Genomic DNA, 144,179 nt, shown 5'->3' with positions numbered 1-144,179 from the left:
CGTGTTGTAATGGACACCATGCAGAAGCTTTGCTGAATATTCTTATGCATTAATTAATAATACCATTTGCAAACTATTTTCATTAACTATTTACAGTAGACAGCCACTGCCATGTGAGGACAGGCGTTCTCACTGCCAACAAAAGAGAAGATTGTTTACTGTCTGGGTAGTTGGACGGCGGCACTTACTGCTGAGGGATGTAGTAATGGCAGATGTACTTGGCGAGACAGAGAGAAGGATCGGATGTCTCTATTACAAGAGGTGGTAGAATAGCTTAACAGTTATATTATAATTCAGCGCTGGAAGTTCCTCTCGGACGATTTGTAAAGCGCTGCGGGATACGTTGTCACTATATAGATAAAGATTCTTCTTATTATTATAAGGCCATGACAGTAATTTTTTTTCTTTCATTACATAACTAACCCCCAGTATATATACGTTGGCTAGTATTACCTTGTTTAGTTATACCTTTCAATCTGAAACTTCTGTGATCTCATTCTGACCACCTAAAAACTACTTGGCTTTATGGTTAGTTTTTCAGTGAGACGATATAACATGGACTCTACCACACAAGCTCTTTAGAGGGGGACGAAAACACTCCTATCAGTTACTGATTATGATGACACAGCTTCTGTCACACAGTTATAATAGAGGAGATCACAGCTAATCTTCCCGATTGCATATTTCTATTCTGTAGTCTATTTAGGTGACTACAGAATACAGATGGTAAGGGCAGTGACCTGCTGAAAGGGAGCACAGTTTGTGTTAATGCAATGGTCATCTTTTGCTGATGCTATGCTGCCATCTACTGGCTTATTATAGACATACACTCTGATTTGATACTTTACTGCTGGTCATGTGCTGGCGGTCAAATGGGGCATCAGGATGCCAACACTCATTCTAGTATAAGTAGTGATATAAGTGCGCCTCCAGGGGGTCTCTGGTGTCATTTTGGTGATGAAAGTGGAAGGTAGGCTACCGGCTGGATCTCTACCAGCCACTCCGGTGGCCTCATGGAGCTTAAGCTTACAGCCTGTGCAGCAGAACAAAACTAATCAATAATAAAGACTTGGTCTATGGCATTCAGTGATCTCAACAGCCTCTTTTTATGGGTGCTTGTCATGCCAGGATACTCCCATCCAAGTACGACTTTGGCAGATGGAAATATCAACCTGCTTCATGGGTATCCAGTGATAAACAAGGACTCCTTGTTTATTTATTGTATATTCAAAGTTTCAGCCCCCCCCCCCCCCCGCTTTGCGGGGGAAGTGTGTTAAAGGAACAGTTATTTCAAGCTCTGTTTTCCTATATACTGACTGTTTGCCAACCTGTTATTTAAGTATTGGAACCCTCGTGCTGCTGGTTCAAGGATTTCCAGAATTATGGACTTCTGCAATTTTACCTCTACTCTGCTGACATTATTGACTGAAGTACATAAAAGAAAAGTTGGAGCTCCCAAAGCCACTATGGCCTGCTCCTCCAATCTTTATGGGCGTAAGCCAATGGTGGCAATAATGCAAACTACTACTACAAGGCTATGGAACTAGCCCTTGAGGAGCAGTCTTCCTTGCCGGGGAGAAAGATGATCGATCACCAGTCATGACCCAAGCCCCCAAGATAAGTCCCCCATCTCCTGCAGTGCTGGGGTCTCCCTTGGGGGCCTCCATATACTCCCATCTAGCAGACAAAAAAAGATGGGCAAATTGTGCCCTGTTTACTATGCTTTTCTTTTGAGCAATGTTTTTGGATTTTCTTTGTATCAAACACGTCAACACATATGCTGGACAAGTATATTTAGACATCTGCCTATCAGATTCCCCATGTGGGCGGCCTGTATCGGATTCTGGCTGTAAGCCCGTACTGTGAATCTGCGTACCTCCATTAACTGTATTGCACATTACCGCGGCGGTTTGCAGGCAGGCATGCGCAGTACAGTTTTATTTGTTGACTTCTTTGTATTTCCCGCACCATCGCTTAGTGATGATACAGGTACCCCCAGCCCATATGAAATGTTAATTGAGTATGGGTTGCCGGTCAGACGGCCTCCATTGACATCAATTAAGGCTGCCCACACAGATTCCGCTGTAAAATAGAGCATGCTGCGATTTTTCTTCCGCTCGCGGAATACACAATTTGTATTTACGAGTGTGAACAAAAAAACGAGAAAGAATGCCTTTCAATGGTCATGTTTTACCGCGGATGGTCCGCACAGATGGTGATCGCGGAATCCACAATACAAATCTGCCCGTGTGAGCCCGGCCTTAGAGTGCATGTCCAGGGATAGCTGTAGGTTTGGAGTGCCCGGCCTGAGTACTGTAGCAAATGCTTACTTGTTACAAGGTTTGTGTGCTTTTTTGGTCTCTGGATGTTCCATAGAAACTGTAAGGTTATTCCATGTGTAGCATCATTGTTGCAGATTTACAGCGCAGAATTTTATTCCATATATGTGGTGTATTTGGGGCATGTTTTGTACTGGGGATTTCAGCTTTTGCAATGCAAAGGGTTTATAGGATGTAGTATATTCAATTAAACATGGCAGATATGTGAATAACCCCTTTCTGACAAGCAAAATTGACTACCTACCTTTACAGCTGCATCCCTGCTGATTCCATCGCTGGTTTAATTTTGTCTTTAGCCCCCTTTTGGCCATAATCGTGCCTCCTACTTTTTGAGCACAACACTGAACCACTGTGAAATGGGTGGTTTCTCTTAATGTTAATGACTGACATGGCATTTGATTCACACTAGGTGGTGGAGGCCGCCCACTTTACAGCAGACTAGTGTCAGGCTCCGAAGGTAATGGGAGTCATTTCAAACAGAGGGGCAGATGCTATGAGCAAATATAAAAACTGCAATGGAGTCAACGGGAAAACGGCTGTAGAGCTATACAGCCCATCCCACTTGTCAGAGTCAAGTCTTCTATAAGGTTGCTTTCAGACTAGCGCATTTCAATTCTATATTTGGTCTGTGTTTTGTGAAACATAATATGAAGCTAATGTAGATATATATATATATATATATATATATATATATATATATATATATATATATACACACATATATATATACATAGTGTGAGGGATTAGCGTTTAGGATCGGTAGCAAACTGGGCATAAGCAGTCAGAGACAGTGACACATGGGATAAAGTCTTTAGTCCAGGCATTGCCTGGGTTTATTTCCAAGCAAACAAAGCAAAATACAGGCCTTAACTTCAGGCAAACATAAAGTAAATCCTGCTCGTCCAAGCACTTACTAAACATGTAGCATCCCTATCTACACACTGGTAACAAAATGGCTCCTGCACACAGCCAGCCAGGACTCTCAGACCTGCAGAGGTCTCAGCTCTCCCTCTAGGCCCTGTAGGCCCAGGCTTTATAAGGCCTGGTACCAGCCCCACCTGGTACGTGGGAGTGACCATCCCACCATTCACTTTGGTCACTCCAGGAAAAGCCAGCCCGGATTATGCGGCTTGGAGCCACCTACTTGCTACAACGTGTTAGTAGCTTAATGCTACTAACACTATACTGCCGGCTTCCTCCACCGAGCCCAGGCTGATCGGTGGCACGTATCTGCCCAAGCGCTCCCCAAAGCAGCATAGGAGAGCATCCTAGGCGAGATATACCTGCCCTCCAGCACCTTGCCGGTCACCGTCTCACATATATATATATATATATATATATACATACATATATATACATATATATGTGTGTGTATATATATATATATGCATATATATATATATAATATATATATATATATATTTCATATGGCCATTTTTTCACTGCTGCCTTTTAAGAACTCAGCATTAGGGCTTCAACACGTGCATGTTTTCCTCCTCTAATGCAGCCATGATAATCACGGCTGTATAAGGGGACACAACAAAACCACTGATGCCAATAGAAGTTCAGTGGTTTCGTTTTCACTATCAGAATTTCTCGCCGAGAAAAGAGAGGATCTTCCCTATCTTCCCCGCACGTAGTGAACACATGGTTCGGGGAAGATCGGGCGGCTGCTATCTTCCCGCGGTTTTGTTTAAACTCCTATGCACTGGTGCAGAAAGCAAATGCAAATCAAATACTGCTAACATGCAAATGTGATGTCATTTGTAACGTGCGTTTTATGGATCTGTAGTATGGACGAGTGACAATAAGTTAATCTGTAATTGGCCTAAGGGCTTATTCACGTGGGCGTATATCGGCCGGGTTTTCACGCCCGGCCGATATACTCTTTTTCTTTGATGCATAGGCTTACAATGCATCAGTGCACAAGGGCGCCTGCACGCTGGCGGCGGCAGCTGCATGGATACCTATGGGAGCCTATGCTAGCTGCCGGAGAAGGGAGGTGGGAGGGAGTTTTGCAGTGTGACTGTTAAACTCTCTTCCCCTTCTCCTCTCCACCCCTTGTAGCTGTTTGCAATAGGAGGGGGCGGGACAGGGCGGAGCTAAGCTGCACCCGGTCCTTACACTCCCATTGCTGGCTGCGGACAAGGGGCGGAAGCTTAGCTCTGCCCCCATCCTGCCCCCTCCCATTGCAAATGGCTGGAGGGGAGGAGAGAGGAGGTTTGCCGGCGAGGGGGAGGAAAGGGGGAATGTCTCTCCAGGTCCCACAGCATTGCGGCCTCGGCATATATGCACCAGGTCCTTTGTCGTTCAGGGGTTTTACGACGCATGGCGGGTGCACGTAAAACGCCTACGGCCGTGTAAGTGAACCCTAAGAGGCATTTTAGACTTCTTTTATCTCTAAGTTTACTATCAATAAGAGGTTCTTTCTTTGAATCCCTGCTATTCTCCTAGAATGAAGGGGATCCTAACACCCAAAATACAGAAGGTACAAAGGGCTGGAGATGTGCACGGTGGAGAGTTAAGGGTGCTATACACATAGACAATGGTCAGACATTAAGCCGTGTGGTGGCAGAAACAGTGTGACTGCAGGGGGCAGTTAATGGTGGCTAGCAGGGATTGTAGTTAGTAGGTCACGGAGCATGTTATCATGCGGCATCCAGAGGCGTTTGGTTTAGGAGATATGGTATGCCTCCCTGAAGAGGTACGATTTGAGAGCATGCCTGAAGTTTTATGAGTCATGGATTGCCCAGATAGCCTTTGCTAGTGCATTCCAGAGGACCGATACTGCTCTGGAGAAGTCTTGGAGGCGGGAATGAGAGGTTCAAATTAAAGGGGGAACTCAGTCTGATTTCGTTAACAGAGTGGACGGCGCTGGCTGGGTGATAGATTGAGATGAGGGAGGCAATGTAGGATGGCACGGTGCTGTGGAGAGCTTTATGGATAAAGATAGTAAGTTAAAATTGAATTCTGTATTTAATGGGCAGCCAGTGCAGCGACTGGCACAGGGCAGAGGTGTCCGAGTAGCAGCTGGACAGGAAGATGAGCGTGGCTGCCGCATTTAGGATGGATTGGTGAGGGTAGAGTCTGGTACAGGGGAGGCCGATCAGCAATGAGTTGCAATAATTGAGCCGAGAGTGGATGAGGGCAACAGTGAGCGTTTTTAGTGTGTCGACAGTGAGAAAAGCACAGATTCTTGCGATGTTCTTGAGGTGCAGCTGACATGTTCGGGCCAGAGTTTGGATGTAGGGGGTAAAGGAGAGATCGGGGTCGAATATGACCCCAAGGCAGCGGGCATGCTGTTTGGGAGTTATGGTGGTGCCACACACTGAGATGGAGATGAGGTCAGGATGAGGTTGGTTACTAGAGGGCAGAAACACCAGGATGTCAGTTTTTGAGAGGTTCAGTTTTAGGTAGAGAGAGGACATAGTATTAGAGACAGCGGACAGAAGTCGGTGATGTTTTGGAGGAAAGGTGCAGAGATGTCACAGGAAGAGATGTACAACTGGGTGTCGTCAGCTTAGAGGTGGTATTGGAGGCCAAATCTCCTGATGGTTTGTCCAATAGGGGCTGTGTAGATGGAGAAAAGGAGGGGGCCAAGGACCAAGCCCTGGGGGACCCCAACAGCAAGGGGAAGAGGAGGGGAGGTAGAGCCAGCAAAGGAGATGCTGTAAGAGCGGTCAGATAGGTAGAAGGAGAATCAAGAGAGAACAGTGTCCTTCAGGCCGATGGAGCAAATCATACTGAAGAGGAGTTTGTGGTCAACAGTGTCGAATGCTGCAGAGAGGTCGAGGAGGATCAGTAGGGAGTAAATGTCCCTCGATTTGGCTGTCAGTAGGTCGTGTGACACCCTTGTAAGGGCAGTTTCTGTTAAGTGAAGGAGTCGGAAACCAGACTGTAGGAGGTCGAGAAGAGAATTTTCTGATAGATAGCTTACAAGGCGGGTGTAAACCAGGTGTTTCAATAGTTTGGAGGTGAAGGGGAGATTTGAGATGGGTTGGTAGTTAGCAGCATTAGTCGCGTCAAGAGTTGGTTTCTTTAGCAGTGGGGATATGATGGCGTGTTTGAAGGAAGAAGGAAAGATTCCAGAGGTCAGAGAGAGGTTAAATATAGTGGTGATTTGGGAGATAACCACTGGGGAGAGGGACCGGAGGAAGTGTGAGGGTCACTAGCGCAGGTGGTTGGGCGAGCAGAGGAGAGCAATTTGGAGACTTCTTCCTCTGTCATTGGTCGGAGTACAGGCAGCGAGCAGGAGCTAGGTGCAGTATTTATGAGACTAGGGTCGAGGCTAGTCTGGGATTGGGAGGTTATTTCCTGACGGATGTCATCAATTTTCTTTTTGAAGTAGGCAGCCAGCTCTACAGCACTGAGATCCGTCACTGGGGACTGCAGTTTAGGGCTGAGAAGGGAGTGGAAAGTGTCAAAGAGAGGTTTAGGGTTGTGAGATAGTGAGGACACCAGAGAGGTGAAATAGACCTGTTTGGCATAGTGGAGGGCGAGATTGTAGGTTCTGAGCATGAATTTGTAGTTTAGAAAGTCCGCGGACATTTGCAACTTTCTCCATTGTCGTTCAGTATTTCTCGAGGACCGCCAGATGAAACACGTTTGAGGTGTGAGCCAGGGTTCTACTGCGGTCTGCAGCAAATGGCTTAGGTCACAGGGGGTGCAGCTTCATCCAGGGCATGTTTGAGAGTAGTGTTGTAGTGTGCAACAGCCAGGATGGGGCAGGGGAGGAGCGAGATAGGGGACAGAGAGGACTGTAGGGACTCAGCAAAGTCCTGGGTGTGAACGGCCTGAAGGTTCCTATAAGTACGGTAGATAGGAGGGTCTGGAGAGATGTTAGGGAGCTTGACAGAGAAAGAGAGGAGGTCAAAATAGTACAAAGATCCCCGTTATGCTGCTCACACTTTTGCTTTAATGCTAAAGGCCTGCAGCAAAGTTTGGTGGAGCAGAATTGTGACAGCTGGAGAAGTCTGTCATTCCTTTAGAAGTACTACTTAGTCTATTTCTATTACATGTAACGTTCACTGAAATCATGTTTTAGGTCATTTCCTATCTACTGTCAGACATGAAATTACTCTAGTACGTATGGGTGAATATTTGTGAATAGACAAATGCATGATGCAATCGATATGCTATAGTGCTAATATTCATGTGCAGAACTCTGGGTGACACATTTTAAAAGAATTTGATGTTGACAGTTGTCAGGCGTTGTAACACACAAGTGCAGTGATGTAAGAGCTATTACTCAGCATCAGGATAGAAACCGGTGAGGTCATGTCTGCTGCATACAAGCTATTCTAGCACAGCATAGGCTTTCATGTAGCCTTCAGCTATTCAATGGTTGCTTCAGGTGAGTCTCACATGGGGGTAAATCTACAACAGTGTATCCACTGGTGTTTTCTTTTACTATGCATTTAGAATAGCATGTTAGCTTTAATATATGGGTCTTTACAATTAAGGCTTTACCATGTAGATATCACTGAAATAATGTTTTAGCATAGTTAGTCTACACGTATAGTAAACACAATACTGATGCAACGCAATCAGAGACAAAAACACAATGCCCCTAGGCAGAGGTGTAACTTGAAGCTTCTGGGCCCCCATGCAAAACCTGTAACAGGGCCCCCGACTATAATGCTTTATTCATAGTACTGGGCTCCCTATATGGAGAAGAGAGGCCTTATGGGCCCCCTACGTCTCCTGGGCCAGGGTGCAACCGCGTCTCCTGCATCACCTATAGTTACTTCCCTGCCCCTAGCTGCTAGTGCTGCATCACTTAACAGACCCAGGTTAGCAACGCATAGTTTCATCCAGTCACAGACATGAAAATTAACTTTTGCACCAGGTCCTATGAGCCTTTTGTTATGCCTCTGCAGAGAGAAGTTCCTACTGGAAGTAATCTTCATGATGGTCTAGGCACAGATATATAAGAAAAGGAATGACTCCAATCAGAGAGCTGTGATCACTGAAGGTAAGCACACTGTAATCACTATCATTGTGTAGACCCGTGCATCTGACTATTATTAGGAGGTGTGCTAAGACTGTTAAGGGGTCAGTGAGGGGCACTAGTACTATCAGAGGGTCTCTAATGGTCAGTATAACTATGAGAGGACACAAAGAGCGTGGCTTGGCATAAGGGGTGCATGGTTTAACATAAAACAAGTGACAAGAGGTACTCCACATGCCACAAGACTTGTCTCACTCTTGATTGGGGTGAGATGGGGGTGCCATTTTAGTAACACGGCACTGAACCCCACTGAGTCGATTAGGCTAACTTAACACGGCTCGTGATTCACAGCCCGATGTTACGCTTGCTAACATGTGATTTCCCCGTGGATGCGAGGCATTTTTATATCAAAATGGCCCTGCATCCCTTTAGGAAAGTAGTGATACTCTGCCATGGCTGGATCGCAGTGTGTCTCCCTTTTTTTTTAATGGGGAGACCTTGCATCACACCGCATGCACTTAGCACGTGGTGCAATGCTGCCACTGGCCCCATTGAAAACAATGGGCGATGCGAGGGCACACCCAGAGATAGAACGTGATGCAATGTATTTCCCGCATCACAGTATGATGCAGGATAAAATTGCTCATGTGTATGACCGCATTCAAAAGAATGGGATTCATGTTCATGCGAGATTTGTGCATCTCACAATGCACAAATCTTGTGCAATTTTCTTGGACGTGTGAAAAAGGCCTCAAGCAATACAAATCCACTGCTTTAACTAGCAGTGTGGGGGAGCGGAGCAAACTGAGAACCTCCCTTTATGTTATCAATGTGTCCAGGTTGGGACAACACATTTAACATTAAACTAGGGGCTTATAATTATTCCTCTTCCATTGGGACCCATAATTCAAATACAAAACATCTAATTTCATGCTAGGTTAAAGTTAGTTTGTATGGAAAGTAACTATGAGCTGAGAAAGTAATTCAGAAATCAAAAGGCGGAGACAGAATGAAAAGTAAAAAAAAACAGCTTTTACTACCGTGTTTCCCCGAAAATAAGACAGTGTCTTATATTAATTTTTGTTCAAAAAGGTTTAACTTTATTACCTGCATAGCTGCCTGGACACTATTTAAATTGACTTTTTTAAATTAACTGTTAGCAGGGCTTAATTTTGGAGTAGGGCTTATATTTCAAGCATCCACAAATAGCCTGAAAAATCATTTTGCATCCTCAAAAATTCTGGAAAATTATGCTATGTCTTATTTTCAGGGTATGTCTTATTTTCAGGGAAACAGGGTAATAGCTATTAGTGTATATAAATTTTACCCATCCAAAATAATTTAGAGGGTTTACTGCAAAAAAAAATGTGAACCAAAGGAAAATTAAACAAGCGCAATCTGAAGGGAAAAAATACCTTCCCTACCCCAATTATTGTTGGCAATCAGTTAATCTCTGGTTCATTGCAGTGCAACACTGGATGGGGGTCCTGACATAGTTCTATATAGAATACATTTTAACTAGTATAATGTAGACATATACACTATATTACCTATAACTGCATGTATTCTATATGATCAGATAAGAAATGTAGATCTTACTAATCAAATAAATGCTCTTTTTTAGATTTTTTTTTCAATTTTGTAAAAGTCTTATCTATGTTGTACTTACCCCCTGTAAACAGAAAAGTTAGGAAGAGAGCAGTTTAAAACAGAAGGAAAAGAGGGATATTAAAATTCAGTGTTTTCACCTGAAAAATTGTCTAGAAATGCCATCCCTGCCCAGCACTAATAAATACATAGTAGAACCCTGTCTACTAGCTACAAAACAAATAGGTTTAGCGCCTGCATTTCCAGTCTATAACAGTAGCTCACACAGACCTGCTTACTGTGTTCCCCAGAGACAGAACAGCTCTCTCATCTGCTGGCTGCTCCTTACTTGTCCACTCACTGGCTTACTTAATCAGGCGGTAGATGATATTCACATAGGAGAGAAAGTGAGGGGAAACCTCCCTTCTATCACCATACCTTCTGGCTTGTCGCATACCCCCCATGACCCAGCCACTCAGGCTGACCAACTGTCACGGTATAAAGTGTACTCATGAAAAAAGCATCTGCATTTCCTTGCAATGCTCCAATGCTCTACTGTAAAATTATATATTTGTAAGTCAAGGAACCAACTAGTGACTCTATTGTTTCTTTCTTTCTTTAAAGGGGTTGTCTCGCGCCGAAACGGGTTTTTTTTTTATTCAATAGGCCCCCCGTTCGGCGCAAGACAAACCCGATGCATGTGTTAAAAAAAAAACGGGTAGTACTTACCCGAATCCCCGCGCTCCGGTGACTTCTTCCTTCTTCTTACTTACCTTAGTAAGATGGCCGCCAGGATCTTCACTGTGAGGTCCATTGCCGATTCCAGCCTCCTGATTGGCTGGAATCGGCACACGTGACGGGGCGGAGCTACAAGGAGCAGCTCTCCGGCACGAGCAGCCCCATTCAGAAGGCAGAAGACCGCACAGCGCAAGCGCGTCTAAAATCGCCAGAAGAGGCGATTTTAGACGGATCCATGGAGACGAGGACGCCAGCAACGGAACAGGTAAGTGAATAACTTCTGTATGGCTCATAATTAATGCACGATGTATATTACAAAGTGCATTAATATGGCCATACAGAAGTGCATAACCCCACATGCTTTCATGAGACAACCCCTTTAAATTCATCCATTTGAGGGGGCATGGTCCATGACTAATTCAAAGAGACTCATATTAGCTTAGTAACAGAAGCAAGCTTACTACATACAGTACCAGAGCCAAGTTTACTATATAGATATGGTGATATAACCAAGCTTAAAAGGGGTATTCCGGCAATGGGATTTTTTCCCCCAATTTTCACCGATCCAGTGTTTGTCATACAAAAGTTCAAAGGATAAAAACCTTGTGGAGGACAGAATTACTTCCCTTATGGCAAACGGTAGATATGGAAATAAAATTTTCCAGTCTCTTCCATCCTTGTCTACCATCTTTTTAAGCATTTCTTTGAGGGTCTTATTTAATCTCTCAACCAGACCACCAGTTTGAGAATGATAAACTGTTGTGTACAAATGTGAGACTTTGAACAGCTTAGATAGTGCTTTCATTACCTTTGACATAAAGGGGGTTCCCTGATCAGTGAAAATTTTGTTTGGTATGCCAATTCTACTGAATACCTGAACCAGTTCCTTTGCAGCGTGGCATCCACAATAACCAAAATCTGTTGATGTCCACGTGCTGACTTTACCAAGCCCCTCACCAAATTCAACCAAATGGTACTTCAGTAATGGGCATGAATACCAAGGGGCTACAAAAATGAGGCCTAGGTGCTAATATCTGACACTTAGGACACAAGTCATAATAGGCTTTAATATCACCATGTACTCTAGGCCAGAAAAACATTTCCAATATCTTTACGGTAGTTTTATGGTCCACCAAATGGCCACTCATAAGGTGTCTATGTGTCAGGACTCTTCTCCAATATGCTTTTAGGACAATCAATTGCTGTACTTTATCTACCCCCTTTTGATCAGTTTGATATAATAAATCATTTTCAACAGCTGTGTATGGGAAAGACAGTATATCACTAAGTCCCACTGGTACCCCATTTATTACCTTTATATTCTCTCTGGCACTTTGAAAATCGTCTTTTCTGACTTCTAGGTCAGGCATAACCCCTTCAGTGACACCATTTCCTCTAAATCTACTGCCATGACTGAAAATGGGAACTGAAGGATGTTTTTGCAGATATAGTACCTCAATTACACAGTCTTGTGTAGAGATGTCAAAAGGTCCAGAGAACGTTTCAAGTACACCGCCTTTTGGCACCAGATTATTCTCGTACATTTCCTAGAACTGCATCATGTACCAATGCTGGGGCTTTATCATACACCCATCCATAAGCAGTGTTAATACAGATAATGGTAGTTTGGTAAATTTGGATGATCTCATGCATGCAGGTCACTGTATAAGGTTCATACAGAATAACGGGAATGCACAAGCTTGGCATTCACCAGCACAAGCGGCTGTACACACAATCTATGAAAACATAGGCATGCAGTTTTTCAAAAAAGCTGTTAGATTAACTGTTTTGTTGTATTAAGATACAAGATTTCCTTATCTTAAATCATATGCAAGACAATCATATCACTTGAGTAAATGTAAAAACTGATCTTACCATGTATGTCTACTTGCTGATTGTTTATGGACACGTGTATGATATATATGGAAAGAAAAACCTAATAAAAACTATTTGGGAAAAAAAAAGCTGTTAGGTCAGATATCCATGTCTGTCGCCCTCTTGCTATTCTGGGCAGATTTGGGCGTTACTCTGCTCCTCCTGTATGAAAGGACTCTTTGCTTCTACTTTGCAGGAGTTAACCCTCCTCAGTGCTCACAGCCCAGCTGCAGCTTAATAGGCAATTGCCCTCCTATTTGCCTGAGTGCTGTTGTGTATTTGTCTCAGACACCCAGCATACATAGGTCACCTGTCTCTGACTATATTGTCTGCTTTATCCTGTACATTTGCTGCTTACCTAACTTTGCATCAGATCCTGTTTTTGTGTTTGTCTCTGTTATCTAGCATAGCCTTTCTATCTCTGACTTCACTGTCTGCTCTTTATCCTTTGTTTATATCTGTATACTCTTTGCCACCCAGCACAGCTTTCCCATCTCTGACTTTGCTGTCTGCTCCTTATCCTGTTTGTGGTGGGGCCTGTTTCATGGTGCTTCTGACTTTCAGGGGTCAGCTGTCAACACCACCAGGACTATTCCAAGAGGTAGCGGTCTGCTCGGTTCCCCACAGCAAAAGGCCAGACCCATGTACAGGGGTTAAAGGGTGAATACTGGGGAAGCGGCAGAATAGTGCCCTTAGATTTAGTCCAAAGTCAAACCGATTGGTTGACACAGTGGGTCCACACTTGCTGTCTGTAACAAAAGCAACATCATATTGCATCGGTTCAGCAGTCACTAGAGAGTTTATAGCAATATGGGCCAATTCTTGACACTGAAAACACCTTATGAGTCCCTTACTTAGCACAAAGTTCTGTCCCACTGAGCCTACAGTCTCATTATCATCATCACCACCAAATGTCTTCATATGTTTCCCGACACTCTAAACACTGGAACAGTCTAACCAAGCACTCCTGGTGATTTGGCCTTATAGGAAGTTGAAGGCTGGTACTGGATGTGACCCAGTAATTCTTCAGCTGCAGTGTAGCACTCCACCAGGTTGAACAATTGATTTACAGTTCTGAGGTCTGCATGGTTCACTAACTTCCTCAATGCTGGTGGTAGTGCTCTTAAGTATTTGCTCATGACAACAAGCAGTACTACCTCAGAGACTAAAAAACCTCTGGTTGTAGTCATTTTTGGGTTAGATCAAACATCTAGGAACGTGGTGGTTTATCCAGTTGGTAAATCCATTGGTCTACTTTCTAGGCTCTCACGGCTAGTCACACTTAAACGTGCCAGGTCCTCAGTTTTGAGTTGGTCAAAGACCTGGGCTGCTTCCAAGTCAAAGTATGCTTTTTGAGCTTTCCTGACAAGAAAAATAAAAACTCAGGATGGCCCACCATGCTTTCAGTCATGCTTCTCATATCGCAGTCCTTTCAAACGTAGCCATCGGTCGCTGCACGCGTCTAATTATTGTGCAAACCAATCGATCTAACAATTATCTGCACAATAATTGTATTCTGTAAAAGAGCTTTAGAGCACTTTTTATGGTATATAAATATATTTCAGACATACTGACTAGAGATGAGCGAGCATACTCGCTAAGGGCAAATACTCGAGCGAGTATTGTCCTTAGCGAGTACCTGCCCGCTTGTGAGAAAAGATTTGGGTGCCGGCGGGGGTGAGCGGTGTGTTGTGGAATGAGCAGGAGGGAGCGGGGGGGGGGGGGGGGGGGGTAGAGAGAGATCCGTTTCCCCTCGCTCTCCCCCGACGCTCCCCGCCTCCCGAATCTTTTCTCACGAGCGGGCAGGTACTGGCTAAGGACAATACTCGCCCTTAGCGAGTATGGTCACTCATCTCTAAATCTGACCACTTAGTACAACTGCACTTTGATTATGGGGGTATAATATTGGATTTAAAGGGGTATTCTGGCTGTGAAACGAATTTTCAAAAATTCCAGATATAACAGGTGTTTGCACCATGTTTATGCACAGCTGGTTATGGGTAAAAATCAAGCAGCCATTATCTTCGTACCTTATCCTCCATTTCTAATATTTCCCCTCATTACTGTTTTCCAAGATGGCCACCGCATCCGTGTTGACATACAGCTTGGAACTACATTTACCACAATTCCCTGCTTTGCACTTTCTTCCTGTGCATGTCCCCATTAATTGCTGCCCTACTATTGGTCAGCAATCTGGTCCAGAGAGCTGAAAAGAAAAATAAAGCCATAACTGGTCATTCTCACGGAGCAAGCCGACCTGTAGTGCTGGAATGTCTACCGGTCGTATCCAGGGCAACCTGGGAATAAACACTTCTGGAGTCCCAGGAGAAGGCAATGGTTTATAGAGCTAGACACACAAAATCCAAAGCAGAACCACAATGCAAACTTTATAACATTTAATTAGCTTTCATTTGATACCAACTTTGCGTAACCGGAGTAGCTCTTCAAGCTAGGAGGTAAAATAATCCTTTGCTATATTTGACTGTGGCAAAAAAAACTAATCAAAAACTAATCTAAACAATGACCTGAAGAATAGAACATGGAAATATTTTATCCATTTTGTCTATTTACAATATAAATAATAATTTCCAAAGCAAATTAGCATAACCTGTTGATGAACACGATAGCAATAACATTATTATCTAACATTGTAAATTTCAACCCCAAACCTTTTACATCTGTTACTATTCTTGCGCGAACTTCTGAAAAGTTTGGTTGGACTAGTTAGCTGAGATTCAGCAAAAAGTTTTGTTCAGTCCAAATTAGATTGAACCGAACTAGAGCTTCACCAATACCCCTAAGTATTAGTGTATAATATTGCTGGTAGTTTTCCTCTTGTGTCTTAACAGTTAGCACTGTTGCCTTGTAATGCTGCGGTCCTAGGTTCAAATTTGTCCAAAAACAACATCTGCATAGTTTTTGTATGTTCTCCAGAGTTTCATAATAATTACCTAAGGCTGGGTTCACACAGGGCGGATTTGCCGCAGTTTTGCCGCGCGGAATTTCGCCGCGGCAAATCTGCCCACGGCCGCTAATCTCGGGATTAGCCAGCCATGTGGACGAGATTTCTCAGAAATCTCGTCCATACGGGACAGCCAATCCGCTGCAGTAAGTCCGGCTGAAAGCCGCGGTTTGAAAAGATGCAGCATGTCTATTTATTGTTTACTTTCGTCGTGGGCGCGCTCTCCTCTATGGGAGCGCCGGCCGCAACGGAAAAGCGAGCGGCCGGGCCGCTTCAAAGCCACCGCGGGTTTTTCCGCGGCGGTTCTCCCGGTGGAAATCTCACGGTTTTTGCTGTGAACCCAGCCTTATTTATATAGCACATATATATTACACAGTGCTTTATGTCACTTGATATTTTCCATCACCATTGGGGATCGCAAGCTATACTCCCCTCAGGCTTGCTGCAGTTCTTGGGTGCCCACAGAAGATCACTTCCTGGTTACAGGATTCATAGATCCTGCCACCAGGAAGCAATGGTTCTGATTGGGTGCTCGAGAACCAATCAATGCTGCGGCTCAGCCAATTCATAAATCCCTCCTCCAAAACGCGATAGCTGTGATTGGTTCGACAGCTGCTAATCAATGCTGTGGCTCGGCCAATTCATAAATCCCGTCTACACAATGCGATTGCTGTGATTGGTTCTCAAGCACTGCTCAGCCAATCAATGCTCGATGAATCAATCACAGCCATCACGTGGTGGAGGTGGGATTTATGAATTCACTGAGCCGTAGCATTGATTGACTAATTCATAAATCCTGCCTCCACAATGCGATTGGCTGGGATTAGATCTCAAGCGCTACTCAGCCAATCAATGTAGTGCTCGATTAACCAATCACAGCCATCGCGTTGGTTCACCGAGCACTGCATTGATTGGCTGAGCAGCGCTTGAGAACCAATCAGAACCATTGCTTCCTAGAGGTGGGATTTATAAATCCCATAACCAGGAAGCGAACTTCTGTGGGTGCCTGAGGACTGCAGCAAGCATGCTGGAGCTCTGGAGAACAGCAGGAGGACCTGCGCCGAGCCTGCTAGGTAAGTATAATAAAGCATTCCCCGAAACTAAGACCTAGCGCCTCTTTTGGGACAAAAATTAATATAACACAGGGTCTTATTTTTGGGGAAACACAGGTATTAGAAATGAAACCACAGAAGTACAGGGAGAACATACAAACTCTATCTTGGTGTTGTGCTTGGTCAGAGTTGAACCTAGGACCCCAGCATTGCAAGGCAGTCGTGCTTACTGCTGAGCCACAGAAGGTCAACTACCTTGGGGTTTTTTTTGTATCCTAGTGGGTTAGACCAGGACAAACTGCCCTAGGGTTCGCTGCAAACTAAACTTTTAGCAAAGTTTGAGTGCTTTGGTTTGCTCAGCACTGTTACATTAAAACTGTAGTCAATCCTGCCATGAGCATGTTATAGAGCAGGTTGATATACTCTGATCGATATTGCGCTTGTAAACTTGCAATTCTGGATGCGAGAATGATGCATTTCTGCTTAAAAAATACATTGCGCTACATCTATGTACTTGCGATTTTCACATGCATTTTTCACGCGTGTGAAAAGATCGCAAGCACCTCCAATAAATTTCAATGGTAAAAATCACATAACACTCACATGCAAATCACATGGTATGTGAGTGCAATGTGATTTTTTTTTAGAGTCAAAATATATTTTTATTAGAGACTTTTTGCATAGCATACAGATAAGCTAGCATGAGCCGCAAGGTTAAATAACAGTTTTAAGAAAATCCAATGTCAGTACAAGATAACCATTTGTAGTAAGAAACTGAACTTTAAGTAAAAATCTTTACTACATTCCCTGTTTTGTTTAGTAATGCTTAGCTGGCCGTGTTAGCATTCGGCGAGCCGCTGAGAAGAGAAACAACAATGAACAGATTACTATACCTTACTACTCTATATGAATTGCTTATGAACAAGTCTTAATCTTCATGGGGGAGGATCTCCATAGGGAAATCACTATCTAAGGGCAGGAGTACAGGAAAAGAAGGGTGAGGGGGGAATTGAGGTAAACACAACTGTAGTGGCCCAGAACATATATTCTCGGCCCCTCCATAAATGTCATACATGTAATGTCTTGTGTAGATGCACTGTGCAGAAACTGTCTTGTTTTATGTGTATTACACAGCTGCAGTGGCTGAAGAGTTAATGTCTGTGAATGTGTCAATTTCATGTCATGTGGTATGTTTGGAGTCTATAAATGTAAGTGATAAAGTGTGATAAGTAGTTCTTCTTCAGAGTTTAGTAATCAGGAGTTCTTCTGAGTGCCAGCCACATGGGGGTACCTTCAACCCTCATGTGGTGAAGAGAATGGAAGAGGAAGAAAGGTATCTTCAGGACATCAATGTGAAGAGCCAGTAGCGAGTGTGAGAGAGAGTGAGGTCCAGACCACCGTGCAGAGGTACTGCGTCCAGAGATTATCTGTGGAGAGTCTGCCCCTTCCCTTTTTCAGGGAGCGGTCCCGGACAGATAACTAGGACTGTCGGGCCGGTGTCATCTGCAGTATACCCCTTGCAGGAGTGGTTCCGTATAAGTACTAAGGATTATAGGACCAGCATCATCCTGAGTTCCTCCCAGACCGTGTTTCTCTGTATTGTTTGCATTGGTGTATGATTGTACCTTGTGAAGTGTTCCAGTTACCTAAAGTAAAGTTTTCCCTGCCCCTGACCGTTCCCAGGGACGGAGGATCTAAAACGTTAACAGTGTGTGGACTCTGCTTATTACCACCGATGTCCTATACTGGTGGGAAAGGAATGGTGGCATCACCCGTGACAACCTACAAATCTCAGTAAATGTTTATTGGCCATCCCTATCCTAGGGGTGTCCGAAAGCAGTCTGGTGGCACTTGGGCCGAGGATGCATGTAGCCCTCCGGGAAGGAGACTGGTGAGTGCCACCGTGCCCCGTGACAGTTTTACCCTCCCAGCTCCTCCACGTGGGCCTCGTGTCCTGAGTAGACCCTCCAGGTAACCACACAATACCCCTAGTGGAGGGGGATAAGTAGGAGGAGAGGAAGACTTATTACAAGTAAAGAAATATCAGGAGAGCGGGAAGGAGAAAAGAGAGGAGAGAGGAAAGAAAAGAAAGAGGGGGAAGAACAAGGAGAGAAAGAAGGAAAGAAAGGATGCCTCAAGCTGACCCCAGCACCACAACCCCTGTTATTCTTTTAAAGGGGTTGTCCCGCGGCAGCAAGTGGGTCTATACACTTCTGTATGGCCATATTAATGCACTTTGTAATGTACATTGTGCATTAATTATGAGCCATACAGAAGTTATAAGAAGTTTTTCACTTACATGCTCCGTTGCTAGCGTCCTCGTTTCCATGGAGCCCGCCTAATTTTCGGCGTCTAATGGCCAAATTAGACGCGCTTGCGCAGTCCGGGTCTTCTTCTTTTCTCAATGGGGTCGCTCGTGCAGGATGCCGCCTCCGTGTAGCTCCGCCCCGTCACGTGCCGATTCCAGCCAATCAGGAGGCTGGAATCGGCAATGGACCGCACAGAAGCCCTGCGGTCCACCGAGGGAGAAGATCCCGGCGGCCATCTTCAGCCGGTAAGTAAGAAGTCACCGGAGCGGGGGGATTCAGGTAAGCGCTGTGCGGATTTTTCTTTAGGTCCCTGCATCGGGGTTGTCTCGCGCCGAACGGGGGGGGGGGGGGGGGTTGAAAAAAGAAAAAACCCGTTTCGACGCGGGACAACCCCTTTAAGTAGGCAAAACCCTGTGGACATGCAAAACGTCATCCAAGCCTCCCATGTTGCGTAGAACATCAACCATTTACAGTCGTCCCTTGCCCTGACTTCCTCTGTGTGACTAATTTCATCTAAGGCTGTTGCCCAGCTCAATTGAGTTGGCGAGGCCTGGGATTTCCAAAGTCTGGGAATCACCATCCTGATGGCTAGAAGAAAGAATCTAAGAATGTCTCTCTTTCTAGCGTTGATAGGTCCTGGTAAGACTAATAAGAGAGCAATCTCCAGCATAAGCACCAGTAATCTCCACCTCAAGGTGTTATACAAGGCCAATATCTCAGACCACAAGCAAGCAATACATAGACAGGACCACTAAATATGTGTGAACATGCCCACCTCTTCTAGGCACCTCCAGCATCTGTCGGAAGCTCCCAGATACATTCTAACCAATGGGCTGGGGTGTGATAGCTTTATTGTTCAACTCATGGTGTTTACCTGAAACCGACATTTTGTGTGTTAGGTTAGAGCTTTTGCCCAGTCATCGTCTGTCAGGGTCGATTTAGTTATTTTTCCCAATGTCCCTTGAACCTCAGTTCGGAATACCGAGCCTCCCCTGGCACCAAAATACCATAGACTGCGGAGATCTCACCCCTCGAATCTCGGGGAGTGGAACATAACTCCTCAAAAGGCGCGTGTGGCCCTCCTGTGTAAGACGTCTAATACAGTCTTGCAGATTGTAGATCTATAATAAAGGCGCATGTCTGGTAAACTTGCTTCACCACTTTCCTTCCATTGGGTAAGAAGTTTATAACTCAGAGGGTGATGAGACCCACCCCACACAAAGCGTGTCACCGCCCTCCTTAGTTTAGGAAAAAAATTCTGTGGGATCTGTATGGGTAGGGTTTGGAAGAGGTACAAAAATTTAGTTAAGGAGTTCATCTTAATAGTAATCATTCTACCAAACCATGAGAGGGTTAACAGGCACCAGCTTTCTAAATTTTTGACTAGGGAGGAGTACATAGGCACATAATTTAAATCAAATAATTGCTCAAGGTCAGAAGATAGTGTAACTCCAAGGTATCTAATGTGGTCTTTATGCCAGTTCAGAAGGAAGAGAGGTTTAAGTTGTAGAATATCTGAGATGTGAGTTTTCTTTTTTTTAAAGATCTTATAGGAAATAATGGCCAATTCCTTATGAGGAATTACCCAAAAATAGGACATGCAGTGATTTTCACATCTCGCAGCACTGCGGTCAGCGAAAACCTGCTCATGTGAATAAACACATTGAAATCAATGTGTTATTAACACACAAAGTATGTAAATGCGGCAGCATATAAGGGTGCAACTAATTATTCAACATAAAAAAGCTTTATTGATCCATGTAGCCAATTCAGGCAATGTTTCGGCCACACATTGGCCTTTATCAAGCCATCTGACCAGACAAGGAGTCCATGCTGTTTTTAGCATGGACTCCTTTCACTGTGTGTAGGTGTCTCTGCGGCGAAATAATTCACCCTACTAAAAGACTCTGGACAAGACCTACTCCTTTCTGCTTTGAAACGACTTTGGGAGTTCTCGAGGATGGAGACCTACCGCAATAGTAAGTCTATTTACTTCTTGAGGTTGTTCCTAAGAGCATCGGACCCATTGTTTCTACTTGTCATTGGTTTCTTTCTTGGATTACTGCTGTGGTCTGGTGCTGGTCTGGAGGATCTTCACTTACCGTGAATGCACAGCGTACATAGTACATTAAGACATTCAGTTGAAATTTGGGTTGATTCTTTGACTTTCGGCCCGCTCTAATTCATGGCCGAGACCGCAAGCCTTTGGTGAGTCCCTATCATTTTACGTTTCCTCTAAAACCCAGACATAGTTTGGTAAGCACGTTTCCTGAACACTTGGGTGTCATTGACTGCTCTCAACATTGGTAGAAGAAGTGGTCTCTGAGTAAATGCCCATTTCAACACAACGATTATCGCTCAAAAGATGTCTTTTGAGCGATAATCGTTGTGTCATTTACAGCGCAAGATGATCGCTCAAATGTTGAGCGATCACATTGCGCTCCGAGCGGAGGATGCAGAAGACAAGCGGGGCCACTTGTCTTCTGCATCCAGCTGTTCCGCTCCGAGCGGAGGATGCAGAGGATGTCTTCTGCATCCAGCTGTTCTTTGCTCGTAGCGCCCCGTGCGGGGTATGGAGAACAGAGCTGGACAGCTGTGTTCTTCATACCTCGCCTGTGTTCAGGGAGCGGGATACATCTGAAACAATAGTATCAACTGTATCCCGCTGTGAATTCCTGATAAGGCTCATCGATGAGCGACGGCTTAAGTAAAACTGCACAATGTCAATGCAGTTACACACAACGATTATCGCTCAAAAGACGGCTAAATGGACCTTTACTATTAAATGGAAGGTATTGTTTATGTGGGCATTGTCACTACTGGGCCCTGTATGGGCATGCTTACAAGGGGCATATTTGTTGAATTCCCAATAGTAAATCTACCCCAGTGTGTTTTATTTTGTTAAAGGGGTTGTCCCGCGGCAGCAAGTGGGTCTATACACTTCTGTATGGCCATATTAATGCACTTTGTAATGTACATTGTGCATTAATTATGAGCCATACAGAAGTTATAAGAAGTTTTTCACTTACCTGCTCCGTTGCTAGCATCCTCGTTTCCATGGAGGCCGTCTAATTTTCGGCATCTAATGGCCAAATTAGACGCGCTTGCGCAGTCCGGGTCTTCTTCTTTTCTCAATGGGGCTCCGTGTAGCTCCGCCCCGTCACGTGCCGATTCCAGCCAATCAGGAGGCTGGAATCGGCAATGGACCGCACAGAAGCCCTGCGGTCCACCGAGGAAGAAGATCACGGCGGCCATCTTCAACCGGTAAGTAAGAAGTCACCGGAGCACGGGGATTCAGGTAAGCGCTGTCCGGTGTTCTTTTTTAACCCCTGCATCGGGGTTGTCTCGCGCCGAACGGGGGGGGGGGGGTTGAAAAAAAAAAAAACCCCGTTTCGGCGCGGGACAACCCCTTTAAGGTCTTTGCTGCTTTTTTTTTGTTCAAACTGTTGTTTCAAATCCGGAGCAATCTCTGGGTACGGCATATTTCTGGTGCTTCCCATATGTCTCTTTATAGTAAAAAAAAAAACAACCAAAGAAACCCTGTGCGTGGTCAAAACAGCTTGTAAAAATACATGAATTTCATGGTGTTTCTTGCAAGCTAGAAAAATGTTAGAAAAAGATTGCGGGAAACCTTAAGCCGCAGTCACAAAGAGCATGAATACTGGAGAAAATCTGCAGCGTTTACAGTATTTAAAAAATTCCATCCACGTATAGTGGAAAGCTTCTGAAGGGAATCCGCAGCGTTTTTGAAACATTACGGATTCTAAATCCGCAGACGGCAAGATATTGACAGCAGATTTCCACCTTTGTAATGCAAGCGTTGAAACTCACAGCAAAGACGCATCAAAACGTGCTGCAAATTCCACACATTTAGGGCTCCTGCATCCTGGCGATTCTGATATCGCTGCGTTTTTTTGTTCAAAAATATTTTATTGTGACATAGGTGAAAAAACATAATTAACAATAATATATAGCTGTATAACCTTGACAAGGTAAACTCTATAGAAAGGAATTTAACAGCATATCTCTTCTGCCAGTGGACCTTGAAAAGCATCCAAAGAGTACACCCATGTCACAGATTTTCAGATAAATCAAACAATATAATGGAACGCAAAGTAAAATAGATGCACACAGGGTAGGAAAGGGAAATCTAGGGGAGGGAAAGGTGGGAAGGGACATCTGGGACTCAAAGGAGGTTGGAAAAGAAAAATCAACCCTGACGAGTAGATGTGTTGGAAACCCAGGCTTTCTCTGACATTCTCTCATGTGAGGCCAAGGAAACCAGGGGCAAGCCCAAAGATAGCTTTTACTGTGCCATGCCGGAACCTAAAGACAATCATTGTTCCATTCTGGGAGATGAGCTCAATTCCAGCCATGGCTGCCACACGGCATAAAGTGCATTAAGATCTAGGTCCTCCTCAGCTACCATCTCTTCATAACGCACCAGTGTGTTGGTTGCCTCCACCCATTGACCTCTGGTTGGGGAAATGTTGGTTCTCCACAATCTTGGGATAATTTGCCTAACGGCCTGGACAAAGAATCGTAACAAACCCCTTTTTACCCTTGCTATAGACCCTGGAAACATAGACAACAAAGCCATCTCGCAGGTGAGAACAATGGGAGCAGCACATATGCTGTTATACAGGGCCAAGACATCCGCTGATAATGCTGCCACCGGGGGGCAATCCCACCATATGTGACTCATACTACCCCTACTCCCAGAGCACCTCCAGCACATGGGGGAGGTGTGGGCAAACATTCTATGTAGTCGCTCTGGTGTCCTGTACCATTGCGACAATATCTTAAAGTTAAGTTCCTGGAGTCTAGAATACACAGTCCCCTTGTATGTTAGAGTGATAGCTTTTTGCCACTGGTCTCGGGGAAGGTGCCGACTCAGCTCTCTTTCCCAAGCCCCAATATACTCCGTGGGTTCGTCTCCCACCTCTTGAGACAGCAGCATCTTATATAGGTACGATATTGGGTGTTTAGGAGTATCTATGGAGGTGCAAATTACCTCGAAGAGCGAAAGGAGTTTAAATAAACCTGCACCGGGTGTCAGGAAATCCAAGGTGCCCCACAGCAGAAAATATCTTAGCCATTCTCCCGAAGGAATCCGAGTCACCTCAAAGAACTCCACCAGAGGCCTCAGCCCACTAGGTCCAAGAACATCCCTCAAACGTGGAATGGGGTCCGAGTGCATAGACAAGAGATGCGTACTGTGCCTTAAATTGTGGATTAGCGAGTAGCGGGGTGAGAGGTCTGAGGATAGAGAGCAATCTGCGTGGCTAAGCATATCCATGCGGACCTTAGTTGCGAGAGTAGAGGGGACAAATCAAGAGACTCATCAATGCGCTCGCTGCGGTTTTTTTTACGCGAATGTCAATAGGACTTTCTAATGTTAAAAAATGCATCACGCAAAAATCGCAAAGCACAAACTTGCGATTTTTGTGTGAAGCGTTTTTAACATTAGAAAGTCCTATTGACATTTGCGTTTAAAAAACGCTGCGATATCGCCAGTGTACAGGAGCCCTTAGGCCAGCTTCACACGGACGTGTGTTAAAGCATAGTAACATAGTATGTTAGGCCAGTTTAGCCTGTTTCCACCCCTCCCCCCTTGTTGATCCAGAGGAAGGCAAAAAATACCCAATGATAAGCGAAGGTTTGCACGGCAGTTTTGCCTGTGCGCGTGTATGTATCTTACTGCGCGTAAAAAAAAATGAAGCATGCTCCCATTGATTACAATGGCAATTAAGTTTAACATGTGCTATTTTAGTATACAGGCACGAAAATGGAAAATGCTGTGGGTTCTTTTGCGCAACTGAAATGTGCACACAAAAAATAGATATGTGACTGAACCCATTGAAATCAATTACTTTTATTCACTGCGAATAGAGCGGACAAATTTTGCACACGTAATACACAGCACAAATGCTTTGTAAGACCTCTGGACTGATTTGAACACTAAGGTTAGCTGTATACTTTCTCCTGCGAATTTGCTACAAAGTTGCTTCCAAATTTAAACTGTGGAAACTACGTTGTTCGCAGAGTAACTCCCTCCCCCTCCCTTTTTTTCAGCTGCCATACAAGTCTATGGTAGCTTTCTGCATAAGGGTGACTACCCACTAGCGGTTTTTTTCACTGCGAAATTTGCAGCGTTTTTTTTTTCTGCAGGGGTTTATGGGACTTGTAATGATTTTGCGCGATCGCGATTTTAGCTTTCCAAGTCCCATAGCCCATAGACCCCTGCAGAAAAAAAAAAACGCTGCGAATTTCACAGTAAAAAAAACGCTAGTGGGTAGGAGCCCTAACACGGACAAAGATAGGGCAAGTCCTATCTTCTCTTGTACGAAGATTTTGCACGCCAAAAACATGTTCGTCTAAATGAATCCATTGAAATGAATACTTTGCTTCATTGTGTTGTACGGGCGAGATTTTCACATACGGAAATGCCTTGGCAAATACATTCCTCTGCTTAACTCCTTAACAACATAGGACTGAAGGTTATGTCTTGCACGTTGGAGCGTGTATGGAGGGAGATCGCGTGTATTTATGTGCGTACAAAACCGCGCACCCACATACATGCAAAAACACGCATGAACACAGGTCCGTGCCCATTGCCTTCCCTGAAAATCATCCCTGGCTTGTGTAAAAAAAAAAACAAAAAACATATACTCACCTCTCCGGCGCTGTCAGGGCTCAGGTGCGTCTAGCCGCTTGGGTTCCCAGCAGTGAATTCAATGAATGGCTGAGCGCTGCCTGTGATTAGCTGAGCGCTCAGCCAATCAGATACAGCCTTTTCAGCAGGCGGGGATTTTAATATCCTGTAAAACACGGATATGTGAACACACTATAGGGAACCAATGGTTCTAAAGAGATGTGTGGTTTTGTGCACGTGTATGTATGCACATAAACATGCTCCTGTGAATGAGGCCTGAGGCCCTATGGCTGACACCTGCCCGCAACAGCTCCGAAAAACCACGCAACTTATCTAAGCTGTTAACCCTTTAAATGCCGCTGTCCATTCTGACAGCGGCATTTAAATCCCTGAGCTGATGTTCCGGTGTCCCGTACAGCCTCCCCAAGATGAGATTGCAGGGAGCTGTGCGGGTGTCATGGCAGCCCGGGCACTTCTGAAAGGTCCCAGGACTGTCATAGCAGGATGCCTATCAAGCCATGCTCGTAGCATGGCTTGATAGAATGCCTGTTAGAACGTGGTATGATGTAATGCTATGGTATTACATAATACTGCAGGAGTTCTTGTCTCCTATGGGGACTAAAAAAAAAAAGTTAAAATTAAAGGGGTTGTCCCGCAAAATGAAGTAAAGGTAAGCACTTCTGTATGGCCATATACATGCACTTTGTAATATACATCGTGCATTAAATATTGGCCATACAGAAGTTATATACTTACCCCCCTGTGTTGGCGTCCCCGTCTCCATGGCGTCGACCGAATCCTTCTCCCGACTCGATTAGACGCGCTTGCGCAGTCTGCCTCTTCTGTCCCGTTGAAGGGGCCGCTCCAGCGCGCTTGTGCCGCACAGCTGGTCTGCGCATGCATAAAGCACCCCTTGAAAATAAGGCACCCCCTGAAATTTGCAGAAGTCCCAAACATAAGGCACCCCCCCCCGATAGTAAGGCATAGTAAAGTGTGCAGGCAAGTCAAGAGGCCTGTCCCCTGCTGCCATCCCCATTGTCTCCTACCTCCAGATGTATAGGTAGATCTGCAGACAGTCTGCTGTTATCCTGTCCCTGCTGTGCTGTACGAGTGTGCTGTTTTGAGCTCCCCTTGCTGGCTGGAAAAGTCCATACTGTACGTTCTGTTCCTGCTGTACATGTCTGCTGTGATGAGCTCCCCCTGGTGGCCGGAAGCTGCAATACCATCCCTGCTTACAAGTGTGTACAGGAACTTCTGTCTGCAGACAGGTACGTTACTTTACAGCCCTTATTTTTTTATGGCTCTGTGTGTGAGTCAGGCAACCTGTGTGTGATTCTTAAGGCTGGGTTCTCACAGAGCGTATTTCCAGCGGAAATCTTGCAGTTTGGCCACAGCGATAAACAGCGAGATTTCCGCCGGGAAAGCGCTGCTTCAAAACCCACAGCACTCAGCCGCTTGTTTTGAAGCGACCTGGCTGCACGCTTTTCCGTTTCTGTGGCCGGTGAATCCCAGCTTTGCCGTGACAGATTGGCTGTCCCATGTGGACGAGATTTCTGAGAAATTTCGTCCACAAAGCTGGCCAATTGAGGGATTAGCGGCCACAGATGGATTTGCCACGGCGAAATAAGACACCCCCTGAAAATAAGACGCATATTTGGGAGCAAAAATTAATATAAGACGCGTCTTATTTTCGGGGAAACGGGGTATATAAATTTGGTATCGTAGTAATCGCACTGACCTGTAAAATAAAGTGAGCATGTCATTTTTGTTGCAGTGTGTATATCGTAGAAACAAGACGCACCCAAAGATGGTGGAATTTCGTTTTCTTCCATTTTACTCCACTAAGAATTTTTTAAAAGTTTTTCAGTACATTATATGGTACATTATGTAGCACTATTGAAAACTACGACTCATCCCACAAAAAACAAGCCCTCATACAGCGACGTCGGTGGATAAATTAAAAGAGTTATGATTTTTTTAAAAGGGGGGAGGGAAAAAAAGGGGTACCGTCCTGAAGGGGTTAAACCCTCATGGCGTGGATGTGTAACCCCAAAGGTATGGGCTCATTTACATCTGCGCCAGGGTTCCATCCGCTGATGAACTAACAAATAGGACAAACTAGTTCAGCACGCTGCGCTAATGTGCCCTGTATAATGCTGGAGGTCGGGCTGGAAGCTGAAGAGACCCCAATGGAGTCAGTGGGGTCCCCTTGGCGCTGTTCAGTTCCGTCAAATGACAGTTCCTTTTGGATACCGGGTGCCATTTATCTGCTCGATAATGAAACAGGACAAGGTGACCCAAATGCGCTAATGTGACGGAGCCCGGTGTCAGTTACGTTGCGGATTCTGCACAGAACCTTTCCACTCTATGGCCGCCTGCAGACGGCCGGGTCGGATCCGGCTGCGAGAATTCACCTCCTTCCGCGGCTCCGGCTCTTTGATGTGCCGGCTGCCGGGCAACCGGCGCATGCGCAGACCGGAGCTGGAGGCCGGGGAGTGAGATTTCTGTGCTGGGCTCGAAATAGAGCATGCTGCGATTTGTTTGCCGCGCGAGATTTCGCGGGGCCACATCGCAGCCGTCTGCCTGGGATTGCGTTTGTTAACGCAATCCTATGGCAGCTTCCACGGGCGGAAATCCCACCGTGGAATTTCCGCCCGTCTGCAGGTGGCCTCTAAGGAGATTTTGTACTGTAAACACAGCAGATTTTCCAGTCATTAAGCTGCATAATAAACCTTTCTCATTCTTATTACACTAGAATATCTGCGCTTCATTCACCTCATTCCTTTCTCTCACACTTGGGTGCATACATTCCTACTGATCATTTTGTTACATGCCAATAAAGCAATTTGAAGAAAAAAAAAAGAAAAAAAAAAAAAAAAGAGGAGAGGCGAAGAGGATAACGCTGGAGGCCCGGAGCTCCGTGCACATTGCTGGGATGTTTTCTTAGGAGCCAGCCTTCCTTTGTGTGCTGCTGCTGAGTGGCAGGGAGGCAAGGGAAAAAAAGCCCACGGGAGGGTGACTTGTCGTGCAGCAGGGGAGTAGCATGCTAATTCCTGCGGACAAGTAAAGTGGTGGGACTGCCACATCGTGCGGGATGCCAGCAGCATCTGCCCACGGTCGGTGCTAGGCAGGAGCTCGCCCTCCAGCTGAGCCCATGAGAGTATGGGAAACGGTATGTGCTCCAGAAGGCAGAAGAGGATATTCCAGGCTCTCGCCTTCCTGGCTGTGGCCATTGCATTTGTCTATGGAGCTCTGATGAACTATGAGTTACAGAAGCAGCTGAAGAAAGCCGAAGCGTTGGCATTCAAGTACCAGCAGCACCAGGATTCCCTGTCTGCACAGCTGCAAGGTAAGCCAGGTGCTGTGGAACTACAAGTCCCATCCTGCCCCAGACTGGAAAATGCTTGGAGATCCTTCCAATTAAAAGGAACAGATTTGTTACAAAAGTTGCAATTTTTATATTCTGTGTTATATTGCACTCCGTGGAGTTACATAAAGCAATTGCCAATAAGCAATATTCTCGTGTCCCATTAATCTAAAGTATTGATTAATATTTGTACGACCCGTATATTCATTTATTGCTTATTAATCGCCTCCTCTGATCTGGAAGGAATGTCAGGGAGAGCTCCTACCTCCAAAGTAAACTTTTCTGTCTGCTCCTCCTCCTCCTCCCCCTGTAGGCGAATAGACGTGGACATATTGGTGAAGGCATCCAGGCCAGGACTGACTGGCGTAATGTGCGGCATATTAACTGCCCTGTCATAGGATATAGAGATGTACAGCAGCAGTTACTAATAAGTTCTGCAACAAAGTATCTTTATGTAAACGTTTACACTAAAGGGGCTATAAATAGTAACTTTTGGTCAGGTGATGATTCACAAGATTCTACCTAGGAATGATGGAAATAGTTAAAGGGATTGTCCGAGTCATGGGAGTGGCATCTTAAGGGGTCCCCCATGGTGTAAAATAACAAAGTAGCTCTCTCTTCCCGTTAGTCGTCCCCCTGCTATAGTGTCTCCTGGATGACGTCCTTTTTACAAGCAGCAGTCAGTTTGAGCCGTCTCCGAACAAGCTGCTGCAGCCAATGACAGCACTTGTCAGTTGAGCGCTGAGCGCTGTCATTGGCTGCAGCAGCAGGTTTATGGGACGTCACAGGCGGTAAACAAAGAGCGGAGTGGCTAGTGAAGGATGACAGCGCAGAGGCGAGAATGAGATGATTTTGTATTTTACTCCATGGGGGACCTCTTAAGATGCTGCTTACATAACTCAAACATCCCCTTTAAGGGCTCAATCACATCCGCATTGGATACTTTCGCAACTTCCGTCAATGATTTCTGCTAAGAAAACAGGACGAAATGCCGCCACATGCAGCACCATTTCATCTTGTCAAATCTGGAAAAAGCCAGACTCCAAGTAGACCGTATTGTACTGAATGGGGTCTGTTTGGAGACGTGCGGTTCCATCGTATGACCGTTCCGTGCGGCCCAGGGTTGCCGTTGTCCTGCCCCCTGAAGTGACAGCTGTGACCCCCAGCAGTGATGTGAACAAGCCCTAATTTATTCAGCATGATCGCTCACTTGCCATTCATTCACTTATTAATTCATTCAACAGCCATACAAATGTAGTCTAAATCAACTCTGTGGTCTTGGAGAAACAAACATAGCCACACCTCTTCTCTGACTACGGCCGCCTTCACACAGGTGGGTCAGACCCTGCATATGGGATTCCCGCAGCGGAGTTCGACCTGGTGCCCGGCCGGTGACTCCAGCGTACCTCTCCGCCGTCTTCTCCTCTGCTGCTGAAGTGCCGGCCTATGCGCTGGCGCGCAGTACAAAGGACACCCTGCCATCCCTATGGTGATGACACAGCTGCCGCAACCATTCTGCAATTATGATTGCAGAATGGTCGCAGGACGGACAACTTCCATTGACTTCAGTGGAGGCAGGCAATCGATTTCCGTTCGTGGGCAGGAAATTCCGTATTCTCATAGCATGCTATGGGCTGGATTTGCTGCAGAATCCGGAGGTGGAATCCTGGTCTGGATTCTGCAATGCAAATCCGTGTACAGGAGGCACACTTGATGTACACTGTGTGTTAGTATGCATCAGTGCTCTAAGACATGAGTAGCAAGTAGTATCTTAGACTACCAATGTACAGTGTTCATCAGACAGTCAGAGAAATGTTGCGGCCATCTTTGTTTCACCCGGACTGGAGGGTCACTTTAAAGGCTATGGGCACCTTTGGGGGAAATTTTTTTTTCTGTTAAATGCATGTATTTTTCCGTGACAATCATTTTTCCAATAGGGTTTCATTAAAGCTTTGTACCTTTTGTCCTCTGCAGCTTCTGCATGTCGCTGTATATAGACACTGCAGTCTACGTCGCAGTAGATGATCCATCAGTGAGGCTGGACTGAGAGGCTTAGTTTCCCTCTGCTCTCTTCTCTCCTGAGTGTTCTTCTCAGCTAATTTATAACCACAACCACGTTTATCTCTGTTGTGATAGGAAATTATTGGAATAAAAGGTGCAAGAGAGGAGAGACATGGGCTGAAAACCAATCTGTCATGGCCCTTTTACATGGAATGATTATAGTTCATAATCGTTCAAATTTGAACGATAATCGTCCTCTGTAAACGCAGGCACCTTGTTCACTCGTTCATATTCTGCATGCATCTAATGTGTTTTAGCTTTTACGTAATTGTCATTATCCATTGGATCATGTGACTGGGAACCGCACACCGTGGCCCTCAGTCAGTGTTCCAGGCGCTCGGCTGCCTGTAGTACTCAGAAGCAAGGAAACTTTAAATTTCCCGGGCCCTCCACAGCTCCTGCGCTTACGTCCGCCACTTTGCATGCGCCGAAGTTGGGGAAAGGTTAGCGGATAAAGATCCCACAGAGGGGCATCACCAGAGGCCTTACATAAGTAATTTTACCTCCCCTCACAGATCGGATCCATGATGGGAGGTGAAACTTTAACTTTTTTTTTACTTTTATGCGATTGTCGTTTTATTTTTGAAAACGGCGGTCACGTGACCAGGGAGCCACTACTTCTGGGAGTCGGCAGCATGGAGCGGTCATGTGCACTGCTTGCAGGGTTTTAATCCCCGCAGGGAGCATGTTTGAAGCCCAGCAAGCCAAGGCGTAAAAACACTATGGGGCGGTCACTAAGGGGTTAACACAGGCTGTGCATTTGCATCCTGTGCTTTTAGGGTTTGTATGGAGGGGGATCTGGAGTCAGTCCCACTCTATACAATGCAAGTGCCAGCTTTTTCTTACAGCTGACACCCGCAGTCAACAGCTGTGATCCGGGTTAACGTGGATCGAGGCTGCAAACCCTGTAAATGCCGCTGTCAGTTTTGACAGCAGCATTTAAATCCCCCAAACGGTTTTGCAGGGTTCCGAATTGTTTTTCCATTTCAGTCCTCTTAGAAATCCTTTAAAAGTTTTTCTGTACATTTTATGGTACATTAAATGGTACCATCAAAAAACACATCTCGCCCCACAAAGAACAAGCCCTCAGACAAATACGTTGATGGATGGATAAATAAAAGAGCTGTGAAATTATTATTATTTTTTTTTTTTGGGGGGGGGGGGGGGAGAAACCGAACTAAAAAACCCTATTTCAAAAAATGATTCTCAGCCCAAAATACATATATTTAAAGGAGAAAAAAATGCACCCCAAAGCTGTCTATAGCTTTTCAGTATAAGTGGCCTATTAGGTTGGACTAGAAATTCGAATATATCGTATCCTAGGCTGAGAAGCAAATTTAAAAGGGGTTTTCCATGACAAAATATTGGTGTGGTCTGCAGCTACCAGGTGAGCACTGGCGGTGCCTTCACTTAAATGGGACTGAGCTGCCTTTAGGTCAAGTGACTAATAAACGTGTGCGCTACTTCCAATCGTCAGAAGTCGCCACTCCCCCCACCCCCGATCTAATATTGATGACCTAACCTGAGAATAGATGATCACTATTTTAGTCCTAGAAACACCCTTTAAATTTGTTATTCTGTATCATTGGAAAGGCAACAATTTTTATACTATCTGCATCGACTTGCCTTGTTCCTAGAGATGCAAACGAAAAAATTTTCACCCAAATCTTAGTGGACTAATTTTGCCTGGGGAAAATGTGGGCAGCCATATACTGCAGAGAAAATGTAGTACTAGACGACATGTACACGGGTGAGCACGATATCGGGCCGAGAAACTCCCAACATGGATTCTGGGCTGGCTTTCAATTCCCAATCATTGTTACAAGGCTTGTATATAGAGTCTGACATTGACTTGCAGGAATGCTGCCTTCTAATAGGTGGGGCTGCAGAGGTATTATTCCATCACCCTTATTTGCATCTTTTTATGCTAACTTGGCATTTTGCTACAATTTTTGCAGTAATATACCTCAGATAGAACTGTATGAACAAGTCCTAATGGGATGTGATAGGTGACAGATTTCCGGATGAACTAGAGGGACATTGACTTTATTCAGCCTAACATACTATGTTACTATATCCCTTTGGATTATTATGTCCAGCACTCAAAATGAAATGGTTTTTGTCATTCACGGCTCCTGAGCTCTGTATATACAGTACCAAGTGCTATGGATGCAATCACTTGATGCATTCAGCATAATTTACATTCAGCCAAAAGACTGGTGTGGACCCATTGTGCCAAAAATGATTTGGTATGGGGCTATTCTTGCGGGCAGCACCTGGGGTCCCTTGGTCTTTACCCTTTAACCTCACCAATTGGGATTTGGTCTTTGCTGCAGCAGACCCATTGCTGTTACCTGAGGAGTAGTCTCGGACTTAACCCTTTCCAATCCACTGTCTGACGTCATTATGATTGAAGGCTGTACAGCTCCGATGTTAGAAGACGTCCGTCGGGGTTCTCTTACTGTATATTGCCAGCCTCTCTTCTGTCGGAGCCTATCCAACATGTCACCTCATGCAGTACTGGCTTTAGCCAGCATATAGCGCCGTTGTATAACAGCAGAAAGAGTAAGCCATCTAGGAAAACCAGGATACAAATTGGATTGGAAAGGGTTAAGGCTTTTCCAAGCATTGATGAACTATCATTATAATAGGCCCACCAAATTTCCATTGTTGGGGTCCAGGGCCCTTGTTGGTCATCAGGCTGAAGGGCTCCTTCAATATTTTTCCGGGCATAGTAGATTCTCCTTATTTGCAGCTTTGCCTAGTTTTGAGCGCAGCCCCATTCACTTACAGTTGGCTTTTTCTATGTTTAGCCCATCAATGTTTTGGTCCCAGAAGACCCTTGTTTCCAAAGTAGTGGCACTGTACGGACTGGGAGTGTGGGATATTCCTATAGAAGTCTAAAAACACATTTACACTGAGTGATTATGCCCCCCTGAATACTTGCCAGAACCTCGAATTTGGGCAATAGTTTCCCTGTGTACAAGTGCCCCCCCCCCCCCCATAGGGCACAGAGAAAGAAATTGCTCACTTTTTGCAGAACTGTTGCACTTTTTCATTTTGTTTTGGAACAGACGGCTCGGATGACATTTCAAAATTGACTGTTTGTACACAAGAAATAGCGCTATTATTTCCGGCCACAAGTCTGTGTAAAACATGCACACACTAGACATGCCAATCACTTGCCATCATGCATATCAATCTGTAGTTGTTACTGGCCTAATGCTGCCGCTAGTTTGCTTCTTCCTCCACACAAAAACATTTGCTATTCTGTATAGTTTTTAAGGGTTTTCTGGAGGTATACTACTCTAACCACAGGATAGGTCATGAATACTTGATTGTCAGGGGTCCGCCTCTCAGGATCCCCACCAACCAGCTGGTTGAAGTAACAACGGCGCTCAGGGGAGCAGTGCTGTCATTTCAGTCTATACCAAGCACAGTGCTGTATATTGTATAGTGGTTGTGCCTGGTATTGCAGCTTAGCCACATTCACTTGAATGAGACTGAGCTACTCACAGGCCATGTGACTGATGAAGGTGAAGTCACAGGCATGAGAAGCGGCTGAGCGCCACGGCCTCTTGAACTAGCTGACTGGTGGGGATCCTGAGTGACGGACCCTGGCGATCAACTATTGATGACCTGCCCTAAGGATGGCTCATCGATGGTTTAGCCCTGGAAAATGCTCTTTAATATTTTGACAGAGACAGGATTATAAAAATCACCATTTTGTAGATCCCCAGCGTTTTTGACACAAATCCGAAGCAAATACAAAAGTTAGACATGTCGATTTTGGTCTGGAATTTTCCATGCAGAATATTCTGACGTGTGTGAAAGCACTGCAATGTACTGAAGTAACTTATCTATATACTGTATGATCTAGTCATGTGGACGTACAGCGGTTAGTGGGATCCTGTTATCTTAGCACTGTATGACCATTTTATTTTGGTACTTCTGGATCTTTTATTTGGGCATTGTATAGTGGCATTTTAACACAGGTTGGCAGTATTTATTTAGCTACTGCGTGTTGGTACTTTTGCTACTGTATGACAGTACTTAAGCAGCGCATAGATGTCTTATGTTATTCATATCATAAAGCTGTTTGCAGTTCCACAATATGTTTTCCAAAGCACCTCTGAGTCATTTGGAAATTGACACTTTTATGTAACATTTTCTGATCAAAGAAAAACACTGTGGCCTAGATTTGTTACATTTTGAAATCTTTCTTTGTAAAGCAGCGAATCCTGATGAAAAATAATAAGAGAGCTTAGACCCGCTCATCCGGGAGCCCCGCAGCTCCCGCACTGAGTGCTCCTAGTTTTATTTCAAATGTATAATAATAAAAGTTCCTTTCTGAGTTTGTTTCAGTGATAGTTTGTATTCGCCTTTTTAGCATGGAAACCTTTTATAATACAACCATCTCCTATAAATTAGTAACTTGTTACCTGTACCAACCAATCAGACTTTACATTTGCAGGTTTTTTTTAGTGCAGTTGAACGCTGAATTCTGATTGGTTGGATTTCTTTCCCCATTGAATGTTTTAATACATACTTCCCACATTTCCCTGTACCCTATGCTAATAGAACATGTGTAATGAGGCCGAGGATAAAAGCACCTTTTGAGAGTATGAGCACAAGGGTTATTTGTAGCTGAGGAAAAGAGGTGTCATTGACGTCTATAGGGAAGCTGGAAGGAGCATGTGTAGAGCACAATGGGGCCTGTTTTCTGTATCTTATACTACATCTGTGTACGTTAACATTACTACTGTGCATGGAACTTCTTCATGTATGTAGTCTGACACATTTAAGGCTGCATCTTCACTGTCCATAGGGTAATCTGTGGAGGAAATACTGGACTGGAGAACAAACTAGAATGAATCCCAGCATTGAGAATAAGGGAAATTATTCTAAATAATGCACTTCTAAATTGAAAATGAACAGAAAAGTTTGCAGCACTCATATACAAAATATGGCATCAGGAAATAGTATTGTTTTACGTACAAACCTCAGCTAAACAGTAAGGCTTCGTTCACATCACATAAGAGCCTGACATTTATTATTTAGGTCAAATATAGCCATAGGGCTCTAATCACCTGGCAGATGCCCAAAGTGCCAGTTCATTGGCCGGTGGGAGAAAATGCTGCAAAGTAAGAATGCTTTAAAAGATAGAAGTGTTAATAGTTTGCATTTTGTTAATTGATAAAAAAATAAACCAAAAGGCATCAATTCTTCTAGGTACACTTGCACACAGTTTTTGAAGGAACTCTGCAATGAAGTTGTTCTAAATATCTTAGAGAATTAAACACAGATCTTCTGTGGATGGAAGATACCTCAAATTCTTCTGTCTGTAGTTATAGACAGACTCAATGATGTTGAGATCAGAGCTCTGTGGGGGCCATATCATCACTTCCAGGAGCCTTTGTTCTTATTTAGCCTGAAGATAGTTGTTAATGACATTGTCTGTATGTTTGGGGTCGTCGTCCTGCTGCAGAATAAATTTTGAGCCAATCGGACACATTCCTGATGGTATTGCATGATCAATAAACTTCTTATCGTGTTTCTCAGCATTAACCCTGATTAAACCCCAACTCAATTTGCTGAAATGCTGCCTCAGTCTTGCAAGGAACCTCCACCATGCTTCACTACTACCTGCAGACACTCCTTATTGTTCCACTCTTCAGCCCTTCGGTGAACAAACTGCCTTCTGTTACAGCCATATATTTCAAGTTTTGGTTCATCAGTCCAGAGCACCTGCTGTCATTTTTCTGCACCCCAGTTCCTATGTGTTCATGCCTGTTTGAAACGCTATCTTTTCCCCTTAGGGAGAGCACCTAGAAGGTGAGTGACTTCTAAAATCATTCATGCTCCTCTAGGTAATATGCAAATAAGGGAGATGGAATAATACCTCTGCAGCGCCACCTATTGGAAGGCATCATTCCTTCAAGCCAAAGTCAGACTCTTTATACAAGCCTTGTAACAATGACTGGGAATTAAAAGCAAAGCCAGACTCCATGTACATACAGCTGTTTCAGGGTGTTTGCCCTTCATCAGTGTACAGTAGGAGTCTGGCTTTGCTAGTGAGAGGCCTGTGATGGGAGTCAGAAACGCTATCTTTCCTCCTTAGGCCTTGGTCAGACGGGCGTTGTTTCGCGCGATTTGCGCATGCGATCTGCGCATATATAGAACCATTGCTTCGCAATGGCATCGGACACATGGACGCTTTTTATGCGGATGTCCAATAAATTATAGGACACGAGGAATCGCCGATCGTGCCTATCTGCGTACTGCGATTCCTTGTGTTTTATATATGCGCTCACTGGGGCCGGCGGCAGCAGCGCCGACCCCATTGAGAACATATACTACAAAGATTATTCTCCTCTGCCACAGCTGTAACAGCTGAGGCAGAGAAGAACAATGTTCGCCTATTGAATTCAATGGAGCCGGCAATACAGCCAGCTCCATTGAAAGCAATGAATTCATGAATGGGTGAGTGAGAGCTGCCTCTGATTGGTGAGGGCTGTGACCAATCAGAGGAAGCCCATTCAGCTGGCGGGGATTTTAAATCCCCGCCTGCTGAATACTACACAGAGCAGTTCAGGAGAACGGCCGGCCGGCCGCAGCTGAACTCCGGCTGCAGGGACAAGGTGAGTATATATATTTTTTTTATTTTTACACATTTTAGGATGATTTTCAGGGAAGGGCTGCAGGGACAAGGTGAGTATATATATTTTTTTTATTTTTACACATTTTAGGATGATTTTCAGGGAAGGGCTTATATTTTTAAGCCCTTCCCGAAAATTCATCCCGCGCTCGCAGCTTTCAATAGATCCGGCTGTATTGTCGGCTCCATTGAATTTCAATGGGCTGGACAGCGCTCCTTTGATCGGGCCCGTTTAGCTGAAAACGCTGCTAGCTGCAGATTTTTCGGCGAATCGTCGGCCCGGTCACGCGATTTGCGGATGCGCATCCGACATGCGATCCACAAATCGCGGCAAAAAACGGTCGTCTGACCGAGGCCTAAGGGAGAGTGCCTAGACGGTGAGTGAGGAGACTCAAAAGGCCTATTTGAGTCACTTGGCCTTATTTCTGCATTGAAGGTATGGCTGTTTGTCCATAGTCCTTCAATGTCTTCCTAAGGCCTCGCTCACACAGAGCGTTTGCAAAACGCTGCCTTTTCAGCTGCTTTTTCAACTCCGCTGAAAACGCTGCCCATTTATTTCAATGGGAGACTCAGCTGAAAACGCCCAAGAATAGAACATGCAGCGCTTTCAAAACGCAGCGTTTTTCAAAGCAGCGTTTTCAGCCCTGTGTGAGCAGCCCCATTGAAATGAATGGGAGCCTTGTACAGCGTTTAGCACAGGGCTGAAAACACTGCTGAAAACGCCCCGTGTGAGGGAGGCCTAAGGCTTCTGTCGTCTGCATGCTCTGGATTTGGTCTTGTATTTTTTGGAAGTCATTGCGTTAGGATTAAAGATGAGCGAGTATATTCGCTAAAGGCAATTGCTCGAGCGAGCATTGCCTTTAGCGAGTACCTGCCCGCTCGAGACTGAAGGTTCGGGTGTCGGCGGCGGGCACGGAGCTGCAGGGGAGGGCAGGGAGGAACGGAGGGGAGATCTCTCTCTCCCTCTCTCCCCCCCCCCCCCCCCCCGCTCCCTCCTGCTGACTGCCGCTACTCACCGCTCCCCCGCGCCGACACCCGAACCTGCAGTCTCGAGCGGGCGGTTACTCGCTAAAGGCGATGCTCGCTCGAGCAATTGCCTTTAGCGAGTATACTCGCTCATCTCTAGTTAGGATGTAGCATTCACATCCCAGAAGTAGTTCCCATGACGTGGATCACACATGACCAGATGCAGACATTGCACTCCCTACTATAAGTGGGGTTGAACATTGCTGGTGCTCATGATCGGAAACTGTGCTTACTTCACCAGAAGTGTGTCAGTGTCCGTAGCGGGAGCTGCTTGTGGCGCGACCCTATAATATGTGCACAGGAAGTGATGTGACGGTGGCAAAGGGGAAGACTTTTTTAAATACACCACCTTTGTGGTGCAGGTAGAGGCTGTAAAGCATTATTCTCCCTTCTATCTTAAGGAGACGTATCAACAAGGTTCCGGACACCTGAATCTGGAGAACCCTTTGCATTTACCTACACTATGAGTAAGGCCTGTGGCCCTTAAAAAAACAGTGTAATTTGAATGTGCTCTCAATCTGCTGCTTGTTTCTTTTGGGGAGAGAGTAGGGAGGGAGTGAGAGAGACCGTCAAATCAAAACCTGAATTGAGGGAGAAAAAAAGCAAAGAAATGTAATATGTGTTTGGAAGAGTCCTCAAAAAATTATATTCTCCACATATTAATCAAATATTGAAGAAAGAAAGCGCTTCCCTCAAAGAAGACGGAAGATCCATTGTAAAGGGAGAGATACAATCTTCCATAGATAACTAATTCTCGCTCATTGGTTAGCAGCAAACATTCTACAATGTCGCAGTTTTCCTCTTCTGAGCCAGATTATCAGGATCATGATTCAGATGAAGAAATAGCATTAAGCTCTGCTTGAAGATTTTTTGCCATAAGGTGCCGATCATTCAAACTGTTGACTCTCAAAAACTTGTCATCTGATTTTGTTCTGCCAGACCTCTTCCTCTCAGAGTTTCCTCCAGTTTTCTGATGGTATAGGAAACTATACTGACTTCCACCTTGGCTTTCTTGGCAATTTCTCTATAGGATAGACCTACACTTCTAAGGGTTATAATTGTATGCTTGTCTTCTCTGGTTAATTGCCTTTTTTATGCCATTATGAGTGCAATGTACTCTGTCCTAATGAACAACACTATTCAAATACTGCCCTTGAGGGTGTAATGCAGTCTGTTCCAACACTAGTTATATAGAATCAGAGGGTTTGAAAGTAATCTACAAAAGTTGAAATACCAGTAGAAATAGTTTGTATCTAATTCCAAGCCATACTTTGCTTTCTGTGCTGCAGAGCATCTGTCCTTGATGTGTTCCCTTTTGGTCAAAATCAAAAATTCACACTATTGTTGTCATGTTATATTTCATAATATTGTTATGTTTTTAACTTACTTTTGAACCATTTCACATTATTTGCTGGACTTAAAGTGTGTTAATGTAAAGAAATAACTGGGAAAAATTGAGGTGTTCTAAAACTTTTTACCTGTAGTGTATACAGGATGAGATGCTTGGAGGTCTTTGTGCTAGGAAAAAGAGTGTTTCCTGTGAATTCTAACTTTTGGGAGGTTATTTTACCTGAATGGAAAGAGGCTGAGAAATGTCTTTTAATCTCAAGAGAATTTAAAAATCAATTGCCCTTTGACTCAAAGAATTCAGCAACTGGAGGGGCTCTGAATATCATGATCTACAAAATCTAGAAATTGCAACGATTTAAAAATTTTTTTTTTTTTTTTGCAAGAAGGACTTGACAAGAGTCTAAGCTGTATTACTGTAAAAGTGCAGGTAGCGCCAATATCCAGTTTCTATTGGGTTCCATTCTCAGAAGAAAGGTTTATTTACAGATCTCTTAAAGGGGTTGTCTCGCGAAATCAAGTGGGGTTATACACTTCTGTATGGCCATATTAATGCACTTTGTAATATACATCGTGCATTAAATATGAGCCATACAGAAGTTATTCACTTACCTGCTCCGTTGCTAGCGTCCCCGTCGCCATGGTTCCGTCTAATTCTGATGTCTTCTTGCTTTTTTAGACGCGCTTGCGCTGTGCGGTCTTCTCCCTTCGGCTCCGCTCGGCAGCATCGGCATTTTGGCTCCGCCCCCTTGTACGCGTCATCGCGTAGCTCCGCCCCATGACGTGGCCGGTTCCAGCCTCCTGATTGGCTGGAATCGGCATGTGACGGGGGCGGAGCTACGCGATGACGCGTACAAGGGGGCGGAGCCAAAAATGTCGATGCTGCCGAGCGGAGCCGAAGGGAGAAGACCGCACAGCGCAAGCGCGTCTAAAAAAGCAAGAAGACATCAGAATTAGACGGAACCATGGCGACGGGGACGCTAGCAACGGAGCAGGTAAGTGAATAACTTCTGTATGGCTCATATTTAATGCACGATGTATATTACAAAGTGCATTAATATGGCCATACAGAAGTGTATAACCCCACTTGATTTCGCGAGACAACCCCTTTAAGGCACCTTACAGAATTAGATGAAATGTACCAACATGGGATCGTAATATAATTTTAAGTGGACTAACCTCTGGGCCCTTTGAAGCTCTTACTACAATTGACGTAAACCTCTTTCATAGAAGGTAGTCTTTTAAGTTGCAATAACAGAGGCTTGCAGAGTAGGAGAAATACAAGCAATTTCAGTAAATCTGGGAGGACAAAATAGTAATCAAACCTGATCCAGCCTCCCTTCCTAATGTTGTATCAGACTTTCATCGCATTCAAGAAATTGTTCTTCCTTCTTTTTGTGATAAAACAAAAAATAGCCTGGATATCAGAACCATTTTACATTACCGAACAGTCACTAGTCCTTGGAGAATAGACAACAATGTGTTTATTCAGTTTGGATGTAAAATTAAGGGAAAAAAGTGAACAAAACTGTAGTAGCCAACTGGATCAATTGAGGAAGCTTATAAAGGTTCAGGTTTACCTTGACACAAAGCTCTTGTCAGCTATTGTTGAAACTGTTTGTTAGTCTAATACAGTATGCGGTATATCCTGTGATTTGGAAAGTGCTGCTGAATATGTTGGTGTTACATAAATGTTATTATCCAGGTTTATCAGCTGTAACTTATCATATCCACATAAATGTTGTGATACACATGGCTTTATATTTGTAACCTTTAAAGAAATGGTCTAGAACCTTACATTTTAATATTTCTCTACTTCGACTGCAACGGCGCTACATACGGTTACTATGTCCATAATTATTGTGATTGCTTGTAGAGCCATGGAGGCTCACATAAAAGTGTTGTGCTATGTTAGGAAGAAAAGAAAAGATTCCCATATAAGCAAAGAATGCCTCAGTGTCGTATTTTTTTTTTTTCTTTTTTCGCCATTGATTTTTTTATTGAAGACATGCAAGGAGGCCAGAACTGGAATTGTAGAAAATAAAAACCACTCTGTGTGCAGACTTCCAGAACCACGAGGAATGCTTGCAAAGTGTGTCTATTAGCATATATGCCTCAAAATACAACATGTTTGGGGGAATGCAAGCCCCCTTCCATAAGTAAGAGACGTCACACTGTCTCTTCTTGAGAAAGGGGACTTGCATTTCCTATAACCTGTTGTATGTTTGAAACAGATTTTGCTATTGGGTACATTTGACTAATATTCCTCTTGGTTCTAAAAGTCGGCTCTGAGTGATTGCTTTCTTTTCTTGGATTCCATCTCTGGTCTCCTTGCAGATTCCATCTCTGGTCTCCTTGCAATCCAACATCTACGGGAGCTTCCACCAAATGCGTGAAACAGAAGGCAATCACCAATGGGAGTCTTGTGGGTAGTTGTTGATGAAGCAGTTTTCTATGGTGTGAAGGCACATTCTACACTTTAGGGCCCCCTGCACATGGGCGGAAATTCCCGCAGAATTTCAGCCTGTGGCCGCTGCCATGGGATTGCATTAGAAAATGCAATCCTAGGCAGATGGCCGCGATTTGTCCGCGCAAAATCACGCGCAGAAAACAAATTGCGGCATGCTCTATCCCTGTGCGGGGCTCTGCGAGCCGCGCACAGAAATGTCACTCCCCGGCCGCCGGTTCCGCTCTACGCATGCATCGGCTGGACGGAGCCGCGGGAGAGGTGAGCGCCGCACTGGTCTCTGCCGGGGCTCGGGTCTGGTCCCGCCGTCTGGATCCGACTCTGTCATCTGCAGCTGCCTAACTCTAAAAAGAAAATGTAATATATAATACAAAGGATAAAGGCAGTGGTAAGGGAATGTGTCAGTCTTCTGTATCCCATTTTATCCCCCCTTGACCACAAACCTACAAACACATGTACTTCTTTGTTTGTTTTGTTCTGTAGATATTGACATTTCAGGGTCTGTAATAAACCAACACACCTATGAATGAAGCACAGTTGAGCAGGTTAAACAAACCAAAAAAGTCAACATCAACACATTCATGCAAACCTGGGTGAATTATGTGTATATATTTATGGTTATAGTGTCCTTTCTACTCCCTTGCCTAACAAGCCACATCACACCCTGTTGACGCATCCATCCACTAGAGGAACTCCTAATAAGCTTGGTTGGCACTTTTGGATCAACTTTGGGCAAGTTTCTTAGAGAATACGTCAAAATTGACATCCAGTGTAGCTGAACTTTGTTGTCTTGCTTGTAAACTTGGCTGCTGCAACTTGGAAAAATGTAGGGTTTTCTCACATAAGCAAGTCATATAATATCACAAGTATATGCCTTCTCTTTCTGATTTTTATGGTTGACTGCTAGGACGACATGATCGTTAGAATAAAAGAGAGCGCTGTGACTGCTTTCGATGCCTTTCTTGCACGGTGACATTAACCCAGTGCATGTAGGTGCAACAACCCCTTTACACTTGATTGATAGACAGTATTGGGTACCCTGAACTATATGAAAATACTAGCTGATATACCCGGCTTCGCCCGAGCTAATTTGGTACTGGTGTTTATCTGGTGTTCACACGGAAAATCTTCTGAAGCCGTGGTTACTTTAGAGATACCGGAAAAACATATGTTCACCATTTTGCATAGTTCTCTGCGTTACCCAGGAAACCTCACGGGGAGGCAACCATGCGACGTTTCCTTTATATAAAATGACATCAGGAAGTGCGAGAATTAGATTTCATACGTAAAATTTGGACGCTAATTCTTTTGCGCATAGAATTGAATAATCAAGTTGGGACCCATTAACGTTTCCTATTTATGACATAATGCCCGTGCCAAATTTTAAGTTTCTCTGTGAGAAAATTACATTCCGTTCGTAAAATTTGGACGCTAATTCTTTTGCGCATAGAATTGAATAATCGAGTTGGGACCCATTAGCATTTCCTATTTATGACATAATCAATGCTCCTGCCAAATTTCGAGTTACTATGACACCGGGAAGTGAGAGAATTAGATTCTGTACGTAAAATTTGGACGCTAATTCTTTTGCGCATAGAATTGAATAATGGAGTTGGGACCCATTAGCTTTTCTTATTTATGACATAATCAATGCTCGTGCCAAATTTCACGTTTCTATGACACCGGAAAGTGAGAAAATTAGATTCCGTACGTAAAATTTGGACGCTAATTCTTTTGTGCATAGAATTGAATAATCGAGTTGTGACCCATTAGCTTTTACTATTTATGACATAATCAATGCTCGTGCCAAATTTCCCGTTTCTATGACACTGGGAAGTGAGTGATTTTAGATTATGTACGTAAAATTTTGACGCCAATTCTTTTGCGCTACAATTGAATAATCGAGTTAGGACCCAATTACTTTTCCTATTTTGGAGATAATCTATGCTCGTGCCAAATTTCATGTTTCTACGATATCGGGAAGTTGGAAAACTTTTGGCGAGTCAGTGAGTCAGTGAGGGCTTTCATATATATAGATTTTGAGGAACTCCCTATCCTGTTTCAGCCTGACAGTGCTCTCATCCACAGAGCAGGGTTTATAGAAAACAATTACTTTGCTCAGATTTGGCATGGGAAGAAGTGATTGTCAGATCTCGGCCTTATTAGACAAATTTGCAAGGAATTTACAGGCTAGGAACATCTTTGACAAGATAAGATAAAAATGATTTTAACATATTGTGACACCTGGTGATCAAGGCAGTTGACAACCCCCATCATTCTCTGTAAATTGGTTGGCACACAAAGTAATTTTACACAGGGGTTCAAACGGATTACAACCAACTTTGTCTATCATGCAACAAGGTAAAAAGCGCTTCACACAAAACGGTGCAGTACAAAAACAAGTCGTAGGCCTAATACATTAGCTGGCAAAGGTACAGGTCTATCACTTGTCCCCTTGAAATCTCACATAGGTTTGTTTCCACCTTCCTTGATTGCTGGTTCCGTGACTGGAACAAGAACTTAGAGGCTCACCTGCTCTGTAAGAACGCTCTCAAGTGAAGATAATTAACCTAATTGGCCAGCGCTAAAGCAGAGAAACCCCTTCCCTGGCACACAATCTGTCTGCATTGGCATTCTATGCTTTTGTAGAATAAAATTAAAATAAAGCACCTAGAAGGAGTTGACGTTTTGCTGTAAACCTCGGCATGCAGTTGCATCTCAGGCAGATATGCAAATGATTACAATTGTAAAATTAGATGAACCGTCTTGCCACCTGAGGCCGTAAAAGTGGTTCCACCCTTGGCCTATAAAAAGGCTCTCAGAGGCTCCTTGTGTGTAGTGACCTCTTTTTCTGCTTGTGTAGAACTTGTTGACCACTAGGTGCTTCTACAAAGCAATCAAAGGGATTTTACCCAGTTAGCAGAGTTTGAGAGGGGAAGCATTATTGGAATGTGAGAAGCGGGATGGTCATATTGATGAATTGCCGCCATCTAGACCGTTCTAACCAAACTGTTAGGAGGTGTTGGGACCATTGGATGTGTTCGGGCACACAAACAAGACACTGAGGCTTAGAACACCCTCAAGAAATTACCAAAGAGGATCATGTAACACGCACGAGCACCTCCAAATGTTTTGTTGTCCACCATTCAGAGACTGGTGGCACCATTATTACAGGCCCTTGTGTCTGCTGGAACCATTTTCAGGCGCTTGGCTGAAGGACATCTGGTCTCACAGTGCCCGTTTCATGTTTTGCCTTAGACATCCACAGTCACCTGCATTTGCAGTGACAACACTGGACTGCTACAGCGTTGAACTGGGCTGTCTTTAGCCACAAATCCAGGTTTAATTTGGATACTAATGATGGCGGTGTTCATATTGGGAGACCTACGAGTTGAGCGCCTTTATCTGCCTCTGCTGTGTAGCAGCAGATTGCCCCCACTGCTTGTTTGATGGTCTGGGGGCCATCATGTACGACAGTCGGTTACCTCTAGTAGGGGCACAAGGGACAATGACAGCTCAGTTATATGTTCAGGACATCCTGCAGCCACATGTGTTCCTCTCATGGTGGCTTCCACCAGGATGATGCTTGGCCGCATACAGGGTGTCACAGGAATGTCTCCACAACATTGTCAATAGAACATGTATGGGACCCAACCTTGATGGCCTATGAGTTTACACAATCAATGTTACAATCACACATATAAAGTTTCATTTAATTCTGACAACTCCTGGGTCTGTTTTTTTTTTTTAAATTTCATTTTTTTACAATGAGTGTATATTCTATTTATCACTCCAGTAGCTGTACTCCAACAATATTAGTTACTTTTTTAAATCAAATTTGTTCTGTATTTCAAGCTGTAATCTCCATTAATTCCTTTTTTTTTTGCATGCGGATATCCCCACCTATAGATAGCAATGTGGGTGATCCACACGAAATCCACTGTAAAATAGAGCATGCTGCTTCCCTCCCCCGACCCCGCGCGTGAAAAATGCAAATCGATTTTTAAAATGCCATCCGCGGGTGCAAAATTCTATTTAATTGACTACGGATGGCCAATGATTCCCTATGGGCAAAATTGAATGCGGATTTCACCTACGGAATCCGCAATTCAATTTTGCTAGTGGACATGAGGCCTTAGTATTTTATAGTTTTCTCTCACTAATTCAAAACATGGGGTAGAACAATGTTTAAGGCCAGAGCCAAAATTACAACAGTCACTGGAGGAATAGCCAAAATAATAGCTATTAGTGTTTTTGTTTTGTTTTTCTTGGTCAGAGAAGTATTTTTTTCCCACAGAACAACCCATGCACTAATGGTTGAATCGGAACTCGACAGCTAAACTCTGATATACAAGGCACTATGGAATATATTTAAAAAGCAGTTGTGAATTGCCCTAAATTAGATGGGAAAGCACAAAAGGGGCCCAGAACAGATGGCACTAGTTAAAAAATTATATACAATTAGGAAGAAACAAAAAGTGGAAAAAAACAAAAAAATGCTTTTGAAATGTATACATTTTTAGTTAATTGTAAGATATGACCAGGATAGCAGTCTTGCAGAACTATCTTTATTTCTATATCTGTTGAGTACATTTTACAGAAATTTGCAACGTATACAGTACTGATAAACGACTGGTTGTTACTTATGACAATGTTATCAAGAGGCAAACATTGCACCCATAGATAGCAAGGACAACAGATACAAAGCACAAGTAAAGTCCATTTACACACAAAGGTAATCTTTCAAACGATTGAAAGTTTTAGCGAACCTTTTGCATAAAGTACTAATGGGCACCAATGCCCATTAGTACTTTATCAGCTTCATTTGCATGTAAATGAGCCTCCAGCAGTTGTTGCAGAACTCAGCAGGTGGTATGAGCACTGACAGCAATTAGCTCCATTGTTCTGGCATGGGCTGCTAAGAGAAAACAATATCATCTCTAGCTCCCCTGGAGATAACAGCCTGTGGTCTGTTTTCTCACATGGTCTGCAGAGAGAATACAATGTAATTTCCTGCTCCCATGGAGAACACAGTGTGCGGTCTGAAGGATGTTTTTTAAGCTCACCTAAAAGTCATCCTTCAGATGAAAAGTGCACGATGTTAGCATTTACACACAATGATTATCGCTCATAGGCCATCGTTTAAACGAATTTTGAGCAATAATCATTGCGTGTAAACGGCCTTAAGACAACATTTCATGCTTCATCGCTGGGTCCACGTAGGTCCTCCTCTCTACTGTACAAAATCCATCTCTGTAGACTTCATAACTGTAACCGATCCGAGTGTTGCCCAATACATTCCACTGACGGTTTTTGACAGCAAGACTAGAGCTGCGTGCTGTAGTATTTTAGTCATCAACGGCGATGAAAGCGTCAGTTGAGGCTTTGAATGTAATCCTGAACGCAGATGTGAACATAGCTTGTTAGGCCATTAACTGCATTCTTTCTCTTTTCAACTTAAAGGGAACCTATCAGCAGCTTCCAGCATGTTAAACCCTCCGCACCAACTTAATGTGAAGTTTTAGCTTTTTCCAAATCTGCTTATCATGTAAGCAATGGCAGTGGAATCGCTTAGAAGGTTGCGTTTTATTAAATCCTGGCTCATATGCTAATAGGGATGTATCGGTCCGATGGGCGGGCTGGACCATATCCTCACCTGCTCAGTTCTTTTAAAACCTCTGCCCCCTCCCAGCACGAAGTGGATGATGCATGCAACCTCAAACACAGATGAAGTCTCCTGAGATTGCCGTGCATGCGCAAATGAGAGGGCGGGATCGCCTCAGGATAAGTAAAATCTTGTGCATGCGCCTGTCCGCGAATTCTACAAATGGGGAATTCTTCTGGTAATTAGATTACTTGGCACAACATACTGAAAATCTCATGTGAGCATGTAATCTTCATACCTTTGTTTTAATTTTAAGGGTTGGGTCACATGTGCCAAAAAAGCTATGGATTTGCGTGCAGAAAACTGGCAGTGAATTACAGTACCGGGCATGTGGATATGTTAACGAACCTCCACTGCAGCCTCTGGGATTTTACCTGCACGGAAACTGACCAGTTGTGTGGATTTCTGAATCCACAGCATGTTAATTTTTGCTGCAGATTTTCGCACCCTCAATGTAGAGCGATGAAATCTGTATTAAATTTGCATATTACTTGCTTTGTAATAGATTTTGCTGCAAAATCGCTGTATATTTGAGGTGGACTTTTTCACTGCATGTGGACCCAGACTCGTATTGTCTGTGAACGGCAGGCATTGGTAAGATGATGCAGAATAGAGCTTATACAGAATGATGTGGTTTGCTGCAAAGGCCATATCAGATAAGAATAGCAGGCCAGTGTAACTATGAAAAAGCTAGATCCTTTTTAAAAAAAGAATAGACCTCAAAATCTAGCTCACATTTTTTTGTTTCAGCACTAGAGATGAGCGAGTATACTCGCTAAGGCACATTACTTGAGCGAGTAGTGCCTTAGCCGAGTATCTCCCCGCTCGTCTCTAAAGATTCGGGGAGCGGCGGGGGAGAGCGGGGAGGAACGGAGGGGAGATCTCTCTCACCCTCTCTCCCCCCCCCCCCCCCCCCCCCCCCGCTCCCCTCTGCTCCCCGCTGCAACTCGCCTGTCACCGGCGCCGGCCCCCGAATCTTTAGAGACGAGCGGGGAGATACTCGGCTAAGGCACTACTCGCTCGAGTAATGTGCCTTAGCGAATATGCTCGCTCATCCCTATTCAGCACCCCTTTCTCAAGCATAATAAACACATACCTGGCTTTTGATGTATTTTATAGTATTATTTGATGAATCGATCCGGTCCCCACCATTTAATGCTTCCTATGCCAGGTATGTGTTTATACAACCTGAAACGAGTTGCATCACCTTGTCTGTCTTGTTGGATGTCATTCTGGATTTAATTAAAACTACCTCTTTTCAACAATTGACTCTTTACTGGCTGTTTGTCTTTACCTTTTGCTTGGAGGAGGTGTTGGTGGTGGTGGGGTCTTTAGGTGCATTAGACCCCCCTTCATAGTAAGTGTTTTTTTTCCCCCATTGATTCATTCTGTACAAATTCTTATGAGTGCAGGAATTTTCTACATTCACTTTTTTATCATTATCCCAAAACTCCTTGGAGATTTTTGGATCCTTCACGATGCTCGCCCAATTTGTGGATGCCTTTACTATAAGAAGTGGGTTTAAATCATAAATGCAAATCCCCCACCTTCTCTATCACTGTTTTCATACTTCCAATTGTATACGTCAGAAAAGAAATTATGCTTTTTTTTTTTTTTAGCTTCTTGAAGCATAAGCATGGTTAAAAACGTAATAATCAGGGTTGTTGAGTAATTACAGTCATCAACTTTGCAGTGTCATTTTATCTGCAAAATCAAAAGTTGCCACTTCCCCTAAAGTCATAGCAGAAAACCAAAAAATGACTAAAGTGTTGAGCTATTAGCTAAAAAAGGAATTGACAGAAAGTGCATTATAATGGTTTGTTTTTATTTCATAATTACCATCCTAAGATAAGTAGATGAGGGAATAGTAAGTTGCCTGTATTTAAAGTGACCCTCCATTTCAGGGCCCTTTTCACAAGGACAGAATTTTTTCACATTCTGCGCTGCAAATCTGCAGGAAGGTCTGTGATTGGCTGCATTAGCCTGTGATATCCTGTTCAGAAATTGACAGGAAGTACAAAGAATGCAACTTGGTAGAACAGAGGTGCGGTGCTGGAGCTATGAGGCTTGGGGATGGGTGAGTATAGGCTCTTTTATTATTTTTGGCCATAGCCAGCACAATTGGAAAGGAAAAAAAAATACTTGTAAAACCCCTTTACCATACTTTACAAAGGTGCCCACCTTTGCAGTGTTGCTACCGGGGTTCATTCTAGTCCCCTGTTTATCAAAGTACTAATGACCACGTGTGTGTGTGTGTACACACTTCACATGCTCCGCCTGCTGATCACATGACTGTGATGTCATTGCAGGCCCTAAAACATATAAAACACAGAGCCTGACAGCAGCCGTCTGCTCCCAGGACCTGTGATGTCACTTTCATGTGATCAGTCACATGGTCTCTGAGCTCCGCCCCTGATCACATGACTGCCACGTCACCGCAGGTCCTTCACGTTATTAAAAACCTGCAGAGCCGGACTGCAGTCATATGCTGACCGGACCTGTGGTGATGTTACCATCATGTGATCAGTCACATGGTCTCTGAGCCCCGCTACTGTCACATGACAGTGATGTCATCGCAGGTCCTAAACCAGCAGAGCCTGATCACATGACTTTGACATCATCACAGGTCCTTCATTCTTGTGCACTGAATGAGGGATTATGAATAGAGATGAGCGAACGTACTCGGATAAGCACTACTTTCTCGAGTAATTTGCTTTATCCGAGTATCGCTGTGCTCGTCCCTGAAGATACGGGTGCCGCTGCGGCTGACAGGTGAGTCGCAGGGGAGAGCGGGCGGGAGAGAGGGAGAAAAAGATCTCCCCTCCGTTCCTCCCCGCTCTCCCCTGCAGCTCCCCGCTCCGTGCCGGCACCCGAATCTTCAGGGACGAGCACAGCGATACTCGGATAAAGCAAATTACTCGAGCGAGTAGTGCTTTTCCGAGTACGCTCGCTCATCTCTAATTATGAACAGACTACATCTCCCAAAAACCCCTGCGGCCTCAGTTGCTATGGATACAGCAGTACAAAGTCTGCAGTTTGTAGCTAGTTGTGAGACTGCTGCACACCTGTGTGGAGACTCCAATAAATGACACCTCACAAATGTACACATACATGGCTAGCAGTGCATATTGACCAACAACAGTGAAGCATAGTCCTTCACCACTATCTTCACTTCCCCTGAACGCGGTATCATGTCATTTCTAGTGCTAATGCTGCCAACATCAGTCCAGCCTTCATCTAATCGTCAGTGTTGAAACAAATTGTCGCTGTCGTGCAAACATATCACCACAGAGGGTTCAACGGCACTGTAAAGCTAATGCAGCTTACATGAAACAGTGACCAGCTACAATTTCACTTCAGCCTCCAGCTGAAGTTTGTAAATCTCGTTCAGCAGATATATACAAAAGCTGCAAGCAAACATGTGTCCTCAGTGAGCTGCTGAAATTTGCAAATCACTGTTTTCAATGTTCTGAAAAAATTCATAGGTGTTTGCGCTGTTCAGCAAAATTGCAAATAATGGCAATGGCTTACTATTTGCATGGAAATATTTTGACAAACTCCAATCCCTTTCACTGTATATTACATTACTGAGTGGCACATTGTGCCACCAGGTACACTGGTACTATAAGCAATAATAACTAGTTTAGATCTAAAGGCTGACAAATTCTGAGACTACCTTATTTATAGCATGATGTGGTTATCTGCGACACTCCCCCTGGTCTCAAGAGAAGATAGAGGTTAGACACAATGCTAACCTCATCTGCACTGGTGCAATACCTGTCCCGCAATCCAAGCCCTCGTAAGGTTATGTTGCTGGAAAAATAAAGAGATGGCTCTAGGAAAGCAAGAAAAGCAAAATAAAAAATCCCGAGTGACTTGAAGGCCAAAATAGCCTGCATGTTGAACGTAAAAAATGGTAGTAGGTGGTTCATCGGATGTAAAAATACGAGGTTCCTACTTGGTTGGGAATTACTGTTGTGGGTACTCTGTGTGCATAGTTCTGTAGCACTCATACTTGACTCCTGCTTTGTAGTGCAGTGCTGAAGTTAACTCTCTGCAATCCAATTTTGGATTCAGGGTTTCCTAGGGGGGTTTCTCTTTCTGCTATTATACAATGATGCCATCTGCTGGCTAGAGCCAGTACTGCTGTATGTGACATGTTGGAGAGGCCCCCGACAACAGAGCGGCCAGTAATATACAGTAAGAATACCCAGCCGGATGTCTTCTGACATTGGAGCTGTACAGCGTTCAATCAGAATGTCTTTAGATGTCAGCCAGTGGATTGGAAAGGGTTAATGTGCCGGATGTCCATTCCTGCAGGTTACTCTATAAAAGTACAATTCTTGTTCTACTACTCTTTCCGTTTCCAATGTAAAGTGCGTCAGAATATGTTGCTACATACAGGTCTGGACTGGTCCACAGGTGAGTACCTAGCCCCCAGCACACTGCAGTAGCTGCGCACAGGATCTGCACATATTGGGTGAATGGGAGTCTACTAGTCCCTGCCCACTGTGGAAACAGTGCCACAAACAAACACCGCCACCTTATTATTGAAGCATATGGATAATGAAGCAGCAAGGACTTTGTGAATGGAGATGAGGGAATATTTGCATGTAGCTGTTCAGTGGGCCCAAAGTGTTAATTCTACTGATGAGCCCTAGGCACTCAAGTCCGACCCAGGCCATGTAAATAGAGGTTATGATTATTATTGACCACAGGGAGTGATCTGTTCATGAAATACACGGAAGTAAAATATGCCTGTCTGAATAAGCCCTTAAGCTGGAAAACCTTGGATCCTGACATTCATGTAGATGTTACTTTGACATTTACCATCTACCTAAACATTGCAGACCAAGTACAACCTTTCATGCCAACGGCCTGACGTGATGGCAGTGGCCTCTTTTAGTAGGATAGTGTGGAATCCATGAGGGAGACGACCATATATATAATGTAAGAGAGGTGATTTTAAAGTAGTATTTCCACAATTCCCGGTGGACAGGTGATAAAACCTGTGATATGATATCCAATAAAGGTTATAGGTAAAATATCAGCCCTTCATAAAGCAGTAAGATGCTGAGCGACAAGAGCAAGATGGACCCATCCCATAATTTTTCTTAATAACAGAAAAACGGTTTAAAGAGCACATTTTAAGTTTCATACCAAATCCTTATAAATATCTTTAATGATGTACTAATTGCCCTTTTTTCCACGTAAACTTGTTACGCTGGATTTCCCAGTCACACCCGCTCACTAACTCTGAATTCCTTTCAGTGGAAATTTTGAATTTACTTTTATATGTGACTATTTTTATATAAAGAGTACTGTGTACAAGTGTCACCGCAGATGCACCCAGTCGTGGGGTTTGTCTGAGCTGTTTACTCCAATTTTGTTAGTTATGCTGTGAAAAGTCATACCTAATTTCCTTTAGTATGGTTTTTGACATGGGGTCTATATGAGAATACCAACATTAAAAAAAAATCCCATTTCAAAGTGAACCTCGATTACATTCCAGGATATTCCAAAATATTATTTTCTATAGTAAGTTAGTTTATATGACTGAAAGACATAAGTCCATTCAATTCAGCTTCTTAAGGTGTTTTCACATGAGAGTGTGCATACATATGTGCGCACCCCTGTACGTTCAAAAACACGCGTGTATGCAGGTCCGTGTGTTGTCTTCAATGGAGTCGTGGCTGCTGCCGGCGGCTTTATTGAAGGCAATGGTCTGCCGACACCCCGTAATTGTTTTTCAGGGAAGAGCTTTAAATATAAGCTCTTCCCTGAAAAACAAACCTTTTAGTGTAAAAAAAAAAGCAAAAACTTTCCTGTCCGCCGCTGCTGTGTCCCCCGCGGGGATGAAGAACACCTCTTCCACATCTGCAGCGTGTTCAGTACAACAAGCCGGGGTCAGGAATAGTCCGAGTCAAAAAACAGAAAGCCAGCACCTTAAGCTGGATCAAAAATACCAAACGTTTAGGCACCTTCGCTAGAGGGAAGTTGCCTGATATAACCACAGATACTCTATGATTAGCAGAGGAAGAATTAGGAAATTGTGCGCCAACCAGGGCAGCAAAGAGGGACCGTGCAGATGCCGGAGCTATACGTCTGCCTGGCAGCCAAGGAGAACACGCGCCATGGTCACCATAGGGGAAAGAGAAGGAGAATGCTGGTTGCAATTAGTAGTAGGATCTGTTCATCTATAACCCATGGACAGTCACTTGTTGTAAGATTGTATTCCTCATTGATAACAGTTGCTGTTTTCTGCCTTCACTGTCTGAACAAATTTGAATATCAGACCAAGGCAGTTCCTGGGGTACTTGGCCAATAGGGTGAACATCAAAAAAGCTACCACACCAAGGATGTCAAAGCATTGTAAAAGCAATCAATCACACACACAGTTTGAAAAATACAAAAACTATTCTTTGTTTAATTTTCTAAAAGTGAAATTAAACCATTAAACCACACCCAGAATATCACTGCAGTCATCATGTTCTGTATAAGTACCTCCACATGTCACTGAACAGATTCCACTATGCCAAGACCAACATTTCCAATAATATTACATAAAGGCCATATTATACTGCTACACTATGACCATATGTTACCACCACATAGTGACTAAATGTCACTGTACTGAATGACCACTACAAAGATCGATCTTATCCAGTAGCAGCACAATATTATACCCCTCATATCATGACCACATAATATTACCATAGTGTTACTAAAAAAGCAGTACGCAAAGACCTATATTACCCCGATACAGTGGTACATACTAGTTCTACACAGTCACTCTACAGACTGTGATTACAGTGCTGTTACCTCCAGTGATCACAGGTGATAACCTCTCTGACTGAAATTGGTCACTTTCCCTTTTCTCTAACCAGCCCAGACCGCCATGATGACTTCCCCCAGTCACAACTTGTCTCTGTGGAATCTGACATACCAACATCTTTGACAATTTTATAGCCACCTGTCTTCATTTTTCAGACCTCTACACAAGCTTACCATCCACAGTGCCCCAGATAGTAGTAATACCATGGTGCCCACATAGCAGTAGCATGCTCCCTGTAGCCCCCACAAAGTAACTGCCACTTTTACTGCCCCCCAAAAAACAATAATAATGCCCCTCATAACCCCTATTCAATAATAATTCCCCTCACATTCCCCATTATTAATACCCCTCATGATCCTCATGGCCGCTTATCAATAGCGTTGCCCTTTATGGCCCCTTTTTATCAATAGCGATATCCTACCGTTTAGTAATAAGTGTCCCTAGGACCCCTTTTAGTAATAAGTGCCCCTTCTTAACAATGTCTTCTGTATACAAATTGAAAGGTAAAAAAGAACACATATACTCATGTCTGTCTCTCCTCATATCCAGTGGCAGCGTAACTTTACATGTTCAACATGCCACAACACAGAATGGGGGAAGGAGGGAGTGGATTGAGACCCCACGCATATCACTAGCACTGTTCTAGTTTACTCCACAGTCAAATCTGAATATACTGCAGAACTTGACTGTAGGTGCTGGACTTCTTTGTGTCTTAAGTGAAAGCAAAATATTGAAGTGTCTACATTAACAGTGGTTTGGAGGTTATCTTGTGTTTTTTTTGGATCGTTGGCATGTTTTTGAAAAACGCATCACATTCTATCCATTGTCTTCCTCATAGTCAAACTATGTAAAGAATGCATGTAGAAAAAAAACACATTACAAACACTCAGTAAGAGAAACCAAATAATCTTGTAGATATGATACCTTTTAATGTCTAACAAAAATACATAGTATAATAGCGAGCCTTCAAACCTACTCAGGGCTCTTCCTCGGGCATAAATGGAATAGATCAGAAGAGGCGCGCGTGCGTGCGTGCGTGTGTGTGTATGTATGTGTATATGTGTATATGTATATATATATATATATATATATATATATATATATATATATATATATATATAATCACTGTTTCTTTTAAAATGGTTTAAAAGTGTACATGAAGGAGCACTGAACTTTTAGCCTGTAAAGGAACAATTTATGGTACCAATCTGACACACAAACACATAACCGCTCCTCTCCTTAAGATGTGTCATCTGCTGTTCCATTGTTGCAGATCTTGTTTTTCAAAGTTCCTGAATTGTGACTAGGGTACAGGACATACACGATGTTGACAAAAGTTTTGGGACATACATAAAAGGTGATGAAATTCGATTTTATTCATTTTTCAATATGGTGTTAGGTCGCCTTTGACCTCAGTGACTACAGTAAGCTTCCTAGGCATGTTTTCCACAAAATTCTGATCCCATTGCTTCTGTTATTTCCTTGTGAAGATGAGAATAAGGGTGATCCCTCTGCACTGTGACAGCCCTTCAGATATTTGTAGACGGCTATTAAAGGGGTTCTGACATGAAAAAAAAAAAAATGTACTCACCTTGCCTTGCCAGGACCGATCACCAGGCATGTCCCCTCCATCTGGCATCTCCATCTGCGGCTTATAGAAGCAGAGCAGGAGCGGTCAAAATGACCGCTTCCTGCTTTGTTCCGTCCGTCAGCTACTTCCGAGGTGAACGGACGGGCCGCCCACAGCAAGCACGTCACAAGCAGTGCTTGCTGTGGACGCCCTGTCCGTCCTGGCTGAACTCGGAGATTCTGCGCGTGCGCAGTGGAGACTCGGCCCGTCCTGACTCCTGTCAGAGGGCACCTCTCCACTGCGCATGCGCGCAATCCCGGTATTATTGACAGAGGGGCCGGGGTGACAGACACTGTTATGGGCCGTCCGCAGAGTGCAGAAGAACACGGCGGCTGCCTTCCCCCCCCCCCCCCCCCCCCTCCACCTCTGCGGAATTTCCCAGCGGCGAAGTGCACTCAAGCTCTCACTGGAGGACCAGCCGCCAGGAATCTGACAGTGCTGGCGCAGGAGCAGAAGCGCGGAGCTGGCAGCGGGAGAGCAACAGCAATAGAGCAGACGTGCGGGGCAGCGGCCAACAGGGAGCTGAGTTCGGGCGGCATCTGTGAGCGGGGGACCTCACTGTAAGCTTTACATTACTTTGTTGCATTACACTATCCCATTGTAATGCTGCCATGTTACAGTGCTAGCATGGCAGCATTTTTGCAGGACCTTGGAGCAGGAAGAAGAGAGCCTGCTGGGAGATGACCTCCCTGATGACAACAACAACAGAACACAAGGTAAGTATTATGTTTTTATGTTTTAACAGCCATTAATCATGGGTTCCCTGTGTCCATTAGGCCGACCAGGGAACAACGGCTGTTAAAGCATAAAAACATTTTTTATGTCAGAACCCCTTTAAGTCTCCTCTCAGCCTTCTTTTTTGCAAGCTAAACATTCCCAGATCCTTTAACCGTTCCTCATAGGACATGATTTGCAGACCGCTCACCATCTTGGTAACTCTTCTCTGAACTTGCTCCAGTTTGTCTATGTCTCTTTAAAGTGGGGTGCCCAGAACTGGACACAGTATTGCAGATGAGGTCTGACTAAGGAGGAGTAGAGGGGGATAGTGACCTCACGTGATCTAGACTCTATGCTTCTCTTAGTACATCCCAGAATTGTGTTTGCCTTTTTGGCTGCTGCATTACATTAACTCATGTTCAGTCTATGATCTATTAGTATACACAAGTCTTTTTCGCATGTGCTGCTTAGCCAAATTCCACCCATTCTGTATTTGCTTTTTTCATTTTTCGTGCTCATATGTAGGACTTTGGTATTTAACAAGGAGAAATGCATTCTGTTAGTTGCTGCCCACTGTTCAAGCTTTTCTAGATCTTTTTGAGTACTCTCTCTCTCTCTTCCCTGTGTTAGCTATCCCTCCTAGCTTTGTGTCGCTAGCAAATTTGAAAAAATTTCCCATCAATTCCCTCCTCCAGATCATTTATAAAAATGTTGAGGAACACTGGGCCTAGGACAGGACCATGTGGTACCCCACTTGATACATTCTTCCACTTGGATGTGGAGCCATTTATGACCACTCTGTGAGTACGATCACTTAGCCCGTTGTGAATCCACCTAACTGTTGTCTTGTCAATCCCACATTTGGTCATTTTTTCAATAAGTAATGTATGAGATACCTTGTCAAATGCTTTACTAAAGTCAAGATATACTATATCCACCGCATTTCCCTGATCAACCCAGTCGGTGATTCTGTCATAGAAGATAATTATATTTGTCTGGCATGACTTGTTTGTTACGAACCCATGCTGGCTCTGGGTAATTACTCAATTTTTTTCCAAGTACTTGCATACATGCTGTTTAATAATTTGTTTAAAGGTCTTTCCCGGTATAGAAGTCAGCCTCACAGGCCTGTAGTTACCTGGATCCACCTTCTTCCCTTTTTTGAAGATAGGCACAACATTTGCCCTTTTCCAATCTTCTGCGACTTCTCCTATTCTCCAGGATTTTGCAAAGATTATGGCGAGTGGCTCAGCAGTTACCTCTGCTGCTTCCTTTAGTATGCTAGGATGTAATTTATCTGGACCTTGGGACTTGAATTCATTTAAAGGGGTTGTCCCGCGGCAGCAAGTGGGTCTATACACTTCTGTATGGCCATATTAATGCACTTTGTAATGTACATTGTGCATTAATTATGAGCCATACAGAAGTTATAAGAAGTTTTTCACTTACCTGCTCCGTTGCTAGCGTCCTCGTTTCCATGGAGCCGTCTAATTTTCGGCGTCTAATGGCCAAATTAGACGCGCTTGCGCAGTCCGGGTCTTCTTCTTTTCTCAATGGGGCCGCTTGTGCAGGATGCCGGCTCCGTGTAGCTCCGCCCCGTCACGTGCCGATTTCAGCCAATCAGGAGGCTGGAATCGGCAATGGACCGCACAGAAGCCCTGCGGTCCACCGAGGGAGAAGATCCCGGCGGCCATCTTCAGCAGGTAAGTAAGAAGTCACCGGAGCGCGGGGATTCAGGTAAGCGCTGTGCGGTGTTCTTTTTTAACCCCTGCATCGGGGTTGTCTCGCGCCGAACGGGGGGGGGGGGTTGAAAAAAAAAAAAAACGTTTCGGCACGGGACAACCCCTTTAAGTTAGCTAAGTGTTCCCTCACCATTTCTCGGCTTATAGATAGCCTGCATTTAAAAATACAAAATAGGAATTTAAAAGTTCGGCCTTCTCAACATCATTCTTAACCAATTTACCATTTTCATCTTGTAAGCATCCAATAGCATCTTTGACTTTTCTTTTACTTTTGACATACCCCCCTAAACCCTTTTTTATTGCTTTTGGCCTCTGTTGCAAGCATCAATTCATTATTAACTTTTCTGACACTCCCTCTACAGATTCTGCTGACCGCATTATATTCTTCTTTAGATGTCCCCCCCCCCCCCCTCTTTCCATTTGATAAACATGTTTTTCACATGTGTGCAAGTTCTGTGTTCATCCATCCTGGTCTCTTTAAATGCATCCCACTCTTCCTTCTTGTAGGGATTGTTAACGATTGTGCTTTGAGAATCCCATTTCGCAATATTTCCTAACCTTCTTGGACATTTCTGTCCTTAAGAACATCCAGCCATTGGATTCTTCCTATCCTCTTTCTGAGTCTATTAAAATCCTCCTTTGTGAAATACAACCTTGAGGTCTGAGTTTTCTCATCTTTGTGGGTAGAGTCTTCTTGCTGTCCTTCTTTCTCCTCTACTCTGTTCTTTGTGGGTAGTCATTTCTTGCTGTACCTCTTTCTCCTGTACTCTGTTCTGTGTGGTTACAGTCATTTCTTCCTGTACCTCTTTCTCCTCTGCTCTGTGTGGTTACAGTCATTTCTTGCTGTACCTCTTTCTCCTCTACTTTGTTCTGTGTGGTTAGTCATTTCTTGCTGTACCTCTTTCTCCTCTACTCTGTTCTGTGTGGTTACAGTCATTTCTTGCTGTACCTCTTTCTCCTCTACTTTGTTCTGTGTGGTTACAGTCATTTCTTGCTGTACCTCTTTCTCCTCTGCTCTGTTCTGTGTGGTTACAGTCATTTCTTGCTGTACCTCTTTCTCCTCTGCTCTGTTCTGTGTGGTTACAGTCATTTCTTGCTGTGCCTCTTTCTCCTCTACTCTGTTCTGTGTGGTTACAGTCATTTCTTGCTGTACCTCTTTCTCCTCTGCTCTGTTCTGTGTGGTTACAGTCATTTCTTGCTGTACCTTTTTCTCCTCTGCTCTTTTTGTGGGTAGAGTCATTATTGTACCAAGAAGTTAATCATGTATGGTCAACTCTGCGCTTGCAGGCGTTTGGTTAGCATTTTAGATGTTAAATTCCTTATCTTATATATTTGTTTCTTTAACCAATAGTAATAAATTAATTATAATAAATTTGAATTGTTGCGATTAGATCATGTGCTTCTATAAAGGCTACGGGCTGTCAATCAATAAACAGATTACTTTAGATCACATCCTCTGCTATGTGATTTGATGTTAGTCTTCTGAGCTCAGCTTACCTCTAATAATTGAATTTGGACCCCAATAGCGTATCGTATAGCAAATATTGGTTTGCACTAACAGCACAGATACAATGTTTTAGTTCATCCCAAAGATACTTGATGGGTTTGAGATCCAGACTTTCGGCTGGCCATTGACGTTTGCAGATGTTCTCTTCCTCAAACCAAGCCTGAACAGTGTGTGCTGTATGGCATGGCATTTGGTCATGTTGGTAGAGACACAGAGGTTTACCCAAGTATTGCCGCAAGGTATGTAATGACACATTGTCCAGAATGTCTCTGTACCCACTGGTGTTGAGGGTGGACTTCACTATAACTAATGGCCCTAGTGCTTCCCAGTAGAAACACCCCCACACCATAACAGAATTTACTCCAAACCTTACTTCTGGGACGATATAGTCACATAGGAACCACTGTCCGGACAACCGCCACACCCAAGCGTGACCATTCAATTGGAAGATGGTGCACTGTGATTCAGTTGTCCACAATACTTGCTTCCACCCATTTACAGTTGAAGAACGACGCTCAAAAGCATCGCATGATCCTCTCTGCATTCACTGTTGTGATGTTGGGCTTGTGTGCAGATGCTCATCCATGGTAACCCTTTGTATGCTGTTCCCTACGAATGGTTCTTGTGATAATGGATGTTTCATTGACCTGTGAGACCTCCTGAAAGAGTGTTTTAGCAGGTGATGTGCATGATGCCTTCACAACTCGTTTAAGGCTTTGTTGTCCATGTTCTATCAGTTTACAAGGTTTCCTCGAATGTGGCCGTACTGCACACACCAGATGTTTTCCATTTCTGAATAAAATTTGGAACAGACCTCAAAGTCCAAAATCAATGCGATGTCCCATACTCATTGGTTGTTCAGGTGACATCCCACCACCATACCCTGTTGGAAGTCTGTCAACCCTACACTTGTGTGATATTCTCCTTTTTTATGCCTAAAGCTCACGCATTTGATTTGCATATCCCCTTTGCTTGACAGCACAGAGTTCGTGGGGGTCCCAATACTTTTGTCAACATAGTGTAAGGGAGCCAGAACAAAGACGAGAAAGCACAAAAGAAAAGGTTAATGTGTCTAGGCAACAGATGCTGGACAGAATCAAATTACAGTTAATTATATCTAGCCTTTACAGTCTCAATTTTAGTAGATTTTGTAATGAATGGTACCAGAGACAGCAAATGAACATCTATCATAACACACCACTCTTGCCATCATTTAACTACACATTAAAGAGGCTATTTAGGATTTAAAGGGATTTTTCGAGAACTGAACTATGGGTGATCTGCCCCCAAAATAGGTAATCAGTAGTTGATTGGCAGTAGTCATCGGGACAGCTTCTTGCTTAGCTAGGTTGGCAGACCTTTATATAGGGAGAGCTGTGTGGACATGGCGGTAAGACCTAGACAGGTGAAGAAAATGAAGCCGGGAGCCACTGCAATGACTCTTCTCCCTGTTCTAGGCCCTTTGTTAACCAGCTTTCTCTGAAATGTTGCAGCGCTTTAGAGTGCAACATAGTTGTCAGTAATGTGCGTGCCTTTCTTAATTTCATGCTACCCTTCGTTTGGGCAGCATGAAGCTTGTGACAGGTTCCCTTTTAAGCTTCTAATTTTCCCATGCATGGCAATGTCAAATTAGTTTATACAGTCTATCGGATAACGGAGAAGGCGCAAGAGCAAATAAGACTACTATAGAGTAGACAAGTAGTCCGGAATAATTTATGTGTGTTTTGGCTAAAATTCTGTGCGATGGCGGCCATGCAGACTCGTTATGTAAGATATATAAGTACTTGTGCACACAGAAGTGCTGTGTATCCAGAGCCTTACAGCAGTAAGCTCGGGCCGTATGGCACTCTAGTATGTAGCTTTGCAGCCTCCACTGTGCATATAGAGATATTCTTCTAAGGAGCGAATACTGTATACCTGTCTCAGCTCCTTCTACTCTATAACATGTTGCCTGGAGTTTGGACAACACGTTCAAGCTGACAGATTCCCTTTGATGGCAACACATGAGTTGCTACAAAAGGTCATGATGACCTGTATGCTTTGTGACTTTGTGGTAATAGTTTACTCACTCCAGATGGACAACAATCTAGCAGCTAGTTGGGGCACAGTGGTTGGCATTTCACCAATCTATTGTTTAATCGGTTATCTCATGGAGAGGTGATACATTTCTGATGGCTGAATTACCTTTTTTAAGCTGTTTTGATGCAAAACCGTTTTATTAAGGACAGCTGTGTATATTTTTCACCCACTGCTGGGGCCAGGGCTCTACATCTTAGACTATATGTGGTCATGAAGACAGCTCCTCTTTTAAATTATAGTCTGCAGATCACTGTGGGCCCACCTTCTGTAACCGATTGTGATTTACTATTGTCGTCGGAGAAGAACACATCTGCCGATATATTTCCCTTGCAATACCTTCTGCAGGGGGAATGTAGAAATACATAGCAACCAGTCCAATAAATTACCATCCATGTAATGTATGGAAAGTCAAGTTATGTTCATAGTGTAGGATTTCTAGTGGAACACCTCCTATAGCACCCATAAACCCTGATGGGACCGCTGAATAGCAGTTGTCTTCTTCAGACAACCCTTTTAAAGCACATTTGGTATCTTGGCACCATTATTAAAAATAAAAAGGGACAAGAAAGCCTTTTATTTTGTATATTGTTGTCTCAAAGCACATTCTTCCTGAAAAATGACCATATATTGTATATGGTGTTTGAATTGTTCCTTTTAGAAGACTCTTACTTTGGCTCTACCTATTGCCATTGTGTTATTAGACATCAGAGATCATCCATTAGTTCTACATCCTTTCCATGAATTGTATTGTAACATTTGGTCTATTGTCTTTTGTAATGTGAACTTAGATCTTTGTTAACTTTTATGTCACCTGTCATTGGGCTCATTACTCTATTTCGATCAAATCTATTTGTGCATAAAATTGTTCCGACTTTGATCATTCCACCTATAAATATATGTACAGCAAAGATGTTATACTCTACATCAGATAAGTAGTGACCAGGAATCCAAAGATGAATGTTTTCATAATTCTAACTATTCTGTGCATTAGAACGAACCTGTCACGTCATTGGGGAATTCAAAGTACGTTTTTTCCTGGTGGCCATAGTTTCTGTTGTGCTTTTTTTTTCTGTAATGTGTCCCATTGTTCTGCTAACCCCACTGCTGAAATCTGTGCCCACAGGGCCAAAGAAGTGTGTTGCCTAAGGCTTTTGGTCAGGAAAGGTATAGTTTCTCCTTAGGGAGAGAACCTATAAGGTATGAGGTAAGCATGCTCCTCTGGGAAATATGCAAATGGAAAAATGAAACAATACCTCTACGGCGCCAGCTATTGGAAGGCAGTTTTCCTGCAAGTCAATGTCAGACCTTTTAACAAGCCCTGAAACAATGACTGGGAATATAGGCCAAACGAGAGCCTTCTCTTGAAGGAAAGGTTCACCTCGTAATAGACAGCTTTTTTTAAACCTCATAAGTGTGCAGTAGGCTGCTGGGTGACCTTTCACTAGGAGCCATAGTGGGGAGCTTATATCAAGCAGCAGCTTGAGCTTTGGTAAACTTGGGCAGTCCATATATAATATAGATGGCCATTCTTCTGGCTAATATGTCATACTACATTTTTCCTGTAACAGCTGCTGCAGGGGAAAGGTCTAGCCGTGACTGCCTTCTACAAAATCGGTTATTTGCCAGGGTCTTTGGAAGCCAAATCCTTGATGATTAGTTTCTTTCATAGTCAACCCCCCCCCCCCCCCCCCAATATTCTATTTTGTTCAGAAAAAAAATGAAAGATAAGTTGATATTGGCTTGGACTAGTGATGACGCCCAGGCATTTTGTTATAGGCCTCATTAGAAAAAGATAATAATAATCTTTATTTGTATAGCGCTAACTAATTCCGCAGCGCTATCAGGCATTGATAAATGCAAAACAATACAACAATTACAATATGAGATACATTGGGTTAGACACAAATGGGTTGGGGGTGGTACAGGAGGTGCAGGGGGTGGGGAACACAGGCAATAGGAAATTTCATGTGCAGATCATTTATTTGAAAGCAAACAGGGTGGGGCACCATAGGGAGGGGCGAGGGACTAGGTCAGGAGAGTTGGTATGCTTCCCTGAAGAGGTGCGTTTTTAAGGCACGTCTGAAATTTCATGCATCGGGAATTGTCTGGATGCCTTGGGGTAGAGCGTTCCAGAGCATGGGTGCTGCTCTGGTGAAGTCCTGTAGGCGAGCATGAGAGGTTCGTATTACAGGGGTGTTTAGTCTGAGTGTGTTAGCAGATCGGAGTGAGCGGGCTGGCTGGTGTACTGACAGTAGGGAGGCGATGTATGGTGGTGCAGCGCCATGCAAAGCTTTGTGAGTGAGGTAGAGGAGTTTAAATTTAGTTCTGGAGTGGATGGGCAGCCAATCCAGCGACTGGCATAATGCAGAGGCGTCTGAATAACGACTGGATAGAAAAATGAGCCTAGCTGATGCATTTAGTATGGATTGGAGTGGAGCGAGTCTAGTGCGGGGGAGGCCGATGAGTAGCGAGTTGCAGTAGTCAAGCCGGGAGTGGATGAGGGCAACCACGAGTGTCTTTAGCGTGTCCGTGCTTAGGAACGGACGTATTTTAGCAATATTTCTGAGGTGCATGTGGCATGTTTGGGCCAGAGATTGGATATGGGGGGTAAAGGAGAGGTCAGAGTCCAGTGTGACCCCAAGGCATCGGGCATGCTGTCTGGGGGTTATGATGGTGCCAGACACTGGAATTGAGATGTTGAGGTGAGGTCGGTTAAAAGGTGGAAAGACAAGGAGGTCCATTTTAGAGAGGTTTAGTTTGAGAAAAAGGGAGGACATAGTGTTAGAGACAGCGGACAGACAGACGGTGATATTTTGGAGGAATGGTCCAGAGATCTCATGAGAAGAGGTATATAGTTGGGTGTCGTCAGCGTAAAGATGGTATTGGAGGCCAAATTTGTGGATGGTTTGTCCAATTGGGGCAGTATAGATAGAGAAAAGAGAAGGGGACCAAGGACCGAGCCCTGGGGTACCCCAACAGCAAGAGGAAGTGGAGCAGAGATAGAACCAGCAAAGGAAACACTGAAAGAGCGGTCAAAGAGGTAGGAAGAGAACCAGGAGAGAGCAGTGTCCTTTAGACCAATAGAGTGGAGCATAGTGAGAAGGAGGTTATGGTCGACAGTGTCAAATGCAGCAGACAGGTCAAGGAGGATTAGTAGGGAGTAATCCCCTCTCGACTTTGCAGTCATCAGGTCATTTGTTACTTTTGCAAGGGCAGTTTCGGTCAAGTGTAGAGAGCGGAATCCAGACTGGAGGGGGTCGAGGAGTGAGTTGTCAGAGAGAAAGCGAGTAAGGCGGGAGTAGACCAGGCGTTCCAGTAATTTGAAGATGAAGGGGAGGTTTGAAACGGGTCGGTAGTTGGCAGCATCAGTTGGGTCCAGGGTTGGTTTTTTAAGCAGAGGGGATATGATGGAGTGTTTAAATGAGGAGGGAAAAGTGCCAAAGGTTAGGGAGAGGTTGCAGATTGTAGTGAGATGAGTAATGAGAGCTGGGGAAAGGGACCGGAGGAGGTGAGAGGGGAGAGGGTCGCTAGCGGAGGTGGTGGGGCGGGCAGCGAAAAGGAGCCTGGAGACTTCTTCCTCTGTCGTTGGTTCTAACGTAGATAGTGAGTAGGTGCTGGATTCAGTGCTGATGAAACTGGGATCTGGGCTAACCATGCAGCTTTCAGAGATTTCTTTTCGAATGTTGTCGTTTTTTTTTTTTTTCTTCTTTGAAATAGGCAGCTAGTTCTCCAGCAGTCAGGTCTGTCACAGGGGCCTGTTCTTTGGGGCTGGGGAGGGAGTGAAAGGTCTCAAAGAGTTGTTTGGGGTTGTGGGATAGTGAGGAGACAAGGGAGGTGAAGTATACTTGTTTGGCATGGTGAAGGGCTAGGTTATACATTTTAAGCATGAATTTGAAGTGGAGGAAGTCTGCCGGCAGCTTTGACTTTCTCCACAGCCGATTAAGATTAAGAAGTCCTGAGATAGATTCCTATTGCATTACCATTAAACAGGTTTTTCAGGACTTAACTTGAAGATAGGTCATCAATAGTTGACCGGTGGGGTCTGCCACTTGGGACCCCTAGCGATAAGCTGATATTGAGCCGACCTTTAGTGGGAATGGAATCGGATGTTAACAGCTTTGTCTGCATTGCAGCGGCTCAAGTTGGTAATTGGAGGCACAGCTGCCAATTGAATTTGGACATGTGCCGATCAACTATTGATGATATATCCTGAGGATAGGTAATCAGTTCTGAAGTCTTGGAAACCACTTTGAAGGTAAACATAATATTTAAACTTTTTTTTTAAATTCTTTCTACAAACTTTCCATTTATGCAGTTTTGAAGTTCCTTGAATAACCTAGAAAAAGAGATCAGGTAGAAAAATGAACAAGTGGGTTGATGTAAGATATCTTTACACAATACTACTAACTGAATATGAAGCACTTGCTGCATAGGAATCGATGGATACTTCAGGGAATAAACACAAAAACCCATTAATTTGTTACACAAGCGTCTTCTTCAGCCTCTTTAAAATAAGGCTCTGTTCAGCTGGGACAGAATAAAGCACTTCTGGCTAGACCTTTCTTGGCAAGTGACATCTTTTCAGCAACACTCAGTGAGCTAAAGGGCTGTTGGTTATGCAAATAGCAAAATTCACTCTGCATTGAGTGCTTAACCTTTAATCTCTGCCATGTAAAAAGTGCTGTGAGGGTTTTCTTTTCTGGAAACTCCCAAAAATTTCAGTTTTAATATGCAAGTGTAACCTATAACAATAAAAGCTGGGAGAACAGTTTTGAACTCTTCAGACCTACCTGAATTTCTTTTCAGCGAATTATTTATGTTATCATGTCTTTGGGCAAAAATGGTTTGAACGGGTTTGAGAAATTAATATTAATGGTCTATCTTTAGGACATGTAAATTAGTTGTCATCAGCGAGTGGGGAGGGGGGTAGGGGATGACCCAGTGTGTGGGTTACCTGTGTATGAAGGAGACAGGTTCTGAGGGAGAATGTAGAAGAGATATAACCGTAGAAAAGTTAATTAGGGAATGTTATAGGTCTGTCCAAAGAGGTGTTTTTTGGTTTTTTTTATTATTGTCTTTTGTTTTTGTTTTTTTCCGCGCACTTAAAATAACGGATACTGAATATTAATCTGATTGTCTGTCTGGGTAGTTCATTCCGGAGATCTTGTGCAGTTCTAGAAAAGTCTTGAAGATGGAAATGGGAGGATGGGATTATATAGTATGTTAAGATGCTTTTAGACGGAATGATTTATTGTTCAAAAAAATCTAAATGCGAGCCAATGACTGAATGATGAACAAGAATCATTTGCTATTTGCTCGTCGTTCATTTTATGCAAGCATAAAAATCATCGTTGGCTCGTTCAGTTATCATTCAGTTTAAACGGCTCTTATTCAGTCTTTCACATTTGCTTATACACCGAATACAAGAGACTGAATGATTCTCGTTAGAATGTGCCAGCAATGTATCTGCCTGTCTAAATAGGCTGAATGAGAGTGAATGAGCTAGCGATGGCGTCACTTGCTCTTTTAAATGAGAATCGGCTTGTCTAAAAACAGCCTTAGGCCTCTTTCACATGGGGACCTACATGCGCAAAAATCACGTGCATAAAAAAAACTCACACTATTAGAACCAATGTTTTCCTATGGGAACGTTCAGATGTTTTCCTTCACCTAACGTTCCCATAGGAAACCATTGGTTCTAATAGCTGCAAGTTTTTTACGTGCAAGATTTTTGCGTGGGTAGGTCCCGTGTTAAAGGGGCCTTATTCTGTGATCATTAGCAGAATGGAAATCATGTGTAGGATAGTAGACTAACATGAGGTAAGAAAGACAGGGTGGTGCAACATTGTACTGCACTTCATGGATAATGCCTGGTTTAGACACAACAATTATCGCTCAAAAGATGTTTTTTGAGTGACTTTTGAGCGATAATCTTTATGTGCATTTACAGGGCAAGGTGATCGCTCAAACGTTGAGCGATCACTTTGCTTTCCGAGCGGAGTATGCAGAAGACAAGCGGGGCCGCTTGTTCACTGTTCACTGCTCGGAGCGCCCGGCTGTTATACAGTTGAGCGCTCTGAGCAGTGTATGCAGAAGACAAGTGTAGCCACTGGTCTGCATCCAGCTGTTCTCTGTTCGGCACGCTTGGCTGTTATACAGCTGAGCGCTCCGAGCGGAGTATGCAGAATACAGCTGGACCGCTGTGTTTTTCATACCCTGGCTGTTCAGAGGTCTCAGCTGGTATACAGCTGTGTGCTCTGTGCGGGGTATGCAGAACACAGCTGGACTTCATACCCCCGCCTGTGTTCAGGGAGCGGGATGCAGCTGAAACAATAGTATCAGCTGCATATTTTGGGGCAAATGTGAAAACTGACTTTTGCTGTTTAACAACTTACATTAAATGTAAGGTCGTCATTAGTGACTTGGGAATACAACTGGAACTGATGTCCCTGATCTTGGCAGCTACTGACCAGTCTGTAACTTGTTGTTCAAGTCTTGCTTCATAGTACCATGAATGCTTTATTGCCAATTCAGAAGACATCTGTTGATTAGATAGTATTTCCAATGAAGTTGTAAAGAAGGAAAAAAAAAACCCTCCATGGTGTTAGCAGCTTGAGGGCAAAATATGGCTCCATATGATGTTCTTTTCAGTGCTGTGCAGCATACGCTTCCTTTGAAAGCTTTGTTTAGATAATGATTTCAATTAGTGTCCTTGGTTTCCTATATCTTGATTTATTTAAATTTAGATTCAATTTAAATTAAGTAGAAAATTAGTGTTATTTGTGTATGGAACATTTGTTTGCAGGTGTGCACTCCATCTATAATTTATATCTGCAGTCCTAAGAGAAGGTTTCTGAAAAAAAGGAAACTTGAGGAGCCAAATCACTAGTGAGAAATAGAGCTTATTAGCAAGGTACCTGAGAAGTAACTAGCCTATTTTAGGTTTAAGGCCCAATGCCCTGTAGCCGCCCATAGGGATGCATTCGCATCCGCAAGACAATTAAAAGCACGCAGACATGATTTTCTTTCCCGGTGTGCGTATTGCACTTGCGGGAAGAAATCACAGCATGCTCCATTTTTCTGCAGATCCCGCGGGACAGCTTCCATTTAAGTCAATGGAAGCTCTCCAATCCGCGGCATAGCCACAGTTGTCACTGTGGACGTGCCGCGGATCCGCGGGAAAGCAGGAGGTTCAGAAAAAATTGCACTGCTTATGTGTCCAGCACATCGCCGGGGGGGGGGGCCGTGCGCATCCGCCGTGCTAAAGAAAGGAGATTCGTCCGGCATGGAGGCAATCCGTGCTGGATCTGGACAGGTAAGAAAATGTCTTTTTCTCCCAATGTCCACGGGCATGGCTGGATTCCGCTCCGGGATTCAGCAGATGGAATCCATGCGTTCAAGTGGACATTGGGCCTAACACAAAGTGAAACCGTGTCTAGCTGGTTTTATGAACTTGACAGTAAACCTTTAGGCCTCCTTCACACGGGCGACACCGCATCGCTGCGAGAAAATCGCAGCAATATCGCATCGCTGCACCGTATGATATCGCTGCGATATTCTCGTAGCAATACCGCGATTTTGTAGCGCTACAAAGTCGCATGTGACGCTACAAAATCACGCGACTTTGTAGCATCTGCTACTGTCAAAGTTGCATCACATCGCATGCAAACCACATTTTCGTGCGATGCTTCAGAGAGGAAGGCTCCATAGAGAAACATGGGCTACAAAACCTTGCGTGTTGCGGGCATATCGCCGGACCTGCGAGGTTTGCGTGTTGTTTTGTAGCATGCTACAAAACATCTCATGTGTGAAGGAACCCACAGGAAACCATAAGCTTCTCATACATGCGATCTGTAGCATCGTAGCAATGCTACAAGATCGCGCGACTTTGTCGCCCGTGGGAAGGAGGCCTAAATGTTGTAGGAGTTCAAAAACTTTTTCTAATAATACTTAAATCCTAGTGATTATTGAAACTGATTTCAAATATTCAAGTAGGATGTCAGACTGAGATGGTGAAGAGATGATGCATTGTTATATCCTTGAGACGTTTGAGTGTGTGCTGAAAAAGACAAGTGTTAAATAGTAAAGACCTTGGGACCCTAAGATCAGTACCCATGAGATAATGTGGAAAGTAAGGCCCAATGTCCACGGGCAAATTTGATTTGCAGAATCTGCAAATCAAGCCACCCACAGAGATGCATGGGCGTCTGCAAATGGAATAAAACATGCGGGTTTGATTTGTGGACTTGTTGGTCCGAAAAACAAATCACAGCATGCTTCATTTTTGTGTGGTTCCTGCACGGAGGGCTCCCATTGAAGTCAATGGAAGCCGTCCGATCCGCGGCACACTCGCAATTGACACTGTGGACATGCCACGGATCCGCAGGAAAGCATGAGATTTACCACAAAAAAAAACAGTACTGCGCATGTCCGACAGTGAGCTGTGAGGACCATGCGCAGTACAGCAAACCCAGAAGTGGAGGGATGCCGCTGCTGGGGAAATACAGGTAAGCAGGGCTTACTGGCTGCGGTCAGTTCTGGATTTTGTGCGGGATTCCCTGCACGGAATCTGTATCGTTTGACCTCATGTCCACATGCAAAGTATAAATTGAGATGATAGAAAAATACTGTGATACCTGTACCTATATTTTTTATATATAATATATATTATATATATATATATATATATATATATATATATATATAATATGTGTGTGTGTGTTAGACTTGTTTGAATGTTTACAGTCCGCAGTGATGACATAAGCTATTGTTGCTTGGCCCCACTCTCCCCTATATGTGTTCTTGTCTCTTAATAATGATTTTTTAATAAATGAGGGCATTGGGGAAACCAGTGTTGTTCTTGTCATGTATTCCTCTTTTTGGTTAAAGCATTCTTACTTATTAACCGAAACCAGTGTTGTCAAACCTTACAAGTCATCCTTGTGCTAGGTTGGCTCTATTCAGTACTGGATGTCTATGCCTATCATTGTGAGCAGCTGTCATATCAGAAAACGCTGCGGCGCTCCACAAGGCTATTCCCAAACGTTTTGCACCAGATGTAAGGGAAACAAGAAATATGTTTTGAAAGATTGATACCCCTTTTCTGAGATTCCGGTAGAAATATTACACTGTTTCCACACGGCAACAGAGGTGAAAACTATTATAGATGACTATCTCCTCCTTGGCGGTTTATTATAGCAGAATTGCTTGGAGGAAATGTAATTTCAAATTCGCAAATTGTAAATGCTAATACAGATGCTCTACCGCCGCACTCGTTGGGTTTTTCAGGAGGTAGGGCTTTAATCCATAGTGAAAACAATTCCACAGATAGATAGTATTACAAAAAGGGGGCCATTAGATTTTGCCAGTCCTGCTTTTTTTCTGCCTTGAGTTCTTTTAAAGAGAATGTAAATCTATGCAATGGTGTCTGCGCTCCGAGGAGCAGCGTATACAATGTGATAGAAATGCAGTAAATATAGTGAAGTATATAATGTCTATAATCTATCTATCATCAGGGTGCTTTGGAACGCAGCTAATGGCTTGAGTCCCATGTAACACTTGGGAACGCCCATAATGTCATAAAATGGCGGTTCTTACATATTTCCGCTGCGTCATTTGGAACGCACATGAAGCGCAACGTCTCTCCTACATTCCAGATAATGTAACCCGGGGGGGCCTGGACCAAGACAGACATCAGAGAAACTCGCCTGAACTCTGACTGGCAGCAATATCCTCTTCTCTATATAATTAAGTGGGTCTTTAGACAAAATTGGGCTTGAAAAAGGGGTCATCGCAACCCCCGAAATGCGTCGCCTTGCCACTACCTAACCTCTATTATTACTAGTTTGTTGTTTTTATGTTGTACTTGCACGTATCCCCTTTTTATTTGTACATTTACTATAATATGGACTAATCGACTGGAAAAAACTCCTATGACCTTCTGAGTAACCTTTAATTAGCTGACCTGGATTGGGGGGGGGGAGTTGGCGATATCCAAGGCTCCCCTGTGAAGTAAAGGCCCTTTTACATGGGAGAATTATCGTTCTGGTCATTCAAAACCCAGCGCTTCCATGGGGTTTTGAGCGATAATTGCCCCATGTAAAAGCATGCAGACACTGAAGGACTGGACGAGAATCATCCAGTCATCCCGTTTTAAGCTGCTTAAAATCCTGAACGACAATTGTTCAGTGTAAACAGCAGTCGTTCACTACTGAACGTCCACTGCTTACAGTGAATGGAGAGGGGCGGTGGCAGAGCGGGGAAAGAACTCTCCTCCAGCCACCCTGCTGGCCGCGCTGTGAGCGATTCAGCAATACTCTCTCCTGTGTAACAGCACGGGAGCGAGCACACACGCGGACGAGTGTTGTGCAGTGTTTGCCAGACACTCGTTACATGTAAAAGGGCCTTAAGTCTATAATCTTTCCACACCTTCAGGCACTGGAGTAGCGAAGGAATTTTTTCCTTTTCATTTTTGTGATTGCTTCATATTCTTAAAGAGAATCTGCCAGCAGAAAATGACCTATTGTATAAATTTACAATGTTATGTTAAACTTATTTTGTAAGAATTTTTGGTGATCTTATATTTTACATTGTCACTGTCACAATATATATTAAAAACCATAAAATCCTGCCGTTTTCACACTGACCACTAAACCGGAAAATAGGCTGACACGTTCTGTTTTGTAGAGAAAAAGTTTCATTAGTCATCTGATTATCACAGACAGGATTACAATGAAATGCGACATGCATAATACAGTATCCACCACTCATAATGGGTGATGATCACAGTTTATCTCCTCCCCCTTCCTGCACAATTACCTCTATACAGGTCACAGAGCATGCTCACAACACTCTCCCATAGAAGTTAACATATCTCCTCCTGTCCAATGTATTTATGTCCCCTTAGGGTTGCGGTAAAACATATCACTAATTACTATTAACTACAGCTCAGGGAGGGGGCCACTCACATAGTCATGGTCAGAGAGTAGACTAAAAAAAATCTACAATTAGAAAATAAAAACGGTTTTATAGAAACCGCTTCAGCAGCAACATCGTTTTCAGCTAACATTTCTGTAAATAGTTTATTGAAGCTGCTTGAGTTATTTATAGGCAAATCATTGAAACCGTGAAAAATTTAGAACTATCTCAGAGGAAGGGGGATCTTCATGCCATTCATTGATTATTGACATAAAGTCCCCTTTAAAGGCTTGAAGAAGAAGTGGAGAAGGAGAATAGCTCACTCAGTTGTCAGGTCAGACCGCAGACTCCAATTCTGTATAAGACTCCCTTGCAGTATTCAGATTTTTTTCTGCAATGAAATATAAAAGTAAACCATCAGAAGATGTCACATCAAACGTTACTTTCCTTATTGCTGAATTATGTTTACTCTTCCCTTAGAAAAGAAAGTCTGTGTTGTGTGTGTATATGTGATTTCTGGTCCTTTAGACCTAATACATGCACATAAGTAAAAACAAAGTAAAGCCTAGATGAATGAGGCCGTTAGAAGTGACAGTACTGGTGCATCTTGTCTCCACCAGCAGAATGGGTGGAGAGAAACTGCACGCCCACATCTACGCCCCCAACTTCTGATTGGCAGGCCCATAGCACCCACAATCCTTACTGCTGCAAACATACCGAGGTGGGAAGCACTGGCAGATGGTTGCCGGCAGCAGCATCCTGAGCAGGGGAACAACAGCAGCTGCTGTCAGTCCTGGGCAGAGGTGCCCAGCACCACAACGAGGGTCCAAGAACAGCTGGCACTCCGGTGTTTGGCATAGCCGAACAGCACAGCGCCAGAGCGGAGTGCCAGCTGTCAGTCCGGTCCTCGGCAGAGCCGGAAACTGTGTCAGTGCGGTCCTCTGCATAGCCGGCCTTTCACAGCGCTGGAGTGGAAAACAGTTGTGAGTAGGGTCCTCAGCATAGCCGACCAGCAGAAGCACTGGATCGGCTTGCATTTGTCTGTCAGTCCGGTCCTCAGCATAGCCGGCCAGCACAAGCAAGCGCCTTGCAGCTTGCAGGACCAGACATGCTGTGTGCGGAGAGCAGCCATTCCACTGCTGGGGGCATCACCTGACCCCTTACCTGCCACTGAGACAGGCCAACCCATTTCTCCACACCTAGTTTCAGTGGAGACAAGATGCACCAGTACCGGAAGTGACCTGAGCCAAATGTATTTGTGGGTATTATTCTTGGTTTCACTCAAGCATAATACCCACAAATTTGTGCCACTTTTATTACAGCCTCAAGTCTTGACCCAGCTGTGGGTATAATAACCTGAACAGGCTGTGTCTTGGGGATCTGTGATTATCATTCGACCCACAGTCTACCTAGGACTTGTGACTGTAATATGGGTGCACAAGTTTGCCTTTGTCATGCTTGTCTGAAACTGGCCTTATGGCCAGGAAATTAAATCTGTGCCTCTTATGAGCAGGTATAAATTTGTGCCATTTTTCATTGATTCTGACAGTAGATCTGACCTAAGCTACTTCTCTCTTGGAAATCACACCCAATTTTCTTGTCACTGTCCAAATTTGTCTAAAAGAAACTAAAGTTCCATATTTTACTGCTAAAATGAATCATTTGCAAGATTTTAGTAGAACCATCCCCCATTCATATCTTTCCAGTTTAAAGTGTACCTTCAGTCCTATAGAACGTAAGCATGATACTCTCCAGATGTCATACGGGTCCGGTAGTAATAGCTCTTTTACACGCAAAGATAATCCTTCCAACAAATGAAAGATTTAGCAATATATTTGCGTAATGTGTTAATGATTTTAATGGCCATTAACACTTTATCATCTTTATTTGCATGTGAAAGGTCCTCCAGGAGTTGTTTGCAGAGTCCAGCTTGTGCTTAAACACACTGCTAGCTGTGTAAACAACTGCCAACACATCCCATTGTTCTTCTTGAGGCTGCTGACCCATTCCATTGTTCTCCTAGTGGCTAGTGTAACCATGTGGGGAGGAGAACATCCTGCAATCTTTGGAAAGATGAGCGAAATAAATTGAAATATAATGTATTTGCTCAGTCTTTCAGCGGCTGAAGAATAGAGTTTATGTGAAGTAAAATCCATTGTTCAAACAAAAAGTGCACAATGCCCACGTTTACATGTAACCATTATCGCTCATTTTTAACCCTTTGGATGAATTTTGAGTAATAATCGTTGCTTGTATAAGGGCTTTAAGCGTACGGCTCCATGTAGCAGCAGCTATCGATTGCTAATGTCGGATCAAGCAGATATATATACTTGAGGGCATTGTTTCCTGTATGATAGTAATTAATACCTTATCTTGTTGCGGTATTATATCCCTGAGGCCGCCTGCAGATGAGCGGGTTGGATCCGGCGGCGAGAATTCTCGCCGCGGGACCCGACGCGAGCACCTGCAGAGACGAGCGCGTATCAACCGCGCCCGGCGGCCCCAGCTCTTTCATGTGCCGGGCGAGCCCCGCACAAAAATAGGACACGCCGCGGTTTGTTTGCCGCGCGAGATTTCGCGCGGCCAAACCGCGGCCGTCTGCATAGGAGTGCGTATTGTAATGCACTCCTATGCAGGCTTTCAGTGGCGGGAAATCCCGCCGCGGGATTTCCGCCCGTGTGCAGGCGGCCTGATGGTTCAGTGAATTTCAAACTGTTCTGTAAGGTCCTTTGATCTACTGGTACACACTGCCAGATTCCAATACAAACAAAAAATGCAACAAGTGAAAGATTTATCTTCCATCGTAGATGATGCAACCTGAGATTGCTGGAGGTAACTGCACAGTAATCACTATCACTCTATAGAGCTGGTATCTGACAATGATATGGTGACTGTATCAGATAGAGGTATACTAGAGCTAAGATGAGGCATCTAAACCTGCTGTATTATAGATGGGCTGCCTCTTATATCTTTTTTTTATGGGGTCGCCCAATTTTAGGTTTCTGTTTGGATCCGATAAGTTCTATGTAAACTCCTGAATATTAGTACATCTTCAAAGTTATATGACCATGTGTATCCTAGGATTAATGGCATCTAAAATATATTGGTGCTGACTACCTGTCTCTGTCAAATGTGCTAACTACATGTGTGAAACACATACTTACTGTGTGTCAGATATATCTTTAGACTAGTTAAAAGTTAAAAATGAGCATAGATTCTGGTGTTTGAAGTAAGGAGTGTTTCCAATATGACTTTGAAGGGCATCTTACGGGCTAGTGGAGGTCACTGATAGGCAAGTGACAGCAAGTTGCAGCCTTTACATTCAGCGGCATATGCAAAGATATTTCAGTCTGCTGGATAGTGTCTGTTCATCCACTAACTTTTACTGCTAGCAACATTTTAAAGAGGTGCATAGATGGGCTATACATTGGTGGAGGCAACAGATCATCATTGTTCTCCTAGCATATATTTCCTGTGTGCAACACTGTATAACACTACATTAAACAAAATACAAAGCAATAAATACATACTGTGCAGAATATGCTTCTAGCACAGACCTTTCTGACATATACGAAAAGGACACCTATTAACCTCAAGTATATATCGGGAATTCCTGGTGCATGCATAAAACAGGTTAAGTCCTCGGTCAGACAAACGTGTATTGTGCGCACCTATAGCCGTGCAAAAAAAATGTGCCGCTCGCATATGTTGAAAATGTGTGAATGGGCAATGTTTCATATGTGCATCACATGAAACTTTGCCCGTTCAATGGAGCTGCTGTGCTTGGAGAAGCGCAGCTGCTGCAGGAGGAGAGAGAAGAAGCCCTGCAGTGTTTTGGGATTTCCCCAAAGCAGGGAAAGTGAGCGGAGCTATGGGGGGTTTCCCCATAGCATGGAGAGACAGAGGGGGGTGAAGTGTTAATCTCCCATTTCTCCGCTCTCTGCCCCTTGCTATGGGGAAATCCCCCATGGCTCTGCTAAATCTTCCTGCTATGGGAAAATCCCGAGGGATATCCCCATAGTGGAGAGTGTGTTGGTGGGGCTAGAGGGATTCTCACAGAGAAGAGGGAGCGGGGCAATCCTAGCGCCGCCCGGTATTATTGTATCTGGTCACCACCAGAAGTGTGAGTGGTGACAAGAAACAGGCTGCTTGACAGCCTGGCCACGCCCCCAGTTTGTAATTGACTGCATTGCTGCCTTACCCTGCTTGGGCTCTCAGGTCCTGGCAGTCACTAAGAGCAGCAGGGAAGGCCCTGTCACGGCTGCATAGGAAGCCGCAGTGCCTTCGGGGAAGCCGTGGCGGACACTGAGGAAGCGGTGGCGCGGCATCCGGCACTGTACACCACACCACTGGGTGACAGTGAGGAAGGGGGACAGGGAAGCTGGGGGGAAAGCTGGAGGGGAGTGGAGACACTGCAGTAAGAGTGTCTCGCGTGTCTCTTTTCTCTGACGTGTACTGCAAGTGCAAAGAGGCCGGCAGGGAAGGCGCTGTCACACCAGCATACAAAGCCGCGGCAGACAGTGAGGGAGCGGCATCGCCCACTGTACAGCAAAGGCTGAGAGTGGGGAAGGGGGACAGGGAAGCTGTGGGAAAGGCTGGAGGGGACCGAGGACACTACTGTAAGACTTGCCGATGCCGCTTCCTCACTGTCCGCCGCCGCTCTCTTGTCCCACGTGTGCCCCCAGTGCAGGGAGGCCGGCAGGGTATTCGATGTTGCCGCCGGCTAAAAAGAAGAAGCCACTGTTACTCACTGCCAGGGCCTGAGAGCCTAAGCAGGGGAAGTTAGCCCTGCAGCCAATTACAAACTGGGGGTGTGGCCAGGCTTTCAAGCAGCCTGTATCTTGTCATCACCCACACTTCTGGTGGTGACAAGATACAATAATACTGCTCCACCCCTCCTTCTATGCTCTTGGGGAAAGCCCTGTAACCCTGCCCCCTCTCTCCCCGCAATAGGGAAATCGCTTGCTGAGAGATGTGCGGGGAGTTCCCTACTGCCCCCTGCTGCTGAAGAATTGCCCAGCAGGGGGACAGGAGCAAAACCCCACTGCTTACAGCAGGACATTTAAAAGGTGCTTCTGACCAGAAGTGCCTTTTAAATGTCCTGCTGTGAGCCGCGGGGAAACTTTTCTGTGCGCAGGAGTTTCCTTTAACTGCTACTCCCATAGGAGTCAACGGAAACTCCTGCCCATCACGCACTGAAGATAGTGCTTGTTCTATCTTTCTTACGTGTGCAGCGTTTTGTGCCCCTAATACTGCGCATACGAATGCTTCTGTAGGAACCCTTTGGTTCTTTTAGAAGTGTTCATTTTGCGCGCGCAAAAAGTACGCTCCGGTGACCGAGGCCTTATGCTGTAAACATGCGATGATCCCAATGTAATTCCAATTTTGCCAGGTTTTATGTGTAGGAGACCATAAAAACAATTTTTTTAGATTTTTCAAAAAATAATCTGAAATTGGCAGTTAGTAGTATTGTCTTCAAATGAATTGTTAATTACAATCAAGTCTTGATTGCACAGTTTCTTTGGATTCGGGACTTTGTCAATTTATTCCTTCATTTTCTAAAGAACCAGGTAGACGATCAATCAGAACACTTGCGTGATGATTCCCTATTGTGCTGTGAATTGTGTATAACTGTGCAGGCAGCTATTCAGTCTATCCAGAAGAAATAACAAGGAACTCGTTCTTATACTGTGCTATGGATCTACAAGATTCTGTGCAGGTCTTTAAACACATATAGAACTGGCATGAGCAAATCTTAGTATCCAGTCATGATGTAATAAAGGTATAGAATGACATCGACAGTGCCCATATAGGTATTCGCAAACCTGGTTAAAAAAGTGAACAAAGGAGTACTTGTAGAGCAAATACATGGATGCTTCTTTATACACCTAATATGCAGGTGGGCATGTCTTTATGTACCTCTTCCTAAATGTTCTACCGTGTTTGCGTTGTTGGAGACCATACGGTGAAACCTCTATTGTGGAACCCACCCAAAATTGCAGTTGAAAATGGTCCTCTAGAGAAGTGGGTCTCTCACAGGAAAGTCCATCACAAAAATCTGCTCTAAATCTAGTGTGTAGGAATATAAATTGAGAGGCTTAAAGGGGTTCTGTCATTAAAAAAAAAATGTATACTTACCTATTCCTCCACCAGGCAGTCTACTTACCGCATCTTCTCCCCACCAATTTTCTCCTGGCTTCTGCAGTCTCTTCTTCCAGTGACGAAGCATCCATATAGATAGGCATTCCTTCCCAGGCTGTGAATGTTACATAACTAGTGACTTAGCATTCATAGCCTAGCAGGGAGTGCCGAGCTATTGCAGAGACTGCACATGCATGGAAATTTTTTTTAAAACGACCGCCCATTGACATTTTGACGACAGCTGTATGAGAAGCCCAGCATGGGTCTACCGTGCCACGGAGAGCGTTACACTTTCTTTAACAGCGGGGACCGCAGAAATGTTTGATCCCTGGTGTTTAACCCTTCACACATCACTGTCAGTGCGCCTGTGACTTGTGAAAGGCTGACAGAGTGAGATGCCTTGATGAATTGCTATGGCACCCAGAGGCTTGAATATAGTCTCTGGGTCTGGCAGTTGTGGTGGCCTATGAGCCGCATAGGCTTTCTAATGCACTTCTATACTAAAGTAGTGTATTAGAAGAATGACAAAATATGCTGATATTCAAATCCCCTAGAACAACAAAAATTAAAAAGTAAAAAAAAAAAATATTCATGCCATAAACCGACATTTCTCCCTTTTAACTATGTAAAAAAATATGTGGTATGGCTACAAAATGACCCAGAGAAAAAAAGTTAATACATTATTTAACCCACAGAGTGGACGTCATGAAAGAAAAAAAAAATGGCCAAACTAGCTATTGATCAACAAATGGTACCATTAAAAAGTACAACTCATCTAGAAAAAAACAGACAAAAAAACCCTTTCACAGCAACGTTGACTAGAAAAGAGAAATGTTAGAGGTCCTGCAGTAATAAATACAATTTTTTTTTTTTCAACTTTTTCAGTTTAAAAAAAAACCTGTAAGTTTGTTATTGACATAATCATATTGGCCTGCAGAATTAGTTTAACACATTTATACTGCACAGTGCACTGCTGCAGCTCTGGAAAAATCTTAGGCGATGGGAGTGGTAGGTTCAGAGGAACTAAGGCCACTCGTTCACATGGAGAAGGCAAAGCACCACAATTTCAATCGCCGGGCTTTGCAGCGATTTTACTTCTGTTTTTGCTTTTGACAGCGTCTTTTGTTGTTGTTATTAGACGTTTAGTCATTCCCCACTCTCGGCGACCCTAAAGACGAGCTCCCTCCATGTTTTTCAGTTTTGCCCTGCTTCTTTCAGTTGTGTGATATCCATGCCAGTATCAGCTCTGACAGTATCAGTCATCATGTTCTTTGGCGGCCGGGTCTTCTTTTGCCACTGATCTGTCCAAGCATTATAGGTTTTTCGAGCGACTCTACTCGCATTACATGGCCAAAATCCATGAGTCTGAGCCCGGTCATCTTCCCCTCCAGTGATATATCGGGTCTTATACGATTCAGGACTTCTCTGTTTGTTACTCTCGCCGTCCAGGGTATACACAGGAGCTTTCACCAGCACCACAGCTCAAATGCATCAATCCTCCTCCTATCAGCTTCCCTCGCAGTCCAGCTTTCACCTCCATACATGGCTATGGGGAAAACAGTGGTTTGCACTATCCTGCGTTTAGTTGCTATACTGATTTCCCTACTTTTCCAGATTTTGTCCATGTTTAACATTGCGCTTCGCCCCAATGCTATCCTGCGCTTTATCTCTGGCATAGATTCTCCAGCCTGGTCAACTTTTGAGCCAAGAAGATAAAGTCTTGCACGTATTCTATGGCCTCATTGTTGATTTTGATTAGAATTTAGCCATTTTTTGCAGTTGTCATAATTTTAGTCTTCTTTAACTTCAGGTAGAGGCCCATTTTTTCACTTTGAGCTTTAATCTTACATATCAGCTGCTTCAGACCTGCTTCTATTTCTGCAAGCAGAGTTGTGTCATCCGCATAGCGGAGATAGTTGATGTTTCTTCCACCTATTTTCACCCCGATTTCCAATTTATCTAGGTCTATTTTCCGTATGATCACTTCTGTATATAGCTGCAAGGAGTACATGAGCGTTTTTTAGCACATCCCATATGTGTGATTGGTGATAAGGTGCACTAAACAGCTAAAAATAGAAAAGCGAAAATTACGGCACTGGAAAGCGTTGTCCAGCGGCGCGATCAAACGCATGTCTGCGAGGCCTCGCTGAAATCAAAACGCAGCGGTATTCGCTGTAAAAGCGCCTGCGTGAGAGCAGCCTAAGGGTTCGGTCAGACAAGCGTTTTTTCGCACATGAATATCAGAGCCACAAGAACTGCACATTGTGTGCAGAAAAATTGCGGGAACGGGTGCATTTGCACTCGCATGTCCTATCCTTTGCACTCGCATGTCCTATCCTTTGCAGGTGCGATATTTTTTTTTTTTTTTGCATTTGTAAAAAATTGGACATGTGAACGCTTTCATTAGAAACCATTGGTTCTAATAGAGCTGCTTTTTTTGCACATCTATTCATGCATAAAATAAAACACTTGTCTGACTGCGGCCTAACTGTCTAAAATCACTGCTAACCTACTCATCTAATCTGATGATCTAAGAATCTCCCTGCTCACCATCAGATCTGATAAAAGCCCTGCAGCCTGTGCAAACTTTGCATTATAGCAGCAAAATAGAGGAGCAATTTGTGGCAGTCTGTATTCTTTCAGTGCACTGCAGACGCGGCTTGTCGTAAACCTCTCAACAGAATAAACAGTGCTTGCATTCTGCTGACTGTAATAACCTAGTTTTATTAACGGGTCTCTCCTGCTTGTAAATAGGGTGATTTCAATAGTGATCTGATGTTGCATGATTGCTAATTATGCAGTTCCCTAATATACCCTAAGGCCTTAGTCACACGGGCGTTTTTTTCCGCGATTTGCGGATCGCATGACTGATCGCTTTAAAAAAATCCCCGCCTGCTGAATGAGCTGCCTCTGATTGGTCACAGCCTCTGAATTCATGAATGGGTGAGTGAGTGCTGCCGCTGATTTGGCTCAGCGCAGGGACCAATCAGGGGCAGCTCTCAGCTGTCATTCATGAATTCATGAATGGGTGTGAGTGAGAGCTGCCCCTGATTGGTGAGGCTGTGAACAATCAGAGGCAGCTCATTCAACAGGCGGGGATTTTAAAGCCCCGGCTGCTGAATACTACTCAGAGCAGTTCAGGAGAACTGCGGGCCGCCGCGGCTGAACTCCGTCTCCCGGGACCAGGTGAGTGTATATATATATATGAATTTTCGGGAATGGCTTAAAAATATAAGCCCTTCCCGGAAATTCATCCAGAAATGTGTAAAAACAAAAAAAAAAAAAAAAAAATATATATATATATATATATATATATATATATATATATATATATATATATATATATATATATATATATTTTTTTTTTTTTTGTTTTTACACATTTCTGGATGAATTTCCGGGAAGGGCTTATATTTTTAAGCCATTCCCGAAAATTCATTGTGCGATCGCCGGCAGCCCATTGCTTTCAATGGAGCCGGCTGTATTGCCGGCTCCATTGAATTCAATGGGCAAACATCATTCTTCTCTGCCACAGCTGTTACAGCTGTGGCAGAGGAGAATGGTTTGTCTAGTATATGCTCTCAATGGGGTCGGCGCTGCTGCCGCCGGCCCCATTGAGCGCATATAGAGAAGAGAACAGGAATCGCAGATAGGTGCGATCTGCGATTTCTGTTCTATTATTTATCAGACGAACGCATAAAAAGCGCTCATGTGTCCGATACCATTGCAAAGCAATGGTTTTATAAAATCGCCGGACGCATGCGCATGCGCAAATCGCGCGAAAAAACGCCCGTCTGACTGAGCCCTAAGTATTAAAGTGCCTCCAAATCAAAGTTTTAACCTAAAAGGTTTGTGTTATCACAAGCAGCTCCTGGGACCGCCAGCAAACAGTTCACAGGAGTAGATTGCCATTTTTTAAAATTAATTAAATTTTTCCATTTTCCAATTAATCATATCTTCCTTTTTTTTTCTAATCTGTTTGTATTTTTTTGTCTATATATTTTCAGCAGTCCTTTCATTATTCATCACAGGAAGCATTACAATGAAGGTTAGACACTAGGGATGAGCGAGCGTACTCGGAAAAGCACTACTCGCTCGAGTAATTTGCTTTATCCGAGTATCGCTGTGCTCGTCCCTGAAGAGTCGGGTGCCGGCACGGAGCGGGGAGCTGCAGGGGAGAGCGGGGAGGAACGGAGGGAAGATCTTTCTCTCCCTCTCTCCCGCCCGCTCTCCCCTGCTCCCCTCTGTGACTCACCTGTCAGCCGCAGCGGCACCTGAATCTTCAGGGACGAGCACAGCGCTACTCGGATAAAGCAAATTACTCGAGCGAGTAGTGCTTTTCCGAGTACGCTCGCTCATCTCTATTAGACACATATGTACAGAGAACACAAGATCCACCATTCATAGTAGGTAATTATAACTTACCTCCCCCTCCCTGCATAATGACCACTGTACAAGTCACAAAACAGCTCTAGAACAGTCTCCCATACAATTCAATGGGTCCTCTCCTGCCCATTGTGTGAATGGCCCATGAAGCTGCTGTTAAGTCTCTCTAAATGCTGTTGACTTAAGCTTAGGCAGTATGGCAGCCTTCGTTGTCATGTATAAAGACAATGGAATAAAAACTCTACAGTCATGAAATAAAAAGAGATTAGAAAAATTGGAAATATTTTAGTATCTGGTTTTAAAAGGAATCTAGCACCTACATGTTTTGCTAATTAAACCCAGCATTTTCCTAATCTGTTTTCATTTTCTGATTGCAGAATTTTTTATTCTGCTGTCTATACATCTATACATGACTATGTGGCGGCCATCTCTCCTGATACATTTAGCAGCATTTAGAGAGATGCTTTACAGCAGCTTCATGGGCCATTCACATAATGGACAGGAGGGACCAATAGACTTGTATGGGAGACTGATCTAGACATGTTCTGTGACTTGTACAGAGGTCATTCTGCAGGAAGGGGAGAGTAGATGGTCACAGCCTATACATATTATGAATGGTGGATCCTGTGTTATCTATATATAGGTGTCAGTGTAATCCGGCCTGTGATAGTCAGATGACTGCTGCAAAGCTTCCTCTACAGGTCAGAAAGTGACATGCTACAGTACCATGTTTCCTCGAAAATTAGACCTACCCTGATAAGCCTTAGCTACACTACAGAAGAAAAAAAAGCAATACTCGCCTAGTAGTCAGCGTTCAGGTCCCTCGCACAGGGCTTCGGCACTGCTGCAGGCCTTCTATGTAGTCCTCGGCGGTGACAGAGCATTTCTTTCTGGTAGCGGGGCTTAAATACCATGTCAGCACTCGATTAACCAATCACAGACATTCAATGATGTCATTCAATGAATGGCTGTGATTGGTTAATCGAGTGCCGGCTCTGATTGGCTGACATGATGATCGATAGACTAATCAGAGCAATCGCTTGCTGGAGGTGGGATATTCAAGCCCCGCTACCAGGAAGAAATGCTCTGTCACCGCTGAGGACTACATGTAAGCCTGCAGCAGCAGCGGAGACCAGCGCAAGGGCCCAAAAAATAAGACACTGCCTCTTTTGGGGCAAAAATTAATATAAAATAGAGTCTTATTTTTGGGGAAACACAGCAGTACCTTTTACATGGGGCAATTATCGCCCAAATCACCGCTAAAAAACACGCACCAGCCACCAGCGCACTGAGCCAGAGATCGCTCATTTGCCAGAGCTCCCCTAAAACCATGCAACTATCGGCCTAAGTAAACAGGCAGTCTTTTATCTATTGACGACTACCTGTTTGCAGTGAACGGAGGCAGGTGGTCGGAGTGATCGACAGCGCGCTCTACCTCCATTCTCTGAATGACTAATGTCCCTGTGCGAAAGCACTGGAGAAATAGTCTGTGGGACAGCTTTAGGTTCTGTGGTCACTGTGAAAAATGCAGGATTTAAAAAAAAAAAAAAAACTTAAAATAACTCTTAAAAATATATTTAACATAAAAATGTATATAATTAATATTTATATAATAGATTATTTTCTGATCCTCTTCCCTTTTAATGATTACATAAAATACGGCTGATGCATTCCCTGAACACATCCTATAGGTGGATTTGACCCTATGTATAAAGTCCTGTACTGGTATGGCAATCCTTAAAACTCCAGAAGGTCAACTTTGTTTCTTTTCTTTCGCAGTGGTATATGAGCATCGCTCAAGACTGGAAAAATCTCTACAAAAGGAAAGACTTGAACTGAAGAAAGCGAGGGAAGGTAAAGCCATATTGGATTATAACATTATCGCTGTGATTGTGCCGTAGATATTTCATCATCTCTGCTCTCCACATCTGCTAGATTGGATTGCAGATTAAAAGTGTCTACGTTAATATCAAGTGTATGGTTCTTCATCGGTAACCACATACCATGTATCGGACTTAGCAATGTAACCTGCATAGTAATGTAGCCCCTGAGAACCAAGTTTGCTGACCGTGGCTGCAGGGCTCTCATAGTTTATTCACAGGGCTTGTGGCTGCAGGCTACCAGATTATTTCTGTGAGTTGACCCCATATAGTGTATAACCTGGGCTTTGAGTTACAGTTCAGCACATTATGTGCCTACTTCACCTGCCACACACAGAGGAGCACTTTACATTTAAGGGACAGTATAACAAAATGGCACAGATCATCCACCTATACAATTGGCTTTGGTCAGTTTGCCGTTCTGGATGTAGACAAAGCAGTGGGTACTGTAAGACTTGTCTGCATTTTCTATGCAAATGAGGAATCTCAGGCAATTAATTATTTAGTTTCTGACCAATAAACTGTGAAATTGCATTTCGTCTTATCAGCTGAATGAATGTGAATTTTATTTGTATTGTCACATGACTGAATTTTTGCAAAGTACAACAAAACTAAAGTATTGAGACATAATTTCTTCTAGCTTCTGTTAGTCGCTATCATCTCTTCGAGATGCGTGACTTAGATTTCCAAATGGCTTGCTGCTGAAAATTCATATGTGCCTTACTGCTGCCATCTTGTGATGAAAGGGATTATGACACATGTTGCATGCGATGGGAAGGTTGTGGAAAAAACAGGACAGAACTCCCCTTGACATCTCGGACATTAGATGATGAAGAGGCATCTCCCCCCTTGTGATATGACTAGTGCATAACTCCTTAACATGACTTCTTTAAATATATGTTGCAGTGATTCCTGTATTTACTCAAGTTCCTTTATCTTGTGTCACTTTTTATTTAATGATCAAGAAACATCAGGGTGACAAATTATACATTAATGGAGGACATGTGGACAAATAGTATCAGTACGGCTTTGCATCCCATCTCTGGCCTTTTATGTGAACTTCTTACATGCTGTCGCAATGTGAAAAGGAGTAATAACATGATTTAACTCCCTAACAATCATATCACATTTGGAAAAACCCTCTTAAAAAATGTCACCATTTTTATTGTAGATTTTAAATTTGTCTCATGTACATCTATTTGGCTCAAAATGTAATTGCCTTTTAAGCACATTTTAACTCCTTAGTGACATAACTAATTTTAGCCTTAAGAGACGGTAAAACGTTTTCCCTTTTTGTGTTCCATAACTTCTTTTTTTTGACAATGTAGCTGTATGACAGCACATACTTTGCAGGACAAGTAGTGTTTTTAATAGGAACCAATTCATGTAATATAATGTATTAAAAAACATCACCATTCTTTTTTGGGATTTATTTTATGGCGTTCATTATTGTACCCTTTATTCTACAGCTCAACACCATCACATCTACTACTTTTTCACTCTATGAAAACTTTTTCTTTTCAAAAAGACTTTCTGTGATACCTCACAGATGCAGAATGAGCTCTGTTCTTCGTTAAATCTAATGTCCTTTTCCTGCAAAAGGAACAGAGCTCGTCCTCAACTGTTGGGATGGTGGTGGTAAGGGGGGGGGGGGGGGGGTTATAATACTCTGATCCATGTAGAAAAGAATCAGCCATGTGGTCTACTTGATATATAAATCTTTTTTAAAGATACTGATATCTGATAGGAGATTTTTATAAATGACTCGGTATAGTATCCATCCTACTTTGATATTGGAATTTCTTTTTCTAGATCATCTTGTTTATAAGCTAGAAGCACAAGAAACACTGAATAAAGGAAGGGTGAGTAAGATGTTTATAGCTTTATGTCTCTTTATCTGTAACAAAGCAAAGTGTAATGTTGTATGTGACGGATTTCTATCCATCATGAGTACATTACCACTATTGATAAATGGTAGTTGACTGTAGTCACTTTCCTCAGCTATTGCATATGTGTGGTAGTCATACACCTCCGTTTTCAGGGCACAGTTAGATCAGCAAATATGATCTATGAATGTCCATACACATAGGATAACAGTCAGACAAACCCACTGAATTTAGCTGCTTCAACCAATTAGCTCATGGGAATGGAGGCCTTCTATTAGAGGATGGGTTGATTAGCTATGTTGGATTTTAGCATACCCCATCCTTTGTTGCTGCGGGTAATGAACTGTTGTCAGAGAAAAAAGCAGGCACGCTCAGCTGAAGCTATTGTGGATGCTTGTGGTGGAACAGGGAGAAATAGATGTTAGCCACATAAAGCAAACCCTACAGACAGTGTGGGAATACACCAGATTGACAAGGGAATTGATAATGCCGATTTCTCAATATAGCGGTACATTTCTAGGAAGAATAACAGAGGAATGGCACAATGCAGAGGTCTAAAAAGATGTTCCAGAAGGATTATTTCTTGGAAAATCCGGTATCTGATAGAAGATAGAAGAGCCAACATGTCTAGGCTATACTTACACTCTCTGGTTTCTGGACAAAATTCTGTCCCAGGACCGGAGTAAGGACTTCAGTGTTTCTGTGTTGTCCCTCCAATTTGTCGGATTCAGGTCCTATTTTTAGTAGTTCAAAATGGCTGAAAAAATCTTCCTAATACCTAATGCTCATAGTGCATTTGTAGTGTTAGTCTACTGATCCACTATACCTACACTCTGACTGACCATATCCAATCACATGATCAGCATTGACTAATCAGAAAGCAGTTCACAGTCTGCATTAGGAGGTTAAAAAAATGATGCAGGAATTTTGGACAACCAAAAATGGGGCCCATAACTGGTGGATCTGAATGGCAGCAGAACAGCTACAGGTAATATTCCACCGCCGCCGCCTGTCCCCGGACAGAATTTTGTCCCAAAACCAGAGGGTCACTTTAAAAAGGTTAATAAGGATGAGCTATCCTCGGGGTCATCTGTCTGAAGTGGCCGGAGTTCTGCCGCCACTTCACTATGTACCAGGCACTGCACTGTACATTTGACAGCAGCTGGGCCTGGCATAACACGTCAATCCTATTCAGTGGCACTGAGATGCTCTTAGGCTATGTGACCATTGACATCACAAGCCTGAGAAGAGGCAATCTTCTGAGCGGTGCGGCCTCTTCAGTCAGCTGATTGCCAGGCGTCCCCAGTGGTGGAACCCATCGATCTGATATTAGTGACCTACCTGATAGGTCACCAATATCAAAGTCCTGGAAAAAAAACCATTGTAGGAATATGCAGTCTTTTAAATACACGCCTGCAGATCCAAGAAGCAGACTTTATGATTGCTCTGCACATTCATATGCATGTGTAAATAAACCGCACAGCCCTAGAACAGAGATCCCACAGATTTTTAGTTCCTTTAATAAAATCTATGTGTGATCTACCGTGTTTTGGAGAAAAAGATACCAGTGATACAAGTTACAAGCAATACATGAACTTTATTTCTCCTTTTACATGTGCAATGTTTGTACCCTATTGGTCTTTATCAAACTATTGTATTGTAGTTACTGGTAGTGTTCATCTCCTACATAACTAACAAAAGTTCACGTGTTTAACACATGTACAGTATGTTTGCTTTATGCTGTATCAGAAAGTTAAAGCACCTTTACACGGTATGACTGTCAGCACATCCGCGACTGACAGCTGTCCCACCTGTGCTTTCACACAGGTGTGATAGTCGCTCGAAGAATACAGGTGGAGCCCGCTGGAGATCTCTTCTGTCCGCCTGACTCCAATCACTGCGAACAGACAGTCATTCATAGATGAACGACTGCCTGCTTAAATGGGCCGATAGTAGATTGTTTTTTAGCTGGCCTAAAAAAAAACTAAGCAACGCAAGTCAGCGATTTCTTGCACAGTGCCCTGTTGGGGGCTGTGCGGACTTGGGATGAACATAGCCAGAAATTGCTGTTGCAGGCAATTATTCAGGAGAAAATTACGGCATGTAAAGGTACCTTAACTAATGTGAATGTTACTAAAATATATTGCTAAAAAACATGCTTTATCTTACAGCAAGATTCAAACACCCGATATAATGCACTCAGTGTGCAGCACCAAATGTTAAAGGTAAGTAAATTCCATATTATAGAGTATCTGTAACCTAATTCTGCTTTAAGACCTAATCAGGTGAGGCTGTGTTCACATTGCTTTTCACCACGCCATTCATTGTATGTGCTGGAAAAGCTACCAACACATATGCTAACATATCCATAGCCCTCCATTCACCCGGTGAAAGCCACAAGAGTGTACTTGTCCAATTTCACCTCCCTTCATGGATCGGGTTTGTGACGCGGAGATTTGAAATTACTCTGGCAATCCGCAGCTATTGCTCATGCGCCCGCCAGCTTGGCAACTGGCGGGTGCGCAGAAGCCAGGGTAAGCTCCGTGGATAAATCTGGGGGCCTTAGGTACGTAATTTCATCTCCCTTCATGGATATGAAGGGAGGAAACAAACTTTTTTTTTTTTTTTACACTTTTTTGTAACTACTTTTTTGTTATCCATTGGATAACAGCAATCATGTGACCAGGAACCACATACAGCTACTCATACTAGCCAGGAGCAGGGAGTTTTAAGATTTCCTGTGCCTCCCAGGCTTCTGCGCATGCATGTGACATAATGACGTCTTGCACGCATGCGTAGAAGACCGGCGTCAGGTCCTGGAGGACTAGAATGCCGTGAGACATTGCTAAGGAAGGGGAATGAGTATCCTCAGCTCCCTGTAAGGATCTGATCCGTAAGCGGAGCTGAAACTTTAACTTTATTTTACTTTTTATCCACTTCAATGCGATCACCGGTATCCGGTGGATACCGGCGATCGCGTTACCGGGGAAAGCTTCCCATGGTCCCCCATGACAGCTCCAGAATGTCGTCTACCTCTGGTAACCGACAGCATGGAGCTGTTATGTCCAAAGCCTGCAGGGCTTGAATCCCCAGAGGTAGCGTGTTTTTACGGCCCTGGGGATTAAAGCCCAGCAAACCAGGACGTAAAAACTCTAAGGGGTGGCCACTAAGGGGTTAAAAGGCAATTTCAAATCACAAAGCCATAGAAGAATTTGGGAGTATAAGTTTATACACATCTTTGACACTTTGAATAGAGGCCTAAATTCTTCAAGAGGATTCATGTGTGACTGGGAAGTATGAGAAATTTATAGCACAGATAACACTGCTGGCCTGGTGACAACACTAATTCAGGGACCATAAAACCTTCACATCCCTTATCAGTGGACTAATTAAGTATTTACTTCTCTGCTCATTCTGTTCCGGTATTGTTTTAAGTGCAAATTAACCACACATGCATTTATATGTGTATATAAATGCATGTTTCTTTAGATCTATTCCATAAGCTTGAAGAAGAACCCTGCGTATGTTCAAAGCTTGCGTATACCGTGTTTCCCCGAAAATAAGACAGTGTCTTATATTAATTTTTGTTCAAAAAGGTTTAAATTTTTTACATGTATAGCTGCCTGGACACTATTTAAATTGACTTTTTAAATTAACTGTTAGCAGGGCTTAATTTTGGAGTAGGGCTTATATTTCAAGCATCCTCAAAAAGCCTGAAAAATCATTTTGCCTCCTCAAAAATTCTGGAAAATCATGCTATGTCTTATTTTCAGGGTATGTCTTATTTTCAGGGAAACAGGGTAACATCATGTATTTTTGTTAGTCATTAAAAGGTATCATATCTACAAGAATACTTGGTGTCTGTTACTGAGAACAATCAAATTTTTTCAACATGAGAGCCTATATAAGAAGTATGTCACTATAATACCATGGTTTGATCTGCATGATACATTGCATGTTAAAGTGTACCTGCACTTTCAGGAGTCTTTTCAGGATAAGTTTCCATCATATGACTTGTATCTTGCATTTATCACCAGTTCCCCCTCCCCCCCTGCAGGCTGCATCCCTAATTTTCAGTCTTCTCTGAGCTGGTGAGTGGAGACCTCTGCTATGATGTCTTCTATATACTGCACATCAAGCAAGCAGCAGATTCTGCTTGCAAACTCTATATAGAATGTAGACAAATCCCATCAGCATGGAGAAAACTAAAGAAGTACTCAGCAGTGTAGATTTGATCTCAGTAGCTTTAAATCACTTACCAGTTAGCTGCTGCAGCATCTGTATGAGTCTCCACATATTTCTTTTTTTCTACTTTTCTCCATCTTTCTCCCCTTTCCTCTCTATAAACGTCTATGGACGGCATGAGTCACAACACACACATTTCCTGTGTTCCATCTTGGTGTCTCTGTTGCTAGAGACAGATGTCACTTGAAAACAAGCAGTTGACACCAAATTAGAAGGGAGGTTCAGCCCTAGTTTCCAGCATTTTTTAGGGTGTTTTTTTTTTTTTTAGAACAAAAACATAATTTTAGGTAAAGTGATTTGCACTTTTGCTACCGTGTTTCCCCGATAGTAAGACACCCCCGATTGTAAGACGTATCGGGGGTGTCAGGGGGGTCGGCCAATGTAAGCCGTACCCCGAAAGTAAGACATACCGTAGAAAAAAAAAAATCATTACTCACCTCCCCCGGCGTTCTGTCGCGCTCCGGCAGGATGTCGCTCGCTCCTCGTCCCGGGGCAGCATTGCTTTCTGAATGCGGGGGCTTGAAATCCCCGCCTCCAGAAAGCTAATACACACGCCGTCAGCCAGTTACAGAATGGCTGTGATTGGCTGAAGGCGCACGTGGCTTCAGCCAATCACACTATTCAATGACATCATTGAATGGCTGTGATTGGCTGAAGGCGCACGTGGCTTCAGCCAATCACACCCATTCAATGATGTCATTGAATAGTGTGATTGGCTGAAGCCACGTGCGCCTTCAGCCAATCACAGCCATTCAATGCTGTCATTGAATGGCTGTAACTGGCTGACGGCGTGTGTATTAGCTTTCTGGAGGCGGGGATTTCAAGCCCCGCATTCAGAAAGCAATGCTGCGCCGGGGACGAGGAGCGAGCGACATCCTGCCGGAGCGCGACAGAACGCCGGGGGAGGTGAGTAATGATTTTTTTTTATTATAAGACATACCCCGAAAGTAAGACATAGTCTGGCTTTTGGGGATAAAAAGAAAGTAAGACACTGTCTTACTTTCGGGGAAACACGGTAGTAATCACACTAGCTATCCTGTTTAAATGAGTTGTGGTGACCATTTAGGTGAAGAGTATATATGTGCCCATATTCATATAGTTCAGAAGGCAGCTAAAGGGATTGTATTTAATGGATTTTATTCTTTTTAATTTTGTCACTTTTAAAGAGTCAACATGAAGAATTAAGGAGGCAACATAGTGAGCTGCAAACAGAACACCAGAAGCTAGGGGAAGATCTAACTAAAACATTTAGTGATCACAAGGAAAAGTATCTACGACTGCAGCAAGAAAAGGAACAAGAGGTGTCCAAACTTAAAGGTTAGTGATGATCATGGTTTTATCAGTCACATGTTCCATATGCTTTTATTTTGCTCCTTGTTGTCTTTCACGGTCACAATAACTATTATTTCAGCCAAACTGCGTGCTGCTTTGCTCTAGATTTAGGCCGGCTGCACACTGCTAATTTGCATTGCTTCGGATTCAGCAGCAAATACCGCCTATAGCATACTATGAAAAAGTGCTTTATCCTGCAGATGAGTGGAAGTCAATTGCGATTTTTCCGATTGCGGAGGAAAAATCGCAGCATGCTCTATTTTTGTGCAGGCCCCGCATGGACGCCTTCCATTGCACTCAATGGAAGACGTCCGACCTGTAGCCCTTCTGCAATAACATTGTGGAATGGTTGCGGGTACCCGTTCATCACCACGCGATGGCACAGGAAAAGCAAGTATTAAAAAAAAAATTAAAACTGGACTGTGCATGTCCGACGGCGAGCCGTGGGGACCGTTCACAGTACAGGAAAAGTGAAAAAGAAGCAGGTTCGTGCGGACGCCAGATGGGCACAGGGTCGGATTCAGCTGCGGGATCCGGAATCCCACCCGTTCGTATGCAGCCGGCATAACACAGGGCTATAGTCAGTCTCAGTTTACATTATTTGTCAGAAATCAATATATTCATAACTTTGCAAATAAGCGATTTTTAAATGACATATCTTTCCCCAACACACCTCCATTCCTCTTAACATATTGCCGTTTATTGTAATGTCTAATGGTACAGTTTAAGCAATTTGGGACTTACCAAGCAATATAACAAAAGTTTCTTTTGCTGTACAAGGAAACTGCTGACATTTTATAGAAATTAGTCTTCAAAGTTCTGTTCATAATGGAAGATTTGGTGATTTCTGTGGTTGGAGACAGTAAATGCTGCTTATTATTTCAGGCTTGATCTAACAATCTGAGTTCTATAATAGATGGAGGCAACCTGTTGCTTTAGAGATAACCCTAAAAGATCCCGTCTTTCCTTACTTGCTGGCAATAGAATTTGCTTCCTTTCAAGTCTGTCCTACGACAAATGAATAGTAAATCGCTGCAGCAGATTACAGCAGCGGGCATGGGGGTGGAATTTTAACAAATCTTATCCACATGCTGCAGAGTTTTTTCATACAGAAAGTGTCTTGAATTGTGCATTTTCACAGCAAATGTTCCCCCTTTCAATTTAATGGAGTGAAATCCACAGCAGATCTGCAGGAAAATCGTCATTTGGACCCAGCCTGCATTTTTTAATAGCCGTTAACAGCCTCTGTCCCACTGGAGAACAATAGTGATGTATTTAGAGAACAGACCACCTGCTGTTCTCTAAATACATGCAATGAGGTACTAAAGGGCTGATTAGCCCATTAGTACCTTTGCAAAATGATCACTCAGAACTGTCAATTTCGAGCGATCACCTGTGTGTGTAAATGCACCTTAACAGTCATCATATGGTGATCATATGTATTGCATATAAACTTGCAAGGGGCTTGACTTAAGAGAGTAGCTATAGAATGGAGAGCCAACCTACCTACATTTAGTGGTTGCATATAATAATTATATGAATATTACTTTCATTTGCACTCTATGTACTACTTATGACAGAAGGCAACTATAACCTAAGAGAAGAGAACAAGCAGTTGAGGAAAGCCCATCAAGATGTCCACACCCAGCTACAAGATGTCAAGGTAAGAATTATGACCGAACGGGTCATATGACGGTATATATCAATAATGAATCATCTACTGTATATCGTGCAGTTTTCAAAGAGAACCTGTCAGCTTGATCATACTGTCCAAACTGCAGGCATGATGTTATAGAGCAGGAAGAGCTGAGCAGATTAATATATAGTTTTATGGGGAAAGATTCAGTATAACTTGTATTTTAGTCATTTAAATCTCTGCCCTCTGTGCTGAACAGTTCAATGGGCGGAGCTATCAGTGATTGACCCCTATCTGTATATGACTATACACAAACAGCTGTCAATCACTGATAGCTCCGCCCATTGGACTGTTCAGCTCAGAATGAGCAGGGATCTAAAGGAATATAACACAAGTTATACTGAATCTTTCCCCATAAAACTATATATCAATCTGCTCAGCTCCTCCTGCTCTATAACATGATGCCTGCAGTTTGAACAGCATGATTAAGCTGACGCATTCTGTTTAAACCATTGCAAACCTCTCTTCATCTGCACTGCAGATCTACTCTTTACTGCATTTGCTATGCTGTACATATTTTAAAATAAAGCAGAAAATAAAATTATTTAGATAAGAAAGTATCCATCTTTCAGTTGTTCTCAGCACATAAAACATACAGCCAGAATCCTATATTAAAGGGGTAGTCTGGGGGGAAAAAAAGAAACTGAAATGTGCTTAGCACTATATAAAAACATGAAGTCATACTCGCCCAACCCGATTCTCTGCAGCTCCCATTCCTGCGCTGTTCTCTACTTCTGCAATGACATCCTTTCACAGGGTCATCAGAGCACTGCAGCCAATTATCAGCTGTACGTAACTCAGGATCAGTTGGCTAAAGGACAACATTGTCACTGGGGCCAAAAGTAGGAATGCCATGCTGGAGCGGGCACTGTTGGGATGGTAGGTATGAGGGACCAGGTGAGGAGAGTATGACATTTTAATGTTTTTATACAGCGCTCAGCACATTTCTAGGTAATTTTTTCTCCCCAAAGTACCCATTTTTAAAGCAGCTCTCTGGTGTTGTACAAAGAAAAGTGTTTACAACTTTCTAACATGCTTTGTGTTCCTCACCATTTGCACAGTATTAGTTTGCACTCCATGACTGAGGACAGTCGGAGGCAGCATGTCATAGGTAACTAGTCCTATTGCTAGCTGAGAGGTGGATACAATTCCTGTATGAGCGAAACAGCCTGCACTGCAAACTGAAACATGGTAGCAATCTAGCAGAGAAATCTCGCAGCAGGATCAGACCCGGCGACCCCCAGAGACCCTATACTTACCTTTCCGGATCCGCGGCAAGAGTCACTGCCAGCAAGCATGCGCAGTGCAGCTCATGACGCGCCGGCGCTGGGTGGTGACGTGATTTCCCGCGATACTTCTTCTGTGCTCACAGCACAGTGTATGGCAGGATGGATGGCTTCCATCGACTGCAATGGAAGCCAGATCCGTGGGCATTTGGCCTTATGTAGTCGCTGCAGATGTATTTAGCTCACAGAGCATTGCCTAGACTGAGACAGCTGTTTCCAGTTCTCCTCTTAGGACAGGAGTAGCCATGTAACCACCACCAGAATCTAGAGAGAAGGGTTGTAGACTTCTGGTTCCTCAAATGTGCAATGAGAAGAAATAGAAAGCTATGGACTTATGGGTCATCAGTTACCATGCTTATACTTGTAATCGCTGTAGCAGCTGCCATTGGCAGATATTTTGCTCAATACTGCCAAAGTATAATGTTAGAACTGAATTTAGCTTTTCAGACCCTGCCATTCATAAATGTGTACCTATAATTCCATATCTGATTTTACATTCAGTCCATCATGATAATATATATGGAGTCCACAATTATTATAGGAGCTCTTCATACCAGTGGAGTGGTTCAGTTTATGAGGTATCACAGAGTAACATTGGGTCACAAAGACTATTTAGTACACTATTCTGCTTTTTGCAGCACTCTTGCAAAATGTGGGCTTGCCAAGAAGGGGCATGGCTGCCCCAGACCAACACATTTATGTCTAATTTACACCAAAAACTGGCTTAAATTATGTAGGAACCTGGCGTACATTTCATACTGGGCACATGGAGGTGCCAAGATGTGCTTAATATATGAAACTTTGTGCAACTCTTCACATGTTAGGCGCATTGTGCATCTGTGATCCTATTAAGACCAGTCTCACATAACCAGATTTCAGTTGCGGATTCTGCGATCATTGAAAGAATAGAACATTAGCATGTCCACTCAGATGAGCGGATAGTGATTGCGATTTCCACAAGCGGATTTCAAATCGCAGTATCTTCTATTTTTTTGCAGAATCTGCATGGACAGCTTCCATAGAGGTCAATGGAAGCCGTCCGACCTGCAGCCCATCTTCAATTGACATTGCAGGTAGGCTACAGGTACATGCGTCATCGTCTAGCGATGGTGCGGGAAGAACAAATATATTTTTTAAAATCTGTACTGTGCATGATTGACAGTGAGCCACCTCAGTCATCCACAATACAGAAAATAAAAGGGTTCGCAGGGCTGCCGACCGGGGACAGGACCGGATTCTGCTGTGGGCTCCCACATGCAGAATCCGGATTGCCTGTGTGAGACCGGCCTGAGACTGGTGTTTAAAATGCACTAACAATATAGATGTATGAAACCTTAACTTGATATTTAATACATTATGACCACTTATCTGCAATGTACAACAGTGCTGTAAATCGAGTAATCACCAGTCATGTTAACTATTGCTACATCTGTAAATGGAAACGCATCAGATGTTCATTTTGTAAGTCTGCCAGAAACATTGTATACAAGTTCATCATTTTTATTTATTTATTTATTTTTTACTAAACTCATGACCGAAGCATTCTTTTTTCAATATAGCAACAGCATAAGACCTTGGCCTCCCAATATGAACAAGTTGTAATGAGCTTGGACCACCACAAGAGTGCGCTGAGTGCCGCACAGGTCAGACAAAAAAAAAGGACAATCCTCGTGTCTTGCCCGCAATTCTTTACTCCGGTTAAATTGGCATGCTGCTCAGTTTGCATGTGGAATCGGCCTTGTCTAACTCTTGGAGTCTCCACTGCAGTCCTCCCTGCTGCAGTGCAATCAGGAGCTGCTCATAAATAACACTTTAACAAGCATGAAGGATCAGGGAACGGCATACTTTTGCTTTTGTTTTACTACTTGCTACCAAATGCATGTGCAGCCTGGGAGAGGGTTAACACACTGAATGAAAACTAATCCAAACAGAATTTGAAATGTGGCATCCGCTAATGTGTTTTACTTGTTAGACCAATGTTGTAGAAAACGACCTTCTGTCTCTGTTCTAATAGCAGCATTACAGCGTATATCCACACTGGCAGTGATAGCGGCATCCGGCAGTAGATAAGATTCACTGCACTGGGGGATAAAGTCATAAGGTGGCCTTACACATAACACTTAGTAATAATCCAGCATTTAAGGCATATATGGCGTTGAAACATTTTGCTGTACCAGATTTTATCCTGCTCCACCAGTTACAATATGGAGAGCAGGACCTCCTTTAAAATTGTTCTTAGGTATGTGGGAAACCTAGAGTTAAAGGAGTTGTATCAAAAGAAACTTTTATCACCTATCCACAGGATAGGTGCAAAAGCCTGACCGGTAGGGGTCTCATTGCTGAGACCTTCACTGATAAGAAGAATGGGGTCCTGTGCCCCCTCCTCCTCATTGTGGGCTTGCTGTAACACCCACAGGGAGGAGCTGAATGGAGCCGCAATCCCGCATGCACTTGGCTATTTCCATCAGATCCAATGAAATAAATGGAGCAGCGCCATGCACGTGCAACCGCCACTCCGTTAAATCTGATATCGCTGCTAGTGGGTGCAGCCAGCAACCCCACAGTGACGAGAAGAGGGGGACAATGGACCCCTTTCTCAGGGTCAATGAAGGTCTCAGCAGTGGGACCCTCACCAATCAGACTATCACCTCTGCTATGGATATGTGATAAAGGTTGTTTTTTTGGTACGGCTTCTTTAAAAGGGATTGCACAGGAGTATAAAAAACTGCACCACACATGTGCACAAGATATCTGTAATACTGTAGCTTAGCCCCATTCACTTCAACAGCTGCAATACCAGATGCAACCCAAAAAGAGACGTGGCACTATTTCTATGAAGACGTTTTTGTAGTCCTGTAAAACCCTTTCAAGAAAATGCAAAACAGGGCAGTGCAAGGGAGTGCTATCTGACAACTGTATAAGTATGTACACCTATTCCAGTCATCATTCGGATAATGGAAATATATGCGTGCTCATGAAAACTGGAAGGGGGGGAGGATTGCTGGGGTAATCTACATTGGTGGCCAGCTTTAGTCACATACATCACACTGAGACAGTCACTACCAGGCTATTTTGTAAGACCGTTGATAAGGTTTGTGCAGTTTCTGAATACTTATGTGACCTAATAACTTGACTGTGTCTTTCTTCTTCTGCTTAGCACTTCTTTCATATCAAGTGGAAGAAAATGTTAAAGGGATTATGGCACCCTGCTTTGGATTTATGTCGTCTCTCTCTCTCAGAATACTTGCTTTGGAGAAATGTGCCATTATTTTTTTTCATGACCCACTGCTCAGCCATGTCTCGAATGCTGAAAAACAACTGTTGTTGCCTTCTGACTATATGTCAATTTGCAGTCTGCCAAGATTTGAAGAAGATTTAACCTTCCTTGCATCAGGCTGCAGGATTACATGGCTTTAATTTATTTCCTATAAATCCTAAACCAAGCAATCCCTTTGACAGTTGCTCCTTTTGGTATTGTGCCTGAAAGTAAAATGCTCATCTGCGGATCTGATGTATCATTCATTCGTTTATAATTTCCCTGGTTAAGTGAATGGTTTTAATTCCACTAATTAGCACATTGCTCTTCGCACTGATGCCTAAATTGATGTATGGGGGTCAGCCTGACTTGGATGTGCAAATAGCATTACAGAACTGATTAACTTTGCTGTTGGAGATGCATGGCGTACAGACATTAAACTTTTTTTTTTTTTTCTTCTTTTTTTAGAAACAAGTAGAAGAGTTTTTGCAACTTAAAAATGCTTTGAATAAAGTATCGAGTCTTCAGCAGCCGGAGAAAAGCACACCGCCCACAGTGCTTAGAATAGGACCTTCGGCTTCAGCCCTGCACGGACATATCACAGGACAACACATCGGAGAGAACAATAAATTACCATTGGTAAGTCAACCATATACAGACATTAACCTTTTCCAATCCCATTTGTATCCTGGTTTTCCTAGGGGGCTTACTCTTTTTCTGCACTATACAATGGCGCTATCTGCTGGCTAAAGCCAGTACTGCATGAGGTGACACGTTGGATAGGCTCCGAGACCAGAGAGGCTGGCTATATACAGTAAGAGAACCCCGACGGACGTCTTCCAACATCGGAGCTGTAAAGCCTTAAATCATAATGTCTTCAGAGGTCAGACAGTGGATTGGAAAGGATTAATACTTAATAAAACACTAGTAGAAGATGTTTTCACATGAACCCTCTTAGCCTGCAAAGCACAGGCATGCACATAGTGAGCTCGTAGTATGCCATTACATGCTTAAAATACAAGTTTTGAAAGTCCTTTAATTTCACTTTTCATACCCAGTGCCGGGTACACTGTGGACAGGATGTAGCACCGTATTACATGATGCTTTCTCTCTGCAGTCTAGTACTAATAAATTCTCACCAAGCTGCATGCAGAGTAGTCCTCTTGATTCCCTGGTATTGCGTGGCATGAACATCTTGCTGTCCTCACTAATAAAGCAGCTGTAAAGTTTCCTCTCTGCTTGTTAGAGGAGGAAAAGGCCATTATTCTTGCTTATCACCTTGCCTGACAAGCAGAGAAGCCACTGCAGATTCAGCAGAGGATCTTACTCACTAGAGCAAGGATGCTTCTGTGCAGGACCGGCTTTAGGTTAGATGGTGCCCTGTGCCAAGCCGAGCACAGCGCCGCACAGACAGGGGCTAGCCGGTAATGGCGGAACAAGCAGAAAGCACTGGCCCAACCTTAGGGTATGTTCACATGTGGTGGACTTGCAGCCCAAAAAATTTGCAGAAAATCCACCATTTTTTGTGGACTTTGACAGGTATTTTGGTGCAGAATCACAGTAGATGAAGGAGTGAAATCTGCTACAGATCTGCACCAAAATCCATAAAAAGTTGCAGATTTTAACATAAGTTGTTGGTGTGGATTTGCTGCAGGTTATCCTGCTGTTGCAAATCCACAGCAAATCCGCTATGTGTGAATGCATGCGGAGCATATTTCCCATCCGTGTATTTCATAAAGGGCACGCAGACACTTTTGGGTGGCTTCACACATGCCATATCTGCTTCGGGCGTTCCACAACGGAAAACCTGCAGCAAATACTCTATAAATCCACAGTGGCCAAAGCTACATCTAAATGGTGCACATTTGGTTACTGTATTTGCGGATCTGCTGTGGATTTTAACCCTTGCATTTCGATGGTTGAAATCCGCCGCAAAAATAGGCTTACTTTGAATTTAGAATCCACAGCATTTTTCAAAAACGCTTCAGATTCTTTGAGGAAATTTGTCGCTCCTTGTGAAGGAGCCTTTTCAAGTAATGTTATGCTGTGCAAGATCACACAGAGACCCCGTGTCAGACTCAGACCAGTGTGTGAATGTGTATTAATGAATTTAACCCCTACCACCAGCCAGAGTTTTAGCAGCTGAGCCAAGGAATGCCCCCTTGATCTTGGAGAAGTGATTGCCCTACGTGGTCGCACACATCGAAGGCTGACCCTGCCTCTGTATTGACTATAAGACCAGATTGAATGGGGAGCAGAGAGATTGCACATTCATGTCCCACCTCAGCACAATGCTGACTGTTGCAGCAAAGCGTATCAACCATATGATCTCCCCTCTGCCTTGCCCGCCCTTGGGTGGAACATCATCAGTCACATAGCTGTCTGCATGGGTAATGCAGCACCTGCTCGCCTCCTTTCTACAATGCAAGCACACTCTATGCCACGGCTGTAGAAATGAGCAGGCAGTTTGTCTACAATGAAACGTTCTATCATGTTTCTTTTGTTTCTTTTAAAAGGGTGGAGGGGGCAAGATGGGAGCGTTATCCAGGGACATAGCTACAGGCTCATGGACCCAGGTGCAAAAATTCAGCTCCTATCCCCTCTGCATACACATTAGAGAGGTCAGAAACACTATCTTTTCTCCTCCGGGACAGCACCTACACGGTGAGTGAGGAGACTCAAAAGGCCATTTATGCTCCTCTGGGTAATATGCAAATAAGGGAGATGAAATAAATACTCCACAGTGCCACCTATTGGAAGGCAGCATTCCTTCAAGCCAAAGTTAGACTCTTTATACCTGTTAATTACATTCTCTCCTAGTCATAAGTTCTAAAATAGGATAAAATGCCTGTGACACCTCTGGAGCGAAGCCCAGCAATGCTAGAGGCAAAGGGGAACCCTTGGCCCCCCTAATTTATGCACCCTTTCACAATTGCGCCCTATGCACCCCTATTGCTATACCACTAAGATAATGTGATTGGCAGACAAGGATGTTATGTTGCAACAATAAAAAGCCGCACTCATGTGACCATCAAACACAACGAGGGTCAGGGCCAAAAATGAAAACTCTTTGGTAAGTTTATTGTATACTTCAGTACCAAACATTGCTCTATATCTGGTTGACTGGACAACCCCTTTAAATACGAAATATAAGGCACACTTTTTTAAACCATCAACATTGTTTGTGGCATAATCCCTTTTAAGGTATGTTCACACAGCAGATTTTGGTGCACATACGTCTCATGTGTTAAATCTGTATTTTGGTGAAGATTTTGACGCAGATCTCCCTTCCTGGCATGTAGAGATGAAATAGGAGCTGCACATCCACAGAATACATTGTGTCAATACATGCTGCCGATTTCCAGTCTACACTGCATGACCTTTCTGCTGCAGACAGCACACTATTTTCCACCCTCTTTTGGATGAAATTTGTTAAACTCTCATCCACATGGGTCTTACTATAAGTGCTGTGGATCAAACATGGGGAAAATCCACAGCATATACCCTTTGTGTGAGCATTCTTTAAAATGAGTACTCCACCCAGATGCACTAAAGAGGTTGTCCGGGCGTGAAAGGATTTAAAAAAAAAAATGATCCAAATCTATCAAAAGCAGCGGTACTTACCCGTCCTCTTCCCTGGTGATCCAGCGCTGCAGCTTTTTTAAGGAGCGACTACCACTTGACCACTGCAGCGGTCTTGTACTGTTCTCCTGGCATTACCACTTAGATGCTTGGAGCCTTTCCTATACAAAGACCAGGTGGAGAGTGGTAGCTGCAGTGCTGGATCGCCAAATGAGAGGATGGGTAAGTGCCACTGCTTTTATTGTTTTAACAGATTTTGATCCACTTATAAAAAAAAAAATCACAATCGGACATCCCTTTTAATCACCCATAGATGGGATAGATGATAAATGCTAGATCTGCGGGGGTCTGAGCATGGAGCCACATCAGTCACCTGAACAGAGGACCACAGTCTCCTATTCCCTCTTGCTGCAAGAACGCAACTAGGTTGATGAATTCTTCTGTCTGAAATAGCATTAAACAGGGCTTACATTTTCTGCAGTTTGTTGCATATGGCAGATGTTCTGCCCAAGCTTCCTTCGGATATCCACCCGAAAACTCACTAAACCAACTACCTGTTGTGTCTAGCCAATGCTACTTATCGAAAGGGTAAATACCCCTATACTTCATTCCCGAAAGGAGAAATAAAAAATTAAAAACAATCACAAAAAATGGCCGTTACTTACTGAGTGAGGAGTGCATATAGATGCATCCTCCTCTCACCATGCAGGTAGCTGACTACCAAATGGAGGAGCCAATAACACCTGTGAGGGCACCGATAAAACAGCCACTCACACTGCCTCCTGATAATGAGGGGGGTGGATGCTTGGTGTACACTCCCACACATAGTGGATACAGGGTGCCAGACCATTCTGATATATGTAGTTCACTATGCAGACCAGCAGCCTATTAATGACGCCATGATAATTCGGTGGGTTGCCCTGCATATCCATCAGTGAACAGCCATTTTTTGTGATTTCTTTTTAATTGTTTATTTCTCCTTCTGTGATGCATTTATACTAGTGTAGGGACCCACTACAACGCAAGGAACCGTGAAGTGGTTAGTGGGCTCATGTATCTTGGCCAACATCCAACCAATGCCTTGCATTTATTATCTATCATTCACATGCAGTGTGGCATTAAGACTCCAGGGGGAGCCCAGGGTGGCAGTACCAATGTGGTTCACTGATGGATATGCAGGGCAACCCGCCGAATTATCATGGCGTCATTAATAGGTTGCTGGTCTGCATGGTGAACTACATATATCAGAATGGTCTGGCACCCTGCATCCACTATGTGTGGGAGTGTACGCCAAGCATCCACCCCCCTCATTATCAAGAGGCAGTGTGAGTGGCTGTCTTATCGGTGCCCTCACAGGTGTTATTGGCTCCTCCATTTGGTAGTCAGCTACCTGCATGGTAAGAGGAGGATGCATCTATATGCACTCCTCAGTCAGTAAGTAACGGCCATTTTTTGTGATTGTTTATACTTCATTCCCCTAGGCCAGTGGTGGCGAACCTATGACACGCGTGCCAGAGGCGGCACGCAGGGCCTTCCCTGCTGGCACGCGCCACATCGGCCGCTCACCACTTGTGAATACCAGCAGGGGCCGCGGCTCCCCTGCCGGCATTCACAAACGGCACTGCTAGCCGCGCTGATCCCGGCACACACTGACTTCAGTCTGCAGCTGGAATCCCCCTCCCCCCTGCCCCGACGTCTCCTACTACTTGGTTCCGCCGGGAGGGGGCGGTGTCCAGCAGCGTGTGTGTCAGAATGTGTGCCGGGAGCATATTAACACTTTCTTCCCCACTTCTGCAGCAATCAGCAATTCCCAGTAACCTGATTGGTTGCTTGGTTTGGCTGATTCACCAAACAACCAATCAGGTTGCTGGGAATTACCTATTGAGGCAGAAGTGGGGAAGAAAAAGTTAATATGCATGCCGGGACCATCGCTGACCAGAAGAGGAGCTGAGCTTACAGGAGGAGGGGGAGGTAAGTATGTGGGTCTCGGGAGGCGCACTGTGGGGTGTCACTAATGCACGGGGGGGGGGGGGGGCGCTGGGAGGGTGTCACTAATGCACGGGGGGGCCGCTGGGGGGGTGTCCCTAATTCACTGAGAGGCCGCTAGGGGGTGTCCCTAATGTACTGGGGGGCCGCTGGGGGGGGTGTCACTACTGCACTGGGGGGCGTCTCTAATGCACTTGGGGGGCCGCTGGGGGGTGTCCCTAATACACTGGGGGCCACTGGGGGGTGTCCCTAATGCACTGGGGGCCGCTGAGGGGGGGGGGTCACTATTATCGCTGTGGGGTGGGGGACACGATTACCGCTAGGGCCGCTGTGGGGTGGGGGTCACTATCACCGCTGGAGCCGCTGTGGGGTGGGGGTCACTATCACCGCTGGAGCCGCTGTGGGGTTGGGGTTACTATTATTGCTGCAGCGTGGGGGTCACTATTACTGCTGGGTGGGGGTCACTATTATCGCTGGGGGTGCTGGGGGGTGTCACTATTACCGCTGGGGGTGGGGGTCACTATTACCGCTAAGGCTGCTGTGTGGTGGGGGGTCACTCTTATCACTCTGGGGGGGGTCACTATTACCGCTAAGGGCCGCTGTGCGGTGGGGGTCACTATTACCGCTGGGGCTGCTGGGGGGGTGTCACTATTACCGCTGGGGCTGCTGTGTGGTGGGTAATGTTTACATGTGGCAGACATGGGCAGGGCCGCTTCAAAATAGACAGCGTGCAGATTTTGACTACTTTTTGGATGCGGAAATGCTGCAGAATTTTCCACAGAAATTTCCCCTGAGGACATTCTGCAGTATTTCTGCATCCAAAAAGCAGTCAAAATCTGCACGCTGTCTATTTTGAAGCGGCCCTGTCCTTTTTAGAACGACGGGGGTAAAATCATATGTCGTGATAAGCCCCGCCCCCTGACGTATTGGCACTTTGCGATAAATAAGTGGGTTTTAGGTTGCAGTTTGGGCACTCGGTCTCTAAAAGGTTCGCCATCACTGCCCGAGGCAGTCCCCTGGAATGGAACTACTAACAGCATCAATATCCACAATTTATCTCTTGAAGGGAATGAGTGACAGTCCGATATCTTCATAAGACCATGAAGTTCTGCATGTGGCACATATTCCAAATATATTTGAGCAGCAGTCTAGAGAACAAAATTGATGAAAAATAATAGATTGGCAAGCCTTTGCTAGTTATTAAAGGGGTTTTTCAGGGAAATACTATTGATGACTATCTTCGGGATAGGTTATCAATAGTTGATTGGCTGGGGTCCACTTCTCAGAAGTAATAAGTAAACTCCCACCTTATGCTGGTCTGCTTCACAGGTATGCTCACAGGTGAGTAAACAGCCTTCCGGTCATTGTGGCTTCTTATGAGAGATACATCCAAAAGATCGGCAATACATAATTGTGTGCAAAATTCCTGTTGTATTATTAAAAATTGTGCTTTGATCACAGAAACATGTAGAGAACGCGTTTCAGTTCACACTGTGGACACTGCCAATCGAATATTGACAATCTATTATGAAGATAGTATTAGGGATCTCTGGAAAACCCCTATAATACTTTGAACAGGCCAAATGTCCTTTGGGTCCAATACCGTATATTGGAATATTTGTAATATTTACTATTTATACTATTTTAAGGATTTTTCTGTTCTTATGAATTCACTTTTGTTGCTTAATGTTTCTGTTGGTTTTTATATTTTTATTAACTTTTGCGATTTTGTTTTTTTTTTTTTCTTACTAATGAATACACATCTATTTCTATCTAGTGTGCAGATTTAATTTATCTGTATCTTTAGCAAGGATATCTATCTTTTGCAATTTGCAGCGTGTCCGTCCATAGCCTGTTCTGTAAGCTGCGAGCCTAGAACTAAATACAGCACTGCGCTGAAAGCTTTACGTTGACGTAAATGCGAATGTGGTTAGCATGGGATTCTACAGATCTGTGCATATTTCTTGCTAATGAAAGTGTGTTGGACTCTACAGATAAACATTCAGGCTCAGCATGAGGCCGGACATGAAGACACAGTCACACTGAGACGGGCTGCTAATGAAGAGGGTGAACATCAGGACACAGAGAGGACTGAACTTCACAAGGCAGATGAGGACACTGGCCTGCCGCAGGAAGCTGGTCCAGCCACAGAGCATCCCGTGGAGGTGGAAGACGAACATAAAAAAGAGCTGGAGGAGGAAGAGATGGAGCAAGTGGGGAAGCCAGAACGCTTGGTGGAAGAGCAAGATCAATTGCAGGAGGAACAAGACCAACACAGGCAGTCAGAAGATGATCAGAAACCTGCAGTACATGAAGAAGGGGAGGAGGAGACCAACCTGCTGCATGCTGAGGTGAGGAACAGCACTGCGCTCCGTCAGAAGGGTTATGTCCAGAGAAACCCCTATATAAGGTCTGAATTACAGAAATATACCGCCAGTACGGAAACAGACTAGCTGCAGTTTAACTTACAAACATATGACGAGTGTATACGTTTGTTAGTGTCGCTGCCCGGTTTTGTACAATATGTAGGAAAAAAAAGTTTACAACAATATTTAAAGTTTACAAGTACATTGGCTGTCCTGCTTGCTACAAGGTTTGGAATTAGTTGCTTCTTTGCATTATTCCTCATATCCAAATGTAGAAGAGCTGACCATTAGTGATTACAGTTCACACATGGAATGAGCTGTGGAAACGTGTGTTTTTGACACTTAAGATGATATAGTGTGTGACATAATGTGCATTAAAGGGGTTTCCCAGTAAAATACTATTGATGACCTATTCTCAGGATAAGTCATCAATAGTTGATTGTCTGGGGTCAGTCGCTAGGGACACCAACTGATCAGCTGAGTTGGGTGTATGCAGTCAGCGCTGCAATAACACAGTGGTCAGAGTGGAAGCCTCCACGCCGAACTCTGTGTAGTGGCCGGGGCTTGTAACTGCAGGCACAGCTTTCACTGATTTCAATGAGAGCCATGTCTGCAGTTACAAGCTGTTCAGCTCCAACCTCTGTTATTATGGCGCTGACAACATGCACCCACACAGCTGATCGGTAGCGGTTCCGAGCAGCGGACGCCGGATGATCAACTATTAACCCTTTGCAATCCAATTTTGGATTCAGGGTTTCCTAGGGGGCTTTCTCTTTCTGCCATTATACAATGGTGCCATCTGCTGTCTAGAGCCAGCACTGCAGTATGGGACATGCCGAAGAGGCCCTGACAACGGAGCGGCCAGTAATCTACAGTAAGAATACCATGCCGGATGTCTTCCGACATCGGAGCTGTACAGCCTTTAATCAGAATGTCTTTAGACATCAGACAGTGGATTGGAAAGGGTTAATGACCTAATGATAGGTCATCAATAGTATTTGACTAGAAAACCCCTTTAACACATGCCTTTTATACTGAGCAACTGTCGCTCAGAAAGGTTACCGAAGCAAACAAATGGCTGTATTACACAGAGCGCTTATTTTTCATTAGTTGTTCACCAAGAGATCATTCAAAGGGTGGGTCTGCATGCAAATTCGTTCGCAGGTCATTCAAATTCAAACAACTGCAACTTTACATCAGACCACTTTTTGATCAGCCAGTGACTATTTTTTAGGTGAGCTGAAACCACTAGCAACTAGTGAGCAAATTATTGCCGGTCATCCTGATGATGGCCATGTTTACACGGAACAACTGTTGTCACGTTGAAAATGCTGTCCAATCTTTGGTCAACATGGTATAGAGCTGGAGGAGCTGAGCAGACTGGAATCTAGTTTAAAGGGAAATTCTCCATTGGTATCCAGTAGGCATGACCTGTATGCTCAGTGCCTTCGAATTCTGCACTGATGACACAGTTTGTACAGTTATGTATGCCCACGCATCAGTAAATGGCAGTGGGGCATTGTGGGAGATGTAAATTTGGCACTTCCCAGTGACCATTTCAAATAACATTGTGGAAATCTGAAGCTGGCTGGAAAGCAGCAGTTCGGCAAAAAAGGTATTGGACTTCAGTTTAATGATTAATATGGAAATAATAGACATTTAGAATAATGACAGAAATGTTAGGGAAATTTTGCCCATTCTCCAGAATTCTCCTATAAATGGTTCTGATCCAGAAGTACCTACAGAAAGAAACCACTATGGAGCCACATGCAGGGTCTCAGGAGCCACTTACAGGAGATCAAAGGTGTAAGTTATTTCAGTCACTTGTGTAAGTACTTGCTGTTTTTCTTCCCAGAGGGATCAGACCCCTAAGCCGCAGCTGAAGTATAAATCTCTCTATGAGGAGCAGTTGGAGCAGCAGAAGCTAGCCGCCCAAAAAGAAGAGCAAGCCGCACATCTCCACAAGCAACAGGAGTCGCTGCAGCAGCATAGACTTCAAGAACATATTCTACGGCAGCAGCAGATACATGCCAATGAACTGGAGATAGAGCGGCAAAATAAATACAAAAAGGCGCAGATTGCAGAGAAGCTAAGGTGTGCAATAGTTTACTCAAAACTAAGGATGTGTCAATTATTAAAATGCATAATAATAAACGGCTATTGACATATAAAGCTTGAAAAGCATAGCCCTACATAGCCCTAGACCTGCTGTAAATGTGTAATGTATTGTGCAATATACACCATCACCTCAAAACAGCACCATAAACTAAGTTATGGTGCTGTTCGCAGTCTCAAGAGTCCGGTTTTCTGACAGTGCCTGTCATTGGTTGGCAGATTAGACATAGAAAGCTATTGCAACAGGTGACAACCCTTAGAAGCAATGGCGTAACTATAGGGGATGCGGTTGCACCCGGGCCCAGGAGCCTTAGGGGGCCCATAAGGCCTCTCTTCTCCATATAGGGAGCCCAGTACTATGAATAAAGCATTATAGTTGGGGGCCCTGTTACAGGTTTTGCATTGGGGCCCAGAAGCTTTAAGTTACGCCTCTGCTTAGAAGAACTGTCGTGGCTGCATTTTAGATTGTCACTTATGGAAAATACAGAAGGAAGGAAGAGGAATACCTGAACTCCAAGGCTTATATTTGTTTGTTTTTGCATGTTGGGTGGAGATGGCTGGACAGTTATGGCTGAGGTTAGAAATACTACTACTACTTATCTAGTGTCTGTTTCCCCGTGGATCTTCTTCCGCACCCATGCTTCAGAATGGAGAGGATGGGCACTAGATGGTGAGCTATGCCCACTAGGTTTATTCATCTCTTCATCCCTAAATAATGGATGTCTCCAGACAGTCGTAATGATATATACTATTGGTCTTTTTGATTCTACAATTGATTTTTTTGCACTCTACATAATCAGCTTTTCTTTCTGTAATTTCAGGGAACAAGCTCAGTATGATAATATGGACAATGATATTGTACAAGGAGAGGAAGAACAGCGTTTGCAGGAAGAAGCAGGAGGTATAAGTTTTGCCTTTCTACATGTCCAAACCTCTCCTTTCTCCTCTATAAGGCCAGTTTCCCATGTTGCACACTAATTGTAGAGTCTTCTCCACACCAAAATTCCACAACTGTATACTGTACAATCTTAGCGAACAGAATTTTGACAAACCCCATTCACTAATGGGAAAAATTCTGCTGCAGATTTGAGTCATATTGTGGATTATCAGATCTGCAGCATGCTTTATTTGTTGTGGAAATTTTGCAACCGATTTAATTAATTTCAATGTAATGAGTGAAATCCAATCCGTGGCTAAAATCCAAAACCAAATAGTGTACGGATTACGCATTTTAGTGCAAAATTTTACAGCAGATATTTTCCACTATGTGCGAAACTGGCCTAACTAAATCTGATACAGAAGTCATAAACTCAGCGTAAAATAGCAGCAGTAATGGTGACATTTCTCACTGTCTCATATGATCTGGATTCTTGCAGAGTTGTATGCAGACCAGCCTGGTGTTTGTAATTTACAGTAGGTTTGCAAGTGTATTGGCCCAGAGTCAGTGGGGCCCCTCCATAATGTTTTATGTCTGTCTCTTATCAGTGTCTTATTTGTGAAGTGCATCAGATGCTTGTGTGGTGGATGTTTGCAGGACTGAAAGGGTTAACGTCTGGTATGTCCTGTATTGTCTGGAAATGTATCATTTTGTATGTAGCATGTGTAGTCACGTGATGTTGCTTGTTATATGTGTTTGCAAGAGGCAATTCAAGGGAGTGCAAAAGGAGTGCAGTAGTAGACTAAAGGCAAGTAGAGTGACGTTAGTTGGTCATTTGGTCAGTTGAGTAGTGAAGAGAGATGGAGGAAGCCAAGAGATGGTGTTCCCTTCCTGCTTGGGCTTACCCTTCAAGAGCAACTTCCCACCGCGACTGCTAACAGGAATGTGTGTGCCCGGACCTATAGAAGCCACGAAAGAACTGCTTGCATCCAAAGAAATAAATGAGCCGCCGGAGAGTGAGAGGAAACAGTGAATGTTAGTAGACAGCGAAAGAAAGAGAGTTACTGGGAGAGTCTATTGCCTGCAGATAACTAGGACTGTAGAGTACCCCGTGAATCCTCCCTGCATCGCCACTGTGAGAATTGTTTGGGTTGTTGTCGTTGATTATGATGAAGTAAAGTAACCGAACGTTCTTGATTCTTGCTCAAGAAAAGATACTTTGTGTGTGGACTATTTTATATAACCATCAAGCTTCACCGCAGAGGACGGAACATTGGCGTCACGCGTGACAAACCAGAGTTTAGGAAACCCTAGTTCTTGATTTTGCAAGCACCGCCACCGGTAACTAGGTCGGGTCCCTACCTACCCTAAGGGAGGAGACGGTAGAGCCTGTGACAAGGTTACCATCTCATCTGACGGCCTGCTCCTCGAAGGCTGCACAAGTGCACCTCCTGGACAACCCTGTTCAATATGGCTGTCTGAGGTAAATTATTAAACTGAGCTATACTTACCCCTCCACCACTCGGATACAGCACTGCAACCCCATTGTTGTAATAGCTGCAGTTACAGGAAGTCAGTCACTTTCCTGAGCTCCTGCCATCTTAGCGCTCAGGGTGTAAGTGTGGATGACAGGAACATGGGCAGTGACAATGACTAGTAGACCATTAGTAGAGAGGATCGTTTGATTCTCTGACAAGTCTGAACAGATACAACAGACACATTCATTATAGAACCCTGTCTCTGCCCAGACCATTTCCAGGCACGTAGCAGAAGGAAATTTGGTGTCCTGCCATTAACACCCCAACACCATCCCCTTCATTTGCATTGGTGTCATGAATAAGAAACCTGAACTGCTATGGACTGGAACCGTATTGTCTTTAGTGATGATTTCAGATTCTGTTTGGGAGCCGACGATGGTTGTGTTCGAGTACAGAGGCTTTGTGGTGAGCGCTTTAATCCTGCCTTTGTTATGGAGCACCACACTGCCCCAACTGCTGGTGGGATGGTCTGGTGAGCCATCATATATGACAGTCTGTCACACCTAGTAGTGGTAGGAGGCACACTAACAGCTCAGCGATATATGCTATAAATCCTACAGCCTTTGTGGCCTCTCATGGCAGAGCTTCCAACAAGCATTTTTCAGCAGGATAATGCTTGGCCACATAAGCCAGGGTTTTCCAGGAATGCCTCTGCTAGGTTGCCATACTTCCTTGGCCTGCCAATTTGACAGACTTATTGATGATCGAGCATTTATGATACCTGCTGGGATGTTGGCTTCAGCAGCCTACAAGTGTGCAGGGTTCAGAATCCCAGTTGCAACATCTGTTGGCAAATGGGCCACAGAATAACATACTAGTCTTGTATGCCTCCATGCCTGACCATATCTCATCATGTATCCTGGCTAGAGGTGGCCCAACAGGGTACTAGAGACTTCTTGGAATCGTACAGTTTCTCCCAATAAACGTATTATTTCACTCTGATATTGTTATCACTTACTTATATCATCATTACATTTACACTCAAAGTTTCATTCGATTCCGACAACTCCTTGGTTTTTCTTTTGTTGATGAGTATATGTTACGTAAGATCGTCATTCATAGCAATGCTCTCGGTGCATAGTATAGTCTGCTTGAATGACAAAATATTAACGCTGTAACTATAAGGGTCTGGTATTTTAGCTACCTGTATACACCCTATAAGTGTCTGTAACAGCTGCAGCTGGAAGTGATTACGGAGACCATTGACACTAATTTGCTAAACGCTGCTTCCTGCTTTACAATTCCCTATGAGGTACAGAATATATTTGTTTGTGTTTTATACTGTGCCGTGCGGACACTAAGCACACAAAGGAGTGAATGTGTTTTATCAGTAATTAAAATGATCATTCATGTGTAAACACATATAAAAACATATAACCATAATCGCTAAATAACCATCCTAGGCCCTGCAAAATATATATACTGCTCAGTTATCTGGTGGAAACAGGTGATTCTGAAAATCCTAGCAACGGCTCTGACGGATTTCCACTGGCTTATTCTTTGTGTACTGCTCCCTGAGACCTGTTTATTTATTTTTCGGTTAGAGCTTAGGAAACTTAATCACCAGTTCCATAATGTAGCATTATGCTTCAAATAGATAGATAGATACACACACACACACACCTAGAAGGAGTTGTCGTATCACTTGACATGCAGTTACATCTCATGCAGATATGCAAGCTATGATGAGAGATGTGGCATTCTTAGATGAAAGGTCTTGTCACCTGAGGCCCTAAAGCTGGTTCCATCCTTGGCCTATAAAAAGGCTCTCAGAGGCTATTTGTGTGTATTGACCTCTTTTTCCACTTGTGTAGAGATTGTTGACCACTAGACGCTTCTACGACACTAAGAAATTTTGCTTCATTACCAGAGTCTGAGAGTGCGGCATTATTGGAATGTGAGAAGCTGGATGTTTGTATCAATGAATTGTCCCCTGGCTGTTCTGACCAGACCGTTAGGAGGTGTAGGTACCAGTGGATGCGCGAGGGCACCAAGCTCAGAACGCCCTTGACAGAGGATAGTCTGATCGTCCGATGAGCATGAGCATCTCCAACTATTTTGTTGTCTGACATCCAGAGACCGGTGGCACCATCATTACATGCTCTGTCGGAACCATTTCCAGGCTCCTAGCTGAAGGACATTTGGTTTACGGTGCCCATTATGTATAGTGCCGTTGACACCCATCCACCATCACCTCCATTTGCAGTGATGCCGTGAACAACAAAACTGGACTACCATAGAGTGAAACCGGGTTGTCTTCGGTGACAAATCCAGGTTTAATTTGGGCACTGATGATGACTATGTTCGAGTCTGAAGTTCTAAGGGTAAGCCTCTAAATCCTGCCTTTGCTGTGGAGCAGCACACTGCCCTTACTGCTGGTGAGATGGCCTGGGGGGGGTCATTGCATACCACAGTCAGTCACCCCTAGTAGTGGTACGAGGGGCAATGACAGGTCAGCGATATGTTCAGGACATCCTACAGCCACATGTGTTCATCTCATGGCAGGGCTTCAAGGAGGCATTTTCCAGAACACAGGAAGGCATCCACAACATTGCCACACTTCTGTGGCCTGCCCGGTCCCTGGATCCATCACCAATACAGATATGATACGGAATCTGTATACCTCCATGCCCACTGGTATCACATCTTGTATACCAGCTAGAGGTGGTACAACAGGGTACTAGAGTCTCCCTTCAAGGGTGCAATAAACTACCCTTTTGTTCTAATATCAACGTCACAATCACATAGAGAAAGTTTCACTCGATTACGTCAACTGTTTTTAGTGTTTGATTTTTTTTATTTTTTTACAATTAGTCTGTGTGTGTATATTATGAGTACATAATCACTGTCATTACGGGCAGCCACCCTAACAGTATTGTGCATATAATATACTTTACCCTTAGGGTTGCTGCTTGTACCTAGAGTGATTATGTCCACATGGGACGTGTCATAGTTAGAAATCCACATTGTATCTGCTGAAAATTTGCTACAGAAATTGAGATGCCACAGTTTCAGAATACACCCCACCTGTCAAGTTCCACAGTATATTGTTGAGATTTGTTTAAATCTCACCAAATTTGCTGCTACTGTAAATGGTGCAGATTTTCTGCATGAAATATCCACATGAAAAATCTGCAGTCGACCTTCTCCATGTGGACGCACCCTTAGGGTATGTGGTACAAGTATGGTAGCAGTAGCCCAGAGATTGTGTGTGGGTGGTGTTGCAGCCAGAGCTACACAGTCAATGGCTTTATGTAAATCACCGGAATTGAAAAACAATGAGCACATACTAAGGTTATCGGATCAAAAATAGTGAACATTTATTGTACAACTCTAAATGAGTACATTGAGTCTGCACACAGGTGGACTTTTTGCTGCGGAATCCACAGCGGGCGCTCGCAGCAAATACCTTCCATAGTATGCTATGGGAAATCAATTATTCCTGCACATGAGGGGAAATCAATTGTGATTTCTGCTCACGGAGGAAAAATCACAGCATGCTCCATTTTTGTGCAGATTCCGCACAGACTGCTTCCATTGAAGTCAATGGAAACCGTCCGATCCGCAGTCCATCCACAATTAACATTGCAGGCAGGTCGTGGATTCCACGTCATCGCTTAGCAATGACGCTGGGAAAAAAAATTTTGAAGAAAAAAATCTGTACTGTGCATGTATTACAGTGACCCCCGGGTCCATCCGCAGGACAGATAAACAAAAATGACAGGTATGCGCGGACACTGCTGCTGTCTGGGTAGGATTTTGCTGTGGGCTCCCAGTATAATAGTAGCAAAATTTATGGCAAAGGGCTTTATAAAGCTTGTGGAGCAGAGGACTAATGTTTTAGCATTATATGCGTATTTTGATGTGAATTTCAGCTCCTCAGGTGAAATCAGACACTGCAGGGGAACTTGCACTGCGGATTTTCTTCGCACTTTGTGGATGAGATTTCTTGACATCTCATCCATATTGCCTGGAAAATTCTGTTGCCGAAAATCCACAGCATTTCCACAATCTATGAACATACCCTTATCGTATAGTAGCCTCTCTGTGCAGCTCATAGACATAGACGGAAGATAATGCTGACAGGTATTTCCCTGATTTTTGGGGAGATTTTCCTCAGACCTTGGACTGTGCTTGAAACAAGTTGTGGACATTGTTCACATTGGATGATCATTTTGGCTCTATTTATTGAAAGAATGTTGCCAAAGTATTGCAGCATTTGAAGACTACATGCTATTTGCACCATATTTAATTACATGGCACACTGTTAGCTTATTGTAGAATATAATGGAAAATAACTTTCATCTCGAAAAAAGTTTGCTTTTGTGGTTAGGAACCACGTGTTCATGATCCTGCACTCTGCGTATAATCTTAGTCGGCTATGTGACAACCAAAGTTTTGGCTCAATAACTGTTAATAACCATTTGTTTGTTATCCAAATAATGTGAAAATACCACTGATTTCCCAGACAAAAAAAATAATTATTTTGTTGCCTAGTGTAATCAGTGGGTTTGGCTGACACCTATACAATGTGTATGGCCCACATTAGAGTATCACAATTGCGCCTGTTTCTCAATGAAGCAATTCTGATGATAGTATGTATTTCATCAAACCTGTCTCCCCACTCGCTCCCATGTTAATGCTCTTAACAGAATTCATTAGACTTTTTGGCACTGATGAACATGAACTCTTTTATGTCACAGTTGTCAATCCTTTTTTTCCGGGACGTCCTTTAGTTTCTATTGGTACCATTTTGGAGTACATGCGGCTTTTTTTTTTTTTTTTTAACTGTAATTTTTATTAGAGATTTATGAAATTACAATAATACAGAAAACATCTTTCAGTGTAAACTTCAGTATTGTTAATACTAGACACACATTGCTTATGATTATGCAGATTGAGGGAAGACAGAGAGAAAAGGAAAAAATATAGCAGAAGAGCAAATTCTAGAGACAATCTTGCAATTGGACTGTAATAAAAACAACCTGAAAACTGACGGCCTGGCCAGGGCCTAACTAGAGTTAAGCGAAAGAAAGGAAGGTTTGGGTCAGGGGGAGGAAAAAGGAAGGGATGTCCTTGAGACAAGGACGTTTTTCCCATGGGGTGGACGCTTCTAAGTGCAGGTTCAGGCTGTAGGGTGGACTTGTTAGAGGTGTGTTTGTTACTGTACGTCTTTTTTATTGCTTTTTACCTTGGAGACAGGGTGACCAAAAAAGTGCAATTCTGGTGTTAATTTTTTTTCTGACTAGTGGCATTATATCATACTGCAGGGGCGATCAAACTATCGCAAGTTCTTGTCTCCTGCGGGGACTAAAAAAAAAATTTAAAAATGTAGTTTTAAAAGTTCTATTAATTATTTTACAAAAAATAAAAGTTCAACATCCACCCGCCCCTTTTTGCCATATTTATAATAAAAGAATCTAAATAATCAGACACCAAAACATAATTGGTATCACTGTGTTCGTAAAAGTCAGATCTGTCAAAGTAATGTGTTATTTACCTCGCACGGTGAACGTCGTCAGAAAAGAAGTCCAACATTCCATGTCTAGTCCATGCTCTGTGTAGCAGAGGGAGGGCATCCAAATGTGTCCTGTGAAGATGGAGATATTCCCCCTTTCATTGGGCTTGCCAAGGTTAATGAAGAGTAGTGGTCAGCGGGAAAACAGCGCTTTCAAAAGCTGCAGTAAATGCAACAAAAAAAGCTGTTCCCTGTAAACCCCCTTTAAGCGTTGATAGTAAAAGGGCATGGATAGTTATTAATTCAGTTAGCTTGTTTTTGTGAGTGTCGTCACACATACATGTTCTCTTCAGGTTTTTGATGCCAAAATGAGGTGTGTACCATAAAAGGAAACTATAAAGAGTGGATACTTTGTCTCCTTTTGTCTTTTTCAACCTACTCCTGGCTTTGGCATAAAAAAAACCTGAAGGAGTGACCGCACCCTCATAATCATAATCACTTTGTAGAGATTTGTTTTAAACTTGAAACTAATAGGTGTTAGAAGTGTACATTATTAGATCCAACATTTGCGGATTAATGCTATTACACGAAATACGTGACTACGTCCAGGTATGCTAATACTTTTTTAATAGGCAATATTTATTAAAAGTTCCACTGTTGGCAATGTTTCTTGAAACTTGAGCTCCACTCTAAGAAGTAGAATCTTCTTTTTACAGAGTCTGCTGTCATAAAGCCATTTCTAGGGTTTTACTTTGATAACATTTATACAAGTAAACCTTTAGTTAATACATTCACAGATCAATGCTATTTAAGCCAGATAATTGGTTATATAAACTGTGCCTCAGTTTGTGTTGGAGATGTTTTTTAATTATTGACCACGGAACATTCGGTTGTGTCCTCTGGTTACAAATGTAGCGTCGCTGCAGTGCAGAGTTTGCTGCTTCTTTTTATCTCTCACAATGCAGCAAAGCCCAATCCCAGAAAAAGAGATCTCACCTTTTATTACCCTATGTACAGCCAAGGCAATAACTGAACTAATACTATGTAATGGACCACAGCCTTAGAGACTTGTCAATGGTACCCGTGTAAATCCATCAGAGGTGCTATTAAAATACTTTGCTATCAGAGAATGATCCTTGAGTGGGGTGAAGAAACCAGACCCTGCAATAACTGGAAGTAAACAAGGTAATATATAACTGAAGTTTAATGACTGTCTGATAATGCTTCTCTTTGGATCCTCATGGGGTGTTACCCTTTCACTTAGATGGATGTTAACTGCAGTCCGGCTGTGCTTTATTGCAACTGATGTTATTTATGCCTGTAGATAGATTTCAAGCTGAGAACATAAAATACTGTCCTCATAGACGTTATCCTTAGATCCACTCAATGCTTCTAACATGGAAACTATGTTAAGAGTAGACGTACAGTCCACTGTTTGAAAATTTTCATCTATGCATTCAGAAAATGCTAATGCCCTATATGTCGCAGATTCAGGATACGATGCAGCAGAAGGAGTAACCAAAATAAACAATATATACTTTTATTTAAGAACAAGGGAATGAAAGTGAATATAACAAGAATTAAGCAAATAACAACTAGTTATTCAATTTAAAAAGTTTAACTACCTCCTAGGAATGAGATTATTCTGTGCATAACACAAAATAACAGCAATACTTTCAGAGTACTTTCCATAATAGGATTAAAGCTTCACTCTGCCCAATTCTGTCTTCCTGAAATATAGTGTCTAGATCTCACTCAGTGTCTTTGTCGACAGCTCACGCTCTGCCCTCTGTTACAATATCTCTGTCCAAAAGCAGCACATTACTTAAAGGGGTTGTCCCGCGGCAGCAAGTGGGTCTATACACTTCTGTATGGCCATAATAATGCACTTTGTAATGTACATTGTGCATTAATTATGAGCCATACAGAAGTTATAAAAAGTTTTATACTTACCTGCTCCGTTGCTAGCGTCCTCGTCTCCATGGTGCCGACTAATTTTCGGCCTCCGATGGCCAAATTAGCCGCGCTTGCGCAGTCCAGGTCTTCTCCTGTTCTCTATGGGGCTCCGTGTAGCTCCGTGTAGCTCCGCCCCGTCACGTGCCGATTCCAGCCAATCAGGAGGCTGGAATCGGCAATGGACCGCACAGAAGAGCTGCGGTCCACGGAGGTAGAGGATCCCGGCGGCCATCTTCACCTGTAAGTATAGAAGTCACCGGAGCGCGGGGATTAAGGTAAGCGCTCCGGTAAGCTTTCCTTAGGTCCCTGCATCGGGGTTGTCTCGCGCCGAACGGGGGGGGGGGGGGGGGGGGGGGGGGGGGGTGTTGAAAAAAAAAAAAACCCGTTTCGGCGCGGGACAACCCCTTTAACAGTACCATTTCCTCAGTGTAGTTTGTGGGTTCTACAAAAGGCCTGTTGACTACCTAGTAGCATTTCTAATGGTATGTATACCTAAGATATAGTTGGAGGCCAGCCTCACTTACGGTTTGTTGCATGGAATTCTTGGCTGCTACCGACCCAGGCTGATCCAAACTCAGAAGTGCAACTTCACCACAGCTCCTCTTGGGTGTTATGACAGTTTAGTGAACCCCCACCAGTTTGAGGCGGTAGCTTGGCTGTTCTCTTCCTCTTGTCGCTGGCCACAGCAACAGTCTCCACTTCCTCCGAACCGCTCCTTTCCTTACAGTCTCTGCACTCAGGCCTCCTCTGTCTCTAACACTACACATTCGCTGTTGCACAGCCAAAATTGGCCTTTTCTCTGACATCCAACCAGTGTCCATTTAGCTTGGTCAGTTCAATTGCGACATAATGTGGAACAAATTTTGGTGCATGCAGTATTTTTGAAGCAATTATTACTGTGGATGTTTACAATTATTCTGATTGACCAACGTATTGCATTCCTGAGGGCTGGTTCAGCACAAGAAAAGTTTTAAGTTATGGTGGAATCTGTTTAAGAAGGGGTTGTCTTTGTGAAAGGCACTCTTTATTTCATGGATACCTGGGTGACCTACACCTCATAATCCATCCTGAATATGATGTATCAACAGCTGGCCTGCTTCTTTCTAGACAGCAACAGGAAAGTTTTCTATACATTAGATGGGCTGAGAATTTAAACCAGTATATAACATTATATAACAGTATTGTCACTGACTATAAAGGCAATTTACTTTAAAATTGAGGCCAATGTTCTTCGGAGGTGGAGCTTCACTTTAATAAGTATCATGGGTATCAACTACCAATATGAGTGTGATTATAGGCATAACAAAGTTCTCTTTCTACTATGATCATCACCTGATCATATATTTTAGCTACTAACCCCTTAATTATACTCTCTAGATAATTGCTTCTACAAAATTACCCTAAGTAGAGCTGTAGTGATCTCAAGGCATCTGTATAGCAAATATATATGACAGTCAAAATGAATCCCTGGATCACTGACCCATCCCCAGCATCCCTGACCCATAACTTGTGGTATTATATCTTTCCAGAAAGCTGTCCAGACCCCTTTGGAACTCTATAGTTAAAAATTCTCTGTACTTAAAGTAAAAAACAGGCAAACCCTTATTTGTAATGAATTTTAATATACCATAATAGGTTACATGAGGAACATAATGCTACGGATAATTTATTGGCATTTTATTCCAGCATATGAACGGGACAATCACCAAGATGAAGCCGAGGAAGAAGGTGACACAGCCAAAAATGCAAATGAGGAGCAAGCTATGGACCAGCAGACCATGAGCAGAGAACAAGCTGAGGTATGTGTGATTATATACTGGATGAGAAGTCTAAGAAGGTTATATGTGGAGATTAGTCAGATGAATTAGTGTGGCTGCTCTTACAACTGTGTTGTTTGGAGCCTTCAGCACAAACGCCTGGACAAAGTAGTGCAGCATGCTGTACTGTTTCATCAGGGAACATTTATGCCAGAAACTGGATGGACCCCATTATAGCCAATGGGGTCCTGGCACTGCTCCGATCTGGCATTTGCCGAATCTTTCGATTCCGTTATTTTCATTGTTTGTCTTCGAGAATGCAGCCAAACAATGGAAATAGACCAGAAGCCATGAGCACATGTGTGAATGTACCTTATCTTGGACAAGCTGAATAATAAATACGGCAGATGGGTCTCATCACCTCTAATGTAATATGTCTCTGGTTGTAACTGTTATACTATGTAGATGCTGTATGGAGAAATCGAGCTAGGTATTGTAATCCACGTTTGATGTCAAACAGTTCAATACTATTGCTTGGATTATATTTAGAGAGGACCTGTCGCCTCTCCTGATGTGTCTGTTTTAGTAAATGTATTCTCCATTAAATGATAATTCTGGACCACGGACCAGCGGAGGTAACACAGATTTCGGGATGTGTTCTTGCATTGTTATACGATGGAGAATGGAATTATTTACTAAAATAAACATGTCAAAAGAAATGACAGGTCCTCTTTAAAGGTGGCCATAGATGTTTGGATACAGCCCTTCACTGCAGTAAAATACAAGATTTTCGAAGTGGTCACCTTCTACTAAATGTTGTAGGTGTTCCCAAGAGGAGATCTCAGTTAGGCCCAATGTCCATGGGCGGATCATATTTGTGGAATCCGCGCGGGTTACCCGCAAGTCAGTCCACTCATAGGGATACATGAGTGTCCACACATGAATTGGAGCATGCAGATTTGATTTGTGGACCTTTTGGTCCAGAAAAAAAAAAAATCGCAACATGCTTCATTTCTGTGCGGATCCTGGACAGCTATTGAAGTCAATAGAAGCCATCCCATTCCGCGGCACATCCACAGTTGAATTGAATTGAAATGACGGGACGCGATTTACGAGGGAAAGCAAGAGTTTAAAAAATACCCTCTGCTGCATATGTGTGGCGGCGCTTCCACACACATCTGCAGTAAAGAGAAAGAAGACCCGGACGGGTAAGTATAACACCCACAGTGTCCTCGGTCGCGGGCAGGGTCGGATTCCACTGCGGGCTCCCGTAGTCACTCATGCACACCGCTGCTCCATTCTTATGATCCCTGGGGATCCCAGCAATTAGATCCCCAGTTATTCTATATTTAGATGATAGATGTTTAAAGGGGTTGTCTGGTTACCGTACAACATTTTCCCTATAGGGCCCACTAAAATAACATAAGGAGTAGTGTTAAGTAGTCCTCTGCTACCAAGATTCAGCGCTGCAGCCCTATCATGGTCCCGGTGTTTGTTGTTGCAGATGATGTCACTGGACGTCACGTGACTACTGCAGTGCCACCATTCAAACTCTTAGCATCATGTGCAGGGTGTGAATGCTGATGCTAGGAGACTATGCGGTGACGCTACAGATTCCTGATTGCCTGCAGCGGTCAAGTGAATTCTGGTGACATCATTTGCCACAACAAACACCGGGACCACAGTGGGGCTGAAGCGCAGGACCACGGGGGTAGAAGATGGGTAAGCACTGTTCCTTTTGATGTTTTAGCACAGTGGGGAATTCCGTACAGTAAATGGACAACCCCTTTAAAGAGATTAGTATTTGATAGCCATTATCTATGACCACCTTCGCAGGTCAGCATTTCTATACAGCTCCTCTGTTTTGTATATGTAAACAGCTGCTTTGTTCTCGCAGTTATCAGCGGTGTCCCACTGAGCTAGTAGCTCCGAGAAACAGCATGAGCGCTGACAGCTGCTTTGTTCTCAGAACTTTCAGCTGTTGTCCTGCTGAGAAGTCCAAGCGGGATACCAGCTGAAAGAATCTTATCAGTGCCACCCGCTGAGAAAATCAGCGTGCAGCACTGATAACATCCATCGATGCTAGAAATCACCGATTAACGAATAGTACAGGAACAGTGCTTGATGGCAGTGCGTTTAGACACAACTATTGCTCAAAAGATGGCTTTGAGCAAATTTTGAGCGATAATCGCTGTGTCTAAATGGGCCTTAAGCCTTTGAGCTATTCCATTCTATCCAATCAAACATTAATCATATGTCATTGACTCTGTAAATGCAAATATAAGTGCATTTTGACTCGTGTTTGAGTCTACTCGCACGATTTTCTTTTGTTTGTTCTGCTTTCTGCAAATACAATAGTTACAATATATTTATAAAGGAGACCTTGCTAACAGCCCTTCTCCCATCCTTATGGGTTAAATAGGATTTTTTTTCATTACTGTTCTGTCTGCACTGACCTGTAGTGCACTAGGGAAGAAGATGGGCAAGGCAAGTGTAACAGTACTCAAAAAGGCGGCATTCATTGTATAGTCGCTACAGACACCAGAAAACACTGATGTGAATATAAGTCCTCCCAAGTAATTAGTGCCAAGTGTAACGTGAATGCGCATTTCTTTTGTGTAAAAAGCCATAGAAGAAAAAAAAGAAAGAACATGACTCAGTGTAAGAAATGTATTTCCAAAATGATTTATGCATGTATGCCAGGCTGCTGCCGAGGATGTGAACCCTGCAGATGATCCCAATAACCAAGGGGAAGATGAATTTGAAGAGGCAGAACAAGAGCGGGAGGAGAACTTACCAGATGAGAATGAGGAGCAGCGGCAGCAACAAGACCAGGCGGAGAAACAGGAACATTTAGTGGTAAGGCATTTTAGATTTTACTGGGAAAAAAAAAGTGCCACAGGAAGTCACTTGGAGGCAGAAGAACTCCACAAGACAGGAACCTATGAGAGTCACTGATAACCTACACAGTTCCAGCTAAATACAGTAGACATAGAAAATACATTTTATGCCTCACTTGCAAAGCAAATGGCTAGCAACTTTTTCTTTCTTTTTACCACAAGACACTAATTATTGTAATGAAGTCTCTGGTTTACTTTGAAATTCTTTACATTGCAGTAATGTTTTTTTATACAGCGTATGGCCTCCGCATCAAGAGATCTGCAGAATATGAAACTGCAAACACGTAGAGGAAAGGGAAGCATAAATCAGTGCAGAGCAAATACCTGTTGGCACTGTGTGTATCCATCTATAAGATAGCGGAGCAGGCTGTGGTGCTATATGAAGTATATATGATCATGTGGTTTAATAACATTCTCTTGTTGTTGAAGATGGCTGGAAATCCGGACCAGCAAGAGGATAATGTTGATGAGCAGTATCAAGAAGAAGGAGAAGAGGAGGTATTATGCCTTATATCATTTATATATGTATATTATTAATTAATTCATCTATATTAATTAATTTATCCAGCTATATTATACCTTATACCCTTATATCACTGCTAAAGCATGGGGCATCAGGAACATAATCCTTGTAATCAAACTTAGCATTTATTAGGATAACTATAAAAATATAGTACATTGACGGCAGAAAAAGACTAAATGGTCTATCTAGTCCGCCCTTATATTATTGTCTTTTCATCTCTCTTCTAGGATAGATCTATGCTTATCCCGGGCTGGTTGAATTCATTTATTGTCGATTTGCCAACCATGTCTGCTGGAAGTTTGTTCCAATCATTTACTACTCTTTTAATCCATTTCTGACCTTGCTTCTGATTTTTTTCCCCCAACTAATCTCAGATTGTGCCCCCTTGCTCTAGTGTTTAGCTTAATAATAACACTTCCTTCCGGACCCTTATTTATACCTGTAACATATTTAAACATTTTGATCATGTCACCCCTCTCCTTTTCTTTCTTCCACACAATACAAATGAAGTTCTTTTAGTCTTTCCTCGTAAGTTTTTTTTCTATTGAACCTAATAGCTTTTTGCCTTTCAATTTTCACGGTGCGGAATTCTACCACGGAATTCTGCAGCATAAAAGGAATCGTTGCGTATAGTCAATGGAAGCTGTCCGTCACATGATACTGCCGCTGGGAGCACAGTATCATGTGATTACTCGTCACTGCCCACCGCTGGCGCGTCATGCGCTGCATTGCATATGCGCTCTGGCTCACCGCACAGGACTCCCGTGGCCGATCCGGAGGGGTGAGTATGGGTCTTTGTGGGGTGCCGTGGTGGACTTTGCTGTGATATTTCCCTGGCGGAGTCCGACACGGCCGTGGGCATGAGGCCTAAGACCTTCCACCATTTATGTAGCCCGTTTGTGGACTTGTTCTATTTTATCAGTGTCTTTCTGTATGTGAGGTCATGGTAACATAGTATGTTAGGCTGAAAGAAGACAATGCCCATCCAGTTCAGCCTGTTTCCACCCCCTCCCTTGTTAATCCAGAGGAAGGCAAAAAGAACCCCAATGAGACAGAAGCAAATTTAGCCTATGGTGGTGGTGGTGGTGGTGGGGGGGGGGTTGTCCAGAACTGAACACAGAATTCCAGTGCTCTGTACAGCTGGATCACAATCTCCCTCTTTCTCCTGGTTATACCTGTAGCTATGCAGCCGGGCACCCTACTTGCTTTGCTGCCTGACCGCATTGTGAACTCATTTTGTCAGAAATCTGCTCTGAAGTCCTGGATAACACAGGAGAACCAGTATTATACTTAGTCTGAGACACCGCCAGGAGTATAAACCCTATGGCAAACCTTTGTGCCATCTACAAACAGACAGACTTTACCTGTTAGACCTTCTCCTATGTCACTTACCAACATATTAAAAAGAACAGGACCCTTGTGGTCTTCACTTCTAACACGTCCCTGTTCAGAATACACTTCAATAACAACAATACTCTGATTTCTATCTTTTAATCAATTGCAAATCCACCAAATTATCAAAGGATGAAGTCCAATTTTCAATAACTTGTCTATGTTCTCTTTATGTGAAACTGTATGAAAGGCTTTACTGAAATCTAGGTAGGCCATATCCACGGCACCACCTTCATCCACCACTTTTGTGACATAGTCGAAGAAATCAATGAGATTACTTTGACATGATCTGCCCTCAGTAAAGCTGTGTTGTTTGGTATCTAACAGGTTGTTGGCTTTAAAGTCGTCAAATATAACCACTGCTGTGGGGCCACAAATACTAAGGGGTCCTTTCAGGTGGAAGAAAAATGGGGTAGATTTAAAAAAACAGGTGCAAAGGAAATATGGAGCTCTATCTTGATTGGTTGCTCTAGGCATCTCCTTCACTTTTCCTTTGCATTAGGTTTGATAAATCTCCCTTATTGTTCCTTTTTTGCTGGCTGTATCTTTCAGGTACTTACATGTAGGTTTTCATGAGCGTAAGATTTGCTATATCGTATTGCTAACCACCAAATTACTGGTCAAATAAAAGTAGTCCTATAGCTAGTTGCTATACTACAGCTAAGGCCACCTGCAGACGGCCGGGTCGGATCCCGCTGCGAGAATTCTCGCAACGGGACCCGACCCGAGCCCCTGCAGGAACCAGTGCGGCGCTCACTTTTCCCGTGGCTCCAGCTCTTTGATGTGCCGGCTGCCGGCCAGCCGGCGCATGTGTAGAGCGGATCCAGCGGCCCGGGAGTGACATTTCCGTGGGGGCCTCTGCGAGAACTGCACAGAAATGGAGCATGCCGCAAATCACGGCTGTCTGCATAGGATTGCATATTGTAATGCAATCCTATGCAGGCGTGCACGAGCTGAAATTCTGCGAGAAATCCCGCCGCAGAATTTCCACCCGTGTGCAGGGGGCCTTAAAAGAGAATGGGTGCCCATCCCTGACTTTGTTATGGGACCCTTTTGAAGTATAGTTACACTTTTTAGTATCTCCAAGGTTTTGCCCTTATTGTGTCAGTTATTTAAAAGTGTCCATTAACAATCCATAGCTTGATTGCCCATACACACAAGCGTTCTGGTGTTTCCATGGAGACAGTGGAGAAAACCAATGCCATTTAGCTCTGGTAGCAGCTTATTTCCATGGACAACAAAAGGATTGGACATTGAAATCCAACATGTCCCATCCGTCTTTCCTCCAACATGGTCATCTTTTGGGGGAGGGTTTGGAGGTCCCCATTTACATACGATGGTCGTCTGGTCTCGCCGCGGTCAACAAGTTCAGACAACATTTTTGCCTAATGTGTATGCGACCTTTTACTCTCACGTTTTGGGATTGAATGAAAAATAAACCTATGTTTACCAGAGTCTGGTGGCTTCAACTAAACTCAATATGTCAAGTTACATAAGTGGATTGATTGCTTGTAGGATTGAGATTCCAGTCACATATTTCATTATAAAGCTATTCTTGTATCTCAGCTACACGCAACTTACAATTATTTTGCTCTAGTAATGTTTCTTATGGAGGATAACCTGGGCTTTACTCTGCATTTCATGTAATATTTTTCACTCATTTGTCTATAGGTTCAGGAAGATCTAACAGAGGAAAGAAAGAGAGACCAGAATGCTGAAGAACCTTATGGGGAAAATGAAGAAAATGTAAGTATTATGTAGAAAATTGCCTCTCAGTTATGGTACTGTTAGGGTAGGTGACATGGAGCCGGGGGAGTATATTTTTTAGACGCGCCTGCTCTTCCAACCCGGCTCTGTCACCTGGTGAAGATCGCGCAAGGAAAAAACGTTGACTGTTCTCAGATTGCCCTGCACTCTCCCATATACTTCTATAGAGAAGTGCACACAAAGCAAACTGATTTGTGTGCCGTGCTAGGACTTCAGCAAGATCGGGAGAGCGGGTAAGTATAAAAAATACATCTCCCGGCTCCGTCACCTACCCTAACAGCACCATAAATTAGTTTATGGTGCAGTAGGGAAGGGACAGGTTATCTTTAATGCATTCTTTATGGTCTCGGCATTCATCAATACTGTATGCTTCTATATACACAATAACTGTCTGCCAGTGCAAATATGGCCTCACGCATACAAGCATTGAGAAGTAGCATTGTCTGAACGTTGATGGTTAAGACACTGCAGTCATTAATAGAAACCAGAAGATTCCTTTTAATGTATTACACATACAGATTACTTTGCCAGAGCAAAATTAGTGCAAAAATAATATTATGAGCACTGAGTGTATACTCGCTTTGTAATATAATTGCATTCATAAGAACTTGGGGAAATTGGTTGTATGGATGGACTTTGTTTATCTACAGATAAGGTAAAGTCCCCTGGTGCAAGCACCGAGTCATGACTGACTCCTCGGGTGACGTCACATCATGGTGTTTTCTTGGCAGACTGTTTTGTGGGGTGGTTTGCCATTGCCTTCTCCAGTCATCATCTCCCCCCCCCCCCCCCCAGCAAGCTGGTACTCATTTCACCAACCTCGGAAGGATGGAAGGCTGAGTCAACCTTCCATCTTGAACCACACGGGGATTAAACCTAAAACCTTCAGGTCGTCAGTGAGAGCTTAGGACTGCATTTCTGCTGCCTTAACACTCTGACCCACACGAAGCTACAGAGGTACGTCTATATTGGATGTGCAGAATATAATGATCTCTGTACTACATATGCCCTTTGAGGCCAAGACTGGCTTTACGTATATCTGGGTTCTTGGGTGAGTCACATTGTCTACTCCATCCTTCATTTGACAGGTGTAGAGCATATTTACATAGAACACTGTGGAATCTCCCAAGCTTTGTGTGCCTTGTTTTCAGATTTAATGAAGTATATTAAAAAGTAAGACAATGAACCCTGTTTAGGAAAGTTGGGCGAGCACACAGTTACTCGATAAGACTGCTACTCGATCGAGTAGCAGCCTTAAACGAGCGTGCTTGTTTATCTCTAGTTCCACCTCACCTTCCCTAGGCATGAGAGTGTGAGTTTTACACCAAACTCAATAGAGTCGAAAGTTGGACCGATTCTACTCTACATCAGTTGTCTACACTTTCCCTTTGCTGTTTTGTGTCGTAACTGCTTACCTTGGTCAGGTAGTACAAGAGAACTGCTATACTGTTCTTCTCCATCTACTGATCATACACTAGCAGCACTCAGTTTCACTATAGAACAAAACCATTCAGGGGTAGCGTCTGGTTTGCCGCTAAATGTCAACTAATGTGAAACCAAGAATATTTTATAGCTTAATTGTAAATGAAAAGATATAGCAAATAAGAAGAAAATGTAAAACACTAGATTTCCACTAAAAATATTTTAAAATGTGTCACTTTCTGGTGTTAATTGTCCTTTAAATGTAAAGTAACCTAAAATCTATTAGCATTAACACCCAGTGAACAGCATATTATAAGGCAGATTTCCTGTGAACTTCCTCGCTCCTGGGAATTCCCGCTCATACACAGTTTGCACATGACTTCCTTAGGCTTTTACTTTGCAGATGTCACATATGGCAGCTATTTCAGTGAGCAGGAGTCAGCTGAAGTCCCATTATCAGCCAATCTGGGGCCTCTTTATGCTCACATTATTTTCTTTCAGTATCGCTTTTGCTGTCTGAAAGGAAGAGCGAGGGCAGAAGATAAAGATTTTAGCATCAGAAGTTACTTTTCCTGTGTTTCTGTTAGATAATCAGTTTAATAGCCCATTGAATATAGATGGCATATAAAGTATAATAGACACTTGGGTCAGAAAGCTATGCTTTTTACCTTGATATGCTTTCAGTCAGAGAGCAGATGGAGCGCTCTGTATCTCTAGGCCTGTGAATCAATGTATGTGCGCTCTGTTAAAAAATGCACAAAGCCATAGCGGAATAATCCCTGCTATTCATTTGTCCACTGCAAGAAATAGGAGTTTGGAAACCGCCTTCAAGAAGATCTGTTTTAGCGCAGCTTTTATATGATTGCCGTTGTCTTGAACCCTTTCCTTTTCACTTTTTTCAGCCATGACATTTTTGTCAGCCGCGACATGATAGTTGATGAAAGTTGTAGCTGATACAGATTAAGGAAAGATCGTTGCATATACTAAAAAGGGCTCCATGCTTTCCATATGCTAGAGGCTGAAATGGAGTTAAACGTTACAATTATGCCACTGTGAGTTGCCATCAAGAGCTATCGGAGCAGATTGCATTAAAGTCAATGGAATAAGACTGTCAGCAGTTTTCTCCTCCCGGCCTTGACGGTCTCTTACAGCAGCATAACCTTTACAGTAATCACATCACAAACTATGAGCAGTATTAGTACTTAGATTGTTTAGCATTTATCGATATTTGTTTCAAACTCAAGTTTCCTTTTTCCTTCTTTCCAGTGAAGATGAAGCAGTAGCAGAAAGTCCATCAGGGAACCTTACAGCCTAAGGCCTCATGTCTACGGGGAAAATCAGGCCCGCTACGGATTCTCCATGGAGAATCCGTAGCGGGTCCCTCCTGCCCCGCGGACATGAGGGCTGAAAATAAGAATAAACTTACCCGCAGCAGACCGTGCATGTCTTCTCTTCTTTGCAGCCGGATCTTCTTTCTTCGGCCGGCGGATGTGCTCGGCACGCCGACTGAGTGCCGCGCGCATGCGCCGGGCACCTCCGCCTTGCCGAAGAACGAAGATCCTGCCGCGAAGGAAGGAAGATCTGCATCGCCCGGAGCAGGCGAGTTTAATTCAGGCGCGGGTCTCCTGCGGATTTGGACGGCTTCCATAGGCTTCAATAGAAGCCTGCGGGAGCCGTTCCCTCGGGAGACCCGCATGAAAATGGAGCATGTCCATTTTTTTTCATGCTCCAGGATTTTTTAAATTCACTTTTATTGACCATCCGCGGGTATTTATCTACCCGCAGGTGGTCAATGCATTCCTATGGGGTGCGGATCCGCGTGCGGGTGATCCGCTGCGGATTTAAAATCTTCTTTTCCCCGTGGACATGAGGCCTAAGGGTAGTTTAACACCTGCGTTGGGGATTCTGCTTTCCTGTCCCGTTCGGGGAGCAGGAAAGGGGAATCCTCGCTCACAAGCAGTTCCATCTCTGGACACAACCTAACAGCGGCGGACAGACCCCATTGATTATAATGCGGTCCGCCCAGCTAGCCAGCTTTTGGACGGAAGAAGCACTGCATGCAGCGCTTTTTCTTCTGGTACTTTCTGCTGGACCTATGACAGAACCTCCGGACGGAGGTTCCAACGCAGATGTGAAACCGGCCCAAGACCCTTCTCTTTTTTAGACCCTTATTTTACAAAATGCAGTAGCACTTGAAGAGGGAGGGTGGTTGTCTTCAGCAAGTCTTACTTTTACTCAAGTGTATTTATTTTTTGAAAGATGTGCATTCACTGGGAACATTAAATACATTGCAGGATGGCAAACTTTGTCTAATACAGGGGCTCTACAGATTGTTACACTAACTGATGCCTTATGGTCCTTTTACACAGGACAACAGTCGGGTAAACGACTGCACAAGCTCTGATGATACCGCTAAGGTCATGGCGCTCGTGCAGATTGTTTACACTGCCAGACTTCACCGCTGGATCACGGGCTTCTCGCTCAGCGCTTCACCTTCTATGAACGACAAGCCCGCCATCCAGTGATAGTCAGCGATAGAAACCTGTGAACGAAAAGTGAGCGATTTTTTTGTGCATTTACACTGCATGATTATTGCTGAAATGTATTCGTTTGAACAAACTAAGCAATAATCGTCCCGTGTAAATGGCCCATTAGAATGAGTCTAGACAATGATAGCTGAAATAGAGTCCAACCCTGTTATAGCCACTCTTACAATACACAATTACCAGGTACTGTTAAGCTTTATGCATATCTCGCAAGCAGGTGAAATTCTATTCATTGGACCTGCCCTTCCAATTTCTGCCCGCAAAACCTCCTACAAGTGTGCACTTTGAATATATTTGCATAAGCCTTGACCACTTTGAGGTTTCACAGGACTATCATGCATGAAGATAGGTCATTTGAGAGATATGGCATATGTTTGCATAGTGACCTCTAGGCTAATTCTAGATTTTCAGTTTGAACTATCGGACACAAAGGAATGTACAGCAGTGCTTGAAAGTTTGTGAAACCTTCAGAATTTTTCATATTTCTACTTATATTTGATCTAAAACTCAGATTTTTACATAAATCCTAAAAGTAGATAAAGAATCAAATCAAAAGAATGATTCAAAAATATTAGAATTGGTCATTTATTTATTGAATAAAATGATGCAATATCACATGTCTGAGTGGCGAAAGTATGTGAACTTTTGCTTTCAGTATCTGGTGTACCCCTCTTATTCATCTAAATGTTTCCGGTAATTGTTGATTAGTTCTGCACATCAGCTTGGAGGAATTTTAGCCCATTCCTCCGTACAAAACAGCTTCAACTATTATGTTGGTGGGTTTCCTCCTATGAACGGCACACTACAGGTCATCCCACAACATATCTATAGGATTAAGGTCAGGACTCTGACTTGGCCATTCCAAAACTTCAACTTTATTCTGTTTTCACCATTTTTTGGTAGAACGACTTGCGCTTTGGGTCGTTGTCTTGCTACATGCCCCACTTTCTCTTGAAATTCAGCTCATGGACAGATGTCCTGACCTTTTCCTTTTGAATTCCTTCAGAATTCATTGTTACACCAATGATGGCAAGCCATCCTGGCCTAGAATCAGTAAAACTGGCCTAATCCATGATATTACCACAACTGTGATTCACAGGTAGCATGAAGTTTTTATGCTGTTGTGCAGTGTTTTTCTTTCTCCAAAATAACGCTTCAAATTAATCCAAAAGGTTCTATTTTGCTCTCATCTATCCCCAAAACATTGTTCCAATAGCCTTCTGGCTTGTCCAGGTGATCTTTAGCAAACTGCAAACAAGCAGCGATGCTCTTTTTGGAGAGCAGTGGCTTCTCCTTGCAATCCTGCCATGCACACTATTGTTGTTTGGTGTCCTCTTATTAACATTACCTAAGGTGAGAAAGGCCTTTAGTTGCTTAGAGTTTCCTTGGATTCCTTTGTGACCTCGTGGACTATTATACGCTTTGCTTTTGGCGTAATCTTTGTTAGTAGCCCATTTGTACACAGTTTATCTGACTGTGGAGTGGTGGAGTCCAAACGCTTAAAGGCCCTTTTAGACGGGACGAATGTCCCTGCACATACTAGCTCCCGTGCACAAGAGCTAGTATTGTTAGCTCTCAGCGGGGAGGCTGCAGGGGATTTCTCTCCTCTCGCTCCCCGCCCCTCTCCATTGACATAACACAGCGGCTGTTCATTACTGAACGGCCGCTATTTACACTGAAAGATGAGCAATCAGCTCTTCGTCCATCATTTATGCAGCATAAACGTTGGATGATGAGCTGATTGCTCAGTGTAAATAACATAGCGGCCGTTCAGTATTGAACAGCTGCTAAGTCAATGGAGAGGGGCAGTCAAGCAAGTGGAGAGAAATCTCCTGCAGCCACCCCGCCTCCCTGCTGGCTGCTCTGGGAGTGGGCCAGCACTACTGGCTCCCGTGCAGGAGCATGGGAGCGAGGACACACAGAAGAGTGTCAGGCATTGTTTGCCTGACATTCGTCCCGTCTAAATGGACCCTTAGAGATGGCTTTGTAACCTTTTACACCCTTTTCTAAGATCCTCAGAAATTTCCTTTGTCTGAGCCATGATACACGTCTACAAACATGTTGTAATGATCAGACTTTTAGAAATCCCTGTTATTGAAATAAAACTGGTTGCTCACTTACACCTGATTGGTGTCCGTCCCATTGATTGTAAACACCTGACTCTAATTTCACCTATCTGCTAATCTTAAAGGTTCACATACTTTTGCCACTCACAGATGTGATGTTGGATCACTGTCTCGCTTTTGTTTGATTTAATTCTCTTTATATACTTTTGGGACTTATGTGAAAATTTTATGTAGTTTTAGGTCAAACTTCAAGCACCACTTAATGTTTGACTCTATGCAATATCAACACACCATGCAATCACTTAACCAGTCAGTGTCCAAATATCACATAGTCAAAGGCTCTGTCTATGCTTGGCCTAACACGTGGAGGCTGCCACTTTACTTATGAGTGCAAAAAACGGGTTGAAAAGTAGAAAATCTACTTTAAAATGATTTCACTTGCTAATTTTGGAATGATTTTTGTTCACCAGGCTGTAGGAAAACAGATTGGGGTAGAGAGGGAACATGAAGCTCTACCAAAAGATCATGGAGATAATCATGATGAAAATTATGAAGAAGAGGAAGAGGAGGAAGAAGATGGAGCAGCTGGAGCAAAAAATAAGAGGCGAGCTGAGATGTGATGCTCTATAGGACTCTACCATGCCATGTCCCATTACAAATTCCAAGCTGGCCTTTTTACGTCATATTCTTTTTGTATTTTTGTATTAGAATCTATGAAACATTTATATAAAGCTGTATTTTATTACATGATGCTTCTTTTATTAACTTTAAGCTTTAGCAACTATTTCCTAATGCACAACCTTGTAAAAGCCATGCCAAGCAGCTTTCTTGTGATTGGAGTACTAATATGTACAAGATTAAGTTCTCCTATACACAACAAGACGGTAGTACTGAGTATTACCATTAAATAAACCAGGACATGCACCTTGTTTTAGGGCAGTAGACTTGTAGGTATTGTGCCTTATGTCCCTTTTTATGAGAGGGAGTACAGACCTTCGCCTGCTATATTTATTATTTATAATACATGCGGTAATTAAGGTAATGTAATGTTACCTTTATGGCAGTGGTAGCGATGTCTAGAGAAATAGTTCTGTTTGAAATGGCTTAAACCTTAGGATGATTAATGAAATGATGGGGCGGAGATTGTGAAAAATAGTGCAAAGAAAAAGTACAGATGTTGTTAATCGCAACCAACAAGTTTGCAGCTTTCCTTCCATAGTCTCATATTGAAAAATGACATCTGTGTTCTGATTGGCTATTAGTGAACCTGTTGTTTTTCTGTGGACTATTTTTTAAACACCTCCCCCGAGGAGTCCTGTTGTTTCCATATTGATCCTATGCATCTTGTTTCTGCTGTAGTGATAGCATTTATTTCATTTGCTAAGAAGCAGAGTCCTTAGTCCACAGCAATGGTCTGTTATGTGAGGAAGAACGTTTCCTCACCAAAAGCATGTGTTTGAAGTTACAGTTTGCCTCCTTAGTTTATAACCGAGAGAGCAGTTGTCCATCACCTTCATATCATTCAAGGAGCAGCATTCTGACTTCAGGCTTTCAACACCATATCATGAAAGGGGGCTTTCGACAGCATGATGGAGGGTTCCAGAAACAAATTCTGCTATATGTCTGTAATCTAGACAAGCAAAGCCATATTCTTCTTTGTACTTGTTATGCTTTCATATGATTATTACAAGATGATATACAATTTGGTTGTTCAGTCCAGAAGATAACATTGATTTATACTGGGTGATTAAAAAAGAATGGTGCAAAAGCAAAGCCGAAATGACATGAAAAAATAGAAGAACTCTTCAAGTTTTCAGTGCAGCTTACAGATGTTCAATGTGGGCGCCGTTAGTGACCCTACATGGCGTGAAACAATGCATCTCCATTACAGTGGAATTGATAATTCCATATGCTGGGAGACATCTGGGCAGAACTAGACAACCGACTTGACATCTTCCGTGTCACCAATGCAACCCATTTGTAAGGTGCATTAAGAACTTGGAGTTCTTGTATCTTGTCGTTTCCTTCTTGTGTTGTATGTCAATTCATGTATGAAAAAAATTAGCCATTTTTAGTCATCCTGTATTTTGGTGGTTATTCCATTTGTAAAAGAACATCAATGAGAATTCAGCAATCCCTTCAACATGGTATGCTAGTGACTGTTCATGCTGAGGCTCATGCACCCAAGCTTGCAGTTTTGGGCAGGAACCATATGTTTAGAGCCAAGGCTTTCTTTGGGATAGACTTGATCTCACAGGCTGGGATCTGATCCTAAGTATACATATATATTCATGAGCCTTTAGACTTACTGTGGAACATATATCAGCATTTTAACTTACATTTCTTTTCCATATGTACTGTATATTGAGCACATTGCTCCCTATAGGTAGGACAGCAAACCGGAATGCATATACTACACAGTAGTCATCTCACCAACATTTGTATTCTGCCAAATTGTTAAAGTATAGGAAATCATGAATTTGCAGTCAGGACAAAATGTTAATTCCATTGGAGATTTGATGTAATCAAGAATAAAAGTTATGAATGTGAATGGTGGGAGAATCATCAAGGGTGTGTGTGAGCAGTTCTGCAATTCCCTTTACAGGTGAGTACCAGGTGATTGGAGGTGTTGTACATTCTTGGAAAAGATCACATTTCCATGTCACTTTAACTAAAGGTCAGCTCTGTTGATCATTTTAACTGCGCTAAAGCCTGAATTTTCAGGTTTTGAGTGAATTTAGTATTGTAATCCTTCCTGTAATGCAAAATGTATGTAAGTGTATCTTGTTACAGTATTTTTTAAGGCTGCGCTCACACCTTGCAGTTTTCGTACAGTTTTTTACTAGCATTTATATTACCTTTTTTTTATAGTTTTTATCCAAAGGCAGGATCAACTGTTCAAATGCAAGAAGAACTGGGTGAGCATTTTCTGTTCCCTCTGTTGGTTCGGATCGATTCCGATGCAAAATGAATAGCGAAGATAGCTTAGATGTTAAAGACGCCCCTAAATGTGCCACTATGTAGCTTGTCACTATTAAATGTGGCAATGCCTTGAATGAGTACAGACCGCTCTGCTGATGTTAAAAGGTTGAGAATGATAATTACTGTGCTGTATGTTGACTATAGCACTTCCTAATCAGCAGCAATTCACATTATGTAAATGTATTTACATACTATATGAGGCCATCACCAGCCCTGAATGTTCTTTCTAAAATTATCTGCTTTAGCTAAGGTCTTCCACGCTATTTGCACAAAGCAGCAGTTTCTGTGATGGCTTTGACGAGGAGCTGGATGTATGTCAGGATATTAGTGAGTTATTATTTTACTTGAATTATTGGTAAATGGGCATTACTATGTTCAGTCTGGGCAGTACATGTAAACCTACTGGATCACCAATGTACATCCTAATGCCCTTTCATATAATTGGCGTGTAGGTCGTTGTCTGTCTTTTCAATCGTCTGTTAAATCCTACAAAATACCAGCGTATGTCAGGAATTAAGATCAGAAATCGGTTTTGACAATGTGTTAACACTGCTATGGCAGCTAATTCTGGAACTTCTATTCTTGTGTAGAGGAGATATTAGGAGCTACATCAACCTGTCAGCTCTCCTGTCATGTCTGTTTTAGGCCAGGATCACAACTGTGTCAGAGGTTCTGATGGAAGCTTCAGGCATAGATCCGGCATAAAATCCAAGAAGAAATAGCACAGAAATACCCCATTATAGTCAACGGGGTCCATTAGCCACAGTTCGGGTCCGTCATGTGCCAGATTGGGTAGTTGCGGTATTTTCTATGCTCACCTCTGAGAACAGAGCTAAACAACCTAAGTAGACTGGAATTAGAGGCACAAGTGTGCATGTGTGCTTGGTAATTACATGCATTGCCATAAAATGACAGAGCTAGAGCATATTTTCTTCGAACCTTTCATTGTGGGGTTCCTTCTGGAAATGTATGAATACATTTATTGGGTGTTATTCATTCAACTTGTCAATAGAGAGTGTCTCTATACACTCTGATACTATCCAGGTGGTGACAGTTTCACAAGGGGCATGGGAATTGCTGTAAATTTATCCATACGTTTCTAGAATGACCGAGGGATGACGTAATGAAGATCTTTGTGAAAAGATGCCCCAGAATGATCGTATCACGGAGATTGCAAATTTTACAGAAAAACAGATATGCCGTTGGCCTCGCGTTACATGATGCATTTTAACAGCTTGCTTCCTCCAATAAAGATTGGTAATGCAATAAATGATTTGCATTACATTGTACTGAAAATGTACTGTAGGCAATGAGACCTGAGTAATAAGTTGTATGTAGTCACTAATACATTCTTCTGCAACATCATACAATCTTCAGTCATATGAACTCCTGTCTACCATATGCTGCGGCTCTGGTGCCCAATGTCAGCAATAAGTAAGTGTCCAGACAAAGCTCCTTCGACGACTCCTACTACATAGCACCATACATACAAACACATATACTATAGGATTTACGCATCAAACTAACAGATACAACTTTTTATTTTGTATGATCTCTAGCATCATTTACATTTCATAGTATGTATCTGATCAATGTGACATGCACATGGAGAATCGGGCTGCACTTTTACTTACCGAACATATGTCTGTCCTTAGGAAGAAGTCAATACTGTTCGTAAATACAAGATGCTTCCATATCAGTTTGCACAGACTGCTAATTATTTGTTTCTTTCAACCCAGTAAAGCAATTCTGTTTCATACATCATTAATGTAATGGGATTTACCAAACATGCCTATGCTATTCTAATCAAAAGGCTTTCGACTCTGCTTCCTATTCCCCGTAACATAAAGGAGGGCCTTTTTGCCTCCTTATGGCTTCTGACTAGAGATGATAAAAGGGCATTGGACCCACTGGCTAGTTCTTTCCTTTTTTATTTGGAGAAGCCCTCAAATTCCCATTGTAAAGGGGGAAAGGAAGAGGTGCCAACCTCAGCTAGAGCCACCATTTCCTCGGGCCTTTGGTAGGTGCAGGGCCGCCTTGTGGTGGTTATACCCTTCTTGCAAAATTTACAAGCTATTTATTACAGAAGAAAACCTCTGTTCACGGTTTGGGCTATGTTCACATCTGTGTTGGACACTGTTCAGAACTTCCAGCGCAGATACATCAAAAACTCCCAGATGAAATAATGCTGCAGGTTACTGATGAAATCCGGACAAATTCTATTATAGTCAATAGGCTCTGTCCAGTTCCATTTGCTCCTGTCATAGGACAGATCCAGCTTTCCATTTTTGTGTTCCTATGATAGAACAGAAGACCAGAAAGCAAAACGCTGATGTGAACAAAGCCTTCTCCTATGAAACAACTGGGTACATGGAACTGCTGAGTTTTTCATCATCACCCTCTTGTGCCTCAAAGTGCTTTTTAGCAATACACAGCAAGACTATAAATATGCAATTGTTACATTTCGAATGAATGTAATATAATAATTGTTGAGCCTACTTTAGAAGAAGTACATTCAATCTTTAGGTGCTGCTGACAAACATAGGAACATTATGACTGTAATTTTGTTATTTTTTTACATTTTCTTAATGACCGGTAGGATGTAATTTACCAGTGTACGGCTTCCTATATGTAAAAACAATCCCCTTTGTAAAATGTATGATATGTATATAAATATTTTGGGAAAACAAAGATTATTTTGATGTTTTAGTTTGTATTTTCAAGGACTCCTGGCATTAAAATAGCTTGATGATCCATCGGCCGTAATGTTGCTCACATGTGAAGCAATAAATACATTTTCATCAATAAACTTCCTGTCGGAGGATAATAAATCTGAGCCTTGTATTTTTCTTTTGTCTTCGGAAAACAAAGAATTGTAACCACCAAATATTTCACATCACAAGGTGAAGGCACTTGAGAAGCTCCTTCTGCAGACTGATCTCTTGCACCACTCCAGTAAAATGCTACATTTGTATTGATGTCCTATGCTGAGAACAGGCCATCAATGTTTGATCAAAGGGCATCCAAACATCGGGATAGGCATAATAAAGGTGCCCCGGCATTCGAATGAATGGGAAGAGCTTTAGTACCAGGCACAGCCACTCTTTAACCTTTGACTATATAAACAGTGAAGGGGATGCTGGGTTTACCTGACTTCCACAACCTATTCACTTGGGGGGTCATCAATACTAATGTCCCAGAGAATAGTATTTAAGTTTTGCAGTGCTACAACTACAAATCTGTCATGTTACAGTAGTGTTGCAACTTCTACTAGTATCAGAGTATTGTCATTACTATTGGATTAATATTAAAGGGGTTGTCCGCCACCGAAACTGATTTTTTTTCCCCCCCATGAATGCCCTGTAGAGGAGAAGCATCACACACTACAGCTTTACCCATAAAAAACTATATTTTGCTCACCTTTTTATTCCTTCCCTTCCCTTTATAAAGCTTGCCTGAAGGATTTTTCAAAGATGGCGCCGCTGGGTAGTTCCCATGATGCACTGCTGCCTTTCTCTCCTCAGTGCGCGCTCCCGATGACACCGGTCATATGACTGGAGGACCGGTGTCATGCATGCTTCCTGCTTTGAATGGAGCCGGCCGGCCCCATTCAAAGTAATGAGGGCAGGGAGAGCAGTGCCATCTGCTCCTACTGCTCTGACAGCAGTAGCAAGAGTTTCCTTCATCTCCCCGGCATGTCCCCTCATCACTGGACACTGACAACAGTGTCCCAGTGATGAGGGGACATGCTGGGGAGATGAAGGCATCTCCTGCTACACCTGTCACAGCAGTAGGAGCAGATCCTGATCTCTAGCGGCACTTTCAATAGCAGACGATGGTCTGCTATTGAAAGTGAAAGTAGCACCAAACATGCCCTACACACACACACGCCCCCCCCTTACAGTGTCCCCTCCACACTGTCCCCCTCTCCACAGTGTCCCCCTTCAGTCCCCCCCCCCACAGCCCCCCCTTCACAGTGCCCACACACAATGCACCCCTCCACAATGACCTCCCCACAGTGCCACCAGCACCCCCCCCCCCACTCGGCATCTGACAGCCCGACCGCCGGCACTACTAGCACACACCCCCCTTCCCCCGCTGCATCTGACAGCCCGGCCCCCACCAGCACCCCCCAAACCCCCCCTTCAGGTTCTTACCTTACCAAGAAGATCAAGCAGCAGCACGTCCCCTGCAGGCAGACCAGAGCTTCCCAGCCACTGAAGCTCTACTGCACATGCGCAGTAGAGAGAACAACTGGGAAGCAAGAAGCGCGTCCCCCGACGTCCCGTCAAGACCTGGAGCCGGCCCGACAAGAAGAACAGAAGACTTGTCGTAACCATGGACGATGGAGGAGCAACACAGGGGGGGCACCCCTAAAGGTAAGTCAATAACTTCTGTTTGCATCATTTTCCATGCACAATGTATATTACAAAGTGCATGGAAATGGGCAAACAGAAGTAATGAGATGTAATGTTTCTGGCCGGACAACCCCTTTAAGTTTCGATGCAATTTTAACATTAGAAACTCCTATTAACTTTCTCCTGACAAAAATCGCGGGTAGCAGCGACGCGATGCTACACTTCTTCCAAGAAAAAAGCATCACTGACGCTACAAAATCATGTGTACATAGCAACAATATTGTAGTGATTCTGTAGCAGCGATATCGCTGTCGCCCGTGTAAAAGAGGCCTAAGGGTCCTTTTACATGGAGCGAGAAATCATTCGAACGTGCAAACAGTGACAGTCATTTGCTTTAAAATGCAGTTAGTTTACATGCAAAAATAATCTTTTAAAGGGGTTGTCCCGCGCCGAAGCGGGTTTTTTCTTTTTTTTTCAACCCCCCCCCCCCCCCCCCGTTCGGCGCGAGACAACCCCGGTGCAGGGGTTAAAAAAGAAGACCGCACAGCGCTTACCTGAATCCCCGCGCTCCAGTGACTTCTTACTTACCGGTTGAAGATGGCCGCCGGGATCTTCTACCTCCGTGGACCGCAGCTCTTCTGTGCGGTCCATTGCCGATTCCAGCCTCCTGATTGGCTGGAATCGGCACGTGACGGGGCGGAGCTACACGGAGCTCCATTGAGAAGAGAAGAAGACCCGGACTGCGCAAGCGCGTCTAATTTGGCCATTAGACGGCGAAAATTAGACGGCAACCATGGAGACGAGGACGCCAGCAACGGAACAGGTAAGTGAATAACTTTTGATAACTTCTGTATGGCTCATAATTAATGCACAATGTACATTACAAAGTGCATTAATATGGCCATACAGAAGTGTATAGACCCACTTGCTGCCGCGGGACAACCCCTTTAAATGTTTTTGTCATTCGCTCGATGTTTGATCTTCCAGAGGTCTGTGCCAGTCAGTGGGAACGACTGAATGAACTTTTTATTTTTTTTTTTGCATATAATGACTTGAAAACGACAGAATGATGATTTTTCTGTGTGTTGTGACAATGTCTGCATGAGGGGTGGGGGTCGGCGACAACACAGCGGCTCATTCAGTCCGTGTAAAAGTCCAAATTACTTTTATTGTCTTCAATACTCAGCGGTAGCAAGGAAATCCAGTGCAAACACATCAGCCACTGGCAGCACATAAACTTAGTGCTATGAAAAATAATAAGCGCTTTACCATCAAGGCGCTAACTAAACAGTAGTTCCCTCACTACTAACACAGTTGCCTAGCACCACTACATGTACCCAACAAGGTGTCTGTTTGGAAGCGTCCTTCCCCATCAGACTCTTGGCCGTACTGCAGCCTGGTCTCCCACAGACATCAAGCTTTCCTTTTCCCTTCAGGGAGTATCTCCAACTCTCTGAGCCTGGCTCTGGTTTCCAGCATCAGCGCTGCTCTGGCTTGTTGCTCTGCCTCAGCTTGCAGCATGGGACTGAATGTGTTTGGAGTTTTTAGCTCCTCTAGACACACCCACACGGCTGTCCATGCTAATTAGCATACATTCAGCACGCAGAAGGCCTGGTTACAGCCCCCTGCAGGCCATTCTCTGCATAGCCTTGCCAAAATTTGTCGTCTAATCGTTAATCGTCTGCCATGTTTATACTGAACAACTATCTTTCAAATTTTTATGATCCAACAATTGTTTGAGTGATAATGGTTACGTGTAAAAGAGTCTTTATTTCCATCGTAGTCTGAACCTCCCACTCTCGTCTCCATGATTTTTCCCAAACAGCACCAGTTCTCTGGAATGCGCTAACCATAATGAACTATTATCTGCATGAGACAGTTCTGAACTGAGAAATGAAAGGCCTATTTACACGCAAAGATAATCTTTAAAAGGACTGAAAGATTGAAAGATTTAGCGATTTATTTGCATAAAGTGTTAATGGCCTTTAATGGTCATTAACTCTTTATCACCTTCATTTGCATGAAAAATGTCCTCCAGGAGCTGTTTGCAGAGCCCAGTGTGTGTTTAAACACATGCCCAACTGTGAAAACAGCTGCATTGCTCTCCCCGTGGCTGCCGGGAGATTGCATTGTTCTCTCCCAGCTAGTGTAAACGTGCCATGGAGATAACAGCCTGTGGTCTACTGAGAGATAAATGTGTTAAAACATCTTAGAATCTACTAGGGGTTCCCACTTGACGTTGCTTCGTTCGACAGTGAAGTCAATACGTTCAGGCCAGTCTCGTCGATGGTAGTGTTCAGTTTGGGCTCTGCTATCCCAAAGACAAAAGATAGCAAGGAAACTTTGTGAAACCACCTTGAAGACCCATTAGGAAAGCAACCACCTTGAAGTCTCCAATTACCTCCCAACCATACTGATCGTACTTTAGAACTTGCAACAGGAATTTGACACTACTGTACTCCTCCTTGAGATGTGCAGAGTGAGCCACTAGAAGGGATTAATGAAAAGATTCAGACATTTTCATTAATTGTGAACTGTATGGACATACTCTGCATTGTATAAGGACTTTGGCTCATGATTGTAAGTAATTTATTTTCTCACTGTGTATGTCCTTGAAATATTCGAAATTCAAAATCATATACTTTTAATTATCGATGTCCTGACTACAAAAGCAAACTTTTTTCAAAATGAGAGTTATTTCCCATTATATTTTACAATAAGCTAACAGGAACAAATAAACTTTTCTTAGACACAAAAATTGCGTTGCCTAATGTTATGTAATGAAAGTACTTAAAGTTTCAAATTAAATTTACAATGCTTCACCAGTTTCAAAGCTCTGCTTGCTGTCGGTGAATGATCCTAATCTTGCATATAGAGTTACAGTTTTATACATTGTATCATTATGTATGCATAAACTACATCAGTCCAAGGTGTACAAAGCAGAAATATTTGGCCTGCTGATTAGTTGAAAGTGTCTCTCCATGATTTACAGCCC

The 144,179-nt window shown here is 43.5% G+C and overlaps 1 protein-coding gene across 2 annotated transcripts; it reads left to right on the top strand.

The window, feature by feature from the left end:
- The first annotated feature begins 28,354 nt into the window (after window positions 1-28,354).
- Window positions 28,355-139,662, top strand: GOLIM4 (golgi integral membrane protein 4). Of its 2 annotated transcripts, XM_066600750.1 has the most exons (16): window positions 28,355-28,816; window positions 85,792-85,866; window positions 87,705-87,754; window positions 89,950-90,003; window positions 93,190-93,340; window positions 94,936-95,018; window positions 97,897-97,980; window positions 100,062-100,232; window positions 107,156-107,512; window positions 109,383-109,621; window positions 110,464-110,543; window positions 121,158-121,270; window positions 123,932-124,087; window positions 124,558-124,626; window positions 127,715-127,789; window positions 134,315-139,662. In XM_066600750.1, the coding sequence occupies exons 1-16, from the start codon at window positions 28,630-28,632 to the stop codon at window positions 134,462-134,464; spliced, it is 2,094 nt and encodes a 697-aa protein (XP_066456847.1). In that variant the 5' UTR covers window positions 28,355-28,629; the 3' UTR covers window positions 134,465-139,662. The 2 variants fall into 2 exon arrangements, with proteins under 2 accessions (XP_066456847.1, XP_066456855.1); XM_066600758.1 differs by lacking the exon at window positions 97,897-97,980.
- The last annotated feature ends 4,517 nt before the right edge of the window (window positions 139,663-144,179 follow it).

Source organism: Eleutherodactylus coqui, chromosome 1, assembly GCF_035609145.1.
Source record: "Eleutherodactylus coqui strain aEleCoq1 chromosome 1, aEleCoq1.hap1, whole genome shotgun sequence".
Lineage (NCBI taxonomy): Eukaryota > Metazoa > Chordata > Amphibia > Anura > Eleutherodactylidae > Eleutherodactylus > Eleutherodactylus coqui.
Note: the sequence above shows the minus strand (reverse complement) of the source record. Positions and strands in the feature narration are given on the sequence as shown.

Excerpts from the sequence above, each read along its gene's own strand:
- GOLIM4 (XM_066600750.1), top strand. The coding sequence starts at position 28,630 with ATGGGAAACGGTATGTGCTCCAGAAGGCAGAAGAGGATATTCCAGGCT. Across the intron at positions 100,233-107,155 it reads AGAACAATAAATTACCATTG|ATAAACATTCAGGCTCAGCA; the intron begins GTAAGTCAACCA and ends TGGACTCTACAG. Across the intron at positions 124,627-127,714 it reads AAGAAGAAGGAGAAGAGGAG|GTTCAGGAAGATCTAACAGA; the intron begins GTATTATGCCTT and ends ATTTGTCTATAG.